Raw genomic sequence first — 123,115 nt, 5'->3', positions numbered from 1 at the left:
CCAGTCGTGGACTCTTGAGGAAGGGGAGATTTGCATCTATCAACACTTCTTAGAGTTCGGCTTTAGGTCTCCCCTCCATCCCCTGATTTCTAAGTTGTTACAGTGGTACGAGATCATCATTAGCCAGCTTATCCTCAATGCCCTCGAGACCATAATAGCCATGTTAATGTTGTCTCGGCTTCAGGACGTGGAGTTGACGCCGAAGCTATTACGTGCCATGTTCATGCCGAGGAAGCACTCCTCTGAGGCTGGCATGTATTACCTTCATCCACAGAGGGGTAAACCCGTTGATAACCCTTCGTCCGTCCATAACTGGAAAGGCAAATTCTTTTACATTTCCTGCCCCGAAGGTTGGCCGTTCAAGTCGAGGTGTAGGGAGGCCTGTACGACAATCGAGAGGTGCCCCCCCCCCCCCCACTTCGGGACAAGGAGGCCGCTGCCATAGCTTACCTACTCGTGCTGGGGAGAGTTCGGGACAAGCCCTTGGTGGAGGTGGAGCTCCCTTTGGTGTTTGCAGGGCTCAACCCTACCCCCATCAGTAGGAGAGGTCTCATAGTCTTTTAACATGTTCCCTTCATCTTCGGCTTACTGACTCCTTTTTGTTTGCTTGCAGAGGTTCCCATGGATGCGAAGAAGATGCTTTTGGAGAGTGTTCGCGCAAGGAAGAAGATTCAAGGCGGCAACACGCTAGTGGGGCAGACGCCGAGGAGGCCTACCAAGGGAGTACCCGCGAGGGGTGAGCGGGTGCCCGTCCCTCCGAGGGAGGTCAACCCACCACAAGTCCCCGTTGGCCGAGGAGATCGAGGGAAGAGATCGGCCGAAGGGGGAAAGAAGAGGCCAATTGAGGAAGCCAACCGAGAGCAAGCCACCGAAGAAGCTAGCGCACAAGGAGCGCCCTATTGAGGGCGCGGTGATGAAGAAGCCTCCTACAAAGGGCTGTCCCGTGGGGCCTTCATCCGCCCTTGCGTCTGCATAGGACCTGGCCGAGGAGGGAGAGCGCCTCACCTGGGTGTTCCGTCCCTAGTGGCAAGTCCAAGAGGGGGACTCCATCAGCGAGGAGGGGGTTGGTAGGGCCCTGATGAGTGGGGTGGTCCCTCCAAGGGACCAATACAACATGATGCAGACCGGCCCCACGGTCATTCATGATGAAGGTCTAACTTTCTTGGCCGAGGTAAGCTCCCATCTCTCGTACTTCGTCATTTCTTGAGTTATGTTCGTCTTACTGATAATATTTGGCGCAGGTCTACCGTTACTTCGTCGGTCTTGGGGCCAAGTGGAGCTCTTCCATGACTACCTCAAAAGGGTCAAGAAGATGAATGAGAAGCTCCAACTGAGGGTAGTTTTGACAGAGAGCAGTCGGGATGAAGCTGCCTTGGCTCTGAAGGATGAGAAGCAGCTCCGAAAAACGCAGGAGGATGATTTGAAGGCAAAGAAGGCTCGACTTAGCCATGCGAAGGAGGCCCCAAAGAGGTTCGAGGAGGAATGGGCTCGCCTCGACAAGATTACACTGGAGATCCAGATGCAGGCAGCGGGCACTGAGGTACGGGCAGTAGAGGCTGTCCAGATCTGGAAGCATACGGCGGAGTGCCAAAAGTGCCTCGCAAACTACGCGTCCGAGTCCTACCCAGAGTGCATCGACGACACTAAAAGGGTGATCCTGAAGATGATGCCTGACTTCAAGGTAGACGAGTTGGAGGTGTACCCGGATTCCCTCACTCCTGAAGGGACTGGTGAGGTCCTCCATAGCGTTGCTGACAGCGCCGAGGACTCTACTACCCCTCCTACTGGCGGTGAAGCGTAGCTGGCTTCTTGCTTCTGTGCTTTTGTGTTGTTTTTACTTTGTTCTTTTTTGATGTGTATGTGCTTGGCCTTTGAGGCCAAAGAGAAAAAAAAAACTTTTGTAAATGCTTATACTTGATGAAATGAATGAACGAAGAGCATTTTTTGTATGTAATGCTCTCTCTCTCTCTCTCTCTCTCTCTCTTTTACCGAGGGGTCCCTACCCCTTCCTTCGAAGAGATGACAAGGCAAAAAATAACTTATAACGGTTCATTAAGAACTCGCTTTAGGTAATTGGGGGGGGAGGTCGAGGCAGAGTTGTGCGACCGAGGTGCAACTCGCCTGGCCTACTTTCCTCCCAAGTGTCTGCTCAGGTGAAGCCGAGGTGGCCTACCGAGATAGGGGAAGCCAAGGCAGAGATGTGCGACCGAGGTGTAGCTCACCTGGCCTACTTCATCCCCAAGTGCTTGCTTAGGCGAAGCCAACGTGACTTGCCGAGATGGTTGGGGTCACAGGCTGAGGCATACTACCCAGGTAACCAGGGGCTGCCACATTTCCTACTATCGTGCTAAGTGCTGGGGACTGAGGGGCCATTTGCCACCGAAGTTGGTGGTGAGGTGTGCAATGCCTTGGCCACCCTAGCACATTCATGCTTCACGAGGTGTTGGAGTTGGGTGTTTGTTATTGGCTCGAAGGGAGCTGTATGCCTTGACGACGGTTCGGCCTGAGTACATAGTCCTCAGAGGAGGTTGTGCGCGTCGGCTAGTCGCGAAGCCGAGGAATCCTGGGGACTTAGTGATAACACGCGCTGGGATTTGAACCAAAGAGGAACTTTGCATTAGACATTCATTGTTTGGCCACTAAAGTTTACAATCACTAGTAATACATCTGAAGATTCTCCAAGTTCCACGTCTGAGGGATGGGTCTTCCATCTAAGTGCTCAAGGCGAAAGGTACCAGGGCCAATGACTTGCTTGACTCTGTAGGGGCCGAGCTTTCCTACGCCGGACTCGGGGATCATAACTTTCCTGAGGACGAGATCTCCTTCTCGGCAGTGTCTTTCTTTTACCCTTAAGTTGTAGTAGTGGGCCACCCATTGTTAGTAGCCAGCCACCCTGATTTGCGCTTGTTCCCGGGCTTCTTGCAATAGGTCTAGGTTCATTCTAAGTGTTTCACTATTCCCGGATTCATCGTACGCTTTGATCCGGAGCATCGACTGGCCAATCTCTACTGGGATAACCGCTTTGGTACCGTAGGTGAGGCTGAACGGGGTCTCTCCCGTGGCTGTCCGAGGTGTAGTCCAAGATGCCCATAGGACGCTGTTCAATTCGTCAGCCCATAGGCCTTTAGCCCGGTCAAGCCTAGTCTTCAGTCCGTCCAAAATAGTTTTGTTGGTAACCTCAACGAGGCCATTTGTTTGGGGATAGCCTACCAAGGTATATTGCTACTTGATGCCGAGGGAGGTGCACCATTCCCAAAACCTAGCGTTGTCAAATTGTTTTGCATTGTCAATGACTAGTGATGAAGGGAAATTTGGCCCGACCTCGCGATCGCCTGACACGTGGCAAAGGCAAGCAGCTCGAGACAGTAGAGCACCCAAAGCGAACATCGGAAGCAAGTCCAAACTCACTACCGAGCCCGAACTCCAGACCGCTGTACTTAGTCCAAGCTCCTCGTTAAGAGTGAGCTCCCTGTCAAAGGTCCGAGCTCCCTAAGTCCGAGCTCGGTACTAGGAGCCCGAGCTCCCTAAGTAAGAACCCGAGCTCCCTACTAGGAGCCCGAGCTCCCTGTTAAGAGCGAGCTCCCTGTTAAGGGTCCGAGCTCCCTAAGAGAACCCAGGCTCCCTAAGTCCGAACTCCCTACTAGGACCCCGAGCTCCCAATTAAGAGCGAGCTCCCTGTTAAGGGTCCGATCTCCCCAAGAACCCGAGTTCCCTAAGTCTGAGCTCCCTACTAGGAGCCCGAGCTCCCTGTTAAGGGTCCGAGCTCCCCAAGTAAGAACCCGAGTTCCCTAAAAACCGAGTTCCCTAAATCCGAGCTCCCTACTAGGACCCCGAGCTCCCAGTTAAGAGCGAGCTCCCTACTGAGAACCCGAGCTCCCTGTAAGGAGCACGAACTATACTGGGCCCCAAGCCTCACAAAGCTGATCCGAGCTGGCCCATGGCAGCTCGGAACACTCCAAACCGAACTCAAGGCACCTCGCTCGCCACTCCAACACTTCACTTCCAAAGCACCAGGCCAGCCTAACGTACCCGACACCAAGGACGTCCGTATCCAAGGGCAACGCACCTGACTGATTTGGGATCTGACGCCTGACAGCCGCATTTCAAACGGCTTCCTGCCACCGCCACCTGCAATTGTCGTCACTTGCCGCAGAGACGGCTCCGACAAAAGGAACAGTGGCGGTTCTGTCCGGCCAGAGGAAATGACACCCGAACTGGCAGGAGTTCAGAAGTAATCATGCCCGACCTGACGGAGGCCTGGAAGTGAGTGCGCGAGGTGGTTATAAAAGGCTTCTACCCCCAGGAACGAGGTATGCTAACTTTCGCGCTATCTGGTTATTCTTGCCTTTGAAGGATTCTAACTTGAGCTTCGGAGCCCTTATGCCGGGTTCTCCCCGGAGCTTCTCTTCTCCTTCCGTTTCAGGTCCCCGTTACTCAGTTCAGAGGCAAGATCATCGACAGCTAAGACCGGCCAGATTGTGCATCATCAATTGGCGCCGTCTGTGGGAAATGCTTCAAAAAGCCTCCCTCCAAAACTTTCATACCCTTTCCTTCTTCTCTGAAAAACTCATTACTCATGGCCTCATCCAGCAACGCCGGACGCGACACAGAGACAAACACCACCGGGGAAGAGCTCCAAGTTCCCGTGGTGTGTGTTGGGCAGTTCACCATCCCCCTCACGGTGGATGGAATCCCCAATCTGACTACGCCACAAGCAGTGGCACCTGTAAGCCTACCTTCCGCAAACATCCCCTTCCCTCTTCCCATCGAGACTACCTTCACTGAACCAACCGCCGTCCCCCTGGCAGCTAGCCAAAATCGGTTGGACGACTTAATGCAATGCATGCGGGCAATGCAAGCCCAAATGCAGTAGTTCCAGCAACACCAGCTTCACCAGCACCAAGTGTTGCACAACCTCTCCCAATACCACTATCAGCAGCAGTTCCCCCAACTGACACCGAACCAACCACTACTTCCACCTCGCCACCCTGCCCCGAAGCCAGTAAAGGCCTCTCCGCAGGATGGGCGCCTCCACCAAGGAAAGGCCTCCAAGCCCCAGAATCCCCTAAACAGCCAGGCCTCGTCCCTAGGCCGGAGAGAAAGAAAAGTCATCCCCGCCTCGCGGCTCGCAGGCGGATCAGGAACCTCGCCCGCGAGGTCAACACCTCGGGTCTCCAAACCGAAGTCCCCACTGGTGGGAAACCGATTCGGCGCACTGGCAGCAGCGGACTACCAGCACTCCGAGCCCATCGAGCTCGGCAACATGGAGGCCAGCAGCGCCAGTACAAGGCCCACTCAGCAGCGAAGGCGCCATCGAAGTCGACGAACTGCCACCCGCGTTCTATCCGAGCTCAGAGGCAAAGGCGAGAGGAGCTCGGACGAGGTAGGAGTCGCCCCAATTCTCTCAGTTCCTTCCCCCCTCGCCTCAGAACTCCTGGCAGTCCCCTTGCCCAGAGATTTCAAGCTCCCGCCCCTGGACAAGTATGACGGCTCCTTCGACCCCAACGACCACGTGGACGCTTTCCAGTCCCAAATGCACCTCGCCAGAGCCAACGAATCATGCATGTGCGTGGCCTTCACCACCACCCTCAAGGGGGTAGCCCGCACTTGGTACAGGAACCTGGCCCCCGGATCGATAAAGTGTTGGGCTCAGTTCGTGCAGGTCTTCACTGCACACTTTGTCACTAGCAAACGGTGCCCCAGAGCAGAGGAAAGCATCTTCGGAGTAGTCCAAAGGGAAGGAGAACCCATACGGGGCTACATCAAACGATTCAACGAGGCATGCTTACAGATACCTCGGTTAGACCCCGCGGTGCAGCTCGCCGCAGCAAAAAGAGGGGTGACACACAAGGCTAAACGGCCAACCCAGAAAAAATACAAGCCATCCTAGATATGAGACCACCTCGGAAAATAAAAGAAGTCCAAAGGCTAAACGGCCGCATAGCCGCCCTAAGCCGCTTCATGTCCAAATCGGCAGATCGCTGCCTACCCTTCTTCAAAGCAATCAAAGGCAAAGGGTTCGAATGGACCCAAGACTGTCAGCTCGTGTTTGACGAGCTAAAAGGCTACCTCGCCAATGTGCCAACCTTAGCTCGGCCCGAGGAAGGCGAAGTCTTAGAGCTGTACCTCTCGGCTAGCGACGAGGTGGTCAGTTCGGTACTAGTAAAGGAGGCAGACCGGGTCCAACGACCCATATATTATGTTAGTAAAGTCTTGCAGGGAGCAGAGACAAGGTACCCGCAGATAGAAAAGCTAGCGTATGCCCTGGTGGTAGCAGCACGGAAACTCCGCCCGTACTTCCAGGCCCACACCGTCATCGTCCTGACCGACAAACCTCTGAGACAAGTTTTACTCAAACCCGAGGTTTCCGGCCGGCTGACGAAGTGGTCCATCGAACTCAGCGAGTACGATCTCCAGTACAAGCCAAGAACTGCCATCAAGGCCCAAGCCTTGGAAGATTTTATCGCAGAGTGCACGTTCAACCCCGAAGCCCCTGAGCTGGTCGAGCCCGAGATCCCCAGGTCAGGCGAACTCGGAGCTCCCAAGCCAAACGAGTCCGAACCCCGTGAAGTAGCAGCCAGCGTGGCTTCCCTCCTGGTTAGACCAAGCGCGAACTGGGATGAGGAGCCCTGGATCCTTCACGTAGATGGCTCCTCGAACCAACAAGGAAGCGGGGCTGGAATAGTGCTACGCGGCCCGGGCGAAACGAAACTAGAATACGCACTACGCTTTGAGTTCGCGGCATCCAACAACGAGGCGGAGTACGAGACACTGATAGCCGGGCTAAACCTAGCGCGCAAGGTCGGAGCAAAGCACATGGTTATCTGCAGTGATTCCCAGGTCGTGGTCAACCAAGTTACAGGCGAGTACGAAGCACGCGAACTCACTATGATTGCGTACTTAGCAAAAGTAAAGGAAGCTCTGCTCAACTTCCAATCACACTTCATCAAGCAAATCCCGAGGTCAGAGAACGTTGAGGCCGACGCCCTGTCCCGACTGGCTAGCACGAGCCACAACGCCAGGAGAACCGTGTACGTAGAGGACTTGCCTCGGCCCAGCATTCTCGATGGGGCAGAAGAGGTCGCTCCCGTCACCGAAGCAGAGCCGAGCTGGATCGACCCACTCACGAGCTTCCTGTTAGACGGAACCCTCCTCGCGGACCGCAACACAGCCAAAAGGGTGCAGCGCCAGGCAGCCAAATACGTCATGATAGACGAACGATTGTACCGACGATCCTACACGCTCCCCTATCTGCGATGCTTGCGCCCAGCCGAAGCCGAGCTGGTACTCCGCGACATCCATGAAGGCTTGTGCGGCGGACACATGGGGGGCAGAGCCCTCGCCCAAAAGGCACGTCGACAAGGATACTACTGGCCAACGATGAAGACAGAGGCAATCGAGCTCGTCAGAAAATGCGGCAAGTGTCAGAAGCATGCCAGCATCCATCATCAGCCCGCTGCCGACCTCAAATACCTCACCAATCCATGGCCCTTCGCCCAATGGGGCATCGACCTCCTGGGGCCATTCCCACCAGCGACAGGCGGGAGAAAATTCCTAGTGGTGGCAGTAGATTATTTCACAAAGTGGATAGAAGCCGAACCCCTAGCAATAGTTACAGCCCGAAATATACAAAACTTTTTTTGGAAGAACATCGTATGTCGCTTCGGGCTACCTCGGGTACTGATCTCCGACAACGGCAAACAGTTCGAAGATATCAAGTTCCAAGAATGGTGCCAAAGTATGGGAATTAGTCAGAACTTCACATCGGTCGCACACCCGCAGGCAAATGGCCAAACAGAAGTAATGAACAGAGCCATCCTCCGCGGACTGAAAGGGCGTTTGGACCGAGCTAAAGGTTTGTGGGCAGACGAACTACCAAGTGTTTTATGGGCACACCGAACCACGGAAAAGACCGCCACAGGTGAGACCCCCTTTAACCTCACCTACGGCACCGAAGCAGTGATCCCGGCGGAAATCGATGTGCCTACGTTGCGACTAGAAGCGTATGACGAACGGACAAACGAGGACGAGTTATGCACCAACCTCGACCTACTGGACGAAGTGAGAGACCTCGCGCACATCCGAACTGCGGCTTACCAACAAAAGGTAGCTCGGTACTACAACGCGCGAGTAAAGAAGAGGAACTTCCGCGTCGGCGACCTGGTTCTCCGTAAGGTCATGGTGCCCGAACCCGGCGTAGGGAAACTTGGACCAAACTGGGAAGGACCCTACAGAGTAATGAAAACACTCGGTGGGGGAGCGTACGAGCTCGGAACCCTAGAAGGGAAACAAGTACCCCGAGCATGGAACGTTGTCAACTTGAGAAGGTACTATCTATAGGCCACCAAGGCAAGTACGCCGAAGTCATTTCATAAAACGAACTGAAGGACCGAAATGGTCAGTTCGGCAAAAAATATAGCTCGAAGACACCAGTACATGAACAAAAAGACATTTCATTTCAAAACAGATGTGTACATATAAAAAAAAGGGACATTTCATTTCATTTCATTTCACAAGCCCGGGGCTACTTCATCGTTATCAGAAGCCTCTCCGACAACGCCCGAAGGACCTGCCTCCCCCTCGGAGTCTGGTTTGGCATCCGCAGCATTAGCCATCTCCGGAGTGATGCGCGAAGTGGATATGGCGCTGGTATCGAGGTCGGGGTACGTATTCCGGATCATCCACCGACTTAGCTTGAAACCCCTCCTGTAGGAGTCTACCATCAGGTCATCGAAATCCGGCGAAGCAATGTAATCGCTGACAGCCTTCTTCTTCGCGTCTTCGATGCCTTGAGAGAAGATCTGAGTCCTCTCCCTGATATCCTCCTGAAGATACTCGACCTGGTGCTCCAGGTCCAGCTTCTTTTCCGCCATGCGCTGCACCACCACTTCCATGGCCTCGGCATCCCTCCTGAAGATACCGAGAGGATCTAGGCTTCTTCTATAGATGACCAAGGTAGTTTTTCTATGCGGACGGTGCGACCAAGGGCTGCGTCCGAGGTGCTTGCCAACTTAGAAAGGACGTTGACTCTTGTGTTCTCGGCTCACGGAACTTGTTGCAGAGAGAAGAGTCGGAAGTGGTGAGCTAGCTCTTGAACTTTGGTGAGGTATTTGGCCATGTTCTGTTCTCTGGCCTCGTACTCGCCATTGACTTGATTCACCACTAGTTGCGAGTCGCTGAAAACTTCGATATGTTGGGAGCTGAGGTCCTTGGCGAGTTGCAGTCCGGCGAGGAGGGCTTCGTACTCGGCTTCATTGTTGGACATCAAGAAGTCAAACCTCAGCACGTATTTTATTACAACATCATCTGGGGTGAGGAGTATAAGGCCTGCTTCACTTCCTTTGGCATTGGACGACCTATCAACAAAGAGTTTCCACATAGGTTGGGCTTCCTCATCCGACCTATTCCCTTCTTCTATCTCATTTTCGGGGGCTCAGCGGAGGGTTCAACTGAATGTGTATTATGCCACGAAATTTGCAAAAGCTTGTGCTTTGATTGTGGGCCTCGACTGATACTGGATGTCAAACTCGAAGAGCTCGACGGCCCACTTGATCAAACACCCCAAGGTCTCAGGCTTGGTGAGGACGGCTTTAAGGGGTTGGTTTGTCAGGACCGCAATTGTGTGGGCTTGAAAGTACGACCTAAGCTTCTTGGCCGAGACTATGAAGGCAAAGGCCAACTTCTCCACCTCGAAATACCTGGTCTCAGTATCTTAGAGGACCTTACTGACGTATTATATCAGCTTTTGTGTCCCACCCTCTTTTACCAATACCAAGCTAACAGCCTCATCCCCAGTTGATAAGTACAAATACAAGATTTTTCCTGGTGTAGGTCGGGCAAGGAGGGGAGGTGAGGCGAGGTATATATTCAGTTCGTCAAAAGCACGTTGGCACTCCTCCATCCATTGAAAATCTTTTAATTTCTTAATGGCTCGGAAGAAGGGAAGGCAGTGGTCAGCCGACTTCGACATAAGCGATTAAGGGCAACTATCCGGCCAGTAAGGCTTTGGGTCTCCTTCACCGACCGAGGTGGCGCCATTTCCAATACGGCTTGTATCTTGTCAGTGTTAGCCTCAATGCTTCTTTGAGTGACGATGAAGCCTAAGAACTTTCCCGTGGTGACGCCGAAGGCACACTTGCTAGGGTTAAGCTTCATGTTGAATCTTCGTAAGGTATCGAAGGTCTCGGCCAGGTCTGAGGTGTGTGTTTCAGCTTTCAAGCTCTTCACTACCATATCATCCACGTAGGCTTTGACGTTCCTCCCCATCTAGTCCTTGAACATTTTGTTGACAAGGCGTTGGTAGGTAGCCCCTGCGCTCTTGAGGCCAAAGGGCATCACTTTGTAGCGACAGGTACCGTGCTCAGTGATGAATGAGGTCTTCTCCTCGTCTTGGGGGTGCATCTTTATTTGGTTATATCCGGAGAAGGCATCCGATGAAGCTAAGTAGCTCATACCCTGCAATGGCATTAACAAGGTGACCTATCATTGGCAAGGGAAAATTGTCCTTAGGGCATGCTCGGTTAAAGTCTCTCGAATGAAGCTGGCATCAAGCAACTTGTCAACTTCCTCTCCTATGGCCTTTCCAACACTCCGGTGCAAAGTTCCTCTTCTTTTGCTGAATTGGCCTAGAGCTCAGGTCCATGCTCAGCTAGTTCGGATAGGCTTTCTAGGGGAAGGTTGGATCCAATGCAGACTGTCTTCTTGGGCCTGACCTCGTCTAGGGGAACCGAGATGAGGTCCTCGGCCAGTTGGCCTCAACTTGCTGGCTCCTCCCTGAGGTCGAGGCCCTTTAGTGGCAATGCTTCTTTATTCTTGCCCTTCAGCGCTGCCACATAACACTGGCAGATTGCGTTATAGGGCCAATCGATGCCATATTTGGTGGGGAACTTGAGGGCGAGGTGGTAGGAGGACATGGCTGCCTTGAGTGTGTGGAGGGTTGGCCTCCCCACGATTGTGTTATAGGGCGAGCCGATTCTCACGACTAGGAACTCATTCATCCTTGTCACTTGTCGTGGCTCGGTCCCTACTATGACAGGTAGGGTGATTCTTCCCTCCAGTCTGACCATGTTTCTAGAGAAGCCGACAAGTGGGACGTTGGCAGGTTGGAGGCGCTCGGGCGCTAGCTTCATTTTCTCGAATGCTTTGTAGAAGAGGATGTCGGTCGAGGAGCCACTATCAACTACGATCCTCTTTACTACGAAGTTGGCTATGATGGCCGAGATCACGAGGGCGTTGCGTGGGGGACTGTGACCCCCTTTAGGTCCTCGTCTGTGAAGGCGAGGGCTTCCTAGTGCTTTGGCTTCTTGGGGGAAAGCCCCTAGATGTTCAATTGCCTGACATAGGTCTTGCTGGCTAAGGTCGATACCCTGCCCGATGTCATGCCCCTGGCAATGGCGTCAATGGCGTCGGCTATTTGTTGGTGTTGTTGCTGCTGATGTTGTTGCTGCTGGGAGGATGAGGCATCGGCCTCACCTCAGACGAACTACTTGAGGTGCCCACGGCAGATGAGGGACTCTATTTCATTCTTTAGCTCATAGTAGTCACCGGTATCGTGGCCGGTGCCGCTGTGATACTTGCAATATTTCTTTGGGTTTTCCCTCTTGGGGTTCCTCTTCATTTTCTTGGGCCACTTCACGAATTTCTCCTCGCCAACCTACATCAGTATCTGGGTTCGAGTGGAGTTGAGTGGCGTGTATTGATTGTAAGCCAAGGCTGAGGTCAGTGGCTTCTTGTTGTCCTTGCTGTTGTTGTTGCGGTGGTCTCCGCTCTTCCTTTTCTTCTCCAAGGGTCCATTGTTACGCTCGACTTCCCTTTCTTGGTTGTCTCCAGCCGAAGCCTCCTCAGCTGCGATGTACTTTTGGGCCTTCTTGAGGAATTCCATCTTTGTCTTCGGCAGGGTCTTGGCAACCGAGCACTTCAGGGTCGAATCGGGGTGGAATCCATTTATAGCGGCGTGCATGGAGACCATGGGGTCGAGGTCTCGGACCTCGAGCTCTTCTTTTTTGAAGCGGCCGATATAGGACCGCATACTTTCGCCCTATTTCTGCTTAATGCACATCAGCAAGACCACGCTCATTTGGCAACGTTTGCTATTGATGAAGTGAGCGAGGAATAGGTTGTCAAACTATTCCCACGAGCTAATCGACCGAGGCAGAAGACTAGAGAACCACCATCAGGCGGTCCCCTTGAAAGTGGCCTAGAAAGTTCAGCACGTTAGTGCATCAGAATACCCATACAATATCATGAGCGCTCGGAAGCTTTCCAAGTGATCATCAGGGTCTGTGTTCCCGTCGTACATCTTTAACGTGAGAGCTTTGAAGTGCTGGGGGAGCGGCTCGGAGATGATATCTAGGGTGAAGGCGTCCATCCTCCCCGTTGGATTGCTCTAGCCGGCCAAGGCGTCATCTCGGCTCTCCCTAACTTGACGGAGCTCGTCCTTGACGGCTCCGAGCTCGGCTCGTAGTTCTGCAATCCGAGGGTAGGGTGGAGCCTATGTCCCATCATTGTCTTCACGGGCTCGACAGAGTTCGGTGCAAACCCCAGAGTGCTCTGAGGCGAGATCATGTGCTTCCCGCCTAGTGCGGCGGTCATTTAGGATGTCGTGGAGGTCTAAGATTTGTGGGGGAGAGGCACAATGTTGGCCCTCTGCCCTTAAGTGGGCACTATGGTGGCTGAACTACTCGGAGGGATGACGGTTGTTGTCGGATTGTGCTGGCTTCTCCTCCCTTCGGCAGAGAGGTCTCATGTTTCTCTATGATGGGCTGAAGAGGCGGCTACTCCCTGACTCTGAGGGATCGGCCCGCTGAGGGTCAGTGGGGTCGAGGACTAGTAGCTCCGTAGACTCGCGCTAGCCCTGATGTCCTGACGCCCCGGTGGGGCGGTCATCTCGAGGGGACCTCCTACCCAGGGGTAGACTTGCTCCACGCGTTGGGTGAGGTAGTTCAGACGGACTTGGAACTACTCATTAGTGACCAGGTTCTGAGCGTTCATGGTTCTTCATACCATGTCGACCGAAAATTAGGAGAGTTCTTTTAGATCTGAGGTTATTGGGGGAATGTCTTAACAACATTCCCACATACAGCGCCAATTGTTGTCGCTCGGATTGGCCAAGGAAAACACTGTAAATTCACTCCCGAGATCCGAGGATGAACCGAGGGACTCGAGTAGGGGTGATCATGGGTCAGGCCAGGCTTTGAACTTATGATAAGGGCTATAGCTTAGGCCTAGGCCCAGCCCGACCTGGGGTTTCGGGCCTAAAACATAAGTCGTAGCCCATGTTTATACGAGTCGGGCCTAATTCCAAGCCAATGTCACTCATATATAAAACATTACATATCTATATATTAAATGATATAACATGCATATAAACTTATTCTATACATTATATAATATAAATTATACATGTCATGTTATAATATTTATATATAAAATATATAATAACATGTATACATTACACACAATGCGTAAGTTTAAATATATGTGGGTCGGGCCGGGCTTGAGGTATTAAGCCCAAGCCCGACCCTAAAATTTCTAGAACTGATGTGGGCCCGGGCCCGGGTCGGGCCTGAACACAAAACCCAGGCCCAAGCCCAGAATTTCCAGGTCGAGCTTGTGCAGGCCGGGCTGAAATGATCACCCCTAGACTCGAGGCACCGAGGACCGGCGAGGCCGAAGGCTAGTGGCCAAGGTGTGCTGTCTCTCGGAGGGCTGAAGAGGCTGAAGGCTACCAATCGAGGACTAGTGGTCGAGGAGAGGTTCCGTAGAGGCACATATGAGATGTCCAAAAGAAGCAGGGGAGGGTGCCTTGCAAGAGAGAAGATGTCAGAGGCCTCGGGTGAGGACCCGAGGTGAAGACTCCGACAGTCAAGTTAGTATATGCGCACAAGGAGAAGGGAGTCCGGTGCGGATGAGGGCTCAGACATGGTCACTCGTGATCACTAGGTCCCCAGTAATAGGAATACCAAGAGTCTCTTAGGTTCCAGATCCCTTACCTTGTGGGGGTTACTCTGTATTTATACTTGGAGCCGCCAGGAGGTAGTTGGGCTTAGATGGCCCAGATACGAGCTGTACGAGGGGCAGGACCTGGTCGTCTGGCAAGGCCATGTGGCATCCCACGATTGGGCCCGCGAGATCTGCATTGTAGCCCTGCATACACCGCAGTGGATCCCAGCTGGTAGCTATTGGCTGGACACGCATCAGCCCGATGTCCTCCCATATTTTATCAATGTATGTATAAATACATATTTTATCAATAAATAATGTATAATTATATTTTATACATCATATATGTATTATTTTATATTTAATTTATGTCTTTAATTTAATTTTTAATTTTTTATGTATAAAAATATTAAAAATTGCAATTTGAGGCTAAAAAATGGTTTTTTCATGAAAATAGTTGGGCTTTTGACGCATTGAGATACAGATCTTGAAAAGTTACCCAAAAAAAATCACCTCAATCAGATATCAGAGTGCAAAGTTATGACCTCCCGAAATTTGCATACACAATTAGTATGCAACCCACGACCTAATGACTAGGTCGCCTATTTGACAGTTCAACTATTCAAGTCAACGGTTTTTAAAACAATGCCGAATTTTATAAGAACCGAACCCAAAAAATCAAGTGGGTGGTGGTTCAACCATCCAGGCAATGGCCGGTTAGAAACATTGATTCTACCCCTACTCCTACCGTTTATAACACCATACCATTAGGCCTACAATTGTATGTGATTATTTTTTTAAATCCAATTTTACCGTTTCATCATTCACATGTAATTGCACGTGACCCAACTTTTGATTAAAGCATTTTTGAGTTGGGACAATCTCAATTCATGGAGCTTATGAAATTGCATCCTATCAGCAAATACCTCAATTCCTTTTTTTTTTCTTCATTCAAACTAGCAATAGCAGAGCAGTGAGAAGTGACCATCAAAGGTGCCAATGCTCCAACTTTCATCAATTTCAATCCAACAATAGTTGTAGCAAGCGAACGGGACAATACTATGACAAGAACATTTCGTTGCCAGAGCATTGCCGATCTGTTTCACTTTTGATTTTGATTGTTTTTCGAAATCCATCTTCCCTTCTTTTTGTTCTTTTCTTTTCTATCATTTCTCCATGTCTATACCCTTTCCATTCCTACTCTGCCCTACTTGCAAACTCCGCCAGACCACCACCACAATGTAAGTTAGACCAATGTTTTACAAATCGACTCAGAATTGGAACCGTTCTTGCCATTGATTTTTGAATTAACGGTTCAATTATTTGGTTTGAATTAACGGGTCGATAATTTGACCGTCTGTGCCAATAGGTTATTGAGCAATTTAATGGTTTTTGGCCGAAAACTGGGTTTGGGGTAAAACGAAACCAGTTGTCTAAATGATTCCCAATCCGAATGGTTGGACCGTCCAGTCAGCGATGGTTTGTGGGTCCTGCATACTTGCAATATACCTTTAACAAACGTCACAGAATTCTCAACAAGAAAGAATATGACATCATTGTTAGAGGGACACATGACAGGTTATTCTTTCCATGTTTTTTAAAACTAAATGGACAATGAACCGGTCAGGGGTCCGGTCTTGGGTCAAACGGTCTGACCGTTTGAACTGAAGGACAGCCCATTCTGACAAAAAAAATAAAAATAAAAAAATGGCCAAATCGTTGAATGGTTTAAACGGTTCGACCACTCGGGTCAGCGATTTACTGACCAAATCAACAATTTTTTACGAAGTAATAGTTCTGGTGTTAAAACGGAACTGATCACCTAACCGGTTTCCAGTTTTCTCCGGTCCGACCATCCGATCTGGTCCGGTTTGAAAACCATATTTATTTCTACGGAGTCTTACACTTCGTGAACCAAGATAGATTTTTGTTGGCACTCACCTAGGTCAACACTGCAAATGAGGCAAAGGATGTTTAATGTTGGGTATGGAAAAAAGATTTGGTATTACACACCACGACTTTGTTTCCGTTATTTAGTTTGGAGAAAATTGGTATAAAAAAAGAGGAATATTGGTGATGAGCGGTGTTTCTCTTCTCTGATTGCTTCAAAATACTAAAGTGAGAGAGGTGGTGGCAGTGACAATTCGTTGATTGGATTTCCTTGAGATTTCAAGGTTTTGATTTAGATTTACTACCACCTCACTGTTGAGAAAATATGGTATGGATTTAAAAATTTGAAGAATAATGAAGGGCAAATTCAACATTTCAATCTTTTCTCGATTGTTTACTAATGATGTCAATTGTCAAAAAAACTCAAGGATAGTTTAAGGGATTTTGCAAATAGTAGGAGTGGTATAAATCCAATTCTTAAAACCTAGGGGTAGTTTAAGCGATTTTCCCTTTATAATATTTAAAAAGCAGAAGTCTATGCTGCCAGAAAGACATGGTATGAAGGGTTTTGACCAATCAAAACTCAACAAATTTGATAAAGGGGAAATCTCTTAAATTACCTTTAAGTTTTAGGAAATTGATCAATCCTATCCTTAATGTTTAAAAAAGTAATTTAAAATGTCCTTCATTTTTTAAAATTTCATGGGTAACTATTAGCATAAAGATGGAAAAGACTATTTTATCCTTCATTTTTTAAAATTTCAAACTGGAACCATTTGAATAAACAATGTGGAATGATGCATGACGGTAATGGAGCTTCATTCCCAACTGTTGATGAATAAACTCCTGTTCTCCATTGGGAAAGAATGTCAGAATTGTTATGAGTGCTCATCACGGTAATGAAATTTCACGAGTAGGATCTAAAACCGCTTGCAAATAAAAGAAAACCGGTGAGAAAAATCTGAAAATTTGTGATGGATGGAAGAATGGATCTAGAGAGATTGGTGATTTTAGTAAAAACCTAGGGGAAATTAAATTAAAAATGATTTTAGTAAACTTAGGCGCAACTTGATCATTATAGGGGCATTTTGGTCAAGTCAATTTTCCTTAAGATCTATTGGTCTCTATGGTGTCGGTTGTTGTACCAAATATGGGCATTTTGGTCAATTTTCCATTATAGGGATATTTTGGTCAATTTGTTGATAGAAGGGTATTTTTGGTTTAATTATTTTTTTGTAGGAACCTCATTTATGACAAAAACATTGATATTCAATATCATATACTTTGAAGGCCATTTTGGGTAATATATTTACAAAGGCTATTTATGTTAAATATAGGGGCATTTTGGTCAGTTTGTTATTATAAGACAAGGTTTTTAAAATCAGACTGGACCGGTTCTTAGGTCAAACAATCCGACCGTCTGATCTAAACAGATGGTCCATTTTGACAAAAAAAATTAAAAAGAAAATATAAAAGGGCCAAAAACCATTTTTTGGGCCGGGAATTCAATGATTTAACCACCTAGATCAACAACTCGTTGACCAAATCAAATGTTTTTGGCTAAAAAGCAATTTTAAGGTGAAACAGAACCAATTAGGCGACTAGTTTCCCCTTTTCCAATTCAATCGTCTGGTCCAGTTTGGCTGTTAGGCATTTTGATCAACTCAGTATTAATTGGGACCCATTAGCTACTATGGTGTTGGTTGTTGTACCTTTTATGGGCATTTTGGTTAATTTTCATTAGAGGGTCTTATGGTTAATTTGTTGATAGAGAGGTATTTTGGTCATTATGGTTAACAAAAACATTGACTATAATGGCTACTTTAGTGTATATATATATATATATGCGCAATTATGATGAAAACATTAACAAATGGAAATGTTCTATCGGTGGTAGTAATTGTTTTTGCAGCATTGGTGCATGGTTTTGTGGTACGTAGAATCATGAGGGTAATATTGATACTTAAGCTACATTTGATTGCAATGCAAACATAAATATGTACACTGTATATTTATTCATGAATGTAAATACGGTTCGGATTTTAAATCATTTTTGGTTCATGAATGTAAATACGGTTCGGATTTTAAATCATTTTTGCACTCATTTTGTTTGTTTGAAATCGGTGCTAAGTGTGGGCCCCATCCTTAAATGCTCTAACTACCTTATGCTCCAATGCCTCAATTTTGGTTCAAAAATTGATCATCAAAAGAATACAAAATTGTATCCAAAATATAGGTGCAGTAATGCTTTTTTTTAAGAATACAAAAATGTCGGAACATACATTTTTTATCTGATAATCATTACTTTTTTACATGTCAAATAAATGCCCACAAACGCAAACCGCAATACATAAATACTCCAATTTAGCATTTGTATTACAAACAAACAGAGCCTTAGGTTCAATTTGGAAGAAGTACAAATACAAATATGTAAAGTGTAAAATCTTGTATTTTGTATTATTTTAAATATATTTGCAGTGTTGATAATGTCTAATGACCGATCTAACCTTAGTGCCAAACGTAGTCTTAATGTAAAAGCTCTTCTCATCTAAAAGTTCAAAATGATAGACAGTAGCTTCAATTCATCATCAAAAGATAATGGTATGATCACAGAGAACTTCAATGAGAACGATGGAGGTTACGAACAGAAAAATTGTAATAATCATTAGAAGTCATGCATGTGTAAGTTTTCCTCCATTCGAACGGAACAAAAATTACGCACAGAAAAATTAATTATAAATATATGATAGGAAACAATGATTAAAGGAACCAAATCTCAATTTGATAAGTTATGTGCCATTTTAACATTTATTTTTTTGAGAAATTTCACTAAAACATGGCATCCCTTTTTAAATTGCCTCTATTGATTAAAATAAAAAGGCTGTTAAAAAGTAGTTCCAATGCAATTGGACTTTATAAAGGATTTTTGTAAGTCCTGTACTTAAAGTGTTAGCTCTCGTTCCCTATGATCATATCGAAGTATTTTGATTTCTCACTAATAAATTAAAATAATTAAATTAATATCCAATAATGTTAATAATACAAAATCTATGTATTTAAAATTGACATGAAAACAAAACCATCATTCAATTTAGATGGCAAGTAAGTAATTAAATCATTACATTAAATGGGTCAGCCTATGGTGTCATAGTTAAATAATAAAAAATTAAAAATAAATAAAATTATAAAAAATAAAAAAACAAAAAAAGTGAAATTTTTTAAAACATCTCTAATATTATATATTTATCATATTAAAATTAAGCATGATAAATAAGAAAAAATATTTATTAATCATCAAAATGAAATACAAAATTTAAAAACTACCCAAAACAAAACCATTTTCCCACTCAAGTGGTGCATTAATGGTTCAACCTTTTAGCCCAAATGGGTAATGAGGAGGGGTGATTTGGCCCTCCAATGATATCACGACACGTGGCATTCCAGAATCGATGCATGACACCTTAGCGCCACGCAAGCAACGACTTTGGATACACCTCAGGCACACCTCACATGCCTTAATTATCATGGCACCACCTTAGTAGGGCCGACCTGCGGAGATCTTGACAAGGTCAGGTTAGCGATCTTAGGGGCGACCTCTCGCCACCGACCTAACTGAGGCCCAATTAGCGGCCTGCATGACATGGTGGCCGACCTCCATTACCTGTGGGTTATCGTCTCCGAATCCTCCTGGATCATGTCGCCTCATCGACGGAGTTGACTCCTGCCCCGCCTACTTTGGAGGCAACCAAATAAGCTCTATTGCTTTATGCAAAAGTAATCTCCGAGCGTGAAACCACCTCCGAACGAGGTAGACCAGTAAGCCACATCCTCCTGGAGATCTTGGATGCACTACGTCAAGTCCACGACAACCTATGCCTATATAAAGGTGTCCCATTGATCAGAGAAGGTATACGTGATTTATCTCTCACAATTCTCTAACTCTCTCACATTCTAGCTCTCTTAAAGCTCTTCGATGAGTTAAGCATCGAAGTGCCCATCCCAAGTACTCTGACTACTGTCTCTTTGCAACTCAGCCAACCAACCTAATCTACCTGACGCCCAAGCTGTCTTCCAATAGGAAGCACCAGATCGCACACCATCAAGTAAAATAATTTTTTTTTTAAAAGGTAAAAGCATAGAATAGAAAGTTAAACTAACTAGTAAAAAACACTATTTTCCATCTAAGTAGTGGTCAACGGCCCATAGGGGTCTACGTAGGTGAACCCAACTCGAGCCTAGATTGACTTAGATTGTGATTTAAGACAAGCTAGGTTTGGATTTTCGGTCCTTGGGTTTGGGTGGGTCCAAAAGTTTGGCCTTTTTCTATTTTTTATATTGGGACTGAACTTAGCCTTTAGGTAATTTGAGCCCAATCCAACTATATACAAATAGAGACATATTCGCATATATACATGCATAAACATATACATTTATGCCAAATTATAGTATGGGATGATTTAACAACATGGGCCCGGCCCCCAGTCCAAGCCCAGTCCAAGTGCATCAAGTTTCAGTACAATTAGGCCTGAATTAGACAGATTAGGCTTGAGCCTGAACCATAGGCCTAATTCTTAGGGTCAAACCTGGTTGAGCTTAAATTAGGCCTAACCCGCCCAACTTGTTATAGATGCAAATGGATCGGATCGTATTCAGATAGGGGTATATCTGAATCTTATCCAATAATGTTAATCCTATCTGATCAAATGATTTAATGGATCTCACAAAGATTAATTTGAATTCAAATCCGTCAAGGATGATGGATATCAGAATATGATTTGATTACCCATAAGTCTGTACGGTTTACAAATTATCAACAGGAAAAAAAAAGAAGTAAAAGTCTATACAAAGAAAAACAAAAACACAAACATTTTCTTCAACCATTTTTATTATATACGTTTTTATAAAACAACATAATATAAAAAACAAATTACAAAAATGCAATGATGTCATAATCATGTAATAAAGGGAGAGAAATCATAAAGAAAGGAATGATTTGAAAAGTTGAAAGGGGTTGGAATTGATATTCGGAAAGACCTTTGCATTCCAGGTCTTGAGTGCTTCAAGCCTTTTGACTCTATGTTAGACCCTGCTGTAATTTCTCAAGTGATTGATCTTATTATTCTTGAAACTAAGAGTGGGACAGACCAAGAATACGTAGTTTGTTCCAACCAATTGAAGCTGAAAAGATTTTGGAAATTGACCTCTCCTCTAATGATTGGGATGATGTGTTTGTATGGTTTGGGGATGCAAAAGGAAAATTTTTGGTTAAATCAGCTTACTACATATCCGAATCTTCCCTCAAAATGACAAGGATAAACTCATCCTGAATATAATAGAAAGTCTTGGAATCTGGTTTGGCAAGACCTTTCTGTGGTGGGGTTTGCTGAATGGCCTTACTGTTAATAGTAACTTGTTCAAGAGAGATGCTGTTAATTTTCCTGTGTTTAAGATGCTCTTGTAATGAATAAACAGTTATAAATGCTCTCTTTCATTGTGATAAAGCCAGGTACACCTGGCTGGGTTGGGTATTGGTGTAGGTATTAGACCTTCTATTGATGATAAGGAGCTTACTTTCAATGTCTGATTTGCTGGCAAAGTTATAGCAAAGTCCAATAAAAATCTTTTTGTTAAATAACTTAAATTAACTATTTGCTTGTGGGAAATTTAGAAAGACGGAAATCAGATTTATTTTGAGAAAGATGATTCTAATCCTTTGCCCTATAGCTTCCATTCACAGGTCTATAGAGGAGACATTTCAGAACTAGCAAGTGAAATCAGGAAAATGGGAGCTCCATAATCAGCCTCCAGATGTTGCCCCTAGATGGACCCCTCCAAAGAGGGGCTTTGCTAAGGTTAATGTTGATACTGGTTTTCGGAACAGTAGGAAAGCTTATTTTGGCTGTTTAATTAGGGATCACTTCGGCTATCGGTGGGGTGTTAAAGGTGGCTCATGCCATGCCACAAATCCGCTTGTTGCATAAGCCAAGGTCCTTTTTGAAGCTGTTAACTTGGTTGTGTCGAACGGTTTGCGTCATGTAGTTTTTAAATCTGATAATCAACTGTTAATTAAAAACCTCAACAGGGAATCAACTGATTTCCATCCAGACATTTGGTTTTTGTGTAAAAAACGTTCTGTCTGTCTTCAGGTAAAGGTTTCAAGTTCTCTTGGTCCTCTCGTCTGGCCAACTCAGCAGCCCATCTAGTGAATAAGAAAGTTCTTGGAAATTTTGAAGTGGCTGCCCTCCCAAGGTGGCTATCGGTTGCTGCTGTCACGAACAATTCAAATTTGAGTGCAGAAGATAGCGTTCAGCTTTTATTTTCTTCTTAGTTGTTCACTTGTTTGGCTTTTTAATAAAAATGCTTAATTACCAAAAAAAAAATTCTAGCCCTATCCTTCAAGTTGTATTTCGCTTGAAAGAAAAGGTAGGGAAGGGAAGGGAAAGGTAGGAAAACCTATAACTTATAAAATGGCTCATGGAAACCATTACAGTTATGAGTTATGACCACCAACATGACGGAAGGAATGTATGTTAAAAATAGAAGTGTCTAGAGGTATAAAAAATTCGGCAAATTAGAGACAACGTTAGACAAGTGAAGGGGAGTTTAAGATAATAACCCGTAAGATATTTATGGTTGCATAAACCAAACTCCAGACAGGCAGACAGTATACCCAAATTCAATTGCTCCAGCATCTCCCACAAAGTAATGAGTCAAGGAAATTACTGTTCCTGCCGCATCATGAGAGACTCAAAATGTTGAGACCAAAGAGAAACAGTGAGGACGCATTTATAGAACAAATTCTGAGAAGACGAGGCTCTTTTGGCTCAGTTTGGAAGGAGTACAAATACAAATATGCACAGTACAAAACCTTACATTTTATTTGTACTCTACAAATTTGTATTTGTACACCTTCCAAACTGAGCCTTTAGTACACATTTGCATTCTCCAATAATTTCTCTCTTAACGAGTTTATCCAATTTGGAGCTTATAAAGAATGGCAAGTCAGGTGACAAATGATTTCTGAGACATTGGCTAGGAAAAAAATGAAAAAGAAAAGACAATGCCAGCTTAGCTGGCTCACTTGGAAAGTCCATAAACTTGACAAGCCTATGATAACTAAAAACACTCAATAGATGAAGTCACTTGGGAGCGTCATATCACATTTTATAAGCATAGCTCAAATAAGAAGAGATTACCCATTCTTGCCAATGAGGTGTGGAGAATCCAAGACTGAGTCCACCCTGTAGCAAACTGCAGGGGAAAATGATGTTGATCTAATGCCTCGCATTAATCAAGTTCCTAATAACATATGGCAAAATGCCTCCATGATCGAAATATGCCAGTTCCACCTGCATCAAAAGAGAACATTGCAGCCAAGTGAAAATTGAACGAAAATAACTGAATCTTACTGACAGGAGAAGCTTGATAGTGTTGTTAGTCTACCTCTGTATCGAAACGGACTGTGCACGTGAATGATTTTCCGCTGTCTGTCACAACAGTGACATCCTGACCAGGCCTTATTTCACTTACATTACTTGGTAGGTTGATGCTGTAGCGCTCATGCCCAGTCAAGCCAAGAGTCTCAGCATCTTCTCCAGGCTTGAAACACAGTGGAATGATGCCCATTCCCACAAGGTTACTGCGATGAATCCGCTCAAAGCTTTTGGCAATCACTGCTTTAACACCCTGAGTTGAATGGCAATTTAATGCATTATTATCAAATCTAGACGTGAGCTAGAAAACAGGAAAAACAGAGAAGAGGCACTTTTATAGATATACCAAAAGCATTGGGCCCTTGGCAGCCCAATCACGAGAGCTCCCACTTCCATACTCAGCTCCAGCCAAAATAATGGTATCTTGTCCCTCACTCTTGTACCTCTGTTGAAGGGGAAAAGAAAATAAAGATTTGTAAATAATAATACAATTCAATTACAAGCCAATAATTAAGCCAGGGAACTTGATTCGTCATTCATGAAAAGCACAATCACATACGACGGATGTAAATATCCTGATCTTTATCAATACAATAAAATAAAATGAAAAGATCAAATGGCCTCATTGTACAATCTATGACATCTTTTAAAGGGTCACAAGAATCTGGCAAACAGTGGATCATCACAAATGTCCATTCTGGTGTGCTTTGACAACATGGAAGATATATCAAGTATGCCTATCCAAATTGACATCCATTCCAACATGTTCACCAGGATGGCACAACATGTCTACATGGGTGTATCCTGTATTTTAGATATTACAGCTAGCACATCATGATACTACTAATCCATAGGCATCTTGTTGCTACAAATCATATGAAATGTGAAAGTAGGATGAGAAGTTATTACCATGGCAGCATCAAACACAGATATTTTCTCCCCCGTGGGAATGTGAATTGTTTTAGGTCCAACTTCTCCCTTCAATAGTTTGTTTACAAGGCGAATATTGGCAAAAGTACCTCTAGCCATCACCTCATCATTACCACGACGACTGCCATAAGAATTGAAGTCTCTCCTATCAACCCCCCGTTCCATGAGGTACTTGGCTGCAGGACTGTCTTTGTGGATGCTGCCAGCAGGTGAGATGTGATCAGTTGTGATGCTGTCACCAAAATTGAGCAAGCAGTAGGCATCCTTCACTCCATGTGGGCCAGGAGGGGACATTGTCATGTCCTTAAAATAAGGAGGCTCATGAATATAAGTTGATGATGGATCCCATGTATAAAGAGTGCTTGATGGCACAGATAACAGATTCCACATTGGATTTCCTTTCGTGATTGCTTCATATGTAGCCTTAAACATGTCTGGCAAGACACTAGATTGCACAACCTGAGGAAAAATACAAAATAAATGGGATAAATGCTCCAATCAATGATTAGATACTGCTAAATTTCATATCAATGAACTTTGGCTAGCTCACATTTGCTACTTCTTCACTCGATGGCCAGATATCCCTGAAGAATACTTTCTTCCCATCCTTTCCCGTCCCTATAGGTTCTGTCTCAAAATCAATATCAACCTGCAAAAAATTCCACATAAGTTACAGGCCAATAGCAACCACTGCCACTACAACAACAACAACAACAAAATGAAGATGGAACTCATCAGACTTCTACCCAAGTAGTTAATCATAAAAGAAGTTGCACATCAGCAAAAAAAAAAAGAAAATGTCAGTTAGCTAATCAATTAGATGGAGTAATGCACACATAGACAAATATACACTTGTGTGCATCTAAACTGACATTAATAGGAGACATGTATAAAAATCCAATTGGTAGACCAAAGATGTATCGGTAAATTATGAAAAATGATTCAATCAATATACCAAATAGGCTGCTTCAAGTTGTTAATAGATAGATCTTCTAATCAATTATCCAAAAGGAGTTTGTAAGGCTCTGTTTGGATAAGCTTTTGTTTTTTAGCTTTGGGCTGTGAAAAATAAAATTGAGCCAAAAAAGTGTCTTGAGCATTTGGTAAGAAATGCTTTAGAAACACCATAATCTGAAGCCAAAACATTCTTAAGCTCTGGAGCACAAAGCCTATATTGGGGCTTTGTGCCTTTTGATTTTGAAGGCACAAATCCTGAAGTTTATCTAAACGGAACCTTAATATGTAAAAAAATAAAAAAAAAACTGGGGGGACTAGATATTATTATAGGCCGCCATTGGAAACCCTATAGATACATTCTTCTCAAAACATAAGGAAGAATACAGATATAATTATCCTCCTATATGGCATGCTAATAGCCTAATACTGTGTCTGTGCCTTTTTTCTAGGTTTTTAAACCACTTAATGTATTTGAATACTCATATCCCATCAAATGAAATGAAGAGTCTAGTATCTGCAAAGCACCATACAGTAATAATATTCATTAAAATTGCAAACTACATGTTTTTGGTGGCAACCCCAAACAGTGGAAATTGCTAGGTGTTAAGATTAATACTGTATTGAAATAATATCTGGTATCAACATTGGCATTTTCTCATCTTGAGACAGGTAGACTGCTCATGTTTAGGTACCCAAGTATCATAATATATAAATTTATCATGTATGAATTTCAATCACATACCGTGCCAGCAAGAGCATATGCCACCACAAGGGGAGGGGAAGCAAGATAGTTTGCCCTTGTTAGGGGATGCACACGGCCCTCAAAATTCCTATTTCCAGACAAGACAGCCGCAGCAACTATGTCTGAAATTTAACCAAAAAGAAAGACCATATTTGAGAAAGCATATACTTTATTGATTGGTAATTTGAGAAAATATACTCAGAGAGGAGGGGGAAAGAAAATTTTTATTAAAGCAGTTTTAAAGAGAAAATAAAGTGACAGTTTACCATTTTCAGATATTGCTGATGCCACTGACTCATCAATGTCTCCGGAATTCCCAATGCATGTAGTGCATCCATAACCAACAATATGAAAACCTAGCTGATTCAAATGATTTTGCAATCCACTGCAAAAGGCAAGACCCGGATTAGGGCTATATCACTGGAAGAACAAAAACGCAATAGAGCATTTGTAAACTCAAATAGAGGACCTCTTTTGCAAATATTTAGTAACAACTCCAGAACCTGGAGCAAGACTTGTTTTGATCCATGGCTTAACCTGATATAGAACAAATTGAAGATTAGAACCACAGCAGACTACTAGGAAAAAGAATGAAGAGACATTCCAAAACTGAAGATGACTTTAATAACTCATTCAATTAAGGTTTCAACAGGCCTCTGATCCATTTTATTTGTAGTTTTAACTCTTAACAACTTACATGCAGAGGGAACATAGATTATTATGTGATTATCTAACTACCTAATATCAAAAGCAATGTTAGGCAAGTAGTTACATGATTACATCCTGATTTCTCAAGGATAATTTTGCATATCCAAATCAGTGATGTTATTATTTATTCTTCTCAATATACTTGTCCATGACAATAAATACTTTATTATTTGTTAGTATAATAATAGACTTTCCAGATAAATTTGTGTAACAATTTTGCCCTGAAAGAAAATAGCAAAGTATATGCTATAATTTATAATGTTCCCCCAGCCTTATCTCTTTAGACTCTAAAAGTCCACCCTTTTGTTCCACCATTTGTAATGAATAATTATGATTTAGTTTGCAGTTTTTAAAAAAAAAGGATTATGAAGTTCTCCATGTGTATTGCATGTGGAGGGCTTGACTGGAATAGTACAGATGAGATCAAGAATTTTCGATTTCAAGTGCCCATACATTCAACTTGGAGTAGAAGAAAAAGAATGAAGAGATTCTTATACAATTAATAAGAGATGAATGAAGACAAAATTAGGGTTATTTAGAATGGATTTAAAGGAATTACCAGAGGATAGAATTGAACACAAGAAAGGAAATAACTAAGACAAGGCTTTTACTACCATATAACAATGGTGCATGGTACACCTCATGGCAACATCTAATAAGATGCATTACATCTCGGAACTAGTCATAAATGTTTCATCTGGTTGGGCTCCCAACTGAAAATATGCTAGTGCATATTTCCCCTAACAACAGAATCAGATACCATCAATCTTATCAAAGCATCAACTAATCATTAACTAGTCAATTGAGTGACATACTAACTGCATCAGAATCTAGTTGGTCAGTATCCATATAAGGTTACCTTGGAAAACTAAACATCATCTAGGTTAGTTGACTTACTTGGGCACAAAGCTATTTTCAATCTTTATTTGTTTGCATTTATCTCCAGTTGTTTAATGGCACATGGTTCAGTGATGGTAATATAAAATAAAAATCAAAAAACAAAACAAATGAACAAAAGTTCTTTAGGTCTTCTTCCATTTGGTGATGCACTGGTGTGGAAATTGCCACAAATAGTCAAGGTAGTACTACATTTGTGCAGCTAAAATGACGTTGATGCAGCTTGCAGTTCTCTAACAAAATGCAAGAAGAGGAAAACAAAGACAAGAAAGTAACCTCCAGTCCTAGTTCGCAAGCCTTCTTTGCAACCAAAGCAGCACCAAGCATCACACTAGGATTTGAAGTATTGGTACAACTGGTGATGGCTGCTATGACAACATCACCATGTTTAAGCTGTGCCGGTGTTTCATGGAATGAGAACTCCACAACTTTACTTTGAGAATCTTTAGGTATTGCAAACCCCTGTAATATCATGTGAAGAATGTAAGCATGTAAACACACAGACAATACTTAAATACACTACAAAGATCTTTTGCATCTAAATTTTGGAGATGTTAATTGCTCTAGCTCAGGCTTCTACTAGTTAGTGAGGGAATACATTAAAGCATTGGGATTCAGGCATTTACCCACCCCATTCCCTTTTCTGATATATTGATAAGAAAGAAACTAATCATAGTGGTAAGGAAAATATTGAATAAGGGTATGCTTGGGATTTTGTAATTGCTTCTCATCTTCTAAATAAGGGTATGCCTGTATATCAAAAAATATGCTTGCCAACTTCAGAATAGGCCCAGCATGGAAATTGCAATCAGAATCAAGGCCCCTAATCCCATAGCCATGATAGCCAATCTCAGCCTTTTTTTTCTTATTCATTTTTTAATATGAAACTTCTTACCTTGAATCCAACTTTGTTATCTAAGCAAGCATGCCAGTCCACTTTCATTTCTTTCAAGGGAACTCGATCATGAGGCCTGCAACAAGTACAGCTTTCAGAAGCTGCATCAAAAAAGAAGAGGAAAGGCCGAAGAAATGGCTGAACACAGGGAAACTCTCCTAATATAGCCCACAAAAGAAGTGTATCTCAGAAAAAGCATCTTGAAATTCTTACCTCTTTGGTCCTGATACACAGGGTTCCACCTCCTCAAGATTCAATTCCAGATAAGAGGAGTACACCCGCTCAGTCTGGGGCTGAATTCAGAAAACAAGATTACACTCAGAACCCTTTTACCTTGCTTAATAAGAATATGTAGATGGGAAATTGAACAAGGGGCAAAATTTTACCTGGCTGTAATCCACAAACATCTTATTAGCCCTTAGATAGGACTCTATCATAGAAACCTGCATTTTTCAAAAGATTTAGTGCACATAAAAAGTGTCACCACATACAAAGAGCATACTTTTAATTAACCACTCACAGTTTCATCACTTCTGCCTGTCAGTTTCAAGTACTGGAGAGTGACATGATCCACAGGGAAGAAACCCATGGTTGCACCATACTCAGGAGACATGTTCGCAATTGTGGCCCTATCAGCTAATGACAGTTCACTCATCCCTTCCCCTGCACAAAAGGATAAATTACTTTGTTAGTTCACGTAGTAATAAATACAGATATATAGGAGTTAAAAGAAGATGCTAAAAGGAAGTCGTGTAAACTATAATCATGTTTACCATAGAACTCCACAAATTTGCCAACAACTCCATGCTTCCGAAGCATTTGGGTTACTGTCAGAACCAAATCAGTGGCTGTTACACCACTCCTTAACTTTCCTGATAATTTAAATCCAACAACACCGGGAAGAACCATGCTCATGGGCTGTAAGTTGAAGAAAATGCACAGATTAAGACACATCCAATAGAATTTTTAGTTTTACATATTGCATAATGAGTGTGATACCCCAATAAAATTCCAACTTGCTTCTCGTAACTCCCTAAAACAGAATTACATTCGTAACATTTCTATGCTTGGCAAGTCAACCAGTGGAAGAAAGTGCTTGGTGATTAGCATTATAGCTGAAGTGGCAATTTTGATTAGTAAACAATAAAATAAAAATCCACCGCAAACTCATTTACCTGACCAAGCATTGCAGCTTCTGCTTCAATTCCTCCAACTCCCCAGCCAGCAACACCCAAACCATCTATCATGGTTGTGTGCGAATCAGTTCCAACTACACTATCGGGGTAAAGTATTCCATCTGTATTAAACACAACGCGTCCAAGGTACTCCAGGTTCACCTAGACATCAAAATTTATGAACTTATTTTATTGGCAAAGACGAGTGGAAATCATGAAGAGATAACCTAAATTGATATAAAAATCTATCAATAATGTATTACCTGATGAACAATCCCAGAGCCTGGAGGAACAACAAGCATATTGTGAAATGCACTAGATCCCCACTTCAAGAAGCCAAATCTTTCATTGTTGCGCTGGAACTCAAGTTCCATATTGGCCTGTACTGCATTTTCTGATCTTGCCACATCAACCTGCACTGAGTGATCGATGACAAGATCTACAGGAACCTGCGTGCGTGACAATTTCTTGTCTCAGTTTTATTTGTCAAGTACATAGAGATACATGTTGAAGCAGTCACCACACTGTGCACGTACTCGAATCCGGATAAAGCAGAAAAATAAAAGAGCTACTAACGATTTACACTTTCTAAGTACAATCATAGTCGATAGGAACAAGAGAAATGCCACTTACCAACGGGTTAATTTTGTCCGGGTCGCTGCCAAGCCTATTCATTGCATCTCTCATGCACGCAAGATCAACAACAGCCGGAACACCAGTAAAATCCTGACATTAGAACCAAAATAAACAGTAATCAGAATTAAAAAAAAAAAAAAAAAACGAGGTGAAAAGGAGATGGAGAAACCACATCCTACGAATCCATATAAGATAAAATTTGCAAGTATTCACCTGCAGAAGCACACGTGCAGGCTTGAACGGAATCTCAACCTGTTTGGGAGAAGTATTCTTCCAATCAAGGATTTTCTCTACATCCTTCTCCTTAACTTGAAACTCGTCACAATTACGAATCGCTGACTCCAGAAGGATCCTAATGGAGTAGGGAAGCTTGTCTGAAACAAGACCAATTCGAGGTAAAGTCGAAACTTGAAGAACTTCTTTGCTAAATCGAATCTACTCGTCAATCCTACAAAATTGATAGAAGAGACAAAAAGAAAAAGAACAACTCACCGATCCTCGGATCATTGAGAGCAGGCAAGCTGTAGTACTTCCCGAATTCACCACCACCAGGTTTCTCGAGTGTCTTCAAGATACTCTCGTAAACATTCCGAGTAGCTATAGAACAGATCAACCAATCAGCAACTTAGAGAAGCAGCTCAATAATCAAATAAATCAGATAACAACAATGGAGACGAGAAAAAGGAGGAAAGTTTTTTTTTTCTTTTCAAGGAAAGACTTTACTCACCCATAGTGGCGATCCGCCTTTCGAATCGTTCGTTCGACGACGCAGACGAAGATCGGAGAAGAGCTCTGTGACTGAGAGGTGATCTCCAGTCGGAGAAATGACGATAAGGAGAACAGGATGGAGACTTAGGGCTAGAAATGGGATTTGGTGAATTGGAAGGAAGAAAGAATGGGGGGGGGGTGGTAAGATAGAATTAGTAGGTGGGGAGCTTGAGTTGTTGCAGGAGCGGAGAAAATGAGACGAGTAGAAGGACGAATGCGAGAGAAAAGCTCTAATCACATTGGCTGATGCGGTTAACACATCTCTTACACACTTTTTTGGGTAAATTGCTTAAACATTCCTGAAGTTTTTGACAGTTTGTAAAAGTAAACCCTCCCCTGAAATTGATAACTACAATTATCTCCCTAAACTTTTTAATAGTTGCAATTAGACCCTTTCTGCTATAATAATCATTTAAAATAAAATATAAATGCAAATAGGTTGCCTTTGAAAACAATGTAAATAAAATATAAAGTTGGGTTAATTTTTGCATTGATAAATTTATTTTCTTAGTTGTAATACATGCAAATACAAATAAATATACTTTTTTCTAACATTAACTACTTTGAATGCAAATTTACTTCTTTTTTTTCGATGTAAAATTATTTCTCGTTTTAGATGTAATCATGCCTTGAAAATTGTGTTATTTGTTATTTTCATTATACACGTTTTCTTGCCAAACACTAATCTGGCATTTGCACCATTTGCAAACATGTCTTTCATAATAGGTAGGAAAATATCTAAATTATCCATTCAGTTACTATTAAGGTTGGTTTTTAGAGAAAAAATAATACAAATTTTATGAATAATATAGTTTAAAGTTATAGAGCTTTACCATTGAGGATTGATACGGACAAATTTGAAAAGTAAATCAAATTCATAAACATAAAAAAGAGATTGAAAGAACTTGCGGTAGCATTGATATAAAAAGAAAATTTGCAAAATAAACATTTTGTGCTTTTGATAAAAATTAACTGTATGAATTGTTTGGACATTTTACACCTCTTGTTAGAAGATTGTAAGAGAGGCTTTCTTGTAATTTGTCACAAAAAGGGGTCTACTTTAGTTTAAAGCAATTTACAAATACAAACTTCATAGAAGCTTAATTTGGAAAGAGTATAAATATAAATGTGTATAGTATAAATGCATACAAAACAATGTTTTCAAAACGAGCTTAGACCAGACGGTCAGATTGGAAAATCGGGAATCAGTTTCATTTTACTCCAAAAATCATTGATTTGGTGTTGAACTATTCGACCCATAAATGGTTTTTGGTTTTTTTAATTTGTTTATTTTTTCTGTCAAAATGGGCTGTCTATTCCGATCGAACAATCAGACCATTCAACACAAGAACTAGACCCAAAATGATTTCCTATCCGGTTCAATTTTAAAAACTTTGATACGAAATATAAGATTTTATACGTTACATATTTATATTTGCACTCCTTCTAAATTACTTATAAATTAGCAGAAAGGTTAATTTGGGGGGCGATTGCATTAGTTTAAATTTTTTATTTTTAACACATGAGGAAAGGGCCAATGGAGTGTGTGCATGTCTGAATTGATTATTGATACCTTGATTTTATTTTCCTTTGTGGGGCTACTGAATATATTCATGATAAGGACCGCGCAGACGTGACGAATCGGGTGACGATGATTTTGAACTTTGAATCCATGTGGGGTCTGGGGAGAGAAAGAGATAGGGGGGGACCACGTGGTCCGCTCAAAACTAAATACTTTTCTGAGAGGGAGAGAGAGGCGGACTAGACGGTCAGCGCCGCCTCGTTCAGGTTTTCGTATATTGCTTTCCTTTCGCTTCCTTCCACCAACAATCGGAGATCGGAAGACACGTTGTGCGGGTCCCATGTTTATTCTTATCCAACGGTTTCGAGATGATCTGCTCAATGCCCTAGAATCAGGGCTCTGGTTTACGGTGTGAAAAAAATGTATTACTTTAAAGAACACGTGTCATAGGATCAAACACTGAGTGGTCCAAACTCCAAAGGCCCGAGCGAATCTGATGGAATGTCCGACAGTTGATTGATGCTGGTTCGGACGGAGTACAGACTCCGGTGATTCCAATTTCCAAGTTGTTAATCCGACGAGTGAACCAGGGAAAAGATAAGAAACATACCTTTTGGTTTCAGATGAGATATTGAGATTATGAGAAGATCAAAGCTGTTTTATTTTCTATTTTCTACTATGGAAGAAAGAAACTGAGCATCTTGTAAACCGGGGGCAACCCGAACCGGGCGCCCATAATTACTCTTACAAATAATAATAACTAGTATTCACGATTTGGTTTGGTATGAAAATTTGTTTCAAATCATGCCATTTTATTAAAGGTTTGGTGCAATTTTTTATACGGATTGGTCCATTGTATTGGGTTTAATCCAATTAGACAGTCCAAACTATATATATATATATGTGCTTGAATAAATAATAAATATTATCTTTTAGTTACTATAAAATCATTGAATCATTATAATTGGTATGCTATTAAACATCAATTTGGTTAGAATGAGAGTATTTTTAGAGTTTATTTTATTATATATTATATATTATAATATTAATATGATATATATTTTGATTCATGGTTTATGGTTTAATTTGATTTCTAAAATTCAGAAAACTGAACCAAACCACTCTAAATCTGTTCCAAATCGAAGAGTAAATCACAGTTTGGTTCGATTCAATTTGATGGTTTAGATAAGGTGACCCAACCAAAAAGCAGTACAAGTTTGTTTTAGGTGTAAATTCAATTTTATATCGATAGAAAAATATGAACGGATTTAGTGATGAAGTGAAATTGGAACCAATTGCTTTTGAATATTTACACCAATCATGTTTGATTGTCAAGTGTAAATTTTGATGCTTTTTTTGGTCAGAATTTGGAATAGACATCGGTGTAAATTTCCAACCATACACCAATATTATGCAATTCGCAACATTCCTATATGATGCAACAATCATGATCCAACGATTCTCAATTTGGACTACAACCTTGAGCATCTTGAGCTACTGGCTAATGAGTATGTCCAAATATAGTTCGAATAGGCTTTTAGCCTATAACCTGTAGTCTGTAACTTTAGCTTGCTACAACCTGTAGCTTGTAGCAAATGCATCATTGCTCACCATTTGATGCGTCTACTAACCTGTAGCCTATCGACCCTGGCTCTTTTCTCGATGCTTCGCTTCATAGTCTGCTCTACTACAAAGCACCAAACGAGAGTGAGAGAGAAAGAGTAGTGGAACAAAGATCGAAAAAATGGCGAAGGAATATAAGATGAGGCGGGAGGACGTGAAAGCTATCGGGGCAGAGGTGTCTAAGAGTCTATTTGAGCAACAAGCAGGTGGTGTGGCTCACAGTGCACTTTACCTTTCTCTCCGACAACCATGACTGCCAGGGGATTTATTTTAGTGGCTGCCATCACTTCACCTTGGATGCTAAAAAGAAGCTCGAAGCTTCTGCTGTCGATGTGGCCAAGGTCGTTGCCAGGAAGGCCGACCTTGCCACCACCAAGTGAGAGAGATCTGAGAGTGGTGTCAACGAGAGAGAAACCACAAGCAAGGTAGAGGTTGAGATGGAGCATATGGAAAAATGGAGAAGAGAGATAGAGTGAGAGGAATTTTACCCTAATGGTAGAAACAGGTAAGTTTTACATCGATAATTTTGATGTATTTTTTACATCAATTATCTATGTAAAAGTATTTAAAATGGAGTTTTAATCTGGTTTACCATGTAAATATGCACTTTATCCAAATGCTTGCAAAATCGATTCGAGGTATAAAGTTTTCCCGATTCAATTTTACACCTCAAACAAACGTGGCCTTAAGGAATGGATCGCATTTATTTTTCTCCTCAATTCCTATGAATGAGTGAATGGGTTATACATGGGCTCCACAGTCCACCAACGATACTTGTTGTGGGTATAGATGTGGATCCTGGATCAGGTCTAGGAATACGTGATTGTTTGTTACCCTCATCCCATGCATTTATTTTCTTTTTCTTTTCCCCATTTTGATAAACTCGAAAGAATTACAGAGTGAGGGAGGTCTGAGGGGTCTGGATTTCATCTAGGGTTGTCAATGGGTTAGGCCTACCCAATAGACCTGAACCAACCGAATCGATTATAACGGTTTTGGTTCTATGATTTTGTCCCAATTAATAACCTAGTCAATTTTGGTTTTTGTTTGTCCTGAATATATTTAGACCCAAAACCAATTACTTTATTAAATAAATATAATACTTTTTAATTCTTTATAATTTTTTATCACATTTTATGTTCAAAATGGTAAATTTGATAGATAATAAATAAGATAATATTAGTTAAAATGCTTAATTTATTAATATATAAATAATTCAGTATTTTTCTATAATTTTTATTAAGGTTATATTATCAAATTTTAAATTTAAATTTATTATTTAAATAAATATAGTTTTTAGTAGACCTGACTATTAATCGGGACGGTTCTGGATCTGTGACTTTGTCACAATTAATAATCAGTTCTGGAATGATTCTACCTAGACCCGACCCATTGATTGCCCTAATTTTGTCCTCACAAAATTGGTCAACACTATCCTCACGATACTTGAGCCGTGCATTGAGGCCCTCTCAGTCAAATCAAGAAAAACTAAAAAATTTGAGATCAGTGGGAAATCAAATGTGAGCATAATTAAGCTCATGTGCAAGTCTTTAAGCAATTTCCTTGCAATCTTCAATCAACGACAGACACTTCAAGGTGGTGGAATCTCATCTCTTAGCACATTGATAGTAACTAAAGAGTCATCTTCGATTGTTATTGGATCATCATGACTAGTTTATTGGCATCGAGTTCAAAGGGTTTCCCACATTTGGCCTATTTGGCCCATTTCAGCTCAGACAGGATTAGGTAGACACAACATTGTAAGCATGTTCAATGAGCATTTAGAAATTTTTTTGACGCCTGTCCCTGAAAATATCCCTAGCCTACCATTGAAAAAGATTAAAAACCACTTTTGATAGTTGTTAGAATATTTATCAAGTGCTCATTGAACGTGCTTACTATATTATTCCTACTAGATCCAGTCCCATTTTGGCTTTGATAATTTCTCCCTTGAAATTTCTCATGATACAACCATAGGCACATCTTCCATCCTCCTTTGTTGAAGTATCAAATTTAATCTTTATTTCATTTGGCCATCAATGATCATCCTTCCTATAGTCCTATACAAACATTGGAGAGCCCTAGAGCATTCCACAAATGGAATGAATATTGATACAATGGAAAAGAAAATGTAACTCGAATAAAATCTAATGGACCTGTTGAAAAACAAAGCTTTAGTTTTTTTATTCACATTTAATTGATAAAGTAATTTGTCTATCTTCCATTGGATTCATAGATCCCTTCCTCATCATGGCTGCAAACTCATCGTAATTGATTTTCCCATCCTGCATGGTTTAATTCATGTTCATGAAGTTTAAATATTGCTTAAACATATTAGACAGAAAAAATTTTGAATTAAAGAAATGGCACTCACTTTATCTGTGTCCACATCATTAATTATTTCATCTATAGTAGATTCATCTCCCATTCCATATTCAGTCAGTGCTTGTTTCAATTCATCTTTTGTGATAAACCTGGTAAGAACAAAATTAAAACAGGTTAAATAAATACTTCTTGATATATCGTTCTTAGATGTTAACATACTGAGTACTGACTCAAAACTTTTGGCAACAATATTGATCAAGAAATCAATGTTTCATAAAAATCAGATAAACTTGGATAGAGCCCATTTAAGCTGGTAGGTGTACGAAATAAAAATTATAGTTTAAACAGAGCAAAATGAATGCAGACACTGGACTGCTTTGATCAATCTAGAGATGACTAGGACACAAAAGAAGCTTGTCAAAAAAAATTGTTTAACAGTCATCTTGAGAAATCTACCCGTAGCTAGAATACCTAACCATCTTTCAGTAGATGCCCATAAAAATAATTGACTCAATCATTTGGATTCTGAATTAGGTACCATTACTTGGTGAAATGGTAAAATCTCGGAGTAAAAAGTATTAGAATATAGCTTCAAGTTTGAGAGCAGCCACTTTGTGATAAAAATTCCAGAGTTAGGTCCAATATACAGTCCACTCCTTCCAAGATCCTGGATAGCTGCATTGCTGCATTGCTGCAACCAGGCATTGAGTAATGATCTTATTAGGGGTTCTCAGTTTCTAGTTCAAATTCTGGTTTTCCCAGCCAAATCGGTTGACATTTTTCTCACCTTTCAACTGATGTTTGAAAAATTATCAAGTATTTTACTGGGTCATCTGAGTCAAACGGATGACCTTCTGAATCAGGTGTGAGTCTTATGGCTTGAATAACTTCAACCCAGGATTGGTATCACACTTAACATTCTGTCAAAGTAAGGGCCATACATCCACAACTCCACCAATTATATTATCATATCCTATAAGCATCCAGTCAATAAGCTACTTTTCACAAGGGAAAGGTCCAACAGGAAAGTCCAATAGCCAGGCAATATGATCATATAATACATATATATGTATGTATACATATACTGTTTATATAATTTCTGTGTCAAATAGAAATGCTTCCAAATTTAGGCATCTCCTTTTTTTTCCACATGTGACTTATCTAGGATTCCAACTCAATAGCATTGTAGCTAACCAGCAATTACTTTCATTTATGTTGCATAAAGAATCTCGGGTCTGCACAAGAAAGTAAATACTAACCCACTCCCATCCTTGTCAAAATGCTCAAAAGCCTTGTATAAATGTTCTTCTTTCTCTAGCCTATGCCGATGCATTGTAGCAGCAATGAATTCAATGTAATCAATGGTCCCATTCCCATCAACATCAGCCTGAGAGAAAAAAAGGCTTGAATGTTAAACATATCACATCACAATACTAAAAAGATGCCAACAACATAGTCATAAAGTATCTTACAGCTTCCATCAACTGCTTGATTTCAGATTCACTAATCTTGGATCCCAGATTATGCAAGCCGGTCTTCAATTCTTCAAAAGTAATTGCACCACTGTGATCAGTGTCCAAGTTGTAGAACATTTGTTGCAACCCCTTCATTTCTTCTTCCGAAAGATTTTCTGCTATTACCTTAGATAATCCCAAAAGACACATTTAATTTTTTTTAAACATTTAGAATGTTATTATATAGTTATGATTACCAGAAACCAACATGGGCTATCAACTGACTAGTTGCCCACCAGGTCACCCTAGAAAAAGGCAGAACCCATTCAGCCAATATTCCTTTTCCATAAGGGGGAAATTCATCCTTATTGTGCTTTCTTATGCTAGAATTATCAACAAAACTACAGATTATAGACTGCAAGATGAAGTTATATGCAGGTTTGGCCATGGAGCTTCTGTGGATGGGACTCGCATGGCTGGTCCATAGGGTGATAGGGTCCCTTATCAGATGGACAGTTTAAATCTGTCTTGTCATGTTATAAAGCCTCTGCCGTGTGGACTTTGAAGGCTGAAGAAAAGGAACATAATATCTTTTCCCAAAACATTTTACTGGAACTGGAAAGTGGGAAATTTTGGAAATTTTGGAAAATTGCAAATTGCAAATTTTGGAAAACAAGAAATGGGTACAACTGAATGCTGGTTCCTGTATATCTGAATATGGCTTTAGAAAAATAGATGCAAATAACCTGCAATAACTGGCTAACCTTTAGAGTATGCATATAACCTGCAACTAGTCACTAACCTTTAGAGCCAGCTTCTTTAGTTTGTTCATTGCTCTGAATTGCTTCATCCTGGTTAGGACAGCACTATCAAGAGGTTTATGAGATGCTTCACCATATTCTTTCAGCCACGGATGTTCTGTGTTGTAGACCATCATACCAATTACATTAATGAATCCATAACTTCTATCTGTTAGTAGTAAGTGTACCATGTATTCTATTAGACTAGTTTTGACCAGTCATGCTCTCATCTGCTTGAATGAGCCAATGGCCCAAAATTCAGAAATAATACTATTTGGATAAAAATGATTGTTTAATAAATGCAAACACATTTTTCTGTAGTGATAATCATATATGAATGGATCATCCTATTGCTATGGTTTTTGGGCTCTGACCTATCCAGAAAATAACCCAACCATTGAAGGGAGACGGAGAACTACTATTGTCCCCTTTATATCAGAAATTAACATGAAATTCTTTACTCACCAAGAGCCTGGGCAGCGGTAATCCGTTTTTTGGGATCTTGTGTTAACATCTTCTTAATAAGATCCCTTGCAGCATCTGATATAGAAGGCCATGGTGCACGTTTGAAGTCAATGTAACCTTCTAAGATGGCGTCAAATATGCCTTTATTAGTCTCTGAAACAAATTGAATCCTACTGGCGTCAAACCTTAGAAGGATGGTCTGTTTAAGCTTAGTACAACTATTAATTTCAGAAATAAGAAATACAAAAGTGAATACATGGCTCATACTATGTAGGATGGCATATTGAATGCCTGCATGTGCATTGTCACATATACCTCATTGACTGTTATCACGGTCTATTGATGGATTTCTTGAATTTGGTAACTTCAAAAGTTATATATTTCTCAGAAAATAAAAGTAATTGAAACAAAACATTCTTACCAGCCCAAAATGGGAGAGAACCACTTAGAAGAATGTATAATATGACCCCTGCACTCCAGACATCTATTTCCTTCCCATAATTTCGGTGCAAAACCTCTGGAGCCACATAGTAAGGACTTCCTACAAAATTGTGGTAAAATTTTCCTGGAGAATCATTGTCAATGCATGAATTCAGTAGGAGAATCCAATGATTACCATATATACATAACAAACAGAACAAAATAGTATAATCATGGATTTATGGTGCAAATTTCAAGTATTGGCAGAGGTCAAGGATTCAAGTCTTGCTAACCATCATATGCTTACACCAGTGGTGCTTGAGAGACACACTATACTTTGCAGCCTTACCTATTATGGATTTGGGTTTCCATATATAGTGCAAAAGGTCATTTTGAGTCTTCCAAGAGAAGACTTAGCAAAACTACTACTACTACTACAAAAAAGAAAAGGGGATGGATTACAGTTCCGTCAATAGCAAGCTCCAATCTGGGTTCCAACAAATATATGATCATTTCAAGTCACTCTTTATCCTTCCATTGCCTGTTGATTTTTACTTGCAGAACCTGTTTTTGGAGTGATTGCGATCAAGCTATTGTTTCCTTTGAATACTATTGAGTTCCAAAGTTTTTCCACAAGATAGCTGAATACTCAATGCACTTGTTGTTAATTTCTCAGTTTGTTTAACTATTTTAGTATTTTCTTTAACAGATATCAGCACTTTATTTCTCCCTTAAAGAAAAAGCTTAGGACCTTACCAATGAAAATGGTCAAATGAGGGGTGTTGTTAAACCATTGTTCAATGATGATTTTCACAAGAAGTCGAGAACTATGTAAGGGTCATTAGCACCTCAGAACTAGTTAAAATCTGTGCTCCCTCCCTCCCCCAATGGTTGAACATGAAATAATTTAATTCCATACACAGGAATAGAACCATTGATGCCACCATAGGACTCCAAGAATGGATTATTACTGTCTTCCTACCTATCTCAAGCATGAATACTTCTCAGAAACATGATATCAATGGCCTTCCTTAGTGAAATATGTGTATGCTTCATGTGCATACACATATACAGGCAAATTCTCTACACTGAAACATCTTTCATGGTACTGATACACAGACATGCTTTCTGTATCATATATATGCTCATGTATCTATTTACTTTTGCTTGCTCGCATGCATATATGTATATTATATAGGGAAAATTGCAAATTAGTACCCTGTACTTTGGGCCTAGTCTCACTTTGGTCCCCAAACTTCAAAACGTACCAATCCAGTACCTAAACTTCCAAAACGTGCCAATTTAGTACCTACTGTTAACCAGCTGTTAAGTGGCATGTGAAAGGATGCAAATGTCCTTCGGGTGTTATCTAATTTTCTTTATCTAAACAGTTAATGAGCAAAAGCTTTGGGTTTAATCCAATCTGTTTGTTGAAGAGAAAAGAACCCTAACTTTTAACATTTAAAAGAAAATAGTAAAATGGTCTAAAAAATATTACAAAGGGTAGCTTTGCCATTTTAAAAATATTTAAGCCGCACACAATGTCACATGATACACATAACTGACGGATGGTTAATGGTAGGTACTAAGTTGGCACGTTTTGGAAGTTAGGTACTGGATTGGTATGTTTTGAAGTTCGGGGACCAAAGTGAGACTAGACCCAAAGAACAGGGTACTAATATACAATTTTCCCTACTATATAGTTTTCTCCTGAAGTTGTCTACAAATCCTATATTTGTACTTTGCACTCGTCATATCCATGTTCAGCAACTCACTGCTATGATCTGAAGAATGATGATCTGATCAGACTCCAATAACTAGATTCTGTGTTGATCTACCCAAGCACTAGGATTTTTGTTTGAAGCTAATTAGGTAAATTTCATTCATCAATGTTCAGATTACAATGGCAGGCAATACAATCAGCAAGAGTAAAATAAAAAACAAAACAACTATAGAAAACAGAATAAACTTGCTAAGCCAAAGAGGTAAGCATGAGCACCGGGAGAGAACAGTTCAAGAATTCTAGTTCTCGAGAATCCAAGCACTAGGATAGTAAATGTTGATTTTCTTCAGTTTTGTGCTGCATTCTTCTAGGATATTGACTGTTCTTTTTTTTCCCCAGTTTGCCATGTCATTTATCTATACCAACTTGACCCACCCAGGAAACTCACAGTAAGAAAATACCAGCAATCTTATTTGACAGCGAGTTTCTATGTCGTTTGGACTCACAACGGGGTTATTCTGTTGAGACAACTCTCTCTTTGATTCCATTGTTGCTTTAATGAAAAAGAAAAGAAGACCCGACCTTGAAAAATCATTTAAAGGAATAAAAGAAAACCCAGTCTAACTGGGTAATAATTTTCTTCTCATTAATTCATAGTAAAAGTGCTAAATTCAATCAAAGAACAAACGATCAATATATAGTAGCACGTCCATCGAATGCATAATTTAGAAAATCAAATTCGGAAAGAGAAAACAAAGAAATTGCAACTAACCTTCCTCTATGAAGACAGCAAGCCCAAAATCAGTGGCTTTGATCGGAGAATTCTCATCCCGGCTAACCAGCAAGAAATTTTCCGGCTTCAAATCCCTATGTATCACCCCCATGAAGTGACAGACATGAACCACATTAACAATTTGCCGGCCTATCGCGGCCGCTTCGCTCTCTGAATAACTTCCCTTCGCGACAATTCGATCAAACAGCTCTCCACCCGAGCACAGCTCCATTACCAAATGCACATTCTGCTTGTCCTCATAAGCCCCCTTGAACTCCACAATATTGGGCTGCCCCGTAAGGTGCTGAAGAACAGCTACCTCTCTCTGAACATCCTCAATATCTTTCTTGCTCACAAGCTTCCGCTTCGATATCGACTTGCAAGCATACTTCCTTCTCGTCGCTTTCTCAGTGCAAAGGTAGGTAATCCCAAACTGGCCCCTGCCCAGTTCATTATCGAGATCATAAGTCGAGCTTAAATCACAAGTAAGTTTTCCTAGAACTGTTCCAATCTGGGAAGAAGGGGCTTTGGATAGTGAAGTTGAAAAAGAATCTGGTTTTGACGTTTTTGGGTTCCCCTGTTCTTGGTGTTTATTGTTCTGTTGTTCTTGAGGCTTCTTGGGTTGCTGTTGGTAATGTCGAGAAGGAGACCCCTCTGGAGATGAAGATATTGGAATTTCATGCATTTTGGAGAAACAGTGACCCATTTCGGGAGATAAGTTGTGGCTTGTCTGTCCTTCTGTGAATTCTCGGTCGATTGGTGTTGGATTTGTTCCCAGAGTACCATTAAAGGTTTTGGAGTTGCAGTCATGCTTTTCTAATTTTCTTTGTGCTTTGCTTTCTTGGTTGGATTATTCTGGTTATGGTTCAATCACCTTTTCTTTGCTCCAACAAAGTTCTTTGCTTCGAAAATGGAGATGGATAGACGGAAGAAGGGAGAAATGTCGCCGTGTCCATTTCTATTTCGCGATTCGAAGCGTGTAAAGTAGAATACCATTTTGTTTATCTCTACAATAAAAGCTCAATTTTTTAATGTTTTTATTTTTGTATTTCAATAGGCAGTTTGGATGCCACGAGAAATGGAATAATTTCATTTGTATAGCATTTGAATCCACAACCTATCCTAATTTGAAATGGATGCATTTTCCAATTATAGATATAGAATAAAAAGGGCAAATGCATATTCCTTTCTTAAAAGTTCTGAAATAATCTCATTTCACTGTTTTATTAGCAGCCAGGAATAGCATCTTTTGAGATGCTGGCTACCAACTAGCCCATACTTCTGGGTTCTGAAATCTGAACCACCAGGAGAATACCAAAACACAGACTAATTGAAATTGCTACAATTATCATATTGGTTGATTTAACTGCAAGCAGATTGGCAAACACATCTCCTCAGTATCTTGCTTTCTTTCATCAGCAATGAATTCACCAGACAGATATATGGACCAAACTTTATCTGATAGATTGTAAAGTTTCTCTGCTTTTATATTTAAGTAGCAAAACCTTGGAGTATTTGATTTTGTATAACTCTCGCTTAGTGAATACAATTCAAGCTTTTAGACACATTAATTTATCAATTGTCTCAACCATGGAGTAAATCTCCACTGATTGGCGATGTGATCTGTCCCCAGCTAAAAACTCATGAACAATACCATCAACCTCAATTAAGCTACTCCCTGAGGACTTCTTGATCCCCATCTCCAACATCATCTTCCTCACATTGACTGCTTCTTCATGTTTTCCAGCCATGACATAAAGATTGGACAGTGCTATGAGGCGACTCTCTTCATAGGATTCTTGCTCCAGAAGGCGGGCGGCCGCAATTAAACCTAGTTCATAATTCTGATGAGTCAGGCAACCACCCAGTAGAGCCCCCCATACATTGCTATCAGGTTCAACAGGCATCTTCTCTATGATCATGTTTGCTTCTTTTAGAAGCCCTTTCCTGGAGAGAACATCCACCAGACAGCCATAGTGCTCGGTCCTGGGTTGAAGACCATACACTCGACTCATGCAAGCAAAACATGTATAAGCATGATCGACCAAACCACCATGACTGCATGCCATTAACACGGCCATAAAAGTAATCCTGTCAGGCATCAAACCCATCTTCATCATCTGGCAGAAGAGCGACAGAGCACTCATTCCACATCCATGGATGGCAAAACTAGTCAACATGGCATTCCACGATTCCAGGTTCCCGGAGCCTTTCTCAAGAAAAACTTCATAAGCAATATCCAATCTACCACATTTTCCATACATATGCACAAGGGAGTTAACTAATGTTGAAGTGAACCTAATATCATGGTACCTTTCGATGTAAGCATGAATCCATTCTCCAAGAGACAGACAACCCAACTGAGAACATGCTGAGAGGGCACTTACTAGTGTAACGTCAGTAGGTCTAAGCTTTGCAATTTGCATTTCTCGGAATAGTTGGATGGCATCCTTGGGCATTCCACTTTGAGAATAACCGCTTAACATAGCATTCCAAGCAACAACGTCTCTGTTAGGCATTTCACCGAACAAACGGCGGGCTGCGTCGATATCACCATTCTGGACATAACCCACCAACATGGTGGTCCACAGCGCTGTGTCTTTGTCATTGACCTTATCGAACACATGTTCTGCAGAGGTTACATGACCAAAGGCAGAATAGAAGCAAACGAGAGTACTGGCGAGGAAACGATCGGCATGGAAACCAGTTTTTATGATCTGGGCATGGATGGCTATGCCTTGTTGGAAGGCTGGGAGAAGAGTGCATGCTTTAATGGCGGAAATGAGGATGGTTTTATTGGGGGAACGTCCTAGAGTTAAGGTTTGATGATAGAGAATAAGAGCATCGATTGAACTCGGAGGAGCCTTGGAGGGTGAGTCAGTAGGGACGCGTTGAGGTGGTTTTGTGCTTAGAATCGATGTGACACGGAGGCTAACTGTCATTTGGTTTTTGCCGGAAACCAACCAACTTTGGAGTTAGAATTCTAGCCGCTGTATATCCACTCCAGGAAGTAGGAAGGATTTGCCTGTAATCATGGACTGGGCCCAGGCTGGGCTTAAGATAAGGGGCTTAACTTAGGACAACCATCGCCCTAAACCTTACATGGGCCCAACCCTTCTAGGCGTATAATTTTGGGCAGGGTCAGGTAGGGGTGTCAATAGACCGGTTTGGATTGGATCTCATCCAAAATCAAAATCAATTTGGATGAATTGGACGGACCAATAAGACATAATGGTCCAAAGTATTTATTGGATTGGACTGGATCTGGTTCATCCATAATGGATTGGGTCAGATTGAATCCAATATTCCATCCATTGGATAGAAGATAAGAATATAGGTGTTAATGGATCATGTTTGGATTGAAACAAATCTAAATTAAAACTAATTGAACAGATCGGATGGTCCAGACATTGAATTGGATCAATACAAAGTATTCATCGAATTGGATTGGACCTGATTCATTTGTAATAGACTCATATTGGACCGGATGGATTAGACCAAATCCTGTCCAATTGACACCCCTAGGGCTAGGCTTAAGAGTACTGGACCTAGGTCCAACTCAAAAATTTTCAGGCCTGCTGTGGGCCCAGCCCAGAATGGACTTGGACATAAAACCTAAGTCCAAACCTGAAAATTTTCAGGCCAGGCTAGAGGAATGGTCACATCTATTTAGCACTAGAATTTGGTAAACCCTAATTGGGTTGTTTTCGTGGGCATAATGGAAAGTTTAGGTGGGCTGGTGCCTGGTAGGTTGAGTTTCTATTTTTTGTACCTTGTAGTGCAAACCTGAAAATTTGCAGGCTAGACTAAGAATGATCACTTCTATTTAGCACTAGAATATGGTAAACCCTTGGGGTTGTTTTTTATGAGTATAATGGAAAGTTTAGGTGGGCTTGTAGGTTGAATTTCCATTTTCTGTACTTTGTAGTGCAAAGTGCACTTCTTACATATGTTTTTGCTATAGGGAATGCAAATTTGATTCCAAATCCGAACTTCTAATCAGGTTGGTTTGCAGTTTGGCCTTGAACAATCCAGACCCATCGGTAGAGGTAGGGGTGCAAGTTTGGTACCTGATTTGAAGTATTTACACTGCAATGGGTCTGGACTTTTGGGCTGGGCCCATTTAAAATTTAACAAAATCCCAACCCGAATCCGCCCAATTTGCACCCCTACCCATAAAAGTAGGAAAATTGTTTGGCCTTGATAAGAAGTGTAAGATCGTGATTCTGTTTCACTGGTTTTATAGATACAGAGCCAGGCACAACGGAACTTATTGGAACAAACTGAATGGTGGTACAGGGAATCCTAAACAAAGGAAGTAGTCGCATGAATTCCTTGTAATCTTAGAGAATTTGGAGCCAATAAGTTCTATTTTTTTTCCCTATAATATAATTATAATTATGCCTTGTTCTTTTGTAACAATGCAGCTTATTTGGGTAACTTCACTAATCCATGTTTTTTTGATTTTTAAGATTCTCAAGTAAATAATAAAATGATATTTCTACCCACAAAAAGTAACTATTAAAATGGGTAAAATGGTCCCATCATGTTTGTAAAAATTTCTCCTAGCTCGGAAAGTTACTTATTCACTTGGGAAATAGGTAACTTTTACCTAGGAAAGTAAAGGTAATTTTACTGTGGACTCATTACTTAATGCAAAAAGAATATAGGAAAGTTAGTCAATGGGAAAAAATTACCCATTTACCAACTTTCTCATACATATTTACCTGCAAAAGAACGGGGCCTTAAGAGTTGAAACATCATACAAAATTCAAGTATAAAAATCCTCCAGGCTCAATTTGGTTACAGTGCAAACTTGGTTTTTATTAAAACGTAACTGCATGGAGTGCAAATAAGCTATTTGTTTGGTTACAGTGCAAATAAGCTATTAAACGTAAATGCATGGAGTCACCACCTTATATGCCAAAGAATGAAGGTTGTAGGAGGGCTATTTGTTTGAGAGTGAGGAAGAAAGCTAGATGATGTGCTCTCCACTTTATATGAGAGAGAATTGTAGCAAGAAGAAAGTGATCGATGCAAATTTTGCATCAGCATTTAAGATGCAAAATTTTCTCTACCAATGCAAATGAGGCAAGTAAAAAGTTTTTCATCAGATAAGAATGCAAATTATACTTACAACAAACGGATGCAAAAACTGAACCAAGTGCAAAGTTTCTATCTGGTTTGGGTTTGCATTGCAAACAAATAGGGACATACAGACACATGAGAAAAGTTGATAACAGGACACAACAAAGAAATTAGAAAATGCTTATTTAAGGGGGTGTTTGGCAACATGGTTTATTTTGTTTTTGAAAACAGAAAACCAACCATGTTGTATGTCAAACACCCCTTAAGTCTTTCAAGCAATGAAATTATGAAAAACATGTCAATTTAAAGGAATAAGAAAAAATAATAGAAAGAGAGACAAGAGATGGGGTTTTAATATTTTAATTCAAGACAAAATATGCATGGTTTCTAAGTAAGATATTGTATAATTGTAAATAATGGGATGGAAGGAGACAGTTTAACTACTGAGAAAGAAAAGGAGTACCTAAATAGGAACCAATATTAGACAATGCCTTTGTTAGCAATCTCTTGTTTCAATCTGGAAAATCAATATAACTAATAATCTCAAATATTCAGATACCCGCTATAGATTGTCATCAAACAAAAAGAATGACGAAAATTATCATTAATTTTATGTTAAAATAAAACAAAGTCTAATAGAAAAAGAGATTTTCACATGATTGCATATATACATATATACATATTTTGGTAGTTTAGTAGTTTGTTTTTTCATTAGTCAATGTTTGGCCATTTTCAAACTCAAACCAGCATTCCCATTCCTGTCAGCCCGATGTTTTCCTTTATTTGTAGGTTAGATAAATGTATGGTTTTAAAAAATGACCTGGAAACGAAACCATTATAGCCACCGGTTTTTGGGTTGACGGTTTGATTGTCTGGTTCAAATGGACAATTTATTCTGACAAAAAAATTAAAAATAAAAACGGCAAAAAGCTGTTGAATGGATCGACAGGTCAATGGTTGTTCGATTGCCCGAGTCAATGGATTGTTAACTAATTCAACGATTTTTGGCTAGAGACCGAATTTGGGGTAAAACAGAACCGGTTGTCTGGACGGTTCCTAGGTCAAACGGTCCAACCGTGGTTCAAAAACCATGAATAAATGTATTAATTAAATTCAAATTCTTACTCGGAGTCTATGATTCGAATATATATGATGCTCTTAACCAGATCAAGATTTTGTTTAAGTGATGATGATCTTGATAATTTTTTACTTATAATAGCCATCAGTCATCACTTGATGATACTCACCACCAAAGCCTTCATTTCACTAATTTTAAATATTTTTTTTTAGTTCAGGCCTCTATTAATTATAGTAATGGTTATATGGCGAGCTATGTATAAAGCCTTAAACTCCATTTTAATTTCATACAAATTAAATTATTGTCGCTGGAAATTAATTAATCATGGGGCAATTGCATAGTAAAATAATGTAACGAATCTACCCATGAAGGCATGCAACATGCATATCCCTGCAAATCATTCAGAACCAAAACAATTAAAGAAATATTTTCTGGGATATACTAATAAAATAATATAACTTAGAAGCAAAGATAGGAAAGGGGTATATATCTATCTGCCATAAACCTCATCTAGTCATTTCTTCTGACGTATATCACAAAATTTTAAGGGTTCATTTGGTTTGTGAAAATAAGGGTCTGAAATCACAATTGGAATGGTCTATTCAAGTTCCAACCATATGATTAAGTGGATTCAAAATTCCATTTCCGTTCAAGGTGGAATTACATTCTCCCCATCTGAGGAAATGGTCATTCCCTCCCTCTCCATTGAGAATGAGAAATTCATTCCAGTCAATCGATCAATTATAGTTCCAATTCTGTCTGAACTAAATCGGAAGAAGGAATATTAGATTTTTTCGATTGCAATTTTGATTCTGATGGGTTTCAATTTCAATTCCGATTCCCACTGTGATTCTGTGAACCAAATGAATCCTTAGTTATTGTGCCAAAGATCTGAGACTTGATACAGAGTAGATACACAAGAGATAAGGGACAAGACATAAGGAATTTTGTAGACGTGGATTCAGTGAGGACCTTCATTAATCTATGATCAAAATGTTCCTGAAGGAACAAATAACCACCCTGTATTGGTATATAATAAATTAAGTTACGTTGTCGTTACTACTGGAGCAGGTAGGTCTCGTCTCGAGTGGTGAATTAGGTGGCTGAATGGGTAAACTGAAACGATGGACAGGATTTAGGCTCAAAATATAATAAACCTACTCCATGAGACTATGACAAATTTGGGGTCAATTCACCACCGCCCCCATCACTCATGCATGCTCTCTGCTCTCACAAGAAAGAGAAAAGAAATGGAAATTAAGAAAAAAACAAGAATATAAGATGGTGCGTTGAAACTTGAAGTTAATTAACCTGATTTTTGTAAAATGGGGAAGTTGAATAAATTAAATTACTTAAATTTTCTATGGGTTACTTGTGCAAACCCTATCAATATTAGAAGAAGATTGGCTTTAAATATTAATGGAAGTTGTCGAAATTAGATCAGGTTGAGTACAGGTTGGCTCTATGCTCTCTCGAACCTGATCATGACGAAACAGTATGCAGTTATCTGATTTTAAACGGAAATTAGAATGAAAATTGAAATTATCAAAAATGAGATTTCATTTTCAAGGAAGAGGTAAGAAATGGCCGTTCCTTCAAATGAGAAAATGTTATTCCAGTAGAAATGAGAATGAAATTCTGGTTCCGTTCAATCAAACAGTTAGAATCGGTTCGATTCTAATTTCAGACCCCTATTCCCATGAACCAAATAGGACCTTAGTTTTTCTAGGATCAATTTGGTCCTTGGTACTGGTTTGTTTGTTGTGCAATTTTATTTGTATTTGTATTCTTTCCAAACTAAGCCTAAATAAAATCCCAAACCAAGTTAAGTAAAACTTAAAGCAAAATTAAGCTAGAATTTGCAATCTCATGCATTTATACTAATGCCAATAGCGCAAAACATGGATAAAGAAAGCAAATTTTATAATTATAAACTTCTTCTTCTTCTTCTTGCACCCTTTGCATTTCCTAGTTTCATTTTGCAGTTGTATTGAGTATAATGGGTGCAAAGTGCAATTATTAGTCAAAACCATGCCTTTTCCATTTGTCATTTTAGTAAACAAAATAATCATGTACTCTTATACTTTTTTTTATTAATGATGATATACTTAAATATTTGAGGGTACAGTGGTCATCACAAGTAGGGCTGTCAATTGAACAGATATTGGTACTATATGATCCGGTCCAGTGTGAATCTATTACAGATGAATCAGGTCCAATTCAATCCGATGAATACTTTGGGCCATTTTGAACTGGTCCAATTCAATGTTTGGACCGTACAAACTGTTCAAATTGGTTTTAGTTTAAATTGGTTCCAACGCCCCAACCCAAATCTGGTCCACTGACACCCATACTTTTATCTTATTTCAATGGACTGGATATTGATTAAATCTGACCCAATCCAATATAAATCCATTATAGATTAACCAGGTCCAATCCAACCCAATAAATACTTTGGACCATTAAATCTAGACTGGCTCAATTCAATATATTTTATTGGTCCATCAATCCGTTCAAATTGATTTTGATTCCAACTTAACTCTAGTCCATTGACACCCCTAATTATCCCAAGATCCCGTTACTAAGGAGCTCATAGACTAGTTAATGAGTATGCAATAAGAAGTCACTCGTTCTGTTCAGCAGATTCAGCTGTTTTTGAATGGGGCCCGTGAATACACACGGGCTGAAAGTAAAAAAAAAATGTTCATTAAGAAAACATGTTTAATATATTGTAGAAATGCTCATTAAGAAATTAAACTTGAAAGGCTTGTCCAACCTCTACAAAAATTTTGATCAGAATCACAAGATAAATTCACTTAATTAACGATTATTATATATAAGAAAAGCACACAAAATTTATATAAATTGAAGAATGGTTAATGGTTGTTTAAACTGTGCTATTTTGTTTTGATCAGAATGCTTTTTTCCTTTAAGTCCACAAGGATTAATTCAGAGTTCAGACATATCTAGCTTGCATCAGGACCTAAAAAGTAATCAAGAACTCAACCAGAAAGAGATTTTGGTGGATGAATTAACCCAAGAAAATTCAGTACCTGTAAAAGCTAATAAGATTTTTTTTTTCACTTCATTTGTTGGTAAAAGCTTTAAGTGGTTGGCTAGTATTTGGCTTTAGGAGGCTTCCTCTTCAGAACTTTCTCTCCACCTTCTGTTTCTCTCTTATTTTCTTCCATGGACCCAAATAACCGAAGAAGTCGTCACGCAATGCCTCAAATCAAATTCTAATGTCTTATGAACGATTTAATTCTCGATGCATTAATGACTTAATTCGTAGAAAGTACACTTTATTCTTTTGGGGACCGTGTTGAAGCTTTAAAGCAGCAGACCCAGAAGAACACGAGAATGGGCGATCAAAGCCTCACCACGCGTAGCCCAACTACGCAAATAATAATAATCTTATGACTCGATTTGTTGACTAATGAATCATTGATGTATCATCAAATCAAATGAAGATAAAACGGGGGTTGGGGAATTAATTTAGGTTTCGTTTGGACAAGTTTCTAGATTTATGCACAAAAATTCAATTTGGTTTAGAGTTGAAATAAAAAATCGGAATGGCCTATTCCTATAACCTCTTTTATTTTGATAACAAAATTAGAATTGAAATCAGCTGGAATGGAATTTCATTATTCTCAAGGGAGGGGGAAGGGATGAGCATTCCCTTAATGCCTGTTCACTTTTTAGTAAGTCACTTATCCAAATAAACGCATTTACTTAAGTAAGTGTTTTCCAAGAAAGTTTTACCCTGATAAGTGCATTTACCCATGTTCTTTTATTTCCCGTGTAAATAAGGCAATGACTATTTTAGCCATAAAATTTTCATTATTAAAAGGGGCATTTTTGTCCCATCTAAGTATTGTCAACTTTTTCTTATATGGGAAATTTAATTTATCCACCTAGTCCGGGTAAGTGATACCCAGAAAAATAAACTTTCATTGGCCCTCACATAAATCTGAAAAATGAACATGGGTTTCTTGGTCAATAGGATTTTACCAACTTTCCCCCCTCTCAAATCCAAAAAAAGAACGCCCCCAAAATGGGGGAATGAGAATGGGATGCTAATTTCTCCTAAGTCTCAATTAAATGGTTGGAAACAGAATAGACCATATCGATTCTGATTCTAGATCCCTATTCCCACAAACCAAATGGGCCCTTAGTCTTGGTAATTGGGGTTAAAAAAGTACTTTAGCTTTTAATTATAAGGTTCGACTATGATACTAAAAAAAAAAAAAACGTGATATCTAAAAAACTTGTGACCAATCAGTAAACATCTTAACCAATCAGGTGGTATTTATTAAAATTCACGCATGGGTTTTGATTGATCAAAGTTCTTACTTCTTACAGTACCATATCTTGCCATTATCATAGATTTTCCCTAAATTATAATGTCTTTACAAACAACTCTGAAACGTCCAAAACATTTTTTTTGCTCAGCTTTATTTTCTATATCTGAAAACTTAAAAGCAGAATCTTATCCAAATATAACCTTTAGGCAAAATTTTATCCAGACTTAAAAGTAAAATCTTTATGTTCTATATCTTACAGTACCTTATAAAAGTTTCTCTACCTTTCCCTTTTTTTCTCTATTTTTACCTTAAAACCAAACACAAACACAGCCTTAGAGTTCAGATGTACTATCGGGAGCATTTTGTTGTTAGCAGATCCCTACCCGACCCTTTAATAAATTAGAGACCAGCTTTGTTGTTGGACTGAGAATTGTAGAGCTGGGCGTTTCTCAACCATAAGTTGATAATTGAAAGTATATTTTGCGGAGTTGTCGTGGATAAGAACAACCACGTCTCTCTGTGGCTGATTTCTAGAATCTCCATTCCATGTTCCAATAGGTTTCAAAGTCCTCGTCTAGTTCTGCAATTACAAAATCAATGATGTCGATGGGTATGATGCTGGAAGATTTGACCAATCAACTACCCCTCCGGTTGAACCACTTTTATGTTACTGATTGATTGCTTATCGGTTTTTTACCAATCAAAACCTCCAAAGTTTTTTCGGTATTATAGTTGAACCCTTTTAGATATCATTATCTAAAGATGTACTATTTCTAAATATATTGGCTTATATCTTTGACCTTTGGGACTAAGGGAGTTGAATATTTCTTTCTTTCTTTTTTCCTTTTTTCTTAACCCCTTAAACCCTTAATCATAGTCGTAGCGAGATTTGATCCAGTCACTTTTACAATAAATCAGAGATTCTACCAATTGAGCCACCACCATCAGTTGTTGGTGAAGCTGAATATTTCATTAATTTACTTAATAGATTTAGAATTATTCTTTATAAACACAACTTAATTTTTTAAGTATATTTCAGTGGTTACAGGAAATAATAATTGAAAGAGATGGGCTGAATCTCACTGAATGATGTCATGGTGATGTTGGAAGAGGGGGATTGGGTAGAGAGAGAGAGAGAGAGCCGGGGGGTGGGAGGGTGTAGGTACTGATTGGTATTGTTTTTGTTTGGTAAAGGAAAGATTAGTTATTTAGGGCATGATGTAAATATTTTGACTGTTGGGGCTCAAGAGCCTGAGCTGTTGATGAGGTTTTTCCACATCATACATCAATAATCCATTCAGACCTCTTTTGGTCTTTTTCATCAAAAGATTATTGAATACAAGTACTCTTTTGCCCTACACCCGTGGTACCAAAGTTTTGATGTGGAGAGACAAAATGGGCATTATCAATTCAGAGTTTCAGGCCATCCATCGCAATCACCCAAGGTTCATTTGCTCAGGATCTCCTGTTGATGGGGTTGTCTATTCGGGTCACATTTGGGGGTTTTAGGGTTGGTCTCTGATGGGCCTACTGTTTCCTTAATTTCCCAAAGTCATAATTTTCCTTCTCAGCAGTTTTGTCTCTACAAACGGTGCCTACCAACCCCGGCTAGGCTAGTTTTATTAAGATTAATTATGGTGGTGGTTTAGCATCTTATTATAAGACAGGAAATAACAATTTTGTTTATTTGAATCATAAATAGACTCAAATAACAATGATATGTCAATTTTGAGTTTAGCTTGGGTCAGTACAATACCTATTCGAACAGCCTTTACAGCTTTACATTGAGAATATCTTCATACTTATGTGTTTTATTTTATAGAAAGATATTTTTTATACAAGATTGCAAGAGACTGTCGGCACAGACTTGCCCTAACTGAAGCCGATCTCTTGGAATTGGATTCCAGTTAGTTATTTTTACTTTTAACTAAAAATCGAATTTAAATCTATTCCTTATAAAATGATCCTTATCATCACATACTAGAAACATCTTTCATGAATAATAATAAATTAGTACAGAAAATACTCCCAATGTATAACTAGTACTAGATTCGTAAAGATCAGAGGCAGGATAAGCAAGCGAACTGTCAAAGAGAGGAAGCATGCATCATCGAACTCAGATGTATTCATTATCTGCACACACATTAAAAGAAGTACTACCTCAAAAATCAGAAATATAATGACGTGTGACATTCGTCACTCAAAACAATACGTGAAGATAAAGAAGCAACAAAATAAATAAATATATATGGCCAATGCATGCATGGTGCATGGACAATGACATTCTATACCCTCTCCTTGTAATTTATTTATTTTGTCAGAAGGAAAGAGAGAGCAATTGACTTGCTAACTGCCGATGGTGATCCTGTAAATTGTGTAAGGTTTCATCAGAAAGTTTGTGGGGCATTGGTCAATAGAACACGTGGCAAATTGAGGGTGCCACATCCAACACTCCCTTAATAGATTTTTTTTAGCACATCTAATAGTCCTTTTCTAAATATTTTTGGTATTTCAATAGTGAGGTAGTTGGCCAATTATATATAGTTAGTTAGCTAGTTTAAATGTTATATATTTGCTAAAAAGGTCATAGGTTCTCTCAAGGGCGAAGCCATGAAATTTTCATGAGAAAGGCCAAAACTTAAATTGGATTAAAGGGGGAGGGATAAATATAAATGGGTGCATAGGGGGGCAACCATTGTATTGAGGAGTGGGAGAGGGGGGAAATTGTTCTCTTGGGAGTGGAGTAAGGAAATTTTCATGAGGGGTCAAAATTTAAAATGGATTAGAGGGGGGGTGAGGAATAAATATAAATGGACCCACAGGGGGCAGCCATTATGTTGGGGAGAGTCGGAGAGGGCCAGGGGGGAATTTATATGGCAAACTGTATTATACTAGTGGGGGATTTTTGAACCATAGGGGGGCCATGGTTCCCCTGAGTCCCCCTAGCTCTGCCCCGAGACCAAATCAGCCTCCCACGAAACTGTCCCCACAACGTCCCATAACACATCCCTGCCATGTATTGAGAACATCTCCCAATGATAATACCTAGAATGATGATGTCATCATCAGGAGATGTTCTCAATACATAGCGAGAATGTAATATGGGACGTTGTGGGGGGGCTGATTTGAACTCCTCCGCCCCTAGGCTCTCTCTCTCTCTCTCTCCTTTAGTGTACTACATAAGTAGATAGTGCTTGCATGTATGCGACTTTGAGCCCATGCTTCTTAATGGAGGAGTGCATGTTTGTGCTATGCAACCATCTTGACTATTGATCCTCAACAATTCATTTTATTCATGTTATACAATATAAATGTTTTCTTTAATTTATTTTTATCAATAATAATATGTAATATTTGAATATTTTGTTTTGTTTTGGACCTAATATAAGTCCAATGAAAAAATTCAATTTTAATTTGAATATTATGAATCGTATTTGAAGCTAGCTAGTCATATCCAATTCAATGGAATCGGTTTGTAGTCCTATCCCCTATGGCCAAATGACTAAGGGTAAATTAAAGAGCATGTGAGGCCATTTAAGGCTGCAAATGCAACAAATTTCGTCCACCAATTCAAATTTGAATCTGTTTCGTTTAAGTTGGATTTGGATATCCATTTAGCCATAATCAAATTTGATAATATGATCAATTTATTAACCATACCAAATTCAAATATTGCTTGATAAAGTTTGTTAAAATCCCATTAGATTCATATGTAATATTAATTTAAGGGTTGAATGAAAAGCTTATAACCAATCAACTGGCATCATAAAAGTGATAATTAATTAATTAAGTGGATTTTTATCAAAATTTACGGAGGTTTTGATTGGTCAAAGTCTTTCTGGCATGATAGATTTTTCTTTAATTTAAAGTTGTTTATTTTCATAATCAATTGAGCTTGTAACTTAGAAAAAAAAAACCATTTTTCTATAAACATCTGTTGAATCAATTTATTCGTAAGCCAAGTCCAAACTTAAGATTGAGATGATTAAATACCGAGTCTAGAAGTGATGCCAGATGACGATCTCAGCTATTTATTATTATTTTTTTCTTTTTGATTTTTAGGGTTTGGTATTCGGTAGTTGAAAAGTTAGTTATATTTTGATTTTCAAGCTGACTTTTTCTTGTCCCACTTCCAATGGGCCACACAACGGCCATAACCCACTCCAAACCCATGACCCTCTATGGGGTGTTCGGTACTGGGGCCCAAAAAAGCATGGTGCCTTTCACTTCACTGGGCCCCATCATGGTCAATTTTAAATTGTGTATTTTAGGAACACCCCACACCATACCATATTATTATCAAAATATTTCAAATCATTGTTTGATGAATATTTCAAGGTGTGGTGGGTTTCGAGATTTTGTTATAATAAAAACATCACGATATTTTTTATTTTAAAATATATTGTGACCCTAGAATGTATCACAGTGCAAAAGAATATTATTCTCCTAAATTAATATTTTACAATGTTTTGGGATCGGAATTTAGATTAGGTCATTAAAATTTTAACCTTAACCTACAAAAGTTGCACACCTAACCATGTTTTTCAAAACTGTACTAGACTGGAAAATCGAAAACAGGTCAAGTCCGTTTTACCTTAAAACAGTTATTTCACTAAAAATCATTGATTTAGCCAACAAACTATTGATCTGAGCAATCCAACTATTCGAACCGTTTATGACTGTTTTTAATTTTTTATATTTTTTCAAACTATTCGACTTAAATGATCAAATTATTCAACCCGAGAACTGAACCCCTAACCGATTCATTCTCCGATTCGATTTTAAAAACCTTACCCCTAACTACAACCAGCCAAACTGAGCCGGTGGTCGGTTTACTTTGCAAATATAACTAAGCCCAACGATGAGGCTTCAATTTTGGTAGACAATTGTTTAAAAGTTTCTATTTGGTATTAAAAATGAAGACACCCACGTCTTTCGTGGTTCATTTGTATCGCCAAGGCTGGACGTAGCGAGAATTTGCAATAATAGATCAGGCAACTGAAACGTGGCTACCATTAACGTTGTACCTATTCACGTACTTTGTGGACCGTCCATTTAATAGCCCTACGTACAAGAGAAAACTTATTGTATAAACCTTTCAGCGCGAGGTGGAGGTCACCACCTCGTAACTAATGACATCTCGTAGATCTAACTCCTTGTAATTATTTAGTGTTACTTGAAATTGCGTGAAAATGTTCAACCAAACAAGAAAAAAAATAATAAAAAAAGTAAGATGTCTGCATGGTGCCAATATGTCCTAAATGCCTTGAAAAAATGATCACTTCGATACCAAACACCTTATAAAGGGATATTTGGGCCTCATTTGTTAAACATTAAGTCATATAGTTGGGTGAATGTGCTTATTCATGCAAATGGTTCTTAGAAAACACTTGTTTGGATATGTGCACTAGCAACATTCTTTTGCTTTTCGGGTAAAATATAAAACAGAGTGTACTTTACATCGACCTTACGGTCCTACCCCAGCATGTATTAGTAACATCTCCTTATGAATAACAATACAAAATATCAAAGATGTTCTTGATGTATGGTTTAAAAGCAAATCTGAACTTAATTACATAATGATCATTTTATCCATAAAAGTGTTATTATCGAAGAGACACTATTATCTCATCATGTGTTAGTAAATTTTTACACAAACATGAAAGTGATTTATCCAAGTCTTAAGAGTACTTACCTAGGTAAATGAATAGGGATGATAATTTGTCCCATAAAATTGGGGACCCACCCCAAATGTGTGGATTTTCCTTGGTCTTAAATAGGGATGGATAGGGATAGGGTATGCATATAATTTTCCGGATCTGTCTCCAAACTTGATGATAAATTATTAAAATATTTATAGGTTTAATATTAATTCTTAAAATATCTTTGGATTTCCTCCAAATTTCAAAAAAAAAAAACCCAAAATCTCATAATTCCATATCTAAAATACACTTGAAATTTAATGAATTTTAGGTAATTTCTTTGATGTAGAGAAAATTTGAGGATTCCCCTACCCATAATGGGGAAGGGTACCTTACCCTAAACCCACTCCACCATCGGAGATGGGGTGGGGATGAGACAAGGGATTTTGGCCACGGGGCATGAATGGGGAGGGCACCCTACCCCAGCCCAGGTGTATAAATGAACTACTTGGGAATCATTATTTTTTGTAGGACCTGTTAATAACAAAACACAAATGAGAGTTTTTTTTATCAAAAATACTGAAAAAAAGCCTCTTTAGGTTATGTTTGTTTGAAATGTAAATGTGAATTGATATAAAATTCAACTTTCCATCGGTATTTATCCCTGATGTGGCATAATCCAACTGCTCCCTGTTGGATATGATCTAGCTACCAGCAACGATGAGAACTGGGTTCCTGAAAGAAACGAGTCAGAGATCTCGGGGTGGCTCACCCGGCGAGGATACTCCGATGGCTAAGTTAGAGCACAGTGATGGTAGAGAGCTTGAAGATGATAATATTGAGAGAGCTAGAGAGTGAAGATTACACACACAACAATAATAATAGAACGTACCTCGCCCCTGGGGGGGCAGAATCTTTCTATACTGGGGTCCATGCGGGTTGGCGGAACAGTTACTGGATCCTAGCTGTGACGGGACTTGCTTGCGTGTTAGGTGGGCGAAACGCCATCCAACGGTAATACTATCATACGTTGTTAAACGGTAATACTGTCACACGCCATCAAATGGTAATATTGTCCATTCCCATCAAAACCGGGGAGTTGGTGAACTAATGTGACCATTACGAGGTACGACCCTGTAGGATACAGAGTACTGTGGTGTGCTCCTTGAGGTTGCCATTGGGAGGTCTGAACGGTAGGCGAGTCGCCTGTAGGATATCGAGATGTTCAATGGTGAGCTGACTAGTAGCGAGCTCCTCGAGCTCGTGCTCCTTAGATCCGCCCCGATACGAATGCCGAAGTGCCCTTGGATCGAGGTGATCCGTCTATCCGAGCACGATCTGTAACGAACTTGGTTTCGTTTGTCGCGATCTGTTACCGAGACTATCTTAGCTTAAGGTGACCTTAGTTCGGGGGTACCAGTTTGCCCGAACTAACTTTATAACGAACTTATTTATGCTGAGTTATCACTCGTATTGAATCACATCCACATGTCTCCCTATCACGAGGGCCAAATTCTCCTTCATCAATCCCTGTTTGTACAAAAGTAGACCAATGTAAAATTCTACACTCGAAAATTAATATAATTTTGTTTTTTGACTGATTTTTACACCTAAAAATATTACCAACTATCCAAACAGTTTTAGTTTACATGGTGAATTTTTTCACCCCATTCAATGCAGATTTAATAAAACTATATTAGATTGCATTATCTGAAGTGACTCTCAATCAATGCAAAAACGCTGATCTAGGAACTGCCTACGGCCCACAGGCCACAGATGATACCACTGCTCAGCCGCTGAGGTCAGGGAGGTTAAACCTACTACTGCTACCCTAAGCTAAAACATGGGCGTACGCCGTACGGTACAAGCACAATCCAGTGGGTCTAAATCGATGGGAAGTTGGGTCCCTCCTTTGGCTCCTTGCACGTGACGAGGATCAGACAGCTTCATAAATGGTTCAATTACGATCAAAACTATCATAGACGTGGTGCACAGGTTACATAAATTATAGTGTTCTGCTCCCTGCACAGTACACGTTACACAGCCCTAGGCTCTCCTTATTTCGCATTTCGACTTGCGAGACACGTAAAGCCGCCCTATTCCCATGTGCCAAAGATTCAGGATTCAATTTCCAATTAAATGACCCTAACCGTCATCTTTTATCCTTTTCCTCGACTCAATAAAAATCATACTAAACCGAAAAGGGATAATAGGATATAAACGCAACTTTTCGGGTTTAATATCAATAAAATAATATTAAAAAATAATATCCTTTTCTTCCCATTTATTTACTGGTGCCGCCGTTCGCCGCCATTTATTGCCGCCTCCGCCTCTGACAACGTTGTTAGAGGTGGCCGAAGGCAGAAATGGCGGCGGCGGCGCTTGTAGTATTTTTCTGCCCAACGATATCGTCCGCTGTCACCGTTGCCTCCGTCTATATTCGCCTCTGCTCCGGCAACGCTATCGGAGGTATCCGGAGGCAGAGGTGGCGGCGGCGACGCAGGTGGTCATTTCTCTGCCCAACGCGGCCACCTCCGCCCATCTCCGCTTTCGCCTCCAGCAACGTTGTCAGAGGTGGGTGGAGACAGAGGTGGCAGCGGCGGCGCTGGACAGAGGAATGACCATCAGTGGCGCCGCCGCCATTTCTAGCAACGTTGTTAGAGGCGGTGGGCGGCGGTAGATGGCGATACTGATGAACAATTGTCACGGGGCTAATCGACGGGGCCCCGTGCGGCGCTCGATTGGGGTCGAGAAAGCCTACAAATGCAAACAACAACACACAAAAGGAAACAAGAGTGCACACAAATTAGACAAAAGGCAACTTGTATTGCATTAATCAGTGGTAAGCACAAGCACACAGTACAGTGTCGAGGGGATCTCGTGCTTAACATTTACACGCTTATGAGCTCACTCGACTACCTACCTCCCCACAAAGAGTACGTTAAGCTTTTGGGGGAGTGACAAAAGGATACATCAAAATACTGTACATTCATACTACTATTTACATAATTGCCATTGGCATACCCCCCTTACAAAAAGAGTACAAGGACCCAACCCAAGACACTTAGATGACATGCTGATGGCGTGCTGATGGCGCTGATGGTGGCTGAACCGTCATAGTCTCCCCCACTCAATTCAATCTTCGTCCTCGAAGATTCTTCCTCAGGTACTCGTCCAGCTTCACTGCGAACGGAAGGAGGTCTTCTGCAAGCTCCCAAGTGTCTTCTTCTGCAGGTCCCTTCCACTTCACCAGGTACTCCCATTCTGATGTTTGGGAGGATTGGGACAACCTATGGTTGAGGATGGAGTCAAGGAATCGGTTCTTGGGTGGTTGGTAGGATGGGTGTGGGCGTTGACTTTGGTTTCGGGAGGTGTCTTGGTTGTCGGCATGGTAGGGTTTAAGTTGGCTTACATGAAAGACAGGGTGTACTTTTAGCCATGGAGGTAGTTTGAGTCTGTAGGCTGAAGCTCCTACTTTGGCTAGGATTTCACAGGGTCCCTCATATTTTCTCACAAGCCCAGGATGAACTCTTCGAAAGAACCTAAGGCAATGGGTATGGAGTTTTACTAAGGCCAGGTCACCTACTTGGAAGTTCTTGGGTCGTCTACCCAAATCGGCCCATTTCTTCATTCTTCTAGAGGCTTTCTCTAGGGAGGCTCGAGTGATGTCAAGGCATTCTTTCCATTCCCTAGTGAAAGTGAAGGCTCGAGGGCTTCTTCCTTGATGGTCGTTGACGATGCTGTGCGGACATCTTGGTAGTTGGCCGGTGATGACTTCAAAAGGACTTTGATTGGTGGAGGAGCTCTTCTATGTGTTGACGGAGAACTGCGCAATGTCCAGCAATCGAACCCAATTCTTCTGTGTAGCTGATACAAAATGGCGGATGTACTCTTCAAGGAGGGAGTTCATTCTCTCTGTCTGCCCATCTGACTCTGGATGGCTGCTGCTGGAGAAGTTCAAGTTTGAGCCAAGAAGCTTGAATAGCTCTGTCCAGAAAGCACTAGTGAATCGGGGATCCCGATCACTAACAATGTTCTGTGGGACTCCCCAATACTTCACTACGTGCTTGAAGAAAATGTATGCTGTGTCTTCAGCTGAAAGGTGCTTTGGTGCTGGGGTGAAAGTGGCATACTTGGAAAATCTATCAACAACAACAATGATGGATGTATAGTCTCCCACTTTAGGAAGACCGCTGATGAAGTCCATGGAAACACTCTCCCAAGGTTGTGAGGGAGTTGGAAGAGGTTGTAGGAGTCCAAGAGGCTTGGCACGTTTGGGCTTATCTTGCTGGCAAATCAGGCATGTCCTTGTGTATTCTCGAACATCTTGCTCCATATGAGGCCAATAGTAGGCATGTTGTAGAAGTGCCAAGGTACGCTGCCACCCAGGATGTTCTGCCCATAAGATGTCATGGCATTCACGTAGGAGAGTCTTCCTCAAGTCTTCAACTCTCGACACAAATATCCGCTTTCCCTTTGTCAAAAGAAGGTCTTCTTCAACCCAAAACCGCCTAGTCTTCCCTTCACGAGCCGCTGTCAATAGGCTCTGAGCAATGGGGTCCTTCTGGAGTCCTTCCTTGATGAGCTTGATGAGGTCTAGTCTGATCTGGCTTTGAGAGGGACCTTCACCTGTGGATAGTGCTGCAAGCTCGGCCTTCCTGCTAAGTGCATCAGCAACCCTGTTCATCGGCCCTGGCTTGTACTCTAGAGTCATGTCAAACTCCGCTAAGAAATCTTGCCATCGAGCTTGCTTAGGGCTCAGCTTCTTCTAAGACTGAAAGCAACTAGTAGCTATGTTGTCAGTCTTGACCACGAACTTGGAGCCAAGCAGGTAGTGTCGCCATGTGCGGAGGCAGTGGACGATGGCTGTCATCTCCTTCTCTTGTACAGTGTACATCCTCTCTGTATCATTCAATTTGCGGCTTTCAAAGGCGATGGAATGTCCTTCTTGCATCAAGACCCCGCCAATAGCAAAATCAGAAGCATCTGTGTGTAGCTCATACGGCTTGCTTGGATCAGGCAAGTCGAGGACAGGTTCTGCTGAGACAGCTCTCTTCAAATCATCAAAAGCTGTTTGGCAACATTCACTCCAGGTCCACATACTAGTCTTCTTCAGTAAGTTGGTGAGGGCAGTGGCTCGTGCTGAGAATCCAGAGATGAATCTTCGATAGTAGTTCACGAGGCCAAGGAAGGAGCGAAGTTCGGTGACCCTGGTGGGCGGTGCCCAATCTTGAATGGCCTTGACTTTAGCTGGATCCATACTGATTGTGCCTGCTCGGATTATATGACCGAGGAAGGCCACCTCTTCTGTGGCGAAAGAACATTTCTCCTTCTTAACAAATAGGTTGTTGTCCCGCAAGACCTGTAAAACAGTGCGGAGGTGGTCAACATGTTCCTCCAAGGTTCTACTGTAGATTACAATATCATCAATATACACAACAACAAATTGGTCTAGGTAGGGATGAAATATTCTGTTCATCAATGTACAAAAGGTGGCTGGAGCATTGGTAAGCCCAAAGGGCATGACACGAAATTCAAAGGACCCATAACGGGTAACACAAGCTGTTTTGTGTTCATCTCCTTCGGCTATACGCAGTTGATAGTACCCCGACCTCAGGTCTAGCTTGGTGAAGTACTTGGCCCTGTTGAGCTGGTCAAAGAGGTCGGCCACCAATGGTATGGGATATTTGTTCTTGATGGTGAGCTTGTTGAGAGCTCGGTAGTCAATACAGAGCCGAAGAGATCCATCATGCTTCTTCTGAAACAGGACTGGTGCTCCAAAAGGGGCCTTGGAAGGCTGAATCAATCCAGCATCCAACAACTCATTCAACTGTCTGCGTAGCTCGGCCAGCTCAGGAGGAGACATTCTGTATGGCGGGCATGCTGGTGGTTTGGTTCCAAGCTCCAACTCAATCTTGTGGTCAACTTCTCTCCTTGGGGGAAGCTTCTTCGGCAATTTGGGAGGCATGACGTCTTGGAATTCTTCTAGTGCCATTGTAATCGCTGGCGGGATATGCTCGGTTGGTGGATCAGGCAGGTCGGAGTCCACCAATGTGGCTAGGTAAGTGGTCTCTCCTTTCCGCACTCCATCCTTGAGTTGCAATGTTGAGAGCATCTTGGGGGTGGACGTGGTATCTGGCACAACTGGAACCATGCAAGGAGCCTGATCTTCAAAAATGCACACTTTGTTGAGGAAGGGCATGGGCACCGCCTTTACTTGAGTTAAGGAGTCAATGCCGAGAACAACCTGAAAATCATCCATGGGCACGACTGAGAGGTCTATCATCCCTTCCCAGTCACCAAGTTGCAAGACCACCCCATGAGCTACACCTTGTATGGGTTTGGCATTAGAGTTCACAGCCTTCAACCATCCGACTTCCTTGGTAAGTACAAGTTCTACTCGGGATGCCTCCTCCATAGAGATAAAGTTGTGGGTAGCACCAGTATCCACCATGGCTCTTGTGGGCTTACCATTCAAGCGAATGTCTACATACATCAGTCCCTTCGGCTTGAACTTCGATGCTTCTTGCGGGCTCGTCTTCTTCTTCATTGCATTGAGTCTTCGTAGAGCCCCCATTCTTGTCTCCCCTGGTTCCTTCTCCTCCTCGCTATGCTCATCATCACTAAGCTTTGCAAGCAAGGCATTGAGCTTCCCCCGACTAGGACAATCCTTAGTCCAATGCTTTCCCTCACAGATGAAGCATGGTGCCGGAGGTGTTCTCTTCACAAACTGGCCACCCCTGTATCCAGTGTCTCCTTCGGGTCTCCTGTAGAACTTAAAAGTGTTGGGTTTACTTGGCCCAGAGTCTCCCTTGGGCGCATAGTAAGGTTTCCTATCACCTCCTATCTTGCCTACGCCCTGATATGAGTTGGGTTTGGGGCCGTCTTTGCTTGGTCGCCTGTTGTCTACCAGTTGTTCAGCAACGGCCATGGCTGTGGCGAGGTCCTTCACACCTCGTCTCTGGAGTTCGAGCTCGACCCATTGTTGTAGGCCGTCCATAAAGTTGAAGAGAAGGTCTTTGTCTGACATGTCCGTGATCTCGAGCGATAGTGCGGAGAACTCCTTCACGTACTCATGCAATGACCCCGTGTGTTTTAGGTTCTTGAGCTTCCGACGGGCTTGGTACTCCACGTTCTCTGGATAGAACTGGCGCTTTATCTCGCTCTTGAACACGGACCAAGTATTAATAGAGCATAATCCTCGCTCCGCATCGGCACATTTCCTGCGCCACCATAACATAGCAACATCAGTAAGATACATAACAACAGTACGCACCTTGGCCGCCTCCTCGACGAGTTCGGCGGCAGTGAAATATTGTTCCATTTGCCACAGGAAGTTGTCAAGCTCCCGGGCATCGCGGGTCCCTGCATATGAGGTAGGCTCGCGGACTTTGATCTTTGGAGGGGCTGGAGCAGCAGGTGTGCTGGCTGTACTGGCCATCAGCCTCTTTAGAAGGGTCACTTCGCCCTTCAAGTCTTCAAGCTGGATCTGTAGGCACTTCACCAGGTCTTCTAGTGGGTTATCTGGCCTGTTGGAGCTGTCACCGGACTGGTCCTCCAATCTTTCCACGACCGATGCTACGGTCTCAAGGTTGATTTGAAGCTCGTCCACAGGGTCACGAGTTTCGCCAACCACTACTTCACAGCGCATGATGCGCTTGTCCATGGTTGCAAGCTTGTCAACTGACTTGTCACGCTTGTTATGCTTTGAGCTGACGCCTTTGTCCTTGGGAGAGCTACCTCTAGGCTCGTCCTCATCATAAACCCGTGAGATCCCTTCCTAGATCTCCTCTCACGTGTCACGATTCTTCATCCGACTGGTGTTGTTGCGGGGCACGAAAGGGACTCATTGCGCTTGACAACCACTAGTGTCAACTTCGGCTCTGATACCAACTGTCACGGGGCTAATCGACGGGGTCCCGTGCGGCGCTCGATTGGGGTCGAGAAAGCCTACAAATGCAAGCAACAACACACAAAAGGAAACAAGAGTGCACACAAATTAGACAAAAGGCAACTTGTATTGCATTAATCAGTGGTAAGCACAAGCACACAGTACAGTGTCGAGGGGATCTCGTGCTTAACCTTTACACGCTTATGAGCTCACTCGACTACCTACCTCCCCTCAAAGAGTACGTTAAGCTTTTGGGGGAGTGACAAAAGGATACATCAAAATACTGTACATTCATACTACTATTTACATAATTGCCATTGGCATACCCCCCTTACAAAGAGAGTACAAGGACCCAACCCAAGACACTTAGATGGCGTGCTGATGGCGCTGATGGTGGCTGAACCGTCACACAATGGCAAGAAGATGATGAACAGTGCTTTTGCCCTTATTTTTAAAAAATTATTCTATTTTTAAATTTTTTTTTAAATATTACTTTTATTGATATTAAACCCCAAAAGTTACCTTTATAAACTATTACCCAAAAAAATAAAAATAAAAAGCATATTAAATGCATAAAATAAAAAAAGAACAGGCTAGTGTTATTGGGTCGGATTAAAGATGCTCAATCCAAGCCTGACTATTATGTGATGAGATCGGCTGCCACAAAGCGATACCGGATCTGCTCCTCACACAGGGCGCCTCACACCAACGTCACAGGTACATCCCACTAGGGGTTAAAATCGAATTATCTTCGGTTTCGGCTTTTTAGTTCATTTTTTTCGGTTTTTGGGTAATTCTGTTTGGCTAATTCAGTTTCGGTTTTCGATTTCGATTTTCAGATTTAGAAATTCGATTAACTAAAAAAATTGAATTAACTAAAATTTTTTATTTAATATATAATATGTTATATATTTATATATTAATATTATATGTATATATATTAATTAAATTTGGTTTTTAACCGAAAATCAAGTCAAAATTTTTGGTTTGGTTATTTTGGTTTTATTGTAATTTGGTTTTGATTCGGTTTTTTATCAAATAAACAAAATGCTCACCCCTACATCCCACCGTGTATTGGGAACATCTCCTGTACTTATGTGTTGTTATTTACGAGAGATGTTCCTAATGCACGGTGGGATGTGCCTATGAGGTGCCCTATGTGAGGAGCAGATCCCAATCCCCACAAAGCACACCCCATAACCCATCCCATATGTGCATTGGGAACATTTCTCGTGCTTGTCATTGGAATATACTCCCAATGCATAGATGGGATGAGATCGGCTATAGTCAGTGCAAGACCTGTTTAAACAACCTTTATTATCTTACATCGGGAACATCTCCACACTTCTATACTTTATTTTATGGAAGATATTCCCAATACAAGGCTATAACGAGTGTTCGAACAGGCTTTGCACGGTTTCAGATGAGATGCACTATGTGAGTAGCTGATACCATCTTGATTAAAATGGGGTAGGCATTTGTTATTAATAAAACACTCCCAACAGTCAGCCACCCATGGATACATTTCCCTTATTATCCATATAGGAGTTAGGGTCACCTACCCAAGCTTCAAAATATTGTTATGTATTGGCCCGTATCGATCGATACGTATTGTATCAGGGCCTTCCCGATATGCCCCTACAGGGGGTGTATCATGTCAAGCCATGGTTTAGAGGGTTGTCAGGACTTAAATCGATCTCTCTAAACCGGTTTTGGAAAAAATAAATAAAACATAAAAAGAAGCATTGATACAGGCCGATAGGGCATACAACCCATATCGATATTTAGAACCTTGCACCTACCAATAAATACGTTCCAACACTCTCCCAACATGATGAAACATCATATATCTCACATGAGGTTGAGGTTGGGACCACCATAAAATGGAGCCCACCGTGTATAAGATGAGTAGTGTCAGATCATGTTGGGAGAGTATTGGAATGTATTTTGTTGGTAGGTGATCCAGACTCTGGATGGAGAGATTCTCCCAATAAATAGCTGCAATGGTTGGTTGGGAGATTGTTCTAACCATGTGTTGGTAATTGATTCAAAAGCAATGTCATACTCGGACTAGATGAAAAATTAGAAAATCTTTATAGATTAGTATACATGATATGACACTTCATATATCCCCATGAAATTGAGACTCACCATCAAAGTGGAACCCACCATATATGAGATGGGTGGTGCCAGATGTTTTTGATAGGGTGTTGGAACGAATTTTGTTGGTATAAGATCTAACCCCTAGTTCAATCCATGTGAGGAAAAGAAGTGATGGGATATGCTCCTCAGAGTAACATCCACTGTGTGTATCAAGAATATATCCTATGTAAAACAATGTACAAGTATGGGACATGTTCCAAATTAGTAGCTAAAACATGCTGTGAGATTAATGTGAAGAGCATATTTGAATTCAGAAAAAAAAAAACTTAAAAAGATTGTGACCTAGAATGCTTTTTTTTTTTTTGAGTGAATTTTCTACTGTCAACTCTACCCACATAACATCGCAACCACACACAGAAACATACCCGATGTTATTTGATCCGAGGTAGTTCTTGAACCAAGGTCATAGTCAGATAATCCTGCCAACTGGGCGGAGCCAAAGTGAAAGGATGAAGCCGCACTTCAATATCTGAAACCAAGAAAGTGGTTAGAGGCTCGAGGAGTTATCTTCGGGTAGGTACTCCAACGCTCAAGTTAGTCAAGGAAAGTGGGTGGTCAGGCTGAGCAGTTAGAGAACGGTGCTGGTTCGAGCAGAGTAATGGTATGGAAGTAGAAAGTTGGATCCCTTACTTTAAGCGGGAGGTACCTTTTTATAGCCGAAGATCAGTGTCCTTGTTGGATGAGGCTTTCGGGGTTGTTAGGATGAGGTTGCCACCGAGGTCTTTGGAATAAGATCCATTCCCTAACGGAGTCTTCATTCGTACGACGTTCTCCTGTTTTGGTCACGCTTATCCACATGACGTGATGTGGACATGGCCAAGGCGATAAAGCGGGCCGCGGAGGTGATGTGATGCTAATGTAATTGAGGTGATAAGGCGGTCACAGTAGTAACACGTGACACTCAGGGCCAGCTGAACCATAACCCAAACAATACCCAATATCCCAATACACAAAGCCTTGAAAAAAACGTAATGCAGATTCACGAGTTGTCCCAATACACGAAAGTTGTGTTTTGTGAGTAGGCTCGGGTAGTATTATTGTGGGCATGAGATTTAGAGTCTATTTTATTAGATGATCTTGGAATGTTCGTTGCGTCACTGACTTACCGGTCTAACCGCCGGATCCAATCGGAATGTGACAAACAACACAATGGTGAAGCATGTAAGTTTGTATGGTTGGGGACTCGTATGTATCTTTATATAAGCCAATATCAGATCATGGCCGACAATTAAAGTACGTAAGTATGTGTATCTTTGGTCAAAGATGATTGGTCATCACTCACAAAACATGTCAAAGCTATATTGTCAGTGGACGCACGACGCATGCATTAATAATCAGGTCTTGGTTATTTTAAGGGTTTTTTTTTTCTGAATTTAGGACCCATTTAGTTCATCGGAGTAAGGGTCTGGAATCCGATTATTTTGATTTCAATTGTGTGGTTGGGCAGAATTTTAATTTCATTCTCATTCTTAATGGAATGGCATTCCTATATTTAAGGAAACTAGTAAGTATGCATGCACTTTGCATGCGATAATTCTAGACGATGATAATAATATTAATAATGAATCTAAAAATTTTTATAAATACATATTTTTATTTTTTTGTCTTTATTATTAATCGGATGCATATTAAAAAATTCAATCTGATTACATAAACATCTCATTTAAATATGTGATAATCGGATCGACTTGTGATTTTCAAGTATCGTTGACAAATCTATCTAATTGGTTAGATTCTTCTTTTTATAATATTTTATCTTTTTGGTGTTTTTTTGTTCATTTATCAAAAAATATAGGATTTAAATAGAGATAATTGAATGGTGTGAAAACTAGTAGTTCAATTTACAATTTAAACATCACAATTAAATAGAGACTACATTAAAAAATGAGTATTTTAGTCAAAAGAAAGTTTCACAATCTTATTTATATTTTTAATAGTAGTGTAAATATAGAATTATAGATGTGTTCAATTTTTTCTATATTTTTTTTTTGTGTTTTTGTGTAAAAATAATTTTGATATGTCACACTTACTTTTTGTTTAATATGATAATTAATTAAAATTCTATATATGTGCCAAAATGTTTTTTGCAACATTTATGTATTTTTATATTTTATTAAATTTTATTATTTATCAATGACATTAAATGTTAATACATTTGACCCAAAAATTAAACTATTGATCTTTGCCAAATGGTAAAATAATTTCATTTTTGGTCAGTTCTAAAGTATGTATTTCATTTTCATTATCAATAAAATAATTCCTTTTATTACACTTATTTTTTTAATTTGATTAATAAAATTATCATAAACATGTCTACTTTTTTCTACATTTTTGTAATTTTCTATGTTTATTTCTATTTTAAAAATTTTATTATCTAGCTATGACTTTATAGGTTTATCAATTTGATTCGAATGGTTGAATTGCTTAGCCATAACTTGGATAAAGAATGTTTTTGTTTTTTAGTCAGTTTTAAAATATATGGGTTTATATTGTTAAAATATTGATATAAATTTAACCAGTACCATTTATTGGTGAAAAATAACTTAAAATATATGATTTAATAAGAGAAAATGAGAGTTAATACCTTAAGTATAAAGCTTAAGGAAAGGGGATTAAATGAGGTGAAAAGTAATAACTGAAGTTCATTTTCAACCCTTATAATTAGAGATAAATAGACAAATATAGGCATTTTAGGAGCTATCAAAAGTTGGCACTAAAGTTGTAAAAAATGACTTTCATACCCTTTATCGAACAAAGAAATAGAGGGTAATTTTAGTCCAAGAAAACTTCCACTTTGCATCTACACTTTTATATATAGTATAGATCTTTGTTCTTTCGTTCATTTAACAGAAAAATGTAAGATTTAAATAAAGAGAATTGAATAAGGTAAAAAGTAGTAGTTCAATTTGCATTTTGAACCTTATAATTAAATAGGGACTTAATTCAAAAATGAATATTTTAGTCAATGTTTTAAAAATTGGACCAAACCGGACGGTCGAACCATTTTGGCTCGAGAACTAGTTAGGTCACTAGTCCCGTTTTGGCCTTGAATCACTATTTTACACAAAAAAAAAAAAAAACTGTTGAAATGGTGGGAGAACTACTGATCCAAACAATTTAGCTGTTAAAATGTTCAACCCAGTTAACTATTCTCGGGTTGCTTTCAAACTAATTCCAAATTTTTTATTTATTTTAAAAATAGAAATTAGAAAATAACACTGATCTTATATTAAAATATGAGATACAAAATGAATCAAATGATTTGGGATTTGAGAGAGATTTAGATAGATAAGAGAGATGTAAGAAGAGGGCAAGCAGTGTTGTAGCGATGGTTGAAACATTGACTCGAAAATCGGAAGCTAAAGCGATTCCATTTTTGGGTTGGTTTTTAAAACATTGATTTTAGTCAAAAGAAAATTCTACATTCTTATTTATATTTTTAATAGTAGTGTAAATATAGAATTATAAATGTGTTCAATTTTTTCTATATTTGTTTTATATTTATGTGTAAAAATAATTCGGATATATCACACTTACTTTTTGTTTAATATGATAATTAATTAATATTATACATGTGCCTAAATGTCTTTTTGCAACATTTATGCATTTTTTTTCATTTTTGTATTTTTACTTTTTATCACTTTTTATTATTTATGCCATTAAATGTTAATACATTTAACCCAAAGGTTGAACTATTGATCTTTGCCAAATAGTAAAATAATTTCATTTTTGATCAGTTTTAAAGTATGTATTTTATTTTCATTATCAATAAAAATAGTTCTTTTTGTTACACTTATTTTTTTTAATTTGATTAATAAAAGTATTATAAATGTGTCTAATTTTTTCTACATTTTTGTAGTTTTCTATATTTATTTCTATTTAAAAAATTTTATTATGTAACCATGACTTCATATATTTATAAATTTGATCCAAATGGTTGAATTGCTTAGCCATTACTTGGATAAAGAATGCTTTTGTTTTTTAGCTAGTTTTAAAATATATGATTTTATATGATTAAAAATATTGAGATAGATTTAATTAGTACCATTTATTGGTGAAAAATAACTTAAATATAGAATTTAATAAGAGAAAAATGGGAGTTAATACCAAGTATAAGACTTAATGAGAGTGAATTAAATAAGGTGGAAAGTAATAATTAAAATTACATTTTCAACCCTTACAATTAGAGATGGATTAAATACATAAATATGACTATTATAATCGCCATTAAAGCTGACATTAAAGATGTAATAAAATGACTTTTATACCCTTTCTCAAACAAAGAAATAAAGAGTAATTTTTATCCAAAAATAAATTTTCACGGTACATTCATTTGTTTATATATAGTATATATAGATGATCATTCGTTTCCCTTCCATTGAGAATACAATTCTATTTCAACTTATTTCAATTTCCATTGTCAGAACTAAACAAATAATGGAGACTGATTCCTATTTTGATTCTAATTCCAACTATTAAGTGAATAGACCCTTAAAAATCTATGATATAAGAAAGATATGATACTGAAAAACTTTAGCCAAACAAAGTACTCTCTTGAATTTTGATTAATACCACCAAATTGTCGTGTTCTATTCTCCATCTCTGGTTCGTTGCACGTAAAATGGTGGGAAACAAACTATTTCTACAGAAAAAGCAAAACACTATTCTTATATCGTTTGGCTGCACGTGTTTTTTTTTTTTTTATAAAACAAAAAGATTTTCATAGTAAAAAAAATGGTGGTTATATGAAAATGGTATTCCTATTCAAGATTATTTTCCAAATCGGCAAGTAAAAAAAGGTATTTTTCAAATCAAACGGAAAGAATTGAGGATAATTATATTTTTCTCAATTATGATACTAGATAAACATGATAATGGAAAAGCTTATAACCAATCAACCGTCATTATAAAAATATTAATAAATTAGGTTTGACTATGATATATGGAAAAGATATGGTATTGGAAAAACAATTAATCAATAAACTGAAATTAACAAATAATGTATTATTTATCAAAAACTCTAGGGCTAGCAAGTCTGGTTTGGATTGGGCCTGGGTCGAATTGGAGCAGACCCAACAATTACAACTAAGGATCCAGAACAGAATCAAATCTGATAGTGGTCTGTACTTTTAGACCTAAAACTGAACCAATTGGTTCTTAGGATAATTGGATCTGACCCGATCATATTAAACCTATCAAAAATATTATATATGTATTATTAATTTAAAGTATATGGGAGATTGGGTGGAACTAGTTCCAACTTGATAAAAAATCGAGACAATATATCCAGAACCAAAACTTGGAACCAGAACTGACCCCAATCAGTTCAGGTCCAACCCCGATCCAAAATCTCTCTGTGTCATGTCTTTTCTGGCATCATAGATTTTTCCTTTAGGCTGCGCTTGGAAGTGATGTAAAACGTATCGACGTAAAAATTTACATCAGTTCAGTTTTATCAGCATTTACATAGACTATGTTTTACATCGCTTCCCACAATCGTTCTGTTTCCATGACCACCAAAAAGACCCGACCCGTTTGAGACGGTAAAATAAATAATGATGAGGGTAAAATCGTAATTTGGATCTTTCAGGCTCTGACGGCACAAAAAATATCTCTAACACTTGGAAAACGAGGGGTGGCCAAAAGAGAAAAAGAGAAGCTTCGGCCTCGGTATTGGATGAGTTGCAGGCGATTTCGATTTCGATTTCGGTTTTAACTTTCAACCCCAACCGAAATCAAAAACAGAAACTTCTCGTCTTTTTCTTTTGACGGAAATAAAATAAACAATTAATTAATTAGGTACTTCAATTTTGTTTGGGTTTGACAATAAATAACATCTGGATGATTTCATTTTTGAATGAAGAAAGCTATGAATGCGGTGGGATTCGTCTTTCCTTCTCCCCCTTTCTCTTTCCCGAGTCTCCTCTCCGAGCCTTAACGACTAAGGAACTAAGCATCCATTTTCGTTTGCTTCGGTTTTATATCTGGTTACGATCAACCACACCTCCTTTTATTCCATTTTATATATTTCATTGTTCTCTTCTCAACACAGAATAGGAACAGGAGGGAAAATAAGGAAAAAGATGGAGTTTTATGATTACCCATCTTCGTCTTCTTCTCATTTTTCGTTCGGAGTTTGGGTTGAAAGAGTAAGAGATATTTGTAGTTCCGCTGTGACAACAGTTCTTGGGAACCTCGTCTCTGCAATTTTCACCTTCTTTTTTGCAATGGGTTAGTCTCTTCTCGATCATCTCGATCCCCTTTATTAGTTTTTTTTTCCCAGAATTTGTTAGCTAAATATAATGACTAAAATGAGGTTTGCTTTCGATTTCTCCCTCAATCTTGTTCTTAAAAGAATTTCTTGAATTCGTTCAATCGGCTATGAACTATTAAGTGGGTCCAGGTTCTGCCTCTGTTTTTGTTTTATTATGTTTTCTGTTTGTTTGGTTCTGTTTTGGTGAATTAGAATTTGGCTTGATCTCTGGTTTGAAATTATGGGAGACAATTTCTCCCCCTTTCTCTAGAAGGGTGATTTTTCTAAAAATAAAAGTCTCATCTGGGTGTTATCTTGGCTGAATTTGAAACATAATCACGAAGAAGAAACAGATTTTAATATCAACAGAGCATTTTCGATTTTTTTGCCCTCTTTGGCATGTGAACAAAGGGTTTTCTCAAATTTGTTCCCAATGGAATAAGTCTCTTCTCCCCTCTTTTTGTTTTTTTTTTTTTTCAGTGGGTTGTACATTAGGAGCCTTGACAGGAGCCTTGATAGGCCAAGAAACAGAGAGTGGGTTCTTCCGTGGAGCCGCAGTTGGAGCCATCAGTGGGGCAGTTTTCTCAATCGACGTCTTCGAGTGTTCTCTTGATCTCTGGCATAATGACGAAACAGGAATTGGATGTCTCCTCTTCCTGGTAACTCATTTTTTTTATTTAGAAACAAAAATCGGGATTCAATGGTGGAAAAACAGTGAATTTTATCTTGAAATTCGATTTATTCTGCACAGGTTGATGTCATTGGAAGCCTCATAAGTGGAAGACTGGTTCGGGAGCGGATTGGTCCAGTGATGCTGAAAGCAGTACAGAGTCAGGTACATAACCGAGCTGTTGGAGTGGAAACAGCAAGGAGGTGAGCGGTGACCTGTGAATGATAATTCGCTTACAGTTTGGTTGTGTTTGATCAGATACGTGCTAGAGAATCGAGCTTCGACGAGGTTTCCAACATCTTCGAGACCGGCGGGACCAGAGGGTTGTCCGGAGATTCAGTTGAGAAGATCCCAAAGATCAAAGTCACAACCAACAACAATGTGGACTCCTCCGGGGAGAAGATCTGTTGTTCTGTGTGCCTTCAGGTTTATCCTTCGTTCTCCCTTCACATCAACTCATCTCTGTTTTCCCTAATTATTCAACGAAAAACTGAAACGCTTATTCAAACTTTTGTATCCATGTTTCTGATTTTCAGGACTTCCAGCTTGGAGAGATTGTTCGAAGCTTGCCTCACTGTGGCCACATGTTTCATCTACCTTGCATTGACGAATGGCTCGTCAGGCATGGCTCTTGCCCATATTGCAGAAGAGATCTGTAATACTCCTGGTGTGAATTACACGATAAAAATATAAAATAGAGTTTTATTTGTTTATTTTTTTCATTGATTATTGTCTGAATTTTTAGATTTTAGATTTTACATCCAGTTTTCTCCCCTTGCCACCTTTATGACTAGTCCAGAGTTACCGTTTCATGACCACGATATTGACCGTTGTCAATAAAAGCGATTATGTATAAAATAAATTGAGCTTTTTTTTTTCCCTTTTTTTTGTAGTTGCTTCCATGCAAATATTCAGAATAAATTGCAGTATATAATTTCAGCTTAATCTTAATAATAAACCTTGGGAAATTACCATAATTTTCAATTGGAAGTGGTCTTGGATTTTTGACTTGTATAGATTACAAACAGCAACCACCATCCCTACTGTCAAGGTTCTCATGGATTTTGCTGATAACTCAAAGAAACCATATGAATAAAACATTGTTGTAAATTGCAAAACCCAGGAAGCAACCGAGTTATTAATTTAATATAGACCAAACCTGATCCTACCAACCGAGTTATCTTTCTGGGCCATCCCGTCGAAAGGTCGTCACCGACTTGACTCTCTAGCAGGTGTAATGTTTCGAGGGATTTTAGCCTTTTAGGGGCTTTTGCACCGTTCTTCAACTTTATTGAGTTGAACGAAACAGCAGACTTTATGGCAACAATATTCGAGTATTGATTGATATTCACAGCAAGAGGAAAACAAAACAATGGATGGCTGGATGAATACCAACAGGCAACAGTCCCCCAACAGTGTGAAATGCTAAAAATTTAAAAGAAATTAGGCCCCGTTTGCCTTGCAGGAAAAAGGGGTCTAGAACTGGAATTGGAATATTCTAACTGTTTGGTTTGATGGAATCGAGATCCCATTCCTGCTGGAATGGCATTAGGGAATGGCCATTCCCTCCCTCTCTTGAGAATAAAATCTGATTTCAACTGCAAAACAGACCCTTAGATATTAAGAGTTGAGTAAATACACGAGACCGAACAAAGCGAGTGGCTGAGTTTGAGTCAACTGACCAGAACCCCGGGCGATGGGAGGGAGGCCGGACCTACACTACACCAGCCCATTTACAATGCGTGATGCGCCAATGCCCCAAGGCTGCAACCCCATGGAAACCGCCGGTCACAGACGCCCAGTAAGCCATGATCCCCCTATGTCGCCCAAATTGTTGTGACCAAGTAACAATTAACAATTAATTCCTAATTCCCAATTTCCAATTTCTACGGGCCCCTTTATTAAATGATCAGGACAATCTTTCTCTTTGCCACCCTAGTGAGTTAATTGCCAGTCTTGATGTCTTGTTGGGTGAATGAACAACTCCAAAAGCTTAAAGCAAATAATAATATTTCTTTTTTCAAGTATTCCAGAATTGAATTACTCCAAAATTTAGACCTTGAAAGTAACTAAAACGCCAAAATGTGAAGTGCCCTGTAATTAAGCAAGTCTTGGTCTGTTTGGTTTGCAGTTGGAATTGAAATCCTTTGGAATCAGAATTAAAATTAAAATGGCCTATTCCCATAATCTGTTTGGTTGAAACAAGAATTGAAATAAAGCTGAAATGGGTTTTCATTCCAAAGGATGTTGGGAATGGCCATTCCCTCTAGAATGCCATTGCACCAAGAATAAGAATGAGATTCCGGTTCAACCCAACCCAACAGTTGAAATTGGACCAATTCCAGACCCCTATTCCCGCAAACCAAACAGGACTTTAGTTCTAGATGGCCATTACATGGTGCAATGGAAAGATCTCAGGCTACCAGGCGGGAGAACGTGGGTTCCAGTTGAGTGGTTATGCAAAAAATGCCAAAGGTTAAAACCGTATCCAGTCCATCCCTATCAAAGGCCCCAGATAACTGGGACCTACATTGGGTAATGGCCTTTAGTTCTAAATGACGGGACGGGCCAATACAGATAAGGGTAATGGCCTGGTGTTTGGATGTCTCAATTTAAAACATTGCTTTTAAGCTGAACTTTCCAGATAAGGGTGACATGATAGATCTTACTAATCAAGATAATAAAGAAGCGTGTCTACAGTAAGGGACAAATTAGATCATTGCTCTTAAGCCGAACTTCCCAGATAAATACAGAAGCATGTCTACACTCTCTACACTTCTACAGTGTTAGCAGGAATCTCTAGTAAAGGGCAAATTAAAGCAATTAAGATGCAGACTAAACCGAGTAGGTGAATATGCAAATTCCTGAGATGAAAACACAGGTATTGAGTAGGCGAAGTGCATGCTAACTGCCAAGACATAGGGAACCAAACAAACATGACATTCAGTAAACACTAGTTCCTGTCTTCCCGAGGCTTCAATTATTATGCCATGCCCATTCAATATATCTGGGTAGCAAAAATATATAAATACAAGTAGAAATATTACAGAAGCTAAATGGTTCTTCATAAAAGAATATCGATGACTAGAAACCTAGATGAACAGCTTTAGTAAGGGGGCTTGAAAGAGCCCCCTCATTTATTCACCTGGTACTGACAAGCTATGCAGCCTATATAGGAAAACAAGGGAGAAAAAAGAAAAAAAAAAAAACTGGGGAGCTTATACTAAAGAAAAGAATTTCTCAGTGAAACTAGAGAAAAGGAGTTTGCTTGCTATTATCAGTTGGTTGCATCTCGACTGTAATATTGGTCTAGGGTCTTTGCTGGTATACGGTGGAGTAGTTCACGGGGGAAGATGCGAAGCAGTGTCCAAGCCAAATCAAGTGACTGGAAGATATTGCGGGTATCATAGGCTCCTTGAGTTACGAACTTCCTCTCGAATTTGTCTAGAAATTCCAGATAAAGCTGTTTTTGCCAGGACAACTAATAGTTAATATTTCCACAATACAAAAAGGAAACTGCATGTGTTGTTCGTGTGTGTGTGTCAGAGAGAGAGAGAGACCAGGTCCTCCGAAGAGAGTGCTTCCTCTCCAACCACAGCTTTCATTGCCTGTACATCCTTTCCAATAGCATAATTTGCATATAGCTGAACACCAAAACAAATAAACAAGTAAATAGACAAAAATATGAAATAAAACAAATATAAAATGAGCTCCCAAAGTTTCACCTAGATTTCCAAATAATTGAAACTTTGTACAGGATTTCCATTTTTTTCCCAAAATTGAACAGTCTTGAATTCTGAGTCCAAGATGTAGTACAGTACATATTAAGACTCAAATCTGACCTGGTTGGACACATCAGCATGGTCTCGGCGAGTCATTCCCTCTCCAATAGCACTCTGCAATAATTAGCAATAATAGAATAAGATAAGCAAATTTTAGCCTCTCCATTTTTTTATAAATATGAGTTTACGTAAGAGTTGTATGGAACAGAGTCCTACATGCCAATTGAGACTAAAAAACAAACCAGAGCTTTGCTCATAACAGCTTACCTTCATTAACCGTGAAAGTGATGGAAGGACATTAATTGGGGGATAAATCTGTTTAAAAGCAATAAAAAAATTCAGTTCTAAAATTAATTGAATTCTTCACGCAGATTAATTTCAAATGGTTAATTAAATATCATAAGATTCAACTCAAAGCTGAGAAGTTGAGCAGTAGTTAATACAGAGAACTGTTTACAATTAGACCAAGCCAAGAGTCCAATTATTAACAAACCCACACGATACACTAATATATACACAAACCATGACTTTCTGGCAAATCACAATATATTCAAGGTTATAGTTTGCTAAGACTTTTAACTCAGTTCACTAGCCCCCCCCCCTTCCCCCCAACATACACACCCACACCATACACTGATATTATACACAAACCATGACTTTCTGGCCAAATCACACTATAAACAAGGTTTTACTTTGCTAAAACTTTGATTGTTTCCAAAATCCAAAATATTCTAGGAGACACAGTTGCAACAACTCCTTGTTATTCAAATGGCCCAGATCCAGGAATTTATGTTGTTAAGACATTACTATATAATGTGTGCCTTATCTAATGACCTCATAACAGGTAACTGCCAATTCATTGCAGTCTCAAGGAGGTGAAAAAGGATAAAGCTGGTCCAGGAACACTGGATTCCAACAATAAAGAGGGGAAGATTGCCCTAAAGAATTGTCTTCATTGGGATTTAGTTCAGCAAAACTTGCCACAGTAGGCTGACTTTTGGATAATCAAGTTTGAATCAAGCAAATTCACAACATATATCATGCCAACATTAAACTGAAAGAATGAGTTATATCAGTGGGTCAGGTAAAGATTTGCTGTCCCTAGCCTTGAGGTTCCCATGCTGGTTGTGGATAACTCTTAGTTGCATAAATGATGAACTTTTCATTCACTATCCCAATTATATTAAATGAAGAACCTTTAGTTGTATAGCCTTACCTGCCTATTGTGAAGCTGTCTATCAATGTATATCTGCCCCTCAGTAATGTAGCCTGTAAGATCTGGTGTTGGATGTGTTATGTCTGTCCATCCACAAGAGAATGAGATGTATCAGTGTTTGCACACATGAAAACAAGGATGCATAGCAGCATTTTGTGCATGTGGATAGGGATCCTGAGAATGACAGCAATACCATCATTAGGCATGGTTAGAATAGGTATTTGTGTGATGGAGCCTTTTCGTCCTTCAATACGTCCAGCACGTTCATAGATTGTTGCCAGATCAGTATACATATACCCAGGGTAGCCACGCCTTCCTGGCACTTCCTCTCGGGCAGCAGATACCTGTGTGCAAAATTGATGGTTTGTTTAATACATATTTAATACATTGACAGTACTCAGAAAACATAGTGGCAGTTATGAAACACTTGATGAATTAAGTCCATGAAGTATTAGGTATTATGAGCTTGTGATTTGGTTGCTGGTAAGCTGGATTTACATTGCAGGCTCAAAGGTGAACAAAATTCACAAAAAAAGTTGCATATGATGAGAGGATTAAAGTTCCACATGGATAATATATGGCATATAAATACATGCAACCATCCATCAAGGTTGAACACATTTTTGTGATCTGTCATTAGGCAGAATATTCCCAATTGCATATGTAGATCATCCAAGGCATCAGGGTTCATATCTCACAACACAGATGTGAGAGCTAGGGTCCCACAAAATACCTCAAGCCAAAACTGAAAAAGGTGGATGAGAAACATGCAGATTGAAGCCAATCCACCTTAGCTTAAGCTTGATATCTATGCACCATGAAGATGTTGACCATTTGCAAATAGTAGAGACAAAAACCACTACGAATTAAGGAACAATGACTTTGATCAACAGCCATATAAAACAAGGACAAAATAGGTAATATGACATGAAAAATTATTCGGCCATGCTTTTTTTTTTTTTTTGTAATTAGCATTCTGTGACCATAATTCAACAAATTATTTGGTTATTGATAAGGCAACTATTAAGTTATAACACAAATTAGTGGGATTACTTAAGTCACTGCCATTACTTTCAGAAAGACACTCTACTAAGTGACAAAATAAAATAAAACATATATTAACCTCACGGAGTGCATCTGCATAGGAGCTCATATCTGTTAATATGACTAGAACATGCTTCCCACATTCATACGCCAAATATTCCGCAGTGGTTAAAGCAATTCGAGGAGTAATAATACGTTCAATGGTGGGGTCATTTGCCTGTTCAATGAGCATATCAAAATAGTAACACAAGGAAGAATACTTCACCAATTTCAAATATCAAATTAATAATCATAAAAAAGAGTTAAAAAGAAATAACATCACAACAAAAGGTCAGAAACATGATGACAATACCAGGTTTAAGAAAAGGGTCACTCTCTCCATTGATCCATTTTCCTCAAAATCACGTTTAAAAAACTGTGCCGTCTCCATGTTTACTCCCATAGCTGCAAAAACAATGGCAAAATTGTCCTCTCCATCCTGTAAATTCATGAAATTGGATAAATATGATTGACTTTCATCCTCCAGGAAAACAAAGCTAGCTGTGGAACATGGTGTACCCGGAAGAGCGGGGGGGGGGGATAGTTGCCGCACAAATAACTACATATAGCATTTCAACTTTTCCAATTAAACATGTTTACAAATCCTGGATCATTAGAACCGGTAAAACTATTTCGGTTTTGACACAGGATAACCAAATTCTGGCAGAAACTACAATAAAAGAAGACAGGGAACAACAATTGCTTCTTAAATAACAATATACAATACCGTTTAACTTTTTTGCCGGTTGGAATTAATAATCTATGGGTGCAAATTAGGTACCTGGTTTGAAGAACTTCCTCAGGTCCAGCCCCCTTTCAAGTTTTAAGAAATTCTCAACCCAACCCAATTTGTGCCTACTTCCCTTACAATAATCATGCTACTACTTTTAACTTAAATTGACACGGCCCACGGGTAACCAACTTTTGACAGAAAATACTACCAAATCTTTCCCATAACCAGAAGATTTGAAATGAAACTTTTGTATTTACACACATCTTCAATAGAAACAAGTTCTTAACAAACTGCTCTTAAAAATCTAACTTACAATGCAAAACTAAACCATTTGCAAAATCAAATAAGTTACACTTTCCTAGCTCTTAGTCATTAAATGATTTACTTGATTGTAATCAAATCTTATAAATGTTAATGCACCAAGCATACCTCCATGAGATTCCCAGACTTCTCCAACCGCTTCACAAGACCAGCCTGACGACATATCTGAGCAGCTATTTCATTATGTGGAAGACCAGCAGCAGAAAATAGAGGGATTTTCTGTCCTCGAGCAATGGAATTCATGACGTCAATCGTAGAAATCCCTGTTTGAATCATCTCTTCTGGATATGTTCTCTCACTGGGATTGATAGAACTCCCTAAAAAACACAGCATATTACAGGATATGTGGCAATAGCAGAAATTTCAAGGCATAATAGCTAGAAATTGACAATACAAAAACAATTCCCTGAAATAACATACCAGAAATATCCAAATAAGCCTCAGGCAAGATGGGAGGCCCATTATCAATTGGTTTTCCTGATCCATTAAAGATACGACCAAGCATATCCAGAGAGACAGGAGTCTTCAAAACCTGCAAAATGAAATTTTGAAGTATATCAGAACCAAGGAAAACTAGTCCTGTCTTTATCCTTAAGTCTCCAAAAATGCTAGCTTTGAGGTCAATCCAAAATACAAACCTATTCTGTTAGTCATAGAAATGTTTTAAAAACCAGATCAGTTGGATTGTTGGATCAAACTGGTGCAGGACACATTTTCAGTTTGGTCCATAACTTGGCCCAAAATGGTATAAGCACAAAAGAGTCCCAACCATAAAAGATCAATATTTCCAACGGTTACAAACCAAAGCTGCAAGATGGAGGAGGAAAGGTTCGTAGAAGCTGCAAGATGGAGGAAAGGGATGAAGATTGAAGCAAAATATTTAATTTTCGAAGAGAAAGGATCAGAGGTTTGCAGAGCTTGAAGATTAGGGAGGCAAAGAAAGCCACAGTACTGCTGGAAGGTCTTGAAATGATCGATTGGATGCAGAAGTTTGTTTTGGGAGCAAGTTCTAAAGGTAAACAAATGAACTTTATGGAGTTCAACTTAGATGGAAGAAAGAGATATGAGCTGGATTGTAAAAAGAATGCAAAAGGATGCTACATAACTCTGCAAGAATTCTTTGGAGGAAGAAAGAAGCAGTCAGTTTGCTTCCCAGAAGGTAGAAGGGGTCATCGATGGAAGCTAGTGGCAGAGTTACTGAGTGATTTTGCTCAACAGCTGAAAACAGAACAAATAGAAGCTGTAGCAAAGGAAAAGAAAGTAGGTAAACAAAATAGAGAGGAAGAATCCAATGACAGGAAATGGGTGATTGCAGAAAAAGGAAGAAGAAACTGTAAATTGGTAGCAACAGGAGGAAATGAGGACTGGGGGAAGAAATTTGTGGTGGAAACTTCAAGCCCACCAAAGAATTGGAGGGGTATTGCGCAGGTGATACTCAAAGAATTGAACCTGCCAAAGCTGATGTGATTACACCTTATGAATCTTGTAAAGCTCTGATTGATCTGGGTGAAGTTGAAGTAGAGATATCAGCTTTAAATATTCACTCAGAGGCTGGTGCTGTCACAGTCTCGGAATGGTGTCCTCTCTCTAACACCAAAAGTTTTGAGATTGAGGATAATGTAACAGATTGACTGCTTGGGTTGCCATTCAATCTCTGGGAGGAGGAAGTATTACAGTCAATAGCTATCATCTGTGATGCAAGACTAGATGGTGTCTTTGGTTATGATATTCATTCAGTTGCATTGAATCTAGGCGGAGTTAAACCCAGTGATATTCCAAGGAAGATAGAGGTTGTTTCAGATGGTTTAGCATACCCTGTTTGGCTTGCTACTTCCATTGAAGCTCAGCTATGGAAGGAGGAACGAAGGGAGGAAGATGAAGGGACAGAACAAGCCTGTTTATGTGGGTTGCAAGGCAGAGTTGTTACTACAAAAGAGGCTAAGTCAATTGAGGAAACCAAGAAAGAAGAGAAAAAAAGAGAATAACATTAAGACTTGGGGAAAGTTTGCATGGAAGGGTACGCAGAGGGATGGCAGATCCTATGTTCAGACGGTGACAGGAGGCTTAAATGAAAACAGGCACGCGCAAGAGGTTCAAAATTCAAAAGGAGCTGAGCGAAGGTCAGTTAGAGATCAGGTTTCAAACCATTTTTGTGAGCTGGTTCAGTCTGGTCCAGTGAACCGAGGCCAATCACGTGAAGATTTAAGTGAACAGATGACTTTTAAAGAGGTTGGGGGACTGGGCCCAGGCCCATCTGAAAACAACCGGCCTTTAGTACTGGGCCAGCTTTATTAAAAGGGGTGGACCCAAGCCTTAACAAGCTGTGCACCTCTTTAAGAGGGCACGTGACCAAGGGAAGAGAGGAGATGATCTATGCAAAAGATGGTCCATCATTGTCCCTTTCGAGCAAGACAAACCTTCCACCGCTCGCAAGAAAAAATTTCAGCCTCGGTGGAACGGCAAATCCGAACTGGGTATGGGTTCCAAGCACTAAGAAAAAGGTTAACTCTCTGGAACGACGCAATCCGAGGTTTAAGAAGCACCCGACAACAGTGGAGACAGGGTGTTCATTTCTGGAGATGATAAATCAGAATGTTACGGACCCTTTTGAAGGCTGTGCGACGGAGAAAGAAGGTAGTTCGGAATCAGACTTTGAAGACTCCTCAAGTATTGGAAGTGTGGAACTTACAAAAACCAAATCACTTAGTGTTGATGAGAGCTTCCACATTGAGCTCTTATTTTTGGAAAATGATGACATGGAACATACAGATTTAGCCCAGAAGAAGCCCTCTCAAGCTCTTTCTTTACCTAAGGAAGCAGAGAATACCGCAATTCTTATAGGGGAGAAGCAGGGGATACCAGTTCCCAAATCTGCTCCCAATTCGCTAGAGCCATCCGGCATTGATAGAAGTTTAGAGGAATAGGACATATCTTGGTCACCGACCATAGAATCATCAATCAGGGGACAGAAAGAGGAACTAGAGAGAATTTGGGGACAGATTTGTGCTCTCCTTAAGGAGTATAGGCAAACAGAGGAATCTTTGGAGGAAAACCAAGGAATATTGGAGGCGCGAAACATAACAAAAGCAGTCTTAAGCAAATTTGGAATAGTTAACAACTGGAGGAAGAAGAAAAGATCAGAGATGGAGAGGTTGATCAGACATAGAAGATTTGGAATTTGGCGGAAGAGGGGAGAGAAGGAATGCCTCCAAGTAGGGGTCTGATCTCAAAGGGAGATGCCAAATCTTGTCTCCATGAAAATCATCAGTTGGAATGTGAGAGGGCTAGGGAGTGCTAGGAAAAGAAGGCTAATTAAGGACCTCCTTAGAAGGGAAAGGCTGGATATTGTGATGTTATAGGAGACCAAATTAGCTGAAATTGATAGAAGATGGGCAAGAAGCATCTAGAAATCTAGAGGAATAAGTCGGGTTTCTGCACCTTCTTGGGGGGCTTTGGGGGGTATTGCCACATTTTGGAGAGAGAATACTATGGAGGTATTGGAGGATTTGATAGGTAACTTCTCATTGTTGTTAAAATTCAGGATGGTAGAGGATGGATTTACTTGGGCACTAACTAATGTGTATGGACCAAGCAATTATAGAGAAAGGAATGAATTTTGGGAGGAACTTTATGGAATTCAAGGGCTTTGGGATGGTTTGTGGTGTTTGGGGGGATTTCAATGTAATTCGGTTTATGAATGAATCAAATAATCCCCAACAGGTCATTACAACCAGCATACGGAAATTCAATGAATTCATTAATAGTTGTGAGTTGAAGGAACTCCCATTGTTGCAAGCCCTCTATACTTGGTCCAACTTTTAGGAGGTACCAACCTGCTTCAAATTAGATAGGTTCCTATTCAATGAAAGTTGGGAAAACAAGTGGGTGGATTTGATAACTAGAGCTCTACCTAAAGTCACTTCTGACCATTGCCCCATTGGCCTAGGACAGGAGCCTTTTAGGGAAGGACCCCAACCCTTTAGGTTTGAAAACATGTGGTTGACTCACCCAGATTTCGTGAAAAAGGTTGAGGAATGGTAGAGAGAAGAATTAAAGGGGGTGAAGTGGAAAGCGGTAAGATTTCACAAAAAACTAAAAAGAATGAGAGCATATGTGAAGGATTGGAATAGGGAGCATTTTGGGAGAATAGAAGAAATGAAATCCTCTTTGGTAACCCAAATTTGGATGCGAAAGAATCCCAAAGAATCATAAACTCGCAGGAAAGAGACCGGGGATGGAAACTAAAAAGCGATCTAGATGAGGTCCTTTTGAGAGAAGAAATTTCTTGGAGGCAGAAGTCTAGATGTAAGTGGCTCAAGGAAGGAGAAGTGAACACTAAATTTTTCCATGAACTATCCAATGGAAGGAGAAGGAAAAACCTAGTATCCAAACTGAAAGTGGATGGGCTAGTCCTTGATTCCCAAGAGAGGATAGCCAATTGTTTTGTTGACCATTTCAAATCCATCTTGAGGAGACCCCTAGGACCTAGAGTGGAACTGGAAGGTGCAAATGGTAGAGGCTTCCAAAAGAGAGTAGAAGCTGATTGGAACGGAACTTTGAGGAGGAAATTAGACTAGCTGTTTTCTCCATGAACAGATCTAAAGCACCAGGGCCAGATGGATTTACTATGGCTTTATTTCAAGATTTTTGGGACATAGTCAAAGAAGATTTGATTGAGGTCTTCAAGGAATTTGAGGATAATTCAGTGATTAGTCGTGGAATTAATGCTTCTATTTTAGCCTTGATTTCCAAGAAGAAAGAGGCCAAACATCCAAAGGACTTTAGACCTATTAGTTTGGTGACTAGTGTGTATAAGATTGTGGCTAAGGTCTTATCTTTGAGGATTAAAAAGGTGGCCCAAGAGCTTTTGTTCATGGGAGACAAATAGTAGATCAAATTCTAATAGCAAACAAATGTGTGGAGGAGATGAAGAGATTGGGTCATCAAGGTTGTGTTTGTAAACTAGATCTGGAAATGGATAAACGATTTAGTGGAATGGGGTTTCTTGTGACTTGTGCTAAGTGTGGGTTCGGGGATAGATGGTGCAAATGGATAAACGATTGCCTATCCTCCCACCATTACTCCATCTTGGTCAATAGGGTAGTTAATGGTTTTTTTCCAGCTAGTAGGGGTCTGAGACAAGGCGATCCCATGCCACTTTTCCTATTCACTCTAGCTATCGATGCTTTCAATAGACTCCTCTCATAAGCAGATAGGGCTAGGTCTTTAAGAGGGTGGAAAATAGGTAGAGACAGAGTTTCAGTTACCCATCTTCAATTTGCAGATGATATAATAATCTTTTGTGAAGGTTGTGAATTGATGGAGGTAAGAAATCTGAAGGGTTTAATAATTCACTTTGAGAGGGCCTCAAATTTGAAATTGAAGATAAATTTTGAGAATAGCTATGTTGTTGGAATTAATCTGAACAGAGAGGAGATGGAGCCTAAAGTAGCCTGTTTAGAACGCACTTGGCCACAGTGGCCTTTATCCTACCTAGGACTTCCCTTAGGTGCTAATCCAAAGGAAAGTAGATTCTAGAACCTGGTGGTAGAAAAATTTGAAAAAAGATTGGTTGCTTGGAAGAGAAACTATATTTCCTTGGGGGGGGGGGGGGGGGGGGGGTAGAGTTACTTTGATTAAGGCAACTCTAGCCAACTTGCCAATATAATTCCTGTCAGTCTTTAGAATTCCTAAAAGGGAGGCAAAGATGTTGGAAAAATTGATGAGGGACTTCTTATGGGAACCTAGGGAAGAGAAAAAAGACCACTTGTTTAGGTGGGAGGTGGTGAGTCGAAGCAAAAAAGGAGGAGGCCTAGGATTAGGGAATGTAGTGAGTAAGAATGAATATCTTTTAGGTAAGTGGATTTGGAGGTGGCCCTTGGAGAGAGAGAGAGAGAGAGAGAGGTTGTGGCATGAAGTAGTGAAGAGTATCCATGGCTGTTTTGAATCAAGTTGGAACGCGAGGGTATCACGGAGGGCTTTGCTCACAACACCCTGGAAGGCAATTTCTGGCATTCTCCCCAAATTCCTCAAGTTTGTAAGGTATGATGTTTGTTTTGTAAACTCTATTCTTTTCTGGGAAGATATTTGGGTGAGCACTCAACCCCTAAAAGATTGTTTACCTTCTCTCCATTCCATCTCCCGCTTTAAAAAGAAATCTATTTCGAGGTTCCTTCCCCCCCCCCTCCCCCAATTCTCCCTTTGGATTTAAACTAGGATTTTGGGTTCCGAAGAGGGTTAAGGAATGATGAATCTTCTTGTGTTTCAAAGCTATTGTTGCTTCTAGACTCTATGTGTTTGGACCCCCCCTAACCTGGATAAAAGGGCTTGGTCTCTAACCCTGGTTAGCTCCTTCACTTGTGCATCTTTCTTTAAATCCCTTTGCTTCGCCCCCTCTTCTCAGATTTTCCCTGTTAAAGAAGTCTGGTCAAGGCCAATACCTCCTAAAATAGTTGTGTTCTGTTGGGAAGCCTATTATGGTAAGATCAATACTATGGAAAACTTGCAAAAGAAGAAACCTTATGTGTTTGTCCCCAAATTAGTGCTTTATGTGTAAAGTGAAGGGTGAGGGTTATAACCATTTGCTGATATCTTGCTCTTTTGCTGCTAATATTTGGGAAGACCTATGGGTAGGGGATTTGCCCTTTAGTATTAAATTTGACCTCTACTCTATCAAGCCTTAAAAATGAACTTGTTGCTAGGGTTGGCATGCTTTCAGACTCGAGTCTCTCTTGGGACTTTGGCTTTAGAAGGGGTCTGAGGGAAAATGAATGTGCTTCCCTATTTCTCTTGATCTCAACCTTAGAGAAGGTCCAGTTAGACCAAAATACAACTGACAATAGAATCTGGTCCCCAACCTCTGACGGCTTATTCTCTTGTGCCTCTTTCTTCAGTCTTCTCACTCATTTTGAAAATTTGGAGGGTGAAATTCCTAGTGAGAGAAATTTGGTGCAAACCGATCCCTCCTAAAGTACAAGCCTTCTGTTGGGAAGTGTTCCTAGGGAAGGTAAACACTTGTGATGTGTTACAGAAAAGAAGGCCAAACAAATGTCTCTCTCCTCATGTGTGTGCCCTTTGTAAGGCTTGTGGTGAAACCCTACCCCATTTACTCTTAGCCTGCTCTTTTGTTTCTTGTATTTGGGAAATTGTTTGTTCTCTCTTTGGATGCAGATGGGCTCCCCCATAGGATGTAGTAAGTCTCTTCAACCCCTCTTTCCTGAGGCAATAGAAGAAAAGAGGAAAGTGTTTATGGAAGTAGCAAGAGATGGTGTGGCATAGACTATATGGGAGGAAAGAAACTGTAGAGAAGATGGGCCAAATGGCCCATACGTTGTTTATCCTTTTTTATCTTTTATGTTCTTTGCTGTAATGGGCCTTAATCTGGGCTTTATTCTTTCTTATGTTATGTCATTTAATTTTCTGCCCAACTAGGGGCTTCTCTGTAAATTACTAAATTTAACTTAATGAAATAGAATTAAGGGAGTAAGAGAAGAGATTATGTTCGAAAAATCTCTCTCTGAACCCAAGTTGTTGCCACCTTCTTCTTCTTCTTCTTCTCTCCTCTTGAACTCTGATTTCTGGTACTTTCTTTCGAATTTTTGCAACTTTCTAAACAGTCATTTCTTCTGAAAAGGTTGTTTTTCTTCTTGGTATCAGAGCAAGCTCGTTTTTCCCTTTTTTTTCACCTTTTTTTCCCATACACACTGAATCGTATGAATAGTTAAAAAAACCTATTTCAGCCCAGTTGTTAGTGGTTTCTGGAGAGAAGGGGACTGGTTTTGTCGTCCTCTTGGAAGATTCAAGTGTGTTGCCCGAAACCCTAATTTTCTGGAGAAATCTGATTGCGGGCCCATAGGGAGTTTGACCTGGGCGCTCAGTGATTGACGGCCTTCTCATTCTTCTTCTTGAAGATCGAATCAAGTGGATTGGTGTTCTGTGAAGTCTACAAGGAGCGGCTGAGTTTTCTCTATTTCTCCCAGCTTTCGGGTGTGACGCAGGTTACTGGTACAACTGCATAGAGGTTGGCTCACAACACAGTTTTTGTTGTTATTCGAAGTTGTTTGAAGTCATTTTTTGAAGTATTTAAGAAGATGAACTCCTCAGACTTTGAAAACAAGCATGTTGCTGAATCCGGACAGGTTCCGGGAGCTTTTGTAGACTCTCTACTGGTTGTGACCACAGTCAAGCTGGATGGAACTAATTATCTGGCTTGGTCACTGTTAGAGTGAGCCGAATAGGGGTAGTTTAGTAATCTCATGTCAGTTAAGTACTTTGCTTATGTGGCTGTTTTATTAGAGTACTCTGCCCCACACTTAAGTGAGGGCAGTTTAGTCTTTGTAAGTGTAATTAGAACCTAATAAACATAAGGGGGTCGACTGAATGGGAAACTAATCAGTTTCGACTAAACCCTCCTGTTCTCTCTTTCTCTTGTCTTCTTCCTCATCTTCTTCTTCCTTCTTCACTGGTTCAGATTACTGTAGCTGCTCCAAAACATGGTATCAGAGCGAGGTTTCTGACTTGCTTCTGCTTGCAAAGCATCTCAGCTGTGTTTGTGACACCCTCTTCTTCGTTTCTGGTTAGTTAATGGAGAGAGCTGGTTTGCCCTAGGTCTGAGACATCACAGCTCGTTGCTCTCTGCTACGCACAGTTTTCTTCATCAAGGAAGGTGATTTCAGCAGTGAATGGTTGGCTGATACTCTCAAAGGAAGGTTGGTTATTTAGTCCTTTTGTGTTGCTGGTATTTCTGGGTAGGAACCCTTCAAGAATCAGTTAGTACTGATTAGAACCTAGAGAACTAGGTTCATTGTTGCCCTAAGAAGGGTTGTGTGTGTGCAGTAGTCGAATGGTGTAGGGCTACTGTGAGTTATTGAGTGGTGTTAGGGCTGCTGTAGGTGGCTGAGTGGTGTAAGGTGGAATGCAGTGACCTTGCCAAGCTCCTTGTGGTCGTGTAATGCCCTCTTAAGTGTGTTAAACAAATCTGAACTGGGTGTAGCAGTTTGACTGTGTTGTGGTGCTTGTGATGCACAATTTTTTTTATTGAGTGGTTGTAAGAGGGCCTACTGTTGTGTTGTGGTGCTTGTGATGCTTATGTGGGTCGTAGGTGTGTGAAGTCAACAGTAGTGTGAAGAAGAACAAGTGTGTACTCCCACTGTTGTGTTTAGGGGCTGCAATAGGTGCTGAAGTATCAAACTGTGAACAACATCAATCAGCTTGTAGCTGAGAAGTAAGGTTAGAGGCAACTGTGAAAGAGTACAATGGCAGCAATAGGAGATGGCTACAATGATCAGAAACCTAATGTGGTAATTTCCTCCGACTACCTAGGGGTACAAATGACCTCAATTAAGCTGAATGGGGAGAACTATGTTCCATGGGCTAAATCAGTGAAAGTGTTTCTCAAGGCAAAAAAGAAAGTAAAGCATGTAAGAGATGAAAAGCCACCGGAGGACTCTCCAGGGTTTGATGATTGGGAGTAAGAAGATGCTCAAATCATGACTTGGCTGTGGAATAGTATGGAACCCAAAATTAGTGCCAACTTCATGTTCCTTGATACGGCTAAGGATATATGGGAGCATGCTAAGAAGCTATATTCTGGACAAGATAACACAACAAGAGTGTATCAGCTTTATCAGGAGTATTTTGATTTACAACAAGGAACCAAAACACTAGAAGAGTACTATGCCAGCATGAAGAATATAAGGAATGAACTCAATGTCTATCACCCCCTTACTCCAGATATTAAAGTTCAGCAACAGCAAAGGGAGCAACTAGATGTTACAAGATTTTAGTGGGGCTGAAGTCGGAATATGAACCAGTTAGAGCCCAAATATTGGGGGGCTCTACTCTTCCTACACTTGAGGAAGTATTCTCAAGGCTTCGTAGAATTTCTTTGGGACAGACAGAGAACTCCACATAGTCTGATAGATCAGCACTTGTGACCGCTCGAGGGGTTGGACATAGTACAAGAAGGGGAGGTCATGCTCCCCGAGGAGGCCGTGGCAGTTCTATGATTAGTCGGGGTGGTCGTGACTCAGGGGGAGGTTGTGGCAGAGGGAAGAATAACTCTACAAGGAAATGTACTCGTTGTGGTAGAGAGGGACACACAGTGAATTTCTGTTATGATCTACATGGCCCTCCCTCTAAATGGGCTAATCATGCTGTAGCAGGTGAGGTTGATATCAGTGACGGTAAACCGGCAGACCAAACTCATCCCACATCTACATCTACCTCTGGGAGGGAAATGGTGAGCGTACCGCGTGATGAGTATGAACGGTTCCTTCAAACTACTTCACAGCATACCACTGCCACACTTGCCCAATCAGGTATTGCTTGCATGTCATCTAAAACCTCTCCCTGGATTATTGACTCTGGAGTCTCAGATCATATGACCGGGACTCCAAGTGTGTTCTCTTCTCTTTCTGAAACCTCCACATCACAAACTGTTACACTTGCCAATGGGTCCTCATCTCCCATATGTGGTGTTGGTAATGTTGACATGGCTTCTGTGCCCTTATCATCTGTTTTGTATGTCCCTAAGTTTCCATTCAATCTTATGTCGGTTAGTAAAATAACCAAAGCTCTTAACTGTTCTGTTACCTTCTTTCCTTCCACTTGTGTTTTTCAGGATCTCAAGACGGGGAAGAAGATTGGTGGGGGGCATGAAGCTGGTGGAATGTATTATCTTGACGGTGGTGGATCTTCAATTGCTCTTCAGACTTCGCTTACTCCTCTACAATGGCATTGCCGACTGGGACATCCATCTCTCAAGGCTCTCAAGATTTTGGTCCCGTCATTGAGTCATTTGTCAGTTTTGCAATGTGAGTCATGTCAGTTTGGGAAACATCGTCGTGTGTCCTTCACTCCAAGAGTTGAGAGTCGTATGTTGAGTCATTTTTCTTTGGTTCATTCAGATGTTTGGGGTCCAATCAAAATAGAGTCTTATAATGGGTACAACTATTTTGTCTCCTTTATTGATGATTGTTCAAGAATGACATGGATTTACTTAATGAAAGAAAGAAGTGAATTGTTTTCCATTTTTCAAAAATTCCATGCTGAAATACGCACACAATTTGTTGTTCCAATCAAAATTCTCCGTTCAGATAATGGTCGTGAATACTTTCTTACTTCATTTCAACAGTATTTAGAACAGCATGGCATTATTCATCAGACATCATGTGCATACACCCCTCAACAAAATGGGGTAGCTGAACAGAAGAACCGTCAACTTCTTGAAACTGCTCGGTCTATTCTTCACCACATGAATGTTCCTAAACGTTTTTGGAGTGATGTTGTACTCACTGCATGTTTTCTCATTAATCGGATGCCCTCCTTCATCCTTCATGGTCGGTCCCCCTTCTCTATCTTGTTTCCCACTTTATCTCCATTCCCATTAATTCCTCGTGTCTTTGGTTGTGTGTGCTTTGTCCACAATCTGAGCCCTGGAATAGACAAGCTAGATGCACGCTCAATTAAATGTGTCTTCCTTGGCTACTCACGGACTCAAAAAGGGTACAAGTGTTATAATCCCATTACCCGGAAGTGCTATGTCTGCCCTGATGTCACCTTTTTTGAGTCAGTCCCCTTCTTCTCAACTCCTGAAGCGCCTTTGTCTCCACCTGCACTTCCTCTTCCTCTCCCTGTCAGTGATCCAGTTCCAGATGCTGTTGTTGGAGTAGACTCATCACCTCATCCCGTGCAGATCACCACCGAACGTCCACCAATCCGGCAAGTGTATACACGTCGAACGACACCGGCCCCTCCTCCAGCTTCTACCTCATCTACGGATCCTCTCATGGCTCCTATTGTTGAACCTTCAAACCTTGACCTACCCATTGCCTTACGGAAAGGTAAACGCAGTTCTACCCTCCATCCCATTTCTAATTTTGTTTCATTATCTCGTCCTTCTACATCACATCGCCAGTTTGTTTCCCTTTTATCCTCTATTTTCATACCTAGCAATGTTCAAGAAGCTCTCAGTTCACCTGATTGGCAGCAGGCAATGGAGGAGGAACTTTCTGCTCTTCAACATACTCAAACGTGGAACTTACTACTCTCCCACCTGGTAAGCATGCTGTGGGATGTAAATGGGTGTATACTGTGAAATACTTGCCAAATGGTAGTGTGGAGCGTCTGAAGGCCAGACTTGTTGCTAAAGGTTACTCACAGTTGTATGGAGTGGACTACATGGAGACATTCTCTCCGGTGCTAAGATTGGTTCTGTTCGTGTACTAATTTCCCTGGCAATTATGTATGATTGGCCTCTGTTTCAGCTTGATATAAAGAATGCCTTTCTCCATGGTGATCTTGTGGATGAGGTATATATGGAGCAACCACCTGGGTTTGTTGCTTAGGGGGAGGATGGTAAGGTATGCAGATTGAAAGAAGGCAATTTATGGGCTGAAACAATCGCCGCGTGCTTGGTTTGGAAAGTTCAGTGAAGTGGTGAAGAGTTTTGGAATGAAGCAGTGCCAGGTAGATCACCCAGTGTTCAGCTATGACTCAGAAGCTGGGAAAATTCTATTAGTGGTCTATGTGGATGATATTGTCATTACTAGCAGTGATAAATTGGGGATTGGCAAATTAAAGGTATTTCTGCAAAATCATTTTCAAACAAAAGATCTTGGAACATTGAAATATTTCTTGGGAATAGAGGTTGTCAGGTCAAAACAAGGTATAAATCTGTGCCAAAGAAAATATGTTCTTGATCTATTGGAAGAAACAGGACTGTTAGGTGCAAAACCGGCTGAGACCCCTATGTAACCAAATGTTAAGTTGAGTAGTGATACAGGAGAAGTATTTGAAGATCCTGGAAGGTATAGACGACTAGTGGGGAAGCTGAACTATTTGACTATCACAAGACCCGACATATCCTTTGCAGTCAGTGTGGTGAGCCAATTCATGCAGGACCCTCGTATACCTCACTGGGATGCAATTCTTAGAATTGTGAGGTATCTGAAAGGAGCTCCAGGTCGTGGACTATTGTATAAACCAGGAGGAAAACTTGAAGTAGTAGGGTATACAGATGCAGACTGGGCAGGCTCAGTGAATGATAGAAGATCTACTACGGGCTATTGCACATTTCTTGGAGGAAATCTTGTGACGTGGAAGAGTAAAAAGCAGACGGTTGTGGCCAGAAGTAGTGCTGAAGCTGAGTATAGGGCCATGGCACATACTACCTGTGAGTTAATGTGGTTGAGAAATCTTCTACAAGAAATTGGGTTTCACATGGATAAACCTATGAAACTGTATTGTGACAACCAAGCTGCACTCCATATCTCATCCAATCCTGTATTTCATGAGAGAACAAAGCACATAGAGGTTGATTGCCATTTTGTGAGGGAGAAGGTCCTTGCTAGAGAGATAAACACAGATCATGTGGGCTCGAATGATCAATGGGCAGATTTGTTTACAAAAGCTCTAAACTCAGGGAAAGTGAACCATCTATGTAACAAGCTGGGATTATATGACATATATTCTCCAGCTTGAGGGGGAGTGTTAGAGTGAGCCGAATAAGGGTAGTTTAGTAATCTCATGTCAGTTAAGTACTTTGCTTATGTGGCTGTTTTATTAGAGCACTCAGCCCCACACTTAAGTGAGGGCAGTTTAGTCTTTGTAAGTGTAATTAGAACCTAATAAACATAAGGGGGTCGACTGAATGGGAAACTAATAAGTTTCGACTAAACCCTCCTGTTATCTCTTTCTCTTGTCTTCTTCCTCATCTTCTTCCTTCTTCACTGGTTCGGATTACTGTAGCTGCTCCAAAACAGTCACAATCAGTAAAAATTCATATTTGTAGTAGAGGCAAATGGGGTTTTATCTCCGGGAGCAAAAAGGCTCCTCCAGAAGATGATCCATCATATGAAAAGTGGATGCAAGAAAATTATACTGTTATTGGATGGCTTGTGAACTCAATGCAACCACATATTAGTTAGCACTATTTGTGGATGAATTCAGCAAAGGAAATTTGGGATAGTGTTGCTGAAACCTATTCACAAAAATTAAATGTGGCCAAGGTTTACAAGTTGAGAAGTGATGTGAAGAATTTGAGACAGGGGGAGAAACCATTAGCTGTATACTTCTCAACATTGAAGTCTTTATGGCAAGAAATAGATTTGATAGAAGTTGTAGCCTGGGACACCACTAATGATGCTAAAACCTACAAAAAACTGGTTGAGAGAAACAGGGTGTTTGAGTTCTTGATAGGGCTAAATCCAGAGTACGACATTACAAAGCAAAATATTTTATCCACGGATAGTGCCTCACTGTCTCAAGCATATGCCTTGGTAAATAGTGAAGAAAGCAAAAGACTTGTCCAGGTCCAAGGGGCTGGTCTAAATGATCACTTTGCTAATATGGGAGTGAAACCCAAGGGGGTTGCAGGGACTCTAAGTAGCTCAGGGAAAAAAGAGATTATCTGTGAGTACTGTAAAAAGCCAAAATACACTAAAGACAAGTGCTGGAAATTGCATCCTGAGCTCCTACCACTTCGGTTTCAGAAGAAGTCTGATAATATAAAGGCAAGGAGTGCCGATGTTGCTGCTGGTCCTAGATAGTGACAGATACCAAACTGAAGAGATGACGGCTAGTGAGCAGTTAGTAACTATGAAGGCAGAATATAAGAAGTTTGGGAGGATGATCAGTCACCTAGAGGGTGTGACCTCTTCTTCCAACACTCCAGGAAATTCAACATCTTCTGCATTTGCTCATTCAGGTATACGGACTTTTGCCAATCATGCAACCATTTCAAGTAATCGTAGGATCCTTTGGATTATTGATTTTGGTGCTTCTGATCATATGATCAGCCTTTCTATTTTGTTTGTTTCATATGATTTACTTCCTGGACGTGACAAAATCACCCTAACTGATGGCTCTCTTGCCCCTATCTCCGGCAAGGGAACCATCAAAGCTACAGACTCCTTGGTTCTTCCTTCTGCTCTTCATGTACCCAAACTAAATACAAACTTGTTATCTGTAAGTAGCTTAACTAAGTCATTAAACTGTTGTGTAACCTTCTTCCCTTCCTACTGTGTTTTTTGGGATTTGGAGTCTCGGAAGGTGATTGGGAGTGGTCGTGAGGCGAATGGAATATATCTACTGGAAACTCCTGGACAGTGCCATGAACAACCTGGAAAAGCTACTTTTGGGTCTACATCTACAGAGTCCATCAGTCGAGTCATGTTATGTCATTTTCATTTGGGTCATCTTTCTTTTTCTACATTAAGTCATTTATTCCCAAAACTGTTTAAGGGAATTAGTTTGTTTAGCCTTCATTGAGTCTTGTGAACTGTCAAAACATTGTAGAAACAATTATCCTCTGAGTAATAAAAGATCTTCTCCTTTTAATATTGTGCACTCTGATGTGTGGGGGACTTACCACTTACCTTCTATGGATGGCTACAAATATTTTATCTTGTTCATTGATGACTTTTCTCGGTTCACTTGGATATTTTTGATAAAGTCTCATGATGAAGTTCTCAATCCATGAATTTGTCCTAACTCAGTTTGATAACAGAATTAAAATTTTCAAATCCGACAAATGCAAAAGAATATTTTGAGAAAAACCCGACCTACTATCTCATTGATTTAGGGGTTATTCATCAAAGCTCCTGTGTTAGGACCCCAGAACAGAATAAAGTTGCTGAAAGAAAAAATAGACATATTGTTGAAGTTGCAAGAAATATTCTATTTGCCTCACATGTCCCTACAAAATTTTGGGGTGATGCTGTTCTCACTGCTACCTACCTTATAAACCGTATGCCATCAAGGGTTTTAGGGTTTAAGTCTCCCTTTAGTCTTCTTCATCCAGACAAGGATCTTTTTCCTATTCCTCTTCATGTCTTTGGCAGCACTTGTTATGTACATATCCCAAGTGTCCAGAGACATAAATTTGAACCAAAAGCCCATTTGATGAGCTTTCTTCCTTTTATGGTTCTTCTTTGGAGAGACATTGTCCAAAGGGGGAGGATTAGTCATAGGTGTTTGCTCTTCCTCTTCCTGTCCCAGTTGAGTCTCTTCCTCCTTCAAATGAGTTAAGGGAGGATCAATCACTTCACTCTCATTCTAGTGTTCCTATTCCTCCTCCTTTACCTCTTCGCCCTCTTTTTAATCCCAGGTTGTACCAACGGCAGAGAACCAGAAATGAGCAGATTGTTTCCCCTACAACACATGAGCCTCATGCACTTCCAGTTACAGATGAGACAACAGGTTCTGTTACAGCCCCTTTGGAGCCATCCTTCCAAGACCTTGATATCCCCATTGCTATTAGGAAAGGAAAAAGGAAGTGTACTGCACATTGCATTTCCAAACACCTTTCTTATAGTTTGCTCTCTCCTTCATATTTTGCCTACCTTTCTTCTGTTGCTTCTAACCCAATTCCTAGGTCTGTGTCAGAAGCTCTTAATATTCCAGAATGGAGGGATGCTATGAGAATAGAAATTGATGCCCTGCACAAGAATGACACTTGGGAAGTGGTTGATTTGCCTAAAGGGAAGGATATAGTAGGGTTGTAAGTGGGTTTTTACTATCAAATATCATGCTGATGGCACCATTGAAAGGTACAAGGCTAGGCTGGTTGCAAAAGGCTATACATAGACATATGAGATTGATTATCTGGAGACCTTTACCCCTGTTGCCAAGATGACTCATGTGAGAGTTCTGCTATCTTTGGCTGCACACTCAGACTGGCCACTTTATCAACTGGATGTAAAGAATGCATTTCTGAATGGAGAGTTACATGAGGAGGTCTATGTTTCTTCCTCCAGGGATGTATGAAACAGATACAAAAGGAAAGGTCTGCAGGCTAAAGAAATCTCTTTATGGACTCAAACAATCCCCTAGAGCATGGTTTGAAAGGTTTAGGGCTGCCCTTGTTAGCTTTGGCTATGTACAGACACAGTCTGATCATACCCTCTTTGTGAAGAGGAGAGGATCCTTGGTCGTTTACCTAATTGTGTATGTTGATGATATTGTTGTGACTAGTAATGATGTCTCAGGGATTAATGATCTCAAATCTTTCCTTCATACAGAGTTTGAGATCAAAGACCTGGGGGAATTGAAATACTTTCTTGGCATAGAAGTTGCTAGATCCAAGGATGGGATCCTAATCTCTCAGAAAAAGTATGTAATTGATTTGCTCTCTGAAACAGGGAAGATGGGTGCTAGATCAGTTGCTACTCCTATCAATATGAGACATAAACTCTCTGCTTCAGATGGAATATTGTTAGAAGATAAGGGAGTCTTCCAGAGACTACTTGGAAAACTTCTTTATCTATGCATGACTCGGCCAGACATTGCATATGCTGGTAGTTGCATCAGTCAGTTCATGCATGCTCCCAGGGATACTCACATGGTAGCAGCAGAGCAGATTCTGTGTTATTTGAAGGGCTCCCCTGGAAAGGGAATTCTATTTGTTAAGCATGGCCATATGAAACTTGAAGCCTACACAGATGCTGACTGGGCCGGAAACATTGATGACAGAAGATCTACCTCTGGGTACTATATTGGTGGCAGGTAATATTGTCTCTTGGAGAAGCAAGAAACAATCAGTTGTTGCTCGATCTTCAGCCGAAGCAGAATACAGAGCCATGGCTCATGGAGTTTCTGAACTATTGTGACTTAGATCTTTGATGGAGGAATTGGGTATTGAGCATGATAAGCCAATGATGTTATACTGTGATAATCAGGCCGCCATCAACATTGCTCACAACCCAGTGCAACATGACAGAACTAAGCATATTGAAGTTGACAAACACTTCATTTGAGAAAGAGTGGCTTCTAGAGAAGTGTGTCTACCTTTCATCACCTCTAAAGGACAGTTAGCTGATTTCCTCATTAAGGGCATTCCCAAGGCTAAACTTCAGCATGATTGACATCTATGCTCAGCTTGAGGGGGAGTGTAGAGAAGATGGGCCGAATGGCCCATAGGCTGTTTATTCTTTTTTATCTTTTATGTTCTTTGTTGTAATGGGCCTTAATCTGGGCTTTATTCTTTCTTATATTATGTCTTTTAATTTTCTGCCCAACTAGGGGCTTCTCTGTAAATTACTGAAGTTTAACCTAATGAAATAGAATTAAGGGAGTAAGAGAAGAGATTATGTTTGAAAAATCTCTCTTTGAACCCAAGTTGCCGCCACCTTCTTCTTCTCTCCTCTTGAACTCTGATTTCTGCTACTTTCTTTTGAATTTTTGCAACTTTCTAAACAGTCATTTCTTCTCAAAAGGTTGTTTTTCTTCTGAAACCAAAGAATTTTCTTTGAAAAAAGCAAATCAAAGGAGGAAGTCGTTGAAGCCATAAAAATCAGAATTGCACATTGGGTGATAACCATGGAACTATTCTAAAACTTCTCCATGAATGACATTCTAAGGAACTGAACTGAAGTGGCACAAACAGATGTACCCAAAGAAATTGTGAGTGGAGTGGAAGGCAGCTGTACTAAATAAACTAAAACTAAACTTTAATGGGAGTTCCTTTGGCAACCCAAGAAATGCAAGAATAGGGGGTGTGCCTAGAAATCATCAAGGAGAAGTTGTGGCACTTTTCTTAGGACCAATAGGTATTGGTGACTCAATTCAGGCTGAAACTCTGGCTCTCCTACAAGGATTAAAGTTGGCTGAGCAGATTGGAGCAAAAGATTTAGAAATTGAAGGAGACACACTACTGGTCATTTCTTGGGCTAAACAAATCACATCAGCACCTTGGAAGCTCAAATTTATCCATAGGGAAATTGACATACTTGCAAGGAGGTTCAACTTTCAGTTTGATTGGGTAAAAAGAACTTCAAATGGTTTGGTGGATACCCTAGCAAAACAGGGGGCAAATAGATCTACCTTGTTCTGGGCAGAACTGTAATTGTTTGTATATGTTTGTAGCTTGGGTCAATGCAGTGCTGAAACCTAACTCTTGTAATTCAATATTCCTCTGATCTAATAAAAGTCTTATTTGCTGATAAAAAAAATGGTACTGGGTTGTATCATTATTTGGGTGCAGGTGGAACTTGCCCTCCAAAGTAAAGCTGCTACTCACCCCATCTGCCTTTGGGAGAATGACAAAAAGAGGGAAGCTAATATGGAAATGTATCAGAGCCGCTACCTTGTGGATGTTATGAGAGGAGAGATGCTAAAATATTTCAAGAAAAGGAAAAAAGCCTTGCTGAAGTCAAGGAATGCATAATGACAAGGACAGCCTTGTGGCTGGAATCTTCACACTTGTTGGCAGATTATTCCTTTGATACTTAAGGAGAATTTGGGCAGCAGTGGCTTCTACAGTCTCCACAAAGAACAAACCACAAGTAGAATGGAAACCCCCACTGGAAGGAATGGAAAAATTAAATTGTGATGGTAGCTGCCAAGGTAATCCAGGGCCATCCGGAATAGGAGGGATTCTAAGAGATAAAGACAACATGATGTCTTCATTTTCAGGACCAGGGGGTGTTGGTGATTCTGTAAAGGCCGAGATACTAGCAGTGATACAAGGTATACAAGCTGGCCAATCAACTTGTAGTGGACAATTTGATAGTTGAGGGGGATTCCAAGGTAGTAACGGGTTGGCTGAAAAGTCCAGAAACAACTTGTTGGGGTTACAGGAATCTGTTAAAGAAAGTTAATTGGCTAACAAGAAATAATGACAATCAGGGTTCAGTCGGTTAGCAGATCAGCAAATGCAATGGCTGGTTCTCTAGCCAAGCAAGGGGTATCAAGGGGAGATCTGTTTTGGGTTAACTTGTAATTGTGTTTCAGACTTGTGTGTGTTTAGTGCTTATGGTTCAGTCCTTGGGGGAGATAGCACCTCATGCCTCCTCCTAGGCTGACTGTACTCTCTTTATTTGAATTAATAAAATCACTCTCATTTACCAAAAATAAAACAAAATAAAGAGTCTCAACCATTATAGAATGAAGGGAAAAATCAATATAAAGATTGATCAATGTTTTACACCAAAATGGACCACCATGGCTTTGATGAATGTGAAGTGAAGGAAAAACAAATTATAAGTTTGTGGTGGTTTTAGCTAGCACAGTTGGCAGAGTTCCAGGGAATTGACCTTTCTCAAAAAAAAGCCCCAGACTGAGATGAAATCGTGCTTCCATCATTACTATCTACTAACTAATAAACCGCCAAGCTATCCTATCCTTTGAAAATAGAAGTTATTAAGGAACATGATAGGTTTTAGCACATGAGGAATTATATAGCATAGTGATGATGTCAGTAACAAGACAGGTCTAGGCCTCATTTGAACCAGTGAGAACTGAACCATCCTCCAAATCAGTTCAATGCCCAGTCTGGTTTTCAGAACAATACCCTATCGCAATGAAAAGCATGGTTTTGAAAAAAAAAAAAAGCATGGTTTTGAAAACCGGACCGGACCGGACAGTCAAACCAGTGGGCACCGGGAACCAGTCAGGTAACTGGTTCTGTTCACCCTAACACCACTCCTGGGCCAAAAACGTTGATTTGGTTTACGACCCACTGACCTGGGTGGTCAAACCGTCGACCCAAACAATGGTTTTTGGCCGTTTTTTATTTTAATTATTTTATTAAATTTTTACTTTTTTAAATCAGAACAGGCCGTCCATTCAAACCGGATGGTTGGACCGTTTGACCCGGTAACCGGTCCCCAAAACGGTTTCGTGTCTGGTCCAATTTTTAAAACCTTGATGAAAAGAAGTTTTGCCATGCTTTCAATTACACAGGTGGCAAGACAACAGCTAGAAGAAAACCTGGCTTTCTCTGTGTAACCTTGTATCAGAAAATGTTGTGTGTATGGCTGCAAGTGCCAATGCATGTGTTTCTTGGTACAGCACAGGCTGCTTGAAAGCCTGTGAATAACATTGAATTATAAGAAAAAAAATTATATCTGGTTGGCTGGTCCCACATTGCTGTATTTGTGTACCAGGTTTGCCATAACATGATGCCACCACCATGAGAATGAAATCATTGTATATATGTTCAATACCCACTATTTGCTGTTTGCATTTTATGGGATCAGAACTGCCACTCAGTTCCCAGTGAAGGCTTATTGAAGAACTTGCTGAGAATATCCTTGGAAAATTTAAAAAAATGTTGACAACCTTTTCTTTCCATCTTTCATGTTCGATAACCTTTATTATATATATTTTAACTAGTTGTGTGGCTGTGGCACGAGCATTGCACGTGCAAGAAGAGGCAAAAGAGAAAGAAAAATTTGCTAAAAAGGATAAATAAAGATAAGATGGGAACCAAATTAAAGTTGGGCATGAAATTCTCCCTTCCTCTCTCTCTCATATAGGCTGTAGATTATTATTATATAGGTTATAGCGTATAGATTATTAAAGTCCATAAGTATAAGATGGGAAATTGAATAAATAAAAGGGGTATTTTTAAGTATATAAAAGTTACAACATCAACCAAAATGGGTGTGACACTCTCTCTTTTATATATATAGATAACTAGAACAAAATAAGGTAAGGGTACTGTACCTCTCCAGTGAATTGCACGGTTGTATATTTGTTGTCAATTCCAGATGTGCCTTCAAAAACCTGGCAGTAATAATAGCAGATGAACAAATTAAAAAGTATGTACTTGGAGAACTGGATATTCCATTTTGATAATATACAAGGTTCCGATATCAATATGCTGGATAGGGCGTAACGGACTTTTGAATATCATGCTTTTATTTTTATTTTTTTTCAAACATGTTCAGGGGGTTGGTATAAGGCCTGGCTACCCCCCGAACCTGGTCATCCCCTGAAACTCCCTGTATTTCACACATCAGTGGATCACCTGTACAATACGCAATGGCCGATAGGGGCCAATACATTGCGAAATTTTGATCCTTGATAATATATATTACGGAATAAGAGAAAAATCTGAAGCATGTAGCAGGCTAGCAGCAATGTATGCTTTTCATGGTATGCACTGACCCAGGTTTAGGGGCTAAGTGTCCACCAATGCCAAAAAAGAAGAAAAGTAAATTTCTTTTCGTTTATTTTTCTCTTAATCTTTATGCACTTGCAGTTTCTACAAACCAAACCATAAGTTAGCATTAGCACATTTTACCACTAGATAGTTGTGGTTAATACCTCATAAGAAAGTTCATGTAATTTGAAGGTGTATAAATAGTCTGCTGCCTATTAATTTTCATGGCATCAAAAATCATATTTCTAGGCAGCCAAAACAGCATCAAGACCAATAAGGCCAATTGAGGTGAATATTTCATTGATTAGCACTGGTGACAGCATGCCACACATGCCAAACCATACCATAAGTTAGCATTAGCACATTTTACCACTAGATAGTCGTGGCTAATACCTCATAAGAAAGTTCAAGTAATTTGAAGGTGTATAAATAGTCCGCTGCTTATTAATTTTCATGGCATAAAAAATCATATTGCTAGGCAGCCAAAACAGCATCAAGACCAATAGGGCCAATTGAGGTGAATATTTCATTGATTAGCACTGGTGACAGCATGTCACACATGCCAAGTCCAATTAAATGATGTAGATGTAAGGCAAACATATGCACATGTTAATTATGAAAATACTTATCACAAAAAATGGGGATAGTTCAGGCAAATTCACAGTTAAACCTTTTTATCACACCCTGGCTGGAGATGATGGTTCCCCAATTCCTTGAAGTTGGATTTGGAAAGTTAGAATCCCATCAAAAGTTCTTCATCTGGACAGTCATTAAGGGGAAAATACTCATGATTGACAATCTCAGGGCTAAAGGTTTGATCATTACAGATTGATGTTTTCTATGTAGTTTGGCAGCAGAATCTGTTCAGCATCTGGTCATTCACTGTAACTACACACAGAGGATATGGTCACACTTTCTGAAGCCTTTTGGTGTTTATGGGTATTACAGATTGATGTTTATGGGAAAATACTCATGATTGACAATCTCAGGGCTAAAGGTTTGATCATTACAGATTGATGTTTTCTATGTAGTTTGGCAGCAGAATCTGTTCAGCATCTGGTCATTCATTGTAGCTACACACAGAGGATATGGTCACACTTTCTGAAGCCTTTTGGTGTTTATGGGTATTCCACCCCCCCCCCCAACCTGTGCTTCATCTTCTCTGCCTGGAAATCAAAGAATTTTAGCTCACATGGAAAAATTTTATGGAATGTCACTCCAGTTGCTATGTGCTGGTTCATGTGGGGAGAAAGGAATGACAGGGCTTTCCATAACAGCAGCTGTCCACTTGAGAAAGTATGTGAAAAGGTAGAAAGGAGCATTGCAAGATGGGTATCCATATCCAAGGAATTTGCTGGTTTTAATTTTTCTCGCTTTGTGGTTAACTGGGATAAAATTATCTGGTATCTTTGATGATGCTCTGGGATTTACTAGAACTGTACTGAGGGAATCTCTCCCTTGCATTCCTGCTATTTCATTAATGCATTTTATAATGACCTTTACCTTTCAAAAGAATACTTACTAAAAAAACGTGAATAAAAAAAACTGAAGATAAACTTAGTTCTGCAGGACTTTATGGCTAACATGCATGCAATGATACTATGGAATTTAAGGAAAAAATCATAATGGAATTTAAGAAGAACAATAAAAAGCATCCTTGTAGATAACAGGAATTATACTTTTCTTATCAACAACAGAAATTAGACAAATTTGGCAACAATTTAAGTCTGCAGATCCTGTGGACACATGAATGCATGTAGGACTGTTCATTGTGATAGAATTCCATGATACAGGCCGATAAAGAACAGCACAAGACAGCATAATTACCTGCACGACAGCTTTCTCTCCATCAACTTCTAGGACTTGCCCACGCCTAGTTGTTCCATCTCCCAAACGTATATTGACAATCTCCTGATATTTTGGACCCTAAAGCAGTTGAGAAATAGCAATTTAAAATCAGTTGATGCATGCATCATACCATCCTGTGGAAAAATATCATATAACCCAGAAAAGAGCATAAACAAAAATACTAGTTGAACAAGGACGTCAAAGAAACCTACCTTAACTTTGTCTAAGATAACTAGTGGTCCTGCAACTCCGGAGACAGTTCTATACTCTGCAAAGAGCAAATAATGAAGTAAATCTCCAGTTCAATGTTGAATGCAACCTCAGCCATTAAGGCAATAACTGGCTAAGTTCTGTATGAAGCTAAATCTTTTCTTACCACAACAAGTCAATTATACTTATACAATATCAATCATGCAATATACTCTATCCATGCCCAAAATTATACAGGAAAATTCATATCCACCTTCTACTGAGCTTTCTTTCAATTTAAAAGAACTTGGACACTTTGACATTTGATGAAAAAGATAATTTCTATGTTAACAATCAAGACACTCTTTAATGCAAACTTGCTTTAATTTGCAATATAGCTTCTTTATTGTTGAAAGATACATTTAAACTTCAATTTGGCATGTAGAAAAGAAAATGGATGATAGGGTTTTGCACAATTTAGTGAAAGAATATAAAGAGTTACTATTGGGTTGGCATATTCTATCTAACTACCAAGTACCACCTGGAAAGCATTCTTAAAAATCCAACATACTAGTTCCCACTTGCCAGTTTTCCTCCTCTCACTGGGAAATGGATGAGTATAATTTAATAAATACAAGCTCAGTATTGAATTTGAGATTATCAATAATCACAAACAAGGCCATCAACAAAATGTAAAATAACAAAGAAAAAACACCCACTCTGGATGCAAAAGACAGTAGTAAGTTCAAAATTTCTTACGCTAACATATGCAATTAAATCTATAGGAAAATAACACTCTATGAACCTTATGAATTTAAAATAAGAGAAACAATTGAATAGCATGAGGATGAACTCTATGAATCTAAAACAAGAGAAATAATTGAATAGCACGATCAACTTACCCATGCCAATCTCTAGGGTTCCTTCTTCCATGTTGAAATTTTTCTGTTCCATACCCATCTTCAACCTGATGAAATAAGAGCACTCACTTATTGGACAATATTGCCAGAGAGAGACACAACATAATTTAACATAGACCGTTCTAGTATACTAACAAACAGTGCTAACCAAAAAATAATATAATAGTAAAAGTGGCTTCTTCATCAATAAAGTAACCTTACAAAGCTAACAGAAACTATAATGCAAGCAACAGTATAAGAGTTAAAACTGTATAGTTGTTCGAATGTTTGATCAAAGGTCATTTCCCAACATACATGAATTTAAATCAGAAAAAAAGAAAAAAATAAACTCAGTAAGAAGAAGTTTAAACTGGCCTCAGACCCCTCTGATGATTTAGAGGTGGGGGTTTTACTTTGGATCCGGATCGTTAGCCAAGTAATCACAAGTTCCGGGAATCAATACAAGAATACGGTGCTAATTAAAGTGAAACATCAAGTTCAAGACAATTTAGCCCTAGAAAACTCAAACAATTTCGACTTTTCTCGAGTGTGGAAAGAGCTACGAAGAGATTAACACTAAATTTTATTCAAAACTTCGATTAGAATCATATATCATTACTCAGCATTAGATCGAATGAACAGAAACCCTCCAATTGATCCGAACGATCATTCGGATAGGAAAAAAGTTATCAGACACGAATCCAATTGAAAAAAAAAATGCTTTGTCAATTGAATGGTTCAGTGACGAATAAGAATAATCAAATTTGAAACAATATCAAGAAGAGATCTGGGGAAGGAAGTTACCTTTGATCTCTGAGGGAGAGATGTACAGCGAGAGACGACGTATAGAGGGAGATCTGACAGATAGGGGAAAAGATGAACAATAATAGGCACTCAAGTGACTTCTCTACACAAAGAAAAAATTAATAGTAATAATAATAACAATGATAATAATAAAAGTTCAGGTGACTTCACTATTTTACGCCCTTTCTCAATTCTATTTTACTAATTTTTCCCCAATTAATAGGTGGACGGGGGTTTGCTAAAATGCGCCGAAGCCACAGCGAGTGAAAGTTTGTGGTTAGATTTTTGGGAGAATGACGGTTCAGGGTCAGAATTTTTAGGCTCAAATTACATTTTCGATAGGTGTTAACTCGGAATTGATGCCAATTCATGGGCAGGTACAGGTGAATAGAAGGTGGGTTTTTGACCTTAAATGTTTATAGTTTTATAGTGGAACTCAGAAATCTGTTTTTATAGTGGAAATCAAAAAATCTACTTTTCGGTAGATTTTTTGAGTTTTAACTTTTAAGTTTAACTTGGGCCTAAGCTCAGGTTGGGTTTGCATTGGGTAAATCGGTAATCCAAGCATACCCTGAGCCCAATTGATCCAATTTGAATTCAATCTAATCTGATTAGCCCGATCCAATATTTTAAAAACCGTTTGATTTGAATAAATGGCCCATTCTGACAAAAAAATAAATATAATTAAAATGATATATGATTAGATTTGGCTTTTAGTGTTTGCACCCATAATTTAAAGATAAATATAACACTGAATAAAATGGAGTGGCGAAGTGGAGGATTAGACCCAAGCTCAGTAAAACTATGTATATGTATCAATTTTTTTGTCTTCAATGTATATGTATCATCTAATGATGTTTGTATATAGTTATCTTTTACCCTATCGATTTCTAAGTTGGGATGCAAGCTGAGTTGTGTTGAATTTAGCTCAGATTGGGCTTGGGATGATGAATTCAAGCTTTAACTTGGTTCAATAAGGCCCAGCTGCCCAAGGCCTAAGACCTTAGTAGTAAGACTCAATTGCCTTCCAGCCCAATTCAATCTGCCCAAGCTCGAGCCTTAAAATAGATAGAAGTAATAAAATGGGCAGAGAGATTATCCAAAAATAAAATAAAATAAAATGCCAGAGACAGTTTGTTCATCATCATCATCACTTAGGTCTTGTCCCAACGATATGGAATCAACTACATAAATCTGGTTTCACCATTCTTTTCTCTTTAGTGTTATATTCATTGTTAAATTATGCCCATAGACTGTTTGTTAATAGTTTTAATCAAGGTTCAAAGTATCGATACAGGTAAGGCATATTGGCCTGTATGGTGTTTTATTTTGTTTTTAAATCTGGTTCAGAGGGGTCAGTTTAAGGCCCGGCTACCCTTTGAACCATGGTCTGACCCAAAACACCCCTATAGGGGTGTATTGGGAAGACCATGATATGATACATCATAATGATATTTTGAACCTTGATTTTAATTGAGGTTGGTTTGAATTTGATTCCTATAGACCCTATAGGGGTGTAATGATAAAAGCTGAAGCTATAGCAACTATTCTATACTAAAGAGTATAACCCACACCCCTCGCATCCAAACGACCATCTCGAAACTTTTTAGTCAATTTATTTTCTTTCTCTCCACTCTTTCCTATTGTATGTGCATTCTAGTATTAAAAATGTTAGAGGTTAAGGCTGCATTTAACATTCCTTATTTTAAGGACTTATCCCTATGAATAGGGAGGCACAACATAGTAAACACATTCAATAAGTACTTACTAAATATTCTAACAACTGTCAAAAGTTGTTTTTGATCTTTTTCAATGATAGGCTGAGAGTATTTTAAGGGACTAGTAAGGGTGCACATGCTTTGCACGTGGTAATTTTAGATGATGATAATTATAGTAATAATATATCCAAAATTTTCTATAAACTTTATTTATTTTTGTTTATTTTTTTCTATTATTAACTAGATGCAGATTACAAAATCCAAATCTAGTTAAATAAACACCTCATCCAAATATGTGATAATCAGATCGAGTTGTGAAGTTTCAAGTATCATTGACAGGCCATTCTACTTAGCTAGACTTTTCTTTTTATAGTGTTTTATATTTTTGGCGTATATTTTTTCTTTTGTTCATTTATCAAAAAAATATAAGATTTAAATAGAGGGAATTGAATGAAGTAAAAAGTAGTAGTTCAATTTACAATTTAAACCTTACAATTAAATAGGGATTAAACTCAAAAATGAGTATTTTAGTCAATGTTTTAAAAATTGGACCAAACCATACAATCAAACCATTTGGCCTAGGAACCAATCAGGTCACTAGTTTCATTTTGGTCCAAACTGTCATTTTACAAAAAAAAATGTTGAAACGGTTAGAGAACCGCTAACTTGGATGGTTTAACCGTTAAAATGTTCAACCCAATTAACAATTCTCAAGTTGCCTTCAAACTAATTCCAAATTATTTATTTATTTTAAAATAAAAATTAGAAAGTAAAAAATTGAAAAAAAAAACTTTCATATGTCATAATCTTGTTCAATTATTCTTTGGCCAAAATTAGTTAGGTTTTTTATTTTTTCCATTTTAATTTTAAATTTTCTTATTTATATGATTCTTTGTAAGTTGTAACAAAAAAAAAAAATTGCAACTCTAATGAAGAAGTCGAAAAATTGATGCAAGAGATGAGATATTAAACATCGATTTTATATTAAAAACTGAGATGCACCAATGAAGCAAGCAATCTGGGATTTGAAAGAGATGAGAGAGATGTAAGAAAAGGGAAAACAATGCTATAGTGGTGGTAATGATGAACATGGAGAACGGTTCCTTCTTCTTATGCCTTTCTTTTTTGCAAAATTTATGTATTTTTATAATTTATTAATTTTTATTATTTATTTATGACATTAAAGCTTAACACATTTAACCCAAAAGTTAAACTATTTATCATTAATTTTTATATTTCATTTTTGGCTAGTTCTAAATTATGTATTTCATTTTCATTATTAATAAAAATAATTTTTGTTTATTACACTTATTTTTTAATTTGATTAATAAAAATATCATAAATGTGTGTTTTTTTACATTTTTTGTAAATTTTTATATTTATTTATATTTTAAAAATTTTATTACCTAACTGTAACTTCATAGGTTGATCAAATTGAATCAGATAGTTGAATTGTTTAGCCACCAATTGGATAAATAATGGTTTTGTTTTTGAGTCATTTTTAAATATATGGGTTTATATTGTTAAAAATATTAACATAGATATAATCATTATCATTTATTAGTGAGAAATAAATTGAAAATATAGGATTTAATAAGAAAAAATGAGATTTAATACCTTAAGTATAAGACTTAACGAGAGGAGATTAAATAAGATAGAAAGTAATAATTGAAATTACATTTTCATCCCTTACAATTAAAGATTGATTAAATACACAAATATGACCATCATATATAGTAGTTATTAAAGGTGGCACTAAAGCTATAATAAAGTAACTTTTATATCCTTTTTCAAATAAAAAAAATAGAGGATAACTTTAATCCAAAATAAATTTCACACTGCATTCACACTTTTATATATAGTATAGATAGATGCTAAAAATTTTTTCAAGTACTCATTCAATGTGCTAACAATGTTGTGCTTATCTGATCCATACTAAGCACTCAATTTTTAACCGCAAAAAGGAGATAAATCCTAATGGCAAATGCAACCTAAATAAATTCTATGACCATAATAAAAAAACACTATTCAAAACGCTTAAAGAAGTTACAGTGGTGCAGATGCCATTCTTCTCGATTACAAATGAAACCTGATTTAGTCCTGCAAATCAAAAAAAAAAAAAAGAAAAGAAAAAAATTTCTTCGAGACTTGCCACATGGATAATGAGTCCAAATAAAATACGTACATACAAGTAACTAATCTAGAGAGTAAGGACGAGGTGTGATATCGACTTATTTGTTTGCTAACTACAAATGTCAGACTTACTGAAGCTTCCTGGGAGGACGCTTCCCTAGTCGTTTCCTCCTTCAATCCATACACTATCTAAAGGAAGGTCGAAGGCTCACAAATACTGATGCAATCCAAACTGAACCAAAAGTTAGATTGGGCTACCTAAATTCTTATAACATTTGTTTGGGCTGAGAATCTCAACGATCAAAATTCAAAACCCTAGTTGAGCAATCTGATAATGCTTATGGCTTGGGCCACTCGAATTTCCATTGTCGGTATGTATACGACACTACGACTGCATGGAGTCATTAATATCTTAGCAGCACCCATAATTTAATTTGTTGCATTCAATTTCAGTTAATTGGTGATAAAAGCTTTGTTTTAACCCACAACCTTCCAATAGCACAGAAATAGAATGATACAACGTGTTGCCAAGTACACCTTTGCGGCAACCTAAAAGCATAAGTTGTTAGGTAAGATTATGAATAAATTTTTATTCTTTAATAAGCTCTTTCATGTGATAGTTTATTTGACTTGAAGAATGGATAATTATATGTTCACTTATATCTTGTGTTTAAATTTAATTAATTATAATAGCAGGATGAGTATCAAATAGTGATCTTAATTGGACTGGATTTGATCCAATTCGATCCAGTCTAATGTGAGTCTATTATAAATGGACTAGGTCTAGTCCAATCCAATGAATATTTTGGACCATTTTGGATTGGTCCAATTTAATGTTTGGACTGTTCAATCTGTTCAAATTTGTTTTCATTTAGATTGGTTTCAATTCAAACCTGGACCATTGACACCTATATTTTTATCTTATATCAACGGACTAGATATTGGCTTAACCCAACCCAATCCAATATAAATTTATTACGGACGTACTAGGTTCAGTCCAATTTAATAAATATTTTGGATCGGATTAGTCGAATCCAAATATGTCTTGTTGGTCTGTCCAAATTGATTTCGGACTGGACGGGGTGCAATCCAAAATAGGTCCATTGACACCCTTCGTATCAAGCACTAAACCACTTGGTCAAACAAACCGTTCAACTAGAGTTGTAAATCGAGCTAGGTGCGGGCCATGCCAGGCCCAACACGATGGTTCGGGTCGTGCTGGGCCTGGGGTTCTAGGTCAATGGGCCGACATTATTGGGGGGTTTTTTACAAAAATACCCCCAATAGCTATAAACAACTATATAGGAGGTATTTATGTATTTTGATTTTGGGGAGAGAAAGAATGAGACAAATGCTCTCCAACAGTTATATAATAGCTAATTTAGGGGCATTTTGGGTAAAGTGATAAATAACTTTGTAATAACCAAAATACCCCTTCAATAATTAAAAAATGACTAGTTTTTAGGGTATTTTGGGTAATTGAATTATTTTCAGTTCCTATAAATAGCCTTATCCTCCACCATTCTCATCACACCAATTCAACAATTCTCTTAATCTCTTCTTTAGTTCTCGTACTCTCTCAAGTCTCAATCTCTCTCATACATTCTCTGATTCTCCAATTCTCAACTTTATTAAAGTTTTAACAAGAAGAAGGCTTGCTCAACAACTCAAGTATCTCAAGTTAGCAATTTAGGAGGCTTGCTCTTGGAGTTGAAAGGCTTCAACTGTTGAAATCAATTTGGGATTCTGAATCGGCAATCCGGGTAAGTGCAATTAAATTAATTTTTATTTTTTTTAGAATTAAAAAAATTGTCAGCTCCTCCCGAAACCAATTCCCCAACATGTTCAATGTTGATGATATTCAATCGTGGCATGGTAGTGTTAGCACTGATATAGATGCTATTGATATTGACGGAACTTCCACCCCTAGTACTAATATTGGGAGAAAAAAAAAGAAAGCCACTAAGTTGATTAGCCCAATTTGGAAAATATTTAAAGTAGAAGAGGTTTAGGGAAATGGAAAAAGAGTTATTTGCTAAAAATGTAGGAAAAACTTTAGCTATTGTAGCAAGGGTGGTACTAGCCATTTGGGCAGACATTTGCTCACCCATGAGAAAGAAGAAGAAGAAGAAGAAGAAGAAGAAGAAGAAGAAGAATGGAGAGAAACAACACAAACACAAATTGGGTGAGAGGGGTTAGTACTTTTAAATATTCTCAAGAAAAAATGAGGCAAGAATTAGCAAAATACATTGTATATGATGAACAACCATTTTTGTTAGATGAAGATACTAATCTTGAAAAATGGTTACGTAATTTTGTAAACCCACAATGTAAAAAAGTTTATAGGAATACTATTATATCATATGCTTTAAAATTTTTTTATTCATATAAATAAAATTTAATTTATATGTTATCAAATCTTAATTCTAAAGTTGCAATTACATATGATATTTGGAATTCTAAATTTAACATAAGTTATATTTGTGTCACCAGTCATTTTATTGACGAAAATAAGCTTTTAAGTAAAAGAATTTTAAGTTTTACTAGGCTTGAATGGCCACATACTGGCCCAGTTATTGCTGCAAGTATTTTAAATACTTTACATGCTTATGGAATTGATAATAAATTATTTTTTATTAGTTTTGATAATGGTAGTAATAATGATTCAGCAATAAATATTTTAAAATCTTAATTAAAATCATGTTTAAATGGTAAATTATTTTATATCAAATGTGCATGTCACATCTTAAATTTATGTATTCAAGATGCTTTAAATGTTATTTCTACTCATATTTCTAAAATTAAAAATTGTATTATATATATTAAAAGTTATAGAGCAAGAAAACAAGAATTTAAATATTTATGTCAAAATTATGGTTAAAGATATAAACATTCTATATTAGATGTTAAACATAGGTGGAATTCTTCCTATGGTGTGTCAAAAAGTTGTATTTCTCACAAACAAGTTCTTAGTGATTTTTATAATTCAACTAATGAATTATCGAGTATTTATTATCCAACTAGTTGTAATTTAGCTTACCAATTTATGCTGATTAGTGATTATTTTGTAAAATATAAAAAGAATCTGCAATTTAAAAGTAATGTTGAAATAATGGAAAATAAATTTAAAAAATATTGGGAGAACATTTCTCCTCTTTATTGCTTAGTTACAATATTAGATCCTAGGATTAAGAAATATGGTGTAGATATGTTACTTGAAACATATTGTGAAAATATGAATATTGAAAGTGGAAATAAAAAATAAGAAATTAATAGTTTATTATTTTAAATGTATAGTTTATATGAATTTGAAGTAATATGGAATAATAAAAATTGTACAACTTGTACAACTGCATCTTCCACTTTTGAACTTAAGTCCACTAGTGGAAGAAAAAACTTTTTTATTTAATAAGAAGTAGAAATCCACTATCTCGACAACAAATTCATGTACTGAAAGAAATTTTTATTTACAAGCAAACTTTTCTACTTTAGGTGATTCTTCCTTAACCTCGAAGGGAACAAATAATTTTGATACTTTAGCCTGGTGGAGTGAATATGCAAAAAAGTATCCAATTCTTTCCGCCATGGCACATGATCTACTAACACCTCTAGTGTCTACAATTCTATTGGAGTCAATGCAGGAATTAGGGTGTTGGATGACAAGAAAAGCTATATGAATGATAAAAGTCTAGAGATGTGCATATACTTTAAAGGTTGGATGGATGCTGAAGATAGATTACAAGATAAAGAAGGGCATGACACCACACTTGATGTTTCACTTGAAGTAAATGATCAAAGTCAAGAATAATAGGAGAAAATGATGAAGTCAATATTTTTTGTATATTCAATAGTTGTATAGCATTTTTTCAAATTATTGCAAATTTTGTTTTAATTTTATTTAAATTATTTGATATTTTTTAATAACGTAATTTTTTATTTTCAATTTGTAACTATATTGTATTTTTTATATTTTATTAATCTATTCCATTTTCCAATTTTCATATTTCATTCATCCAACCATTGTGTGCTTTGTATCATTCAAATTTAAATGAAATAGAATTCCTATTTTGTCTTCCAATTTGTTATTCACTTTGAGTCTTTGTATTTTGACTTCTTATTTGGTTAAGTATTTTTTTTTTCATTTCTTTGTTAGATTTCTTTTTTTTTTCAAATAGTTCCCAAAGGCCAAAGGAAAGTTAAATATTTTAATTTTACTTAGCAAAGAAATAAAAGAAATAAAAAAAATAAAAAATGTAAAAAAAAAAACAGTCAGGCCCGGTTCGGCTCACACCCAAGGCCCGGCCTATGGCCTAGCCCAGCATGGCACAAGCCCACAGCACAACACAGACCCGCATGGGCTTGGGCCGTGGGCTATGCCGGGCCGACCTCCCCAAAATTATCTCTCGGGAGGGTTGCACGGCCCAGAATGGCCCATGAGTCGACACAACACAGCTTGCACTTTGCGCGAGCCATAAGTGGCCCGACGGCCCGTTTTACACCTCTACGTTCAACCTAAAATATTAAACTGTTAGGTGAAGTCCCTGAATATGTTTTTATTTTCTAACAAGCCCCTTCGTGTGAAAGCCTTGGCTTGAAGCGTGGATAAGCACATGCCCATCTATACCTTTCTTAAATTTAATTAATTATAAGAGGAGCGATGAGGATTTAACACTAAACCACTTGATTTCTTGAATCTCCAAAGTCTAAAGTGAAACAATCCCCATGTCAAATCTCACATCACATTTATTAATTGATACAAAGGGAGGCACAACACACAACACTATGGCATATTAACAATATTATCACTAACAGAGTACCAAATCCAAATACCCAACACTGTGGCATATGATCCAAGTACCAAAAAACTTACATGCATCCAACAACTTGTTAAATTAGCAACATTAATTTGAACTGAAGACGATGGGTAGGCAGAATCAGAAGTGCTCAACCAGTGGAGCCACGCTTCACTGCCTTGACACACTTGGTGTGCACCTCATACCCACACTCGATGCACTGGTAAGCCCAGCCCGACCCCTGCTCGTCACATTCGCAACATATAAAGGGTCCTCCCCCACTGCCCTCAGACACCAAGGTCAGCTCATGGCGGTGTCCGGCGTGGTGCTCCGTCACAGGGAGGCCCTTGGCTTCCTCATTCCTCTGTTTCTCAAGGATCTCCAGTTGGGCCTTGGTGAAGGGATAGGCCTTCTCCTGGTATAGGTTTATCAGGTTTCTCCCATGTTTGGTGAGTGTCTTACCGTCGGGACCCAGGATCACCAGACAAGGTATCCCCTGCACGTCGAAGTACCTGGTGAGGTTCTTGATTGTTGGGTCTCCAAAGGGCAAAGCTAGCCACGGCATGGTCCCGAAGTAGGAGTCGAACGCAGCTCGGTCACGATCGCTCGACACAAACACTATCTCGAAGCCCTCCTCCTTGCTGTCTGCAGCTCTCTTCTTTTCCACTATCACTTGCTTTATCTTATGGTAGATGGAGATCAACTTGGGCGTGAACCTGAGACAAGGGAGACACCACTGAGCTGAGAAGTAGAGTCCAATGGTTCTCCCTACCAAGGACTCAACCTCAACCTGTTTGAGTATGGACTGGCTCAACAAGAAGCTTCTGTTGTGGTTTATCAGTAACTTGGTTATCGTCTGATTCTCGTGCTTCTCCTTCTCTTCCTTCTCCAGCTCCTCCAATCTCTGTTTAGTGAACGGAAAAGCTCGGACCCCATACCGGTAAATGAGCTCAACACCTTCACGTAATGTTGATTCGTCTTCGTTATCGTCAGGTTGGAGAATAATTAAGCATGGAATTCCTTCAACTTGGAACCTTCGGTTCAGAGCTTTCTTCGATTCCAGGTCAGAGAAGGGAATGGCGAGCCATGGCATGCACGCACGATAACTGGCAAAGGCATCGGAGTCTTCGTCCGATGACACGAAGACGACTTCGAAACCGCAGCCTCGATCTTTTAGTTGTTCGTATACACCCGCTAGAACAGGCGTGAAATTTCGACATGGTTGGTACCAGTTGGCCGAGAAGTAGATGCCGACGACCTTGCCTTCGAGGTCCGATACTTTAACCTGCGATGAGACGACGAGAAAGATCATCAATTTATTCAAGAGCTGGGAACCAAACCGTTGTAAACAAAATAAGGTTAAAGTATATCGGCATGGTATCGTGTATCGTATCAATAACTTGATTGGATATCAATACTTCAATAATAATTAAATATAAAGTTGAAATGAATATGTAAACATAAATACGTACATTAATAAATGCAAACTTATAATGAAGAAATACGTTTACAATTAACAATATTCGGAATTTAAAAGGGATTTGACCTATTTCAGGAGTAGAGGGGACTGAGACCTAATGCAACCTTTGCACCGTATTAGGGTTAGAACTGTTCATGGGCCGGACTTCAGGCCTGATTTTACACTATATCGGAGCCGGGCCTATTCAAAATTTGGTAAAATTCAAGTCCAAACCCAGCCCATGAATACGTCTTTAAACTTTATTTAAAGTATATACATATTATACAATAATTTTATTAATAATGCACCAAACAATGTTTGAACTTCCAAGTTTCAACCTACTTAAAATTTACTACAAGACACATTTATTGTTATTGAATAAATGAATTTAATAGATCAATGGTAGGTCCATCTTTCTATGTTATATAGTTCTTATAATGAAAACCATTTATAATATATAAAATAAATGACTTTTTAATTTTTTATTTTTTCTAAAATTTAAGAAAAAAACTCATTTTTGGCATAAATTATTGTTAGATCAATGAATTTATAGTTCTTTCCTACAATGACAAATCATTATGTAGTTCTTTCCTACAATGAAAATCACTTAAAATATATAAAAAATGATTTATAAAATTGTAAAAATTCGGAATAATCAGCATTTCTGACCAGTGCCATCATCAGTAGTGGTGCTGTCACTGGCGGGTTGTACCATTTTCTATCCATCCAACAAATTAAATTACCAGCAAACAAAATGAAAATTAACCATTTTGGGATCTGATTACAGTTTCTAATTAACCTCACAAGACCGTGCGACACTGTACTCACATCCACTTGCAACCGTGTATTAAGAATATCTCCATATATACATATATGTTTTTATTGAGATATTCCCAATAACACAGTCTTGTGAGGATACAAAAGAAATATATGTTGAGGTGTAAAACCTTATATTTTGTATCATTTTGTATGTATTTACGTATATATTTTATATTTGTACTCTTTCAAAACTGAGCCCAAAAGAAATAGACAAATAAGTACAAAACAGGAAACTACTTTTTGAATTCGGGACAGCAAATGACTAATCTAGTTGGCAAGAGCTTTGAATTAGTGACTGGTATGTCCTCTATTCAAAACCCGTTTCCACCTTTTTAACTCGTTGATCTAGCACCAGCTGGATTATTGTTGCGGGTGGGGGAGGCCGATCGAGGCTTCCTCCACATGCTGAAACAATAGCGCCTGAGTGTCTTATCAGAGGTTTAGAGCTAGCTGGCATCTCTATAATGAGTCATCGATCAAATAATATATTCAATTCGATTACAGGCATTAATTAGATCTCTATCATGGACAATGGCTCCAGATCTAGTAGGCTGCTGGAATACTGCTTGCTAGTTCAAATAGGTAATTAGAGCCTCCATTAATATTGATTAAGAAATCAGTATGTTATCTTATCAGAAGATTCATGGCACTGGTTACGTAAAAAATGGTCGATAACCAAAGTATAACCAGAAGTGAGAGGTGTATATATTAATCCTTATAGCTTAATTGCTCTCTCTTAACCAGATAAAGCTTAAAAGCTTTATCATCATTTGATAAAAAAAAGCAAGGTTACAAGAGCAATAATCAGTTACAGCAACTCCCAATCCAACGATGATCCAGGAGGAATAAAGACTACAGCTTCCGAAAACTAAAGAATAACAGTACTATGCGATATGATTTCTCTACGCGCTCATAAATTGATCGCGTCGGATCTGAGCTTTTGTGTTTATTTCCATGGTTTTGAACCCGAAAAGGAAAAAACAACACAAAATATCATAGCTTCTATATGTTTTGTTGATCTGTGAACTCTAACAGAACTCAGAGCTAGAGTTTGGTGAAGATGAACTTATATATTCTCGATCTATTGTATGTTCACAGTATGTAATCAACGTTAAATCAGAAGATTTCTGTGCAGAGAGAGAGAGAGAGACCTGGTCTCCGGTTGAAGAGAGCAGAAAATCACGGTCTTTGGAAGCCAGGAGGGACAAAAATCTAGAGCTGAAGTCCTTCTTGGATTCGCCGTTCACGGCATCTTCTTCCTTCAACCCTTTCTTGTTTTTCTCCAGATTCAGTACTTCTTGCTTCATCTCCTCTTCCTTCCTGATTTCTCTCTCTCTCTAAAGCATTTGTTATTACATCCTTGATCCTTGCAGGTTTTTATAATTTATATTATACTCCTTATCAACTATTCCTACATTTGCATACATACAATCTCCATACTCACATTCCCCAGCAGTCAGCACGGAAGAGATGAATTCACCCATCTAACCATCCAATGTACCACGTGTTTTATTTTCCAAATTTCGTTGCCTTTTATTTGAAAATTGGCACTAGTTCAGATGATGTTTGATCAATTATTTATTAAATAAACTCTCTCTCTCTCTTTCTATTTGATCTCATTTACTTTTCGGTAACTTATTTATTCAGGTAAATGTAAATATTTGAGTAAATTTTTTCTGAGAAACACTTACTCGAGTAAATGTATTTACCCATGTTTTTTTATTTCTCATGTAAATAAAACAATGACCATTTTAGTCATAAGAATTCATTATTAAAAGGGATATTTTTGTCCTATCAAGTGTTAACAACTTTCCTCCTAGATGGAAAAGTTATTTATCCACCTAGAAGATGGGTATCAATTACCGGTGTAAATGATACCCAGGAAAATAAACTTTCCCTCATTCTCACATAAATTTAAAAAAAGAATATGAAATTCTTGGTCAATGAGAATCAAATTCCCATTGACCAACTTTTCCCTCCCAAAATCCGAAAAAATAAACGCTCCCTTGTGTAAAATTCATATGTTATAAAAAACTTTATTTTAATATTTTTTTTCAATAGGTGAGTTTTTTGAAATAAATAACAATACAACCAAACAGCCCCTAGATAAGAGGAAATGGATATGTCTCGACTGTATAAGAACACCGTAGAACTGCAACAATGCTCGAGAGAAATCCGATTTCCATGCAGAAGGGGGGGGGGGGGGACACGTATAAAGGCGTCAAGTGTGATCTGATGTCCCTTTGAGGTTGTTGGGTTGAGCTGCCTCAACTCAATTATTCCAAATCCTCTGGGGCCTACCACCAACCCACTCCTGGATACCACGTTAGCCTATCAGATCTTCCCTTCCTTTAATAGCGTGGACACGTGTCTAACCAAGACCGTGCCAAGTGGGGAAAAAGCCAAACCGGTGACGCACTTGATAACGTCTCTGGATCACACTCTCTCAACGTCGGGTGACCGGCGACCCAACCAAGGAAGCAAGCAGTTCAAGATCTTTCCACGTGGCTATTTTCGTATCAGATTCCGACACGGGTGTCGGTTGGAGTCTGAACGAAGTTGTGTAAAGTACTAAAGTAGCTTCTTTGGAAACAAAACGTCCCTTTCTGAACTCCATCTCCATAAAATGGAAACAGCCAGAATTGGTATTGGGTTTGTGGATCGTGGTGACAAACTCTTGATGGGTGGGTGGTCCTGGTCCTGGTCCATTTTGATTCTTCCGGTGGGCTGGGCCCAGAAATGTTTCCCTTCTTTGTGTATAGAGAAAACTGGAAAGCTTCTCAGCCTCTCTAATTTTCCTTCGCTATACGTATTTAGAAAGCTTTGGTATCATGCTGAACCACCACATTAAATGGTCCCGTCCCTTGGGCTTGATTACGTGTCTCGCTCTTAAGCTTTTCTAGAATGGAGAAATCTCGTAAAAATGCTATCTAGTTGAAGTGGTGGTGCAGATGAGTAAAGTGTGTAATCATTCTGAGGCCTGCCTATTTATGAGCTATTTGGGCTTGGCTTTCTAAATATTCAACTTAAGGTCTGTTGGTTTCCTTTTAACTCTTATCACTTAAGATGAATCTTTTAATTTTAAGAGATAAATGGTTGTTCGCTTCTTTTTATTTCTTATCTCTTAAAGTGTAATCATACAACTTTTTATTTTCCAATGATACTCTCAAAAGACAAACAAAAACTCTCATATATGGAGCCAAAATGGATATTTGATAATTTTCAGATTCATTCAAAATTCAGAGGAAAGAAAAGTTCACCAATATCAATATACCTTTTAATGTAATTATTGCACTTTCAGATATCAGACTTTAGAACAAATGAATAGGCCCTTAGTTCGTAGTAATTAAGTTTGAGCTTTGCAATAATCAGCTCAAGTGGCTTGTGATCCTAATTGAGCTTGTAATAAAGTATTGTTTTTTTAATATATTTGTATTTATTATATAAATATGTATTAATTTTTTGACACTAATTTATTTATAATATAAATAAATACATTTGTATTTGAATATCATAATATATTTTTATGGAAAAATTCTCAATTAGTACCTTGTACTTTGGGCCTATGTCACTTTGGTCCTTGAACTTTAAAATGTTACAATTCAGTACCCAAACTTTTAAAACGTGATAGTCTAATGCCTATCGTTAACTAGCTGTTAATTAGCCATTAAGTGGCATTTGAAAAAGACACAAATGCCTTTTGAGTGTTATCTAATTTTCTTTATCAACCACCCAAACATCGGCAAAAAATTAATAGTCCCAAATCATTGCCTCTTCTATTCAAATGTGACCTCAACTTTCTTGAATGGAAGAGGCAATGATTTGGGACTATTAATTTTTTGCCATCATTTAGATAGTTGATAAAGAAAATTAAATGACACTTGAAGGGCATTTGTGTCTTTTTCAAATGTCACTTAACCGTAGGTTAACATCTGATTAACAACATATACTAGATTGTCACATTTTGAAAGTTTGGATACTGAATTGTCGCATTTTAAAATTTGAGGACCAAAGCGGCACTAGACCCAAAATACAAAGTATTAATCGAGAATTTTTTCTATTTTTATTTATAATATTTATAATATTAATTTTATTATAATCAGTTCGAATCAAATTGAGCTCAAATAACATGCAAGTATCGACTCGAATTGAGTTTGAGCCACATACATGAACCTAGATCTAGCTCCAATCAAGTTCGAGCTCTGTGTTTTTTAGTCAAATTCGAGCTCAAACAGCCTGATATTCATCTCGACTCTACTCAATTACA

General features: G+C 39.3%; 5 protein-coding genes and 1 pseudogene across 6 annotated transcripts; 1 reads left to right on the top strand and 5 right to left on the bottom strand.

Moving 5' to 3' along the window:
* Positions 1 to 22,783: 22,783 nt before the first annotated feature.
* ACO1 (aconitase 1) lies at positions 22,784 to 31,208 on the bottom strand. Its single transcript, XM_010268595.3, has 20 exons — positions 30,932 to 31,208; positions 30,697 to 30,801; positions 30,418 to 30,578; positions 30,202 to 30,294; positions 29,832 to 30,017; positions 29,569 to 29,730; positions 29,167 to 29,311; positions 28,914 to 29,056; positions 28,780 to 28,836; positions 28,607 to 28,686; positions 28,394 to 28,469; positions 27,775 to 27,960; positions 26,363 to 26,430; positions 26,160 to 26,278; positions 25,894 to 26,015; positions 24,745 to 24,843; positions 24,174 to 24,653; positions 23,611 to 23,709; positions 23,275 to 23,517; positions 22,784 to 23,180 (listed from the first exon to the last, which is right to left on the bottom strand). The coding sequence occupies exons 1-20, from the start codon at positions 30,933 to 30,935 to the stop codon at positions 23,106 to 23,108; spliced, it is 2,703 nt and encodes a 900-aa protein (XP_010266897.1). The 5' UTR covers positions 30,936 to 31,208; the 3' UTR covers positions 22,784 to 23,105.
* Positions 31,209 to 36,112: 4,904 nt separating this feature from the next.
* On the bottom strand, positions 36,113 to 42,924 carry LOC104604301 (calcium-dependent protein kinase 29-like). 2 transcript variants are annotated; one of them, XM_010268593.3, is made up of 8 exons: positions 42,077 to 42,924; positions 39,583 to 39,726; positions 39,162 to 39,314; positions 38,699 to 38,814; positions 37,915 to 38,082; positions 37,702 to 37,829; positions 36,492 to 36,591; positions 36,113 to 36,402 (listed from the first exon to the last, which is right to left on the bottom strand). In XM_010268593.3, the coding sequence occupies exons 1-8, from the start codon at positions 42,780 to 42,782 to the stop codon at positions 36,301 to 36,303; spliced, it is 1,617 nt and encodes a 538-aa protein (XP_010266895.1). In that variant the 5' UTR covers positions 42,783 to 42,924; the 3' UTR covers positions 36,113 to 36,300. The 2 variants fall into 2 exon arrangements, with proteins under 2 accessions (XP_010266895.1, XP_010266896.1); XM_010268594.3 differs by having other exon boundaries at positions 39,583 to 39,702.
* A 702-nt stretch (positions 42,925 to 43,626) lies between these two features.
* LOC104604386 (pentatricopeptide repeat-containing protein At5g66520 pseudogene) lies at positions 43,627 to 45,018 on the bottom strand (annotated as a pseudogene).
* A 28,893-nt stretch (positions 45,019 to 73,911) lies between these two features.
* LOC104604299 (NEP1-interacting protein 2-like) lies at positions 73,912 to 76,155 on the top strand. Its single transcript, XM_010268592.3, has 5 exons — positions 73,912 to 74,473; positions 74,976 to 75,154; positions 75,247 to 75,330; positions 75,424 to 75,591; positions 75,702 to 76,155. The coding sequence occupies exons 1-5, from the start codon at positions 74,326 to 74,328 to the stop codon at positions 75,822 to 75,824; spliced, it is 702 nt and encodes a 233-aa protein (XP_010266894.1). The 5' UTR covers positions 73,912 to 74,325; the 3' UTR covers positions 75,825 to 76,155.
* A 1,931-nt stretch (positions 76,156 to 78,086) lies between these two features.
* VAB2 (ATPase, V1 complex, subunit B protein) lies at positions 78,087 to 108,347 on the bottom strand. The gene is made up of 15 exons (XM_010268591.3): positions 107,927 to 108,347; positions 107,126 to 107,190; positions 106,247 to 106,302; positions 106,014 to 106,112; positions 103,748 to 103,807; positions 82,721 to 82,832; positions 82,409 to 82,617; positions 81,560 to 81,685; positions 81,287 to 81,424; positions 80,357 to 80,507; positions 80,164 to 80,246; positions 79,215 to 79,262; positions 79,008 to 79,061; positions 78,726 to 78,809; positions 78,087 to 78,628 (listed from the first exon to the last, which is right to left on the bottom strand). Exons 2-15 carry the CDS (start codon positions 107,181 to 107,183, stop codon positions 78,443 to 78,445), a joined length of 1,464 nt encoding a protein of 487 aa, XP_010266893.1. The 5' UTR covers positions 107,184 to 107,190; positions 107,927 to 108,347; the 3' UTR covers positions 78,087 to 78,442.
* Positions 108,348 to 116,538: 8,191 nt separating this feature from the next.
* LOC104604297 (putative nucleoredoxin 2) lies at positions 116,539 to 120,218 on the bottom strand. Its single transcript, XM_010268590.3, has 2 exons — positions 120,000 to 120,218; positions 116,539 to 117,855 (listed from the first exon to the last, which is right to left on the bottom strand). The coding sequence occupies exons 1-2, from the start codon at positions 120,153 to 120,155 to the stop codon at positions 116,722 to 116,724; spliced, it is 1,290 nt and encodes a 429-aa protein (XP_010266892.1). The 5' UTR covers positions 120,156 to 120,218; the 3' UTR covers positions 116,539 to 116,721.
* Positions 120,219 to 123,115: the final 2,897 nt, after the last annotated feature.

The sequence above is a fragment of the Nelumbo nucifera genome, chromosome 6 (genome assembly GCF_055504915.1).
Source record: "Nelumbo nucifera cultivar China Antique chromosome 6, China Antique-T2T, whole genome shotgun sequence".
NCBI lineage: Eukaryota > Viridiplantae > Streptophyta > Magnoliopsida > Proteales > Nelumbonaceae > Nelumbo > Nelumbo nucifera.
Note: the sequence above shows the minus strand (reverse complement) of the source record. Positions and strands in the feature narration are given on the sequence as shown.

Coding starts and splice junctions, on each gene's coding strand:
- LOC104604297 (XM_010268590.3), bottom strand. CDS start 120,155: ATGAAGCAAGAAGTACTGAATCTGGAGAAAAACAAGAAAGGGTTGAAG. Junction 117,856..119,999: donor TCTCTTCAACCGGAGACCAG/GTCTCTCTCTCT, acceptor GTCTCATCGCAG/GTTAAAGTATCGGACCTCGA.
- VAB2 (XM_010268591.3), bottom strand. CDS start 107,183: ATGGGTATGGAACAGAAAAATTTCAACATGGAAGAAGGAACCCTAGAG. Junction 82,618..82,720: donor GGCTTATTTGGATATTTCTG/GTATGTTATTTC, acceptor TGTGTTTTTTAG/GGAGTTCTATCAATCCCAGT. Junction 80,247..80,356: donor TCTAACCATGCCTAATGATG/GTATTGCTGTCA, acceptor GTGGATGGACAG/ACATAACACATCCAACACCA.
- LOC104604299 (XM_010268592.3), top strand. CDS start 74,326: ATGGAGTTTTATGATTACCCATCTTCGTCTTCTTCTCATTTTTCGTTC. Junction 74,474..74,975: donor CACCTTCTTTTTTGCAATGG/GTTAGTCTCTTC, acceptor TTTTTTTTTCAG/TGGGTTGTACATTAGGAGCC. Junction 75,592..75,701: donor GTTGTTCTGTGTGCCTTCAG/GTTTATCCTTCG, acceptor TCTGATTTTCAG/GACTTCCAGCTTGGAGAGAT.
- ACO1 (XM_010268595.3), bottom strand. Junction 28,687..28,779: donor TGTTTGTGGATTACAGCCAG/GTAAAATTTTGC, acceptor TTCTGAATTCAG/CCCCAGACTGAGCGGGTGTA. Junction 24,844..25,893: donor CATATGCTCTTGCTGGCACG/GTATGTGATTGA, acceptor AATTTTTTGCAG/GTTGATATTGATTTTGAGAC.
- LOC104604301 (XM_010268593.3), bottom strand. CDS start 42,782: ATGGGTCACTGTTTCTCCAAAATGCATGAAATTCCAATATCTTCATCT. Junction 39,315..39,582: donor TTCTCTCCCATTTTGGGCTG/GTAAGAATGTTT, acceptor AATTTGTTTCAG/AGACTAATAAAGGCATATTT. Junction 36,592..37,701: donor TTTGACAAGGATGGGAGTGG/GTTAGTATTTAC, acceptor TGTTCTTACCAG/GTTTATCACAAAAGATGAAT.